Source organism: Arachis hypogaea, chromosome 4, assembly GCF_003086295.3.
Source record: "Arachis hypogaea cultivar Tifrunner chromosome 4, arahy.Tifrunner.gnm2.J5K5, whole genome shotgun sequence".
In the NCBI taxonomy this organism is placed as follows: Eukaryota; Viridiplantae; Streptophyta; class Magnoliopsida; order Fabales; family Fabaceae; genus Arachis; species Arachis hypogaea.
Genome location: NC_092039.1, coordinates 123,290,486 through 123,434,664, shown reverse-complemented (window position 1 = coordinate 123,434,664; position 144,179 = coordinate 123,290,486). Strand labels below are relative to the sequence as shown.

The 144,179-nt window shown below is 30.5% G+C and overlaps 15 protein-coding genes across 25 annotated transcripts; 6 read left to right on the top strand and 9 right to left on the bottom strand.

Moving 5' to 3' along the window:
* The first annotated feature begins 1,732 nt into the window (after positions 1-1,732).
* On the top strand, positions 1,733-4,694 carry LOC112797804 (1,4-dihydroxy-2-naphthoyl-CoA thioesterase 1). Of its 2 annotated transcripts, XR_011881507.1 has the most exons (4): positions 1,814-2,312; positions 2,406-2,597; positions 2,815-2,950; positions 4,264-4,694. XR_011881507.1 is itself a non-coding variant. In XM_025840898.3 (3 exons), the coding sequence occupies exons 1-3, from the start codon at positions 2,160-2,162 to the stop codon at positions 4,414-4,416; spliced, it is 498 nt and encodes a 165-aa protein (XP_025696683.1). In that variant the 5' UTR covers positions 1,733-2,159; the 3' UTR covers positions 4,417-4,694. The 2 variants fall into 2 exon arrangements, 1 of the variants encoding a protein (XP_025696683.1); XM_025840898.3 differs by lacking the exon at positions 2,815-2,950 and having other exon boundaries at positions 1,733-2,312.
* On the bottom strand, positions 4,648-7,722 carry LOC112797802 (uncharacterized). 4 transcript variants are annotated; one of them, XM_025840894.3, is made up of 5 exons: positions 7,499-7,722; positions 6,949-7,123; positions 6,516-6,754; positions 5,922-6,070; positions 4,648-5,207 (listed from the first exon to the last, which is right to left on the bottom strand). In XM_025840894.3, exons 2-5 carry the CDS (start codon positions 7,098-7,100, stop codon positions 4,995-4,997), a joined length of 753 nt encoding a protein of 250 aa, XP_025696679.1. In that variant the 5' UTR covers positions 7,101-7,123; positions 7,499-7,722; the 3' UTR covers positions 4,648-4,994. The 4 variants fall into 4 exon arrangements, 3 of the variants coding, with proteins under 3 accessions (XP_025696679.1, XP_025696678.1, XP_025696680.1); XM_025840893.2 differs by having other exon boundaries at positions 7,338-7,703; XM_025840895.3 differs by lacking the exon at positions 7,499-7,722 and adding an exon at positions 7,229-7,327.
* Positions 7,723-7,796: 74 nt separating this feature from the next.
* Positions 7,797-8,749, bottom strand: LOC112797803 (probable calcium-binding protein CML46). Its single transcript, XM_025840897.3, has one exon. It carries the CDS (start codon positions 8,444-8,446, stop codon positions 7,856-7,858), a length of 591 nt encoding a protein of 196 aa, XP_025696682.1. The 5' UTR covers positions 8,447-8,749; the 3' UTR covers positions 7,797-7,855.
* An 18,743-nt stretch (positions 8,750-27,492) lies between these two features.
* LOC112794475 (uncharacterized) lies at positions 27,493-28,429 on the bottom strand. Its single transcript, XM_025836480.3, has 3 exons — positions 28,170-28,429; positions 27,955-28,016; positions 27,493-27,744 (listed from the first exon to the last, which is right to left on the bottom strand). The coding sequence occupies exons 1-3, from the start codon at positions 28,234-28,236 to the stop codon at positions 27,574-27,576; spliced, it is 300 nt and encodes a 99-aa protein (XP_025692265.1). The 5' UTR covers positions 28,237-28,429; the 3' UTR covers positions 27,493-27,573.
* Positions 28,430-36,713: 8,284 nt separating this feature from the next.
* LOC112797800 (cyclic dof factor 2) lies at positions 36,714-40,328 on the bottom strand. The gene is made up of 2 exons (XM_025840891.3): positions 39,801-40,328; positions 36,714-38,588 (listed from the first exon to the last, which is right to left on the bottom strand). Exons 1-2 carry the CDS (start codon positions 39,999-40,001, stop codon positions 37,293-37,295), a joined length of 1,497 nt encoding a protein of 498 aa, XP_025696676.1. The 5' UTR covers positions 40,002-40,328; the 3' UTR covers positions 36,714-37,292.
* A 7,743-nt stretch (positions 40,329-48,071) lies between these two features.
* Positions 48,072-52,181, top strand: LOC112797799 (defective in cullin neddylation protein AAR3). 2 transcript variants are annotated; one of them, XM_025840890.3, is made up of 9 exons: positions 48,072-48,362; positions 48,670-48,802; positions 49,565-49,616; positions 50,027-50,102; positions 50,208-50,290; positions 50,754-50,850; positions 51,108-51,153; positions 51,433-51,524; positions 51,602-52,181. In XM_025840890.3, the coding sequence occupies exons 1-9, from the start codon at positions 48,314-48,316 to the stop codon at positions 51,919-51,921; spliced, it is 948 nt and encodes a 315-aa protein (XP_025696675.1). In that variant the 5' UTR covers positions 48,072-48,313; the 3' UTR covers positions 51,922-52,181. The 2 variants fall into 2 exon arrangements, with proteins under 2 accessions (XP_025696675.1, XP_025696674.1); XM_025840889.3 differs by having other exon boundaries at positions 48,186-48,362; positions 51,418-51,524.
* A 125-nt stretch (positions 52,182-52,306) lies between these two features.
* On the bottom strand, positions 52,307-56,634 carry LOC112797798 (granule-bound starch synthase 2, chloroplastic/amyloplastic). The gene is made up of 8 exons (XM_025840888.3): positions 55,727-56,634; positions 55,073-55,493; positions 54,841-54,905; positions 54,619-54,696; positions 54,407-54,517; positions 54,286-54,330; positions 53,655-53,828; positions 52,307-53,578 (listed from the first exon to the last, which is right to left on the bottom strand). The coding sequence occupies exons 1-8, from the start codon at positions 56,039-56,041 to the stop codon at positions 52,622-52,624; spliced, it is 2,166 nt and encodes a 721-aa protein (XP_025696673.1). The 5' UTR covers positions 56,042-56,634; the 3' UTR covers positions 52,307-52,621.
* Positions 56,635-56,999: 365 nt separating this feature from the next.
* On the top strand, positions 57,000-58,397 carry LOC112794474 (protein DMP9-like). Its single transcript, XM_025836479.3, has one exon. The coding sequence runs from the start codon at positions 57,597-57,599 to the stop codon at positions 58,266-58,268; it is 672 nt and encodes a 223-aa protein (XP_025692264.1). The 5' UTR covers positions 57,000-57,596; the 3' UTR covers positions 58,269-58,397.
* Positions 58,398-71,130: 12,733 nt separating this feature from the next.
* LOC112795378 (uncharacterized) lies at positions 71,131-73,005 on the top strand. The gene is made up of 2 exons (XM_025837309.1): positions 71,131-72,752; positions 72,918-73,005. Exons 1-2 carry the CDS (start codon positions 71,131-71,133, stop codon positions 73,003-73,005), a joined length of 1,710 nt encoding a protein of 569 aa, XP_025693094.1.
* An 11,572-nt stretch (positions 73,006-84,577) lies between these two features.
* On the bottom strand, positions 84,578-86,345 carry LOC112797797 (UDP-glycosyltransferase 72B1). The gene has a single exon (XM_025840887.3). The coding sequence runs from the start codon at positions 86,115-86,117 to the stop codon at positions 84,687-84,689; it is 1,431 nt and encodes a 476-aa protein (XP_025696672.1). The 5' UTR covers positions 86,118-86,345; the 3' UTR covers positions 84,578-84,686.
* A 9,927-nt stretch (positions 86,346-96,272) lies between these two features.
* LOC112797796 (protein FAR1-RELATED SEQUENCE 5) lies at positions 96,273-100,113 on the top strand. 3 transcript variants are annotated; one of them, XM_025837308.3, is made up of 5 exons: positions 96,273-96,424; positions 96,492-96,821; positions 97,311-97,440; positions 97,569-99,774; positions 99,866-100,113. In XM_025837308.3, exons 4-5 carry the CDS (start codon positions 98,455-98,457, stop codon positions 99,914-99,916), a joined length of 1,371 nt encoding a protein of 456 aa, XP_025693093.1. In that variant the 5' UTR covers positions 96,273-96,424; positions 96,492-96,821; positions 97,311-97,440; positions 97,569-98,454; the 3' UTR covers positions 99,917-100,113. The 3 variants fall into 3 exon arrangements, with proteins under 3 accessions (XP_025693093.1, XP_072092298.1, XP_025696671.2); XM_025840886.3 differs by having other exon boundaries at positions 96,387-96,424; positions 96,506-96,821; XM_072236197.1 differs by lacking the exon at positions 97,311-97,440 and having other exon boundaries at positions 96,381-96,424.
* Positions 100,114-101,308: 1,195 nt separating this feature from the next.
* On the bottom strand, positions 101,309-107,342 carry LOC112797795 (uncharacterized). Of its 3 annotated transcripts, XM_025840884.3 has the most exons (6): positions 106,576-106,963; positions 102,742-102,915; positions 102,522-102,659; positions 102,233-102,357; positions 101,996-102,071; positions 101,309-101,891 (listed from the first exon to the last, which is right to left on the bottom strand). In XM_025840884.3, the coding sequence occupies exons 2-5, from the start codon at positions 102,895-102,897 to the stop codon at positions 102,053-102,055; spliced, it is 438 nt and encodes a 145-aa protein (XP_025696669.1). In that variant the 5' UTR covers positions 102,898-102,915; positions 106,576-106,963; the 3' UTR covers positions 101,309-101,891; positions 101,996-102,052. The 3 variants fall into 3 exon arrangements, 1 of the variants encoding a protein (XP_025696669.1); XR_003199871.3 differs by lacking the exons at positions 101,309-101,891; positions 101,996-102,071; positions 102,233-102,357; positions 102,522-102,659; positions 102,742-102,915 and adding an exon at positions 104,272-105,721 and having other exon boundaries at positions 106,576-107,342; XR_003199873.3 differs by lacking the exons at positions 101,309-101,891; positions 101,996-102,071; positions 102,233-102,357; positions 102,522-102,659; positions 102,742-102,915 and adding an exon at positions 104,272-105,721 and having other exon boundaries at positions 106,572-107,179.
* LOC140184506 (uncharacterized) lies at positions 104,189-105,796 on the top strand. The gene is made up of 2 exons (XM_072236198.1): positions 104,189-105,008; positions 105,099-105,796. Exons 1-2 carry the CDS (start codon positions 104,681-104,683, stop codon positions 105,557-105,559), a joined length of 789 nt encoding a protein of 262 aa, XP_072092299.1. The 5' UTR covers positions 104,189-104,680; the 3' UTR covers positions 105,560-105,796.
* Positions 107,343-110,136: 2,794 nt separating the features above from the next.
* Positions 110,137-112,089, bottom strand: LOC112797794 (UDP-glycosyltransferase 72B1-like). Its single transcript, XM_025840882.3, has one exon. The coding sequence runs from the start codon at positions 111,653-111,655 to the stop codon at positions 110,246-110,248; it is 1,410 nt and encodes a 469-aa protein (XP_025696667.1). The 5' UTR covers positions 111,656-112,089; the 3' UTR covers positions 110,137-110,245.
* Positions 112,090-128,901: 16,812 nt separating this feature from the next.
* LOC112797793 (protein NRT1/ PTR FAMILY 7.3) lies at positions 128,902-134,741 on the bottom strand. Of its 2 annotated transcripts, XM_025840881.2 has the most exons (5): positions 134,303-134,741; positions 133,464-133,605; positions 132,440-132,657; positions 130,396-130,952; positions 128,902-130,152 (listed from the first exon to the last, which is right to left on the bottom strand). In XM_025840881.2, the coding sequence occupies exons 2-5, from the start codon at positions 133,585-133,587 to the stop codon at positions 129,273-129,275; spliced, it is 1,779 nt and encodes a 592-aa protein (XP_025696666.1). In that variant the 5' UTR covers positions 133,588-133,605; positions 134,303-134,741; the 3' UTR covers positions 128,902-129,272. The 2 variants fall into 2 exon arrangements, with proteins under 2 accessions (XP_025696666.1, XP_072092297.1); XM_072236196.1 differs by lacking the exon at positions 133,464-133,605 and having other exon boundaries at positions 134,303-134,446.
* Between the last annotated feature and the right edge of the window lie 9,438 nt (positions 134,742-144,179).

Below are 144,179 nucleotides of genomic sequence, written 5' to 3'. Positions count from 1 at the left end.
ATTAAAGTGCTATCTTATCAATATTGGGCTTTTCTTTAACTATATAAGGCCAGGGTTTCAAGTTGGACCTATATAAAGAACATAAATTATTGTAATAATAAGCCCAAAAAATTGTTATCCGAATAAAATCCTCTTCCACAATTGATGAGAAAAATCTTCTTCCAAAATTTTTCATTTGTTACGCATTTTTTGCTACCAAAAAAAAAAAAAAAGAACACTAATGGGGAGTGATATGATTGTTTTTCTTCAACCTAAGCTGCATATGACATGGTTCGACCAAAAATAGAAAAACTGCATATGACATGCGGATTTTTTTCAAAAATAAAATAAAAAAATTCATTTTCTTTCAAACACCATTTTTAAATTTTAATTTTTTAAATACGAATTTTTTTATGTCTAGAGTAAATTAGCCATACCTATGAACTCTATCAAAATAAAATACGATTTATAATTAAAAAAAATCTTTTTAAATATGGTTTATTTCAGTATATCTGTATATTTCTGAAGACAATGATAATGATTGTCATGTTAAATATGATTTATTTTTTTAATTTACAATTAAAAAAAATCTTTGAAAAAACCATGTTTATTGTTTGTGTATTTTTGTGTACTCCTGTATACTGTTTTAGATTTATATACTATTTCGAGATAATGATAATAGATTAAAATGGATTAAAAACGTAGAATTCAAAAAATTTGAAGGGAGTAGGCAAACTCTATAATTTTTATAGAGTTTACGGGAGTGCGACGAACTTGCTCTAAACAAAAAAATGGACAATTTACATAAATAAAAGAATGAACGAAACCTTTACGCAAATACAACATTGGCAAATTTCCAGACGCAAATGCAACAAATGCAATTGTATGTAATCCACTACGGGTTATCGCGGATTACATACAATTGCGTTTGCTGCAGTTGCGTCTGAAATTTGCCAATGTTATATTTGCGTAAAAATTTCGTTTTATTTATTTTATTTATGTAAATTGTCCAAAAAAATCATATTAAAAAAAAGTAAAGTTTAAAAATGGTGTTCGGATGGACTTTTTTTATTTTATTTCTGAAAAATATCCTATGACATGCTGACCAAAATATCACATGAAATGAGCTAAATAGTAATTTACAAATTCTCAAGATTTTGTGCATTTTTTGAGACTTTTTATGGATTTAATTAATAAATAATTTTAGTATGTACAACAAATTATTAGGATAGTTAGTGATATATTATTATATCACCAAAAATATTTGACTCGACTACTCACTAATTTAGTCCAGAAGTTTTATAAATATAAGCATTTACTTAAACAATATAAAAAATTATTTTATCCATTTTAAGTTATCAATATATATCAATTATTTTAATTTAATTTATAAAAGTTAAAATTGCTTAGTCCAATAATTCCGTAGATATCTACCAAAATAGAAAAAAATTAAACATTAGTTTCGACGTTTATGTTACAGAGAAATATTTTAACAATCATGATATATATATATATATATAAAATTGTAAATAAATTTAATTATTTATCTATTATAAAATTAATCATTCTATTATTATATATTTAATTATTTTAAAAAGTAATTATTTAGTTAAAAATATATAAATTAATATATACAATTATTCTTCTTTTTCTCAAACACTATTCTAATTGTTATCCTCCTAATTTAAAGTAAAATAAAATGTGGAATGTATCTAGTATTTTAAATATAGAATATCTTCTTCATTTAAAAAATAAAAGATAATTATAAAGATAATTCAGGTATTACCATTAAAACATTATTGTTAAGCTTCAAATAAAATCTCAATATTCTATTAACGACATGGATTTGTTTTGACTTTTGACTCCTAGCTAAAAGGCTCACTTCAATAATACTCCTCAGCCATTGCACTCTCACTAGCAACCTCTCACCTACTCACCCCCCACCCACCTACCCACAAAAACTAAATTCCATAATACCTTACTAAAACTGCATTATTATTCATCTTATATCCTATTAAGTAATCTAAACCAAACCCTCTAAACTCAATCCTACCTCTTAATTTGTTCCTTCACCTTCCATATATGTTATGCTATTGGCTTGTATTGAAACTTAAAAAGGTGAATGATATTTAGTTAGCACAAGAGAAAACATACCCATTTTTCATCTTTGTTTTTTGTTCATGGAAAACCAATCACCACCACCACCACCACCATCATCATCATCAAAGACTGCTGAAGTGGATTTGCCCCTTCATGAAATTGGGTTTGAGCTTCAAGACTTAACACCACAAAGGGTCTCTGGCCATCTCAAAATTACCCCTAAGTGCTGCCAGGTAATTAAGCCTAACATACTTTTAATATATATATTTTTTGAAAGTGTAACTGATTTAAGAAACTGAAACTTCATTGAAAATTATTGTGTGAAGCCATTCAAGGTGTTACATGGAGGAGTGTCAGCATTGATAGCAGAGGCATTGGCAAGCATAGGAGCTCACATGGCTTCTGGTTATCAAAGAGTGGCAGGAATTCAGCTTAGTATCAACCATTTGAAACGTGCTGATCTTGGTGACTTGATCTTTGCTGAAGCCACCCCTGTTGTCATTGGTAAAACCATTCAGGTAAATCACTTGATAATATATATGTTGTTAATTTATTTTTAGTGTATATTTTATATTTTAACATATATTTTATATTGATGATTAAGTGATTGGTGGTTAATTTTTTGATATGGTAACATAGTTGTCTAAGTATTTATTAAATATATTTTAAGAGTATATATCTGATTCAGATTCACTTAAGTATATCTGAAAGTGGAACCTTATCTTATATCTGCAGCTTCATTTCCTTGCAATAACATGTGGCCACAATGGTGGCATCACCATCTACTTTTTGTACTTATAGTAGATAAGCAGATTCAATCAATCAAAAGAAGAAACGTACAAGTGTACAACTATACAAATACAAGGCTAAGGTTAAGTGAGCAAGTGGCCAACATTAAAGAACTAAAGATTTTTTATTTGGTTGATTTTTGACTTCTCAACTGCTGAAGCATTCATAATTAAGAAGCCTTAATCAGTAGCTTAATGTCTCCCCTTTAACTTACTTCATTCCCATGTGTCATTATTATTACTATAAGTATAGATGAAATATTATATAAGGAAAGTGTCTTAAAAAGTTAAAATGGATGCCTTTGATGAGTTTTACCCTATTAAGTTCTGAATTATGGTAATGCTAGTGGAATACATATGGAGTACTAACTTAGATAGGCATGGCCTATTATTGGCATTAAAATAATAAATTGACATGTATAAGGTATTATTGGCCATATAAGATGTATCTAACATAAAAGGTATTTTTAATATCAGATTTTGTTGTTTGTATCACTATTCACTACATCAAGAAAAACTATGAGTATGATTGGTTTAGGTTGTTATTTTTAGTATTTTTATTTTCAAGAGTGTGTGAAAAAAGTTACTCTTATTTTTATTTTCTATTTTATTTTTTTAATAAAATTTTAAAAATATAAAATATTAAAAAATAAAAATACAAATCAAATAAGCCAAATGAGTCTGTTAAAAAAAAAGAAGAAAGTTTTCTAAAAGAATTTTAAGAGAGCAAAGGCCAAAGAATATTCTACATACTCCACCTGTTAAAAAGACTCTTAGCTGAGGGGGTAAAACCTAAAAAGAAAAAGAAAAAACAGAGAGAGAAATATCTCTTATTTTTAAATAGCACTCCCAAACATAACAGAAGTTACAAAAAGTTATCTACCAGTTATTTAAGAAATGGCAGCATCTTACAAGGTTGATCAAAATTCAAAGATTCTCATGTTCATGTTAATATTTTAAGCTACAAAACTTACATCTATGCTGATACAAATGTATTAGTTCACCAACCCACTACTCTTGGGAGAAAATGATCAGCATGTAGGAATTTCTAGGTCCAGTCTAATAATTATTATTATTTGGAGAAAACTTAAGTGATCATGTTGCATATCACGTTCAATTGAATTTAGTTTATTATATAATAGTCAAAGATTATTTCTTATCAGCTATGTCAACTTATTATATAATAGTCAAAGTTTATTTCTTATCAGCTATGTCAACCATTTTCACCATTAAATTTAGCTGAATAATTAGATTTGGTTGATTCCATATGGAATAAAAGTTTTAGAGACATTCAAAGAATGTTTAGGAAAACTCTGTTAACATATAAAATTGTGTTGTGACTAAAAATGACCTTAGAAAACATGTTTTATGACATAAGTTGTTTTTCTATGGTCAGGTATGGGAGGTGAGAATCTGGAAGATTGATCAATCCAATTTAGAAAAGAGAACCATGATATCATCATCTAGGGTGACCCTACTATGCAACATGCCTGTCCCAGAAAATGTAAAAGATGCTGGCAAAAATCTCAAGAAGCATGCAAGGCTATGAAATGTTAACATATGTTGGATATTGGCATAAGCAAAAACTGAGGATGAAATTAGGGAAGGATTATTATTTCAGAAAAGATACAAAACCAAAAGGCAACAAAAGCATCACCTATATTGTTGAAAATATACACTACATTCATAAAATCCCTGCTGAAAAGGAAAAGTATATCATGTAAAAATTGTAAATTGTTGAAGACTTCAACCTTGTAAAATGCTGCAGCATACAAGAGAATTTGGAAAATTCATTATATTTAAATTATGTAGCAAGATATGAGATAAGCACCTCTCTTCTTTTCTTTTTCACTGGAATTCATCTTGTGTATATCAACCATGGTTTTTGTATGTCCATTATGAACATCAACACTACCAAATCAAAGTTGTAGAATAAAGGAAAGCAAGTAATGTATATCAATATTTCAATAGAATCTTGCAGAATAATAATAATAAAATCTAATAGAATAAAGGACAAAAGAAAAAATGAAAATAAATAGACAACAATATCAGAAAGTAACACTCAAATTTTATCATCACTCGACTTGGGAAAAGCAAGATCCATACTAGCAATTTGTAACTTCATTTTCAAGTTTGAATTGTGCAAGCATCAAGAAGTTCCTGCTCTGTAAGAAGCCTAGTGGTATGAACAAATTCAGAGGAAGAAGGAATTTCCGTGGACTCCAAGTTAATGGATTTCACAGAAAACTGGGCTCCTATTGCCTTGATAGTTCTCTCTACAAATTCTGATCTTGGCAAATACTCCTTCATACTACAAACAAAATCTGTGTGATCTCTAGTCTGCATCATAACAAGCAAGCATGGACACAGATTCATAAGTAATTGAAGCAAAATCCACTTAAAACATGTTTGATGACATTAGAGACAGTAACTCTCATCCATGTTATACATAGACACAAGGAAAGCAGAAAATAAGTTCTGCATTCATTGAACTGTGTTACTTAGGTCATTCTCCATTAGCAATAGAAATTAGTTATTTAATGTATAGTTGTAATTATTTTTTTGTTGAGAGAGGGAAAAAGTGAGCTTTTTTTTTCATTTTTGAAAATTTTTCAAACTGAAAACCTAAAAAAATATTTGTTAGGTAGTTACACTTTATGTACTCCTACTAAAAAAAAATAATTACAGTCATACATTAAAGAACTAATTTCTATTACTAATGGAAAATGATGTAGGTAACAAACTGGATTCATATCTTGAGTTATATATAATTCTAAAGGTGTAAACTAAAAGTATTTTAGAATTTTATTCTCCTAAAATTAGTCATTGCTGAAATTATTCTCATGATATATATGTAGCAAGTGCAAACCAAGAACAAAAATTATTCATCAACCTATTTTAAGGCAGGAATGTATGTGACAACAACCTTATAAAGTTATCATCCCATGAAAAGCATATCTACAACGCATCAACACAACAAGGATAGGGAGTGAAAAGCAAGTAAAAAACTCATTGAAGAGATTGGGGGGAAAAATGCATCAATTATAAGCTTACTAATCGATATTTTGGAGCCTTTGCTGGCAACTTGAGATAAGACATGTTCTTGACTTCATAATTCCATAAAAAAGATGTATGGTGTACCCACCGATGTTTGGTTATGGATTGAGCATTACCACCAAATTTGCGATCACCAAATACATAATCTGTGAGCAGAGAGGAAATAAGAATCCAACCATAACTTCATTTTTAAGTCTCATGATTCATATGTTGAAAATTAAACAGAGACTTCAAACTAAATGTCAATGAAATCGTCGGTTGAATTGCTTCCAAATGGGCTTCCAAATGTAATAATGCCTTCACAACTTTTGTTGAGAAAATGGGAAGAAGCTAAACAAAGGTAGACACTAACATGGAACTTCATTCTTTGCTTGCTTACAATAACAACTTTATTTTATTGCATACTTTCTCTAGTATCAAAGGTGCAGTAGAAATATGTGCAAGGAATGATCACCACTTAAATAAAATGACAGCTTCAGCTAATACTTATAACAGGCTCATTACTAAATAATCAAAAGAACCTACATGGAATAAAACAAATTTCTCATACAACTCTAAACTATCAATCTTTGTGTGCATTTTAATGCATACCATTCTCACGAAGATGAAAATCAGCGAACCCTTTGAAAACTTCATCGTAAAGTTGACCACTCCACGACATGATGGGGCGAGGAAAGGGTTGCACATCCGAAACATCGTCTTTGTTGCATATCAGAGTAACAAATATAGTTCCTTGATCAACAATTACAGTTCCTCCCCCAGTAAACCTTCTTATGACAGGTATATGATCTCGCAACACGGACTTAGCCTCAACAAGTTCTGGTACTTTCCTATGTAAGTATTTCACATTAAATCATTACCTTGCCTATTTCTAGACTCATTTTCAATGTATAGATGAGGTATCAACTTCAAACATGGATATCCAATGCAAATAAATTGTGTAAAAAAAAAAGTGGTATTGTCATATTAGTAAACCAGATTATCATTGTGAAGCAGAAAACCATGAAAATATATAAAGAAGTACCCAGACAAGCCCATTACAACGGTAGGGAAAGTGGTTCCATCATTAATAATGCACCAATTGGCTGAGCTGGTTCTCAGCATGCGTTCCTCTAAATGCAATTGCTGCAAAATTGGAAACCCTCTCAGCCTTACCAGATTCATCAGTGGAGCCATTATATCCAGTTATTTTGCTTCTTCTGCAATGAAATCAAACCATTAAAGACATTCACAAATAATAATAATAATAACAATAATAATAATAATAATGTTATATGCCGTTCGAGTAATGCTAGGTAACCAACTTTTTTCGATCAATGTTGACTAACTAAAAGTTGGCCTCTATATTTTCTCCAAAAGAAAATGAGAAGAAACTAAAGAAACATTCTATCGAACAGGTGGTGGGCAAACTACCTATCAAAATGCTCTAGCTCTCATAGGAGGTGGTTAGAAAGACAATTTACTCCCTCGCTTACGGCTACAACAACATTGAAATCCCCAAACACAACTACTACTACTACTAGGGTGCAATCTCTTTAGACATTTACCAAAATTCTAACTCATTAACACCATACCCAAATATGATGATGAGCACTTCCTTTGGTGGGAAAACAAAGAAATTTTTATAAGCTTAAATTCTTATAAAAATTATGTAGTCCTTATATTCCTTTGGTTTTGTATTTAAGATTTACAAACTTCGCTTATTTCCTTATCTCCTATAAAGTATTTCATCAATTCATCATAAATGAAATGTATTTATATGTCAATATGTTCAATTCTATTACACCTAATGTGATTTATTATGTACTCCTATACATACATATATATATATGATTATGTTAAAGAAGCAAGAACTATATCAAAGAATGAATATACCAAAGGGATTTTTATATTTATATTATATATAATAAACAATAGAAGAAACAAAGCAATTAGCAACAAAATCTGTGTTCCATGATTTTTACAAATTCATTGAAATCTATTCTACCATCTTTGTTCTCATCAAATTTCCTAATCATCTTCTCACAGTTCTCAACGTTTCTTGCTTCCTTCAATCCCAAGATGCATAAAACTCTCTGCAACTCCATGGCATCAATGAATCCATCTTTGTTCTCATCAAACACATCAAAAGCTTGCTTCACTTCATCAAGGCTTGGCTCTTGTTCCTCAAACATGTTAGAAAATTCCTTAGAACCAAACTGTTGTTCAAGTTCTTCCTCATCATCATCACTCTCTTCTGGAGTGGAAAAAAGTCCAAGTTTTGTCATCACCATTTTGGCCTCATCCTTGTTAATAACAAGATTCTTCTCATCATTACTATTATCTCTGATATCTGATGACTCAGCTATATGGTGTGTTCTAATCTCATCAGGTTCTGATGATGAAGATGAGCTGCTAAATTGAAGCTGGGAGAGAAGGAACCACCAGAAACCTGATAGAATCTCAAAGCCAAAGAACAATGGAGAATTTGAGCCGCCATCTGTCTTGTCCTCAAAAAGGTAGAGAATCTGCCCAAAAACCATGTTTTCAAGTTGAAAATTATACACACAAATGATGAAGAGTTGTTAGAATTCTGTGAAAATGTTAAAGCTAATATAAGTTGTATGTTATTATAGCCTAAGAAAGAAGATGAGGAAGCTAAAACTATTTTTGTTTTGAATGGTTTGAAAGGGTAGCTAGAGAATTGGTTATATATATATAGAATCATACGAAGTTTGAGAATTGAAAATTGGAAGCAGCCTTTGAAGGAAGAAGGAAGGTGCAGGGGAAGAGGGTGGAAAGAAATTGGTGGAATGAAACAAAAGGAAGAGTCATTTTCTGACATTATCAAAGGAAATTTCTTTCCATCATAATATATAGTCAACTGTCAAAAATCATAAAAATATTTTTAAATTCTATTATCAATAAAAATATTTTTAAATTATTTAAAAATATGATAAAAATATATCTTTATAAACTAAATTTTTTTACATTAATAAAAAACAGCTATGCGATAAATAGAATTTTTTGTAACAAAAAAAATTTACATTAACAGGTGAGTCATGTTATTTTTTTCTTCTATTAATAGAGTAGATCTTTATGATTAAATATTTTAATATGTTTTTAAATTATTTTTTTGACGTAATTTTTTGTAATTTATCATATATATATATATATGTGAATTTTATAATATTTATTATTTAATGTTTAATTTTTATTTAATTTATTTTTTATAATAAATTTTAAATATTTAATAATTATTTATTTTTATATTTTTAAAATTAAATATTAATTTTTAATTTTTTATCATAAGATAGGCAAACATTTTCACGGTATTTTTGGTCATTTGTACTGTATTTGTTTATGAAAACATGACAGGATAAAATTCTGAGAATAAGATATAAGAGATAGAAATACAAAATTTTATGTTTTTATATTTTATTCGGTAATAAATTATAAAAATTTAATTTATTCTCTTTTTTTTTTAAAGATTTGAGATAAAAAATATAATAATAAAAAAAAATAATTTTAAAAAATTAATAAAATTAATAAAAAAATAAAAAATAAATTATATCTTTTATTAATATTTTTATATTTTTTTATGAATATAAAATATACTAATTTAATATTTTTAGATACATTATTTTTATTCATATTTCTTCAGTCAAATATAATTTTATATTTTTGTATCTCTATTTTAATGTCTTATCTTTGTCAACAAATACCGCCTTAAAGTACAGGTTAGCTTGGCCTGCTTTTTTATTTTATTTATTTGTAGTTTTTTTTTTTGAAAGCAAATTGCTCAACACAATAGCAGTGGAGCACCATAAGACATCCAATTCTTAAAAAAGAACAAATCTAAAAAGAAAAAATAATAACCACACTAAATCCGTCCCCATGTCATCTCCGGCATAGCCATCAACAACTAAAGGGGTCACCACCGCTCCACTCGTTATTTATTTGTAGTTATTTACGGTTTGATTTGGTACGTAAATTTTCCGTTGATGACTTTGGCAGGCTATGTGATTAGTGAATGGAAATTGGAAAAGACCATTTGGAAATAGCAGACACAGATGTTTGTAGCTTCCACGAAGTGAGTATGTCTGCTGTCGTGTGGTTAAGTGTCATGTTTTCATTGGTTTAATTCTCCATTATCAAAAATGTCATGTGGAAGGAAAAATAATAGAAAATTTTCCTTCTCTCCTTGAGTCCACTTCTATATATTAATTATTAGGAAGTTTGGGAGAAGCTCAACGGAAATTGAGAGGACCCTACTAATCTATATCTGTATCTATATTATATATTACTTGAAAAAATATAGTGTATTGGTAAAAAGAAAAATAAAAAATAAACCGTAACTACTTTTGTAAAATATATAAAAATAATATTATAAAATATTAAATAATTTGATATATTTAATTAAATAATTTAACAATTTATAATATTATTTTTATATAAATAATATTATCCTCCTTTAAGAAAAGCCTTGCCTTGTAACTTGTAACTTGTAAGTAGTCCATTTCCACATCGTTTCCCCAACGTTTGTAATTGAACCGTTTTATGTGGGAAAGTGAAATTAGTGCATACTGAACTTTCAAGGAAATTGTAAATCGGTGAAGTTTTGGTAACTTCCATGATTTCATGCACACCACACACACTAATAAGTAATAACCAAGAAATTACTTGGTAGTGCAATTGCAAGAACAAGGCCCTTTTTTAAAAGGTATAATAGTTGCATACACTATCCATATCCATCAAATATTAGTGGCCTGGCTTAACTAATCTTAATGACATCAACAAAGTGAGGTTTAATTTGATTATCATATTTTAGCCAGTTCATCATATGCATTCATATGAGATTTTGCGTGTGAAACAACTAATATATTCATCTTATTTTGGGTAATATACCTAATTAAATAAATTCTGTGAATTGTTTATCTAAATACACAAAAAAAATTTCTTACGTACATGTATAATTTTAATTTTATGTAAACCGTGGGAGCTAATCACGGTTTCTAATTTGTACGTAAACCGTTGGAGGCTACAAGATTTTATGGTTGGAAAAGGTTGGGCATAATCCGTGGCTACCTACCACGGATTATGAAGGAAAAAGCTAAGGCATAAACCGTGGTTGCTTCTCACGGTTTATGAAAAGGAAGACTTGAACAAAAACTCCTTATAAGTTCCTATGATTTACATGCAAAGTATAAATTATATGATCAAATTTTTTAAAAATCAAAATTTTTTATTTTTTATTCTTAAATTATATGATCAAATTTTTTTATTTAAATTAAAAAATAAAATAAAGTCCACCAATATCTAGTAAACAACGGATCTGTAAATTTATTTTTTTTTATTTTTAAACTAAAAAAAAGTAATTTTTTTCTGATATTAAAAAATAAAAAATTCTAACAATATACAAAAAATAAAAAATTGAAAATTTTAAAATTTTTAAACTAATTTATTCTTAATTTGTGAACAAGTGCAGCTAAAAAAATCAATTGTCCGGGTGTAGCAGTATCCGGTGAATAAAAAAATTAAAAATTTTAAAAAACTAAATTTCTTATTTTTGAATTTTTAAATTATTTGATTAAATTTTTTTATTTAAATTAGAAAAATAAAATAAAGTCCACCAATATCTAGTAAACAACAGATCTATAAATTTATTATTTTTTTAATTTTCAAACTAAATTTTTTTTCTAATATTAAAAAAATAAAAAATTCTAACAATATCCAAAAAATAAAAAATTGAAAAATTTTAAATTTTTAAATTTTTTAAATCAATTTATTCTTAATTTTGAACAGGTGCAGCTAAAAAAAAGTCAACTGTCTGGGTATAGTATTATCTGGTGAATAATAAAATAAAAAATATTATTAAAAAATTAAAAATATTAAAAAACTAAATTTTTTATTTTTAAATTTTTAATTATATGTTTAAATTTTTTATTTAAATTATAAATATAAAATCTAGTCCATCAATATCTAGTAAATAATAGATCTACACCCAGACAATTGATTTTTTTAGTTGCACTTGTTCACAAATTAAGAATAAATTAATTTAAAAATTTTAAATTTTTCAATTTTTTATTTTTTGTATATTGTTAGAATTTTTTATTTTTTAAATATTAGAAAAAAAATTATTTTTTTAGTTTAAAAAGTAAAAAAATAATAAATTTACAGATTTATTCTCTACTATATATAGCTGGATTTTATTTTATTTTTTTAATTTAAATAAAAAAATTTTGATCATATAATTTAAGAATAAAAAATAAAAAATTTTGGTTTTTAAAAAATTTGATCATATAATTTATACTTTGCATGTAAACCGTGGGAATCTTTGGGAGTTTTCGTTCAAGTCCTCCTCTTCATAAACCGTGAGAAGCAACCACGGTTTATGCTTTAGCTTTTTCTTTCATAATCCATGGTAGGTGGCCACGGATTATGTCCAACCTTTTTCAACCATAAAATTTTGTAGCCTCTAACGATTTACATATAAACTAAAAACCGTAGTTAGCTCCTATGGTTTATATAAAATTAAAATTGCACATGTAGGTAAGAAGTTTCTCTTTTGTGTATTCAGGTAAACAATTCACAGAATTTATTTATTTTCTTATGTCCGATAATTAACAATGGACAAATATTTGAATTAAGAGAGTGCAAACCATATTCCTCCATCTTTATCATATACAATATAGTATATTAATTTAATTTTGATAAAATGTGAGTGTAAAATAATTTTACACATGTATCTAATTATATAATGACACATTGACAAAAATAATTATTCTTGATACCAATAACGTAAATGATTATCTAAAACAATAGATATAATTGAATCATTATATAAAATATTTTATATTATCAAATATTAAAATTAAACACATAAAAATATATATAAAAAGATTGATGCAATTTGATCTGCTATGATATAAAAGCATGGCTCATTTTTATATGTTTTAATATTAGTATATTACATTTTATTTTGAGCTTTTAACTTATGACTTTAATAGTTATTACTGTAAATTTAATTATCAAACGCAGTTATCGAGTATTTATAAAAATTGTCTTCTATATCTCAAGAAAAATAAAGTTCTAAGAGTTTTACTTTAAAATATACTAAACTTACTTTTTATTTTTATAAATTAAATAAATATTTTTCTTATCTCGTTTATACTGTAAACGAGATAATTATTTTGTTGATAGTATAAATGAGATACGTGTGTTTTTTTAATTTTTGTATATCTCGTTTATATTGTAAAAGACATATATTATTTCATTTACACTGAAAATAAGATATATGTATTTATAAATAATTAAATATAATTTTTAAAAATAATAAAAAATATATATAACATAATTTGTATCAAACTTTTAAAAATAGAATATTTCAGATAATAAAAAATATGTACAATTTTAAATAACAGAAAGGGATAAATACTTTTTTCGTCCCCAAGGCCTGGGGTCGAAATCAAAATCGTCACCGACCTTTTTTTTATTAAAATCATCCTCAACGTTACAAAATGTTATAAAATTATTCTTTTTTACTTTAATTTTATTTTTTTTACCAAATTACTCTTCATTATTAAAAAATTATAAAATAAAATAAATATAAAATAAATAAATAAATAAAAGAAGAAAAGGGGGTGGGGACTGGGGAATGGGGAGAGAAAGGAAGGGGGGAGGAGGGGGGAGAGAAGGGGACCGCCGCCCTACCCTGCTGCTTTGCCGTCCTGCGGCACCACACCGCACCGCCGTCCTGCTGTCCTGCCGCACCGCATCGCACCGCACCACCGCACGATCATCATCATCATCTTCTTCTTTTTCTTCTCCATATTGTCGCACCACCGCACTGCACCACCGCTTTTTCTTCTTCTTTTTCTTCTTTTTCTGTGAACTGGATTTTTTATGAAATTTGTTGTTGTTGAAATTTGAATTTCTGAATTTTTTATGAAAATTATTGTTGATGATGAAATCTTTTGATGACGATGATGATGACCATGAAGAGAGGGACATGAGGAAGGGGTGAGGGTTACAGTGAGGGAGTGGGGTGAGGGGGTGGGGAGTTATGGTGAGGGGCTTGATGCTAGTGGTGGTGTTGGTGTTGATGGTGGTTGTGGTGGTATAGTATTTTTGCTGTTGATGGTGGTTGTGGTGGTATGGTGTTGTTGCTGTTTGGTGGTGGTGGTGGTGGTGGGGTGAGGAAGGTGAAGAGGAGAATGATGATGATGAGGGTATTTTGGTCAAAAAATTCGGGAAAGGATTATTTTAAAGCATTTTTGAATGTTGATGATGATTTTAATAAAAAAAAAAGTCGGGAACAATTTTGATTTCGACCCCAGACCTTGGGGACGAAAAAAGTACTTATTCCTAACAGAAAAGATAAACCGTCTATTTTAAATAATAGAAAAAAATTGATGGTCCATTTAAACTAAACACGTTAATATGTTTATGTGAAAGCACGTAAGTGCACCGTCCCGGCATAGGATTCGATGGTCCCATAACGTTTGGACCATTAAATAGTCCCATAACAAAACATGTTTTTTTTTATGTTTTTTAATAAGTGCTAAATAGTTTTTTTTTAATTTTAATTACAAATTAACTTCATATATTTTATTTAATTATAAATTTTTTTTATTTTATAAATAATTATTTTTATCATAAATCTATCATGTTTATTAACAATCAAAAACAAAAATAATAACGAATTAGATCTTCCATTGATCCTAATAAATTTTTTTACTATTCCAATCGATTAAAATATTATATATGATTCGTGACGTTCGTGATGAACCATAAAATCGTGTTTTCTTGAAATCCAATCGATTGGATTATAATTTATCACAAAACAATCGATTGAAAATTATAAAGTATCATAATTTTCGCATAAATCAATCAATTGATCATATTAACCAATGGATTGAACGATGAAATTTTTGTGATAAGGAGCACTGGAATTTGAACCCGCAACAACCGAGTTTTGAGTTTTCAATATGAGTTTCGAATGCTGCGAGTCAAAAACAAAATTGCGACCTTGGAATGTAATATTCTTCGAAGAACCACAAACAATAAGATAGTTATCAATAAAAGTGTACGAACCAAATATGCCATTAACCAAAACCACTAAGAAAACAACAAGAAGAGCAAAACCACTTGGAATCCTTTTCACAATCACCATCTTCACTTGTTCCCCATTGTAGCTTCTTCAAAAGTTCAATAAATAATGAAATTTTTTATAATCAAAGAAAATGATACACAATTTTAATGGTGGGATTGAATAATTGGTGATGGATTATTCACCAATTTATAATGTTAATATTAAGGAAAAGATAATATTAGAGTATCTAAATCAAAATTAAAGATAGAATTTTAAAGATAAGATAGATGAATAACAAGATAATTTCTAAAAACGATAACAAGATTGAAATAGGCGTAGTACACATTTTAATCGATTGGGTTGCATAACCAATTGATTGAATTTGGCAAATCCATATTATTTTGGTGAATTCAATCGATTGAGTAACAAAAGCAATCGATTGAATTGTGAGACCTCAGGTTGTTTTGAAGCATTCAATCGATTGGAAATTCTAAACAATCGATTGAATTATAAAAATTCCATATTTAATTCATCGTTCAATCGATTGATTTATGCGAAAACCATGCTGCCTTACAATTTTCAATCGATTGGTTTGATACTCCAATCGATTGGATTTCAAGGAAACACGATTTTATGGTTTATCACGAACGTCACGGATCATATATAATCTTTTAATCGATTGGAATAGCCAAAAAAATTATTAGGATCAATGGAAGATCTAATTCGTTATTATTTTTGTTCTTGATTATTAATAAACATGATAGATTTATGATAAAATAATTATTTATAAAATAAAAAATAATTTTTATAATTAAATAAAATATATGGGATTAATTTGTAATTAAAATTAAAAAAGGACTATTTAGCAGTTATTAAAAAAATCTAAAAAACATATTTTGTTATGAGACCATTTAATAGTCCAAACGTTCTGGGACCATTGAATTCTATGCCCACCGTCCCACTATTAACACGGTTTTTTTTTTCTAACTGCCCATTATTAATGCTATTGTTTCTAACTAATAAAATTTTTTATGTACTCTCTTAAGTATTAGTTTTTAAATTCAAATTATATATATTTTAAATTTCGTTTGTTACATAAGAATAGATAAAAATTTGAAATATAATTTAAATATACTCCTATACAATACAACAAACAAAATTTAAATATATTTCAAATTTTTATATACTCCAATTCAACAAACAAAATTTAAAACATATATAATTTGAATTTAAAAATTAATACAAGAGAGTACACAAAAAATTTAAAAATTTTGTCGGTTAGAAACAATAGAATTAACAGTGGATAGTTAGAAAACGTGCTTACGTGCACTTACGGGCTTTCACATAAACGTGTTAACATGTGAAGGTTGTGGTAAGCTTATAGAAGGGGAGTTGAAGCTATACCTTCCTTTGAATTGCAGTTATGACCTTTTAAAACAAACTTTCAATTCTGATTCTGTTTGTACTCAGCAGGCGGAAATTTATGAGACAACTTATTTTTGTCTCATAAATATCAGAAAATATAATATAGCAGAGAAGCGAAAAGCTAACACCAGCATGTATCTTGGTACTTACGTCCAGTCTCCTTCACAACAATGGAAGAATTTTCATTATAATTAAAAGTATTACATACACCAATTCTACAGGATTGACCCAATCCTTTCACACTCAAGTTCTAACATAACTTGACATTGACTATACTAATACCTAACTATTCATTCTTAGTGCTAACCCAACTAAGAAAGGAATATCTCACAGGTACAAGATACAAGACATAGACATGCCTAAAGATATCTGAAAATAACTCTAGACTTTTCTCTCAAGTGTATCACTCAACCTTTTTTCACTCATAGCTTTTACTTGAGCTCTCTCAATATGCCTTTTCACACAAGAAATTACAGAAAGATAAAAATAGAAAATTACATCACAATCTGTAAAACATGAAGGAGATTGACTTCATCAACAGTCTCTTCGCTATGTGCAAAATCAGATTTGCAAACCTCAGATACAGTTCTTCAGTATTGGCCGAATGCTTCTTTGAAAGAAAGCATTATCCAAGTAGAGGATCTTCTTTGCAGAACACAACTCACCAAACTCTATTTTTCTCTCCTTACCTATGAATGAACAGAAAGCTTCTTGTATCTTCTTGCATGTTGCTTGGTTGTTCTTCCAATGTCAACTTCTTGAGGCTTGAGTTTCACTAACCCACTGTCTCACAGAAAAAAATTTCTTCAATGGTAAATCCAGATCTTGACCATTGAAACAGAACTTGGTCCCCAAGTATCACTTGTGACCGTAGATACACAGCAGTGAGGAATAGAAATCCTCTTTTCCATATAGCTCAAAACGGAGTGACAGAGAGTTGAAGATGAAGAGAAGAAATTGTGTTGCATGTATGAGAAAATGGGTTACCTTTAACCTAAACTTAATTTGGTTTGAACTTGTTGATTTAACATTTGCCTTTCAAGCTTAATTTCTCTCTTTCTTGCTTCTTTGGTGATTAGCTTAGGAAATACGCTCTCTCTCTCTCTTTCTCACTTTTCTGTGATTTGACTAAGACAGAGGAAAAAAGGGATGTTGCTTTGGAAGTGAGATCAAGTTAGAGGGATTTGAAATCAACTTGAGTTTGGATCGGATATCCATCAAACAACCCGTTTGGCCCATCTGTCTTCTTTCTTTGTTTTTCTTTTGGGTTTTCTTTTCTTTATAGCCCGCTAGCCTTGTATCTTGATTCCATTCAGCTTGGGCTGCTTGCTTTTATTTTGGTTTTGGCATGCATTAATAAATAAGTAGCAACATATATTAATCAACACTAATTATTTATTTTACCCAAAAATAATGTTTGTCATCACTAATTAATTTAGTTAATTTCTTAACTCAACAATATGTTTATTTTAAATAAATAATTTATCTTTCCTATTATTTAAATGTATATAAAAAAATTTAGATTAATTTACGACCCAATTGAATTGATTTAAATTTGAAAAATAAAAATAATCGTTTGCCAATTATTAAGAAAAGTTGATGGAGATAATGGGAAGAGAATTGAAACGGCTAGATAGTAGGAGATAACATGAGAGATAAAAAAACGTTATCTCTCACGTTATCTCCCTCAATTTTTTTAAATATATGTATTTCATTTACGGTGTAAACGAGATATACACATGTCGCGTCCATCTCTCTTATCTCGTTTACACTGTAAACGAGATGCATGTAAAATTATCTCATTTACAGTATAAACGAGATAAGAAAAAAATATTTATTTTGATAAATATTTTTAAATTTTTTATTTTTATAATTATTATAATTAATTTATTTATTAAAATAAAAAACCCGTTTTTATGGATGTTGAGTATATTGCAATGATGTATTTATAGTGAATAGCGGTATTTTTTTAGCTAATGAGTTATAACACAAATGGCATAATCTTTCTATAATCATCTAAGAGGTCGCAGGTTTAAATCTCCTTTCTTTTTAAGATGTCATAATACGATATGTACGTGATACTTAATTTAATATTATTGTTAATAAAATATTTAACATTAGGGAGACACTCAGATAAAGACGCTTAAAACGTTTTTTTAAGATGTTTTTCAATAATTAAAATTTAACATATATAATCGATTAAATCATGTTATTTTTATCAAAATTATGCTAGGCAAATTGATTTAAGCAAAAAAAATGGTGAATCAAATCTTGTACTGATCTAAATTAATATTTTTTTTTATAAAAAATGACTACAATATCCTTATCGTAGAGAATGATTAAAATACTCTTATTATATATATATATATATATATATATATATATATATTAAAAAATTCTAAATCCTAATCATACGATAAAAAAATATAGGACTAAAATTTAGGATTCTCAAAATTAATATATATAATAGAAGTATTTTAGTCATTTTTTATAATAGAGTATTGTAGTCATTTTTTATAAAAAAATAATATTAATTTAGACCAGTTCAAAATTTAATTCACCATTTTTCTGTCAAATTAATTTGTCTAGTCTAATTTTAACAAAAATAATCGTATTTAATTAATTATATGTGTTAAATTTTAATTGTTAAAAAATATCTTTATAAAAAGACATTTTTAACGTCTTTGTCTAAGTGACTCCCTTAACATTATTGGTAAGATTGTAATGGATATAATAAATTTCTTTTGCATTTATTTCATTTTGATAAATGTATTTTCACATAGTTATTCTTATTCATGAGCTTGAAAACGTTTTTAATTGATCGTTCCTTATGGTATGACATACTTGAAAATTAAATTTAGTTAAGATGTGTTCTTAAGATACATATTAAAACTATTATAATTAATAGTAATTTTTATTTTTAATAAATATATAAAATATATATTAGAAACATAAATTTTGTATGTTTTTAATTAAAAAATATTAATATAATAATTTTAACATATCTCTTAACCAGATCCTTAAAAGTTTTATGTTGTTTTTGCCTTTGCACAAGTTCCTTCTCTTGTGAATAGTTTTCTCCTATAGCTGTTCGATAATACATTCACACAACTTTGAATTATTTTGTCAACACCGTCATGATGAATCCGGCCATTGAATATGGAACTTTAATTTGTAAACCCTTATTTGAGAAGACAAAGTAATATAAGTGAATATATTAATTAGTACGATGTAAACAGAGGAAAATTTTGTTAGACTCTGTCTTGCTTACATAAGACAAAATTAAAGTCAACACAAAATGGCAGTAGAAAATTTATAGAAGGCAGATTTGTTTATAACAGGTATAAATTTTAGTGACTTAAATCATTGAGTAATTTTTTTAATGTGATATATATGTGGATTTCATAAATCTAATAATTGAAATAATAAAGTTTACCATATTCCAAAAATTTTAATTATCAATAAATATTTAATCTAGTAATTTTATTTATCTATTTTAAAATTATATATACATGAAAATAAAATATTATGATGACATATTAAAAATCAAATGAGTATTTTTTTTGGGGGGGGGGGGGGCTCGCTAGTCGCTATACAGTAAGTTTTCGTTTTTGTAACGATACGTAATATTTTTTGTTGGGCTTTATGGGCCGTAACTTTTTGTGGACAGATTTAATGGGCTTAATATCAACTTCACTGTTGAACCTTAACATAATTTGGGCCCAACATATATTTGGGTTTCTAAAAGCGGAAAAAGTGTGTCTAGCCTCAGATTGTATATAACTGTATATTGAAAATGATTTTAAGAAATTAATAATCTCCTGACCAAAAAAAAAAAAAATCTCATGAATATATTTACCAATTACCATGGAGTATATATACCATTACCTTATTTGGGGTTACCATTAATATATAGTCACTCATTGCAGTGTTCAAATGGCACAAGGTTGAAAGGGAAATAAACCTAATTAACCTGACATACATATTCATTTGCTTCCCAAACTCTAATATTTTCAACCAATCAAATGATGCCAATTGCCAAACTATTACCACTTAGTTATTTCATCATCCACCTTTCCAACCATATAATCAAATTATGTACCAAATGCAATAATTAAGCTGGTCCTTCCTTTATCTTTTATAGAAATAGAATGCATGTTGAGCCCAAAGAGCATGGGAACTATATATATATGGGACCAGAACAAAAATAGATATAATGTTCACTATCCCAGCTAGCTGTAAAATAGATAAAGATTTTCTTCATTCGAATAGAAATGGATAATTTGAAGAAAGCTTGTGGTGTCTATTTTTCCAAATTAAAGTACTTTTTAAATTTTATTATAGAAGGATTGTATTTGTATTATCATCAAACCATATAATTTATAAGTCCCAAAAAATATTCTAAGTGTATCTAAAAAGGATTATATTTGTGAACTCTATATGTGTATGTGAGAACTTTTTATGGCATTAATCCCTTTGTCCTAAGTGCTAACTACTTCTAAGGTCTAAGGCTTATAGGAGAGTTATAACTCTTCTTTTCTCCTTTTTTTTTTTTCCAAAACAGAAAATAAAGAGGAGAATGAGAGTCTCCAATAAAAAACAATAATAGATAAATAAAAGTATTTATAATTAAGTATTTGGGTCAGTTTTTTAAAATATATTTATTTTTTTATACTTTTTCAAAAGATTTTTCAAATAATTATCTCATATTCAAATAGGTTTTTTAAAAAGACTTTTTAAATATTAAAAAGTATTTTATTTTTATATTTTTTAAAAATAAGGTATTGTTGATTTAAAAAATAAATAAATATTTTGTTTTTTACTAAAAGGTATTTTTAAAAAAAACTTATCTAAATAGGTTTAAAATTGAATAAAAATACTGTTTTTTTTTTAAAATTCACTCAAAAAATCAATCAAAAGTTCCGATCCAAACGAATGCTTGACCTAATCTTAAAAGTGTTATTATGCTTGACCCAAAATGAAAAGTTTTTAAAACAAATACATATTTTTTAATAAAAAAGATAACAATTATAACAAAACAATATATGATTATATAAAAATAATATAGAACTTGAAAAAAAGGAGAAAGAAATGTGCTAAGAGTAGAGAAAGAAAAAAGAGAAAAGGGAAGTAAAAAGAAGAGGAGGAGATATAAAAAGAAGAAAAAAATGTAGAAGAAGAAAAAAATAGCAATAACAATAGAAGAAGAAGGAAAAAAAAAAGGAGAAAAGTGTAAAATATTAAAAAAAAAAGAGAATTTAGATTAAAATATAATTAAGTTTTGGGTTTAATTGTAACAGTAGTTACTACATTTACCTGAATAAAAACTCCTTGTAGTAAAGGCAAATGCATGCTAAAGTATTTCAAAAGAAAAAAAAAGAAATGTAATACTATTTTCCATATATGTTCATATGTTAAATCAAATATTTAAATTTAATATGTGATATTATTTAAATTCTTATTATTATAAATATTATATTATACAAAAGAATTAGTTAATTAGAAAATATTTTTTAAGTTTTTTTATGAGCAACGGGATTTAACATCTAAAAAAAATTATAAAGAGATAAACGGTAGAAACAGCTATATGACTATACCAGCCAAATCAACAATATATATATAACATACTAAATATATAGTTAAAATCTATCTATTTAATAAAAAATACAATACTCTTAATTTAATAGAGATTAATTAACAGCCCATAATAGATATAATTATTAGAAAATTTTTCACTTAAAATATCGTTAGTGTTGTAAAATAAATAAATATAAAATAGAAAAGTATAAATAAAAAATTTTAATATTAATATTCTCTAATATTATTATCTCAATATAATAGAGATAATTCATATATTTTTTGATAATTTATTCTTTTATATGTTAGAATATATATATATATATATATATATATATATATATATATATATATATATATATAAAAGAAAATAGTATAATATTCTTTGTGATGAGAACTAACTCATTAAGAACTTTGTCAAAAAAAATATAATAGAGACAAAAACTTGACAAAAAAAAAAGAGAACAATCCTCTTCTCGTCAACATTATTTAATATCTCGAAATCGGCACATTCCAATTTAATTTACCAATATTTTAAAAGCAGATCGTGGCTTTGTAAATAAACCTGTCAGATTATCACTTGAGCGGATTTGTTGGACATTAATGGTTCCTTGATTTGAAGGTCATGAGTAAAAAAAAATTTTGAAAAAAATATACTTTGTTCTATCAATTTTGATGTATCCACCTTTAAGATGAGCAATGCATGGTATATTAACTTCAAATAGAATAGTTGGAGTTATTTTCCTATCAGTCAGTCCACATGATGATAGAATATATTGGATTAAATTTTTGAACCAAAAACACTCGTGACTTACTTCATGTATCGCTTGTATTTCAACATGATTAGAGGATTTTGCTACTATTGTCTATGTTGTAGACCTCAATGATATAATTGTATTACTATATGTGAATATGTATCCTATTTGAGATCTTTTCTTGTGTGAATCAGACAAGTATCCTACATCTGCATAATCAACTAATTATGACTTGAATTCATATGGATAAAACAGTCCCATATTAACTGTTCCATGAAGATATCGAAAGATTTGTTTGATTCTATTCCGATATTTTTTCGTTGGAGGGGAACTATACCTTACTAGTAAATTCACAACGAATAACATGTCAGGCCGTGTATTATTAGCAAGATACATTAGTGCTTTAATGACACTGAGATATGGTATTTTAGGATAAATGATATATTCATTTTCTTCTTTAGAACGAAATTGATTCTTTCCCATATCCAAACACCTTATGATTATTGGGGTACTTAATGGATATGACTTATCCATATAAAATCTCTTCAAAATCTTTTATGTGTATTTTGTTTGATGAATAAAAATCTCATTGTTTTTATGCTCGATCTGCATGTCGAGACAAAATTTAGTCTTTTCAAAATCTTTCATTTTAAACTCTTTTTTTATATCTTTTATAATTGTTGGAATCTCTTTAGGGGTTCCAATGATATTTAAATCGTCAGCGTACACAATAATTATAATGAATCCAGATGCAGATTTCTTTATGAAAATATATGGGCAGATATCATCATTCTTGAATCCATTTTTGGCCAGATGATACTCAACAAGATGATTATACCATATTCGTTTAGATTGCTTTAAACCATATAAAGATGTTTGCAATTTGACTGAGTGTAACCCCTGTAAATATTCATCAGATGGTTTAAATATCTTTAGTCTTTCAAGAATTTTCATATAAATATCACGATTTAATAATCCGTATAAATAAGTTGTCACCAAATCCATTAGATGCATATGTAGTTTATAGTATGTGGATAAACTGATCAAATAACATAATGTTATTGTATCTATTACAGGAAAATATGTTTCTTCATAATCTATACCCATCTGTATCTAACAGGTTTTACATCTTCTGGTGTACGGACTATAGGTCCAAAGACTTCAGGTTTGTAAGTGAGTCTAACTCAGCCTTCATAACTTCTTCCCATTTTGACCAATTATTATTTTGTCGATATTTTTCAACTGTTCTTGGGTCAAGATCCTTATTTCATGCATGGTATGTAATGTCATCTTATATGCAAATATTTTATTGACAATTATTTTATATTGATTCTATTTTTTTTGTAAAGACATAATTTATTAAGATCTCATCCTTTTCAAAATTTTGAGGTATCTAAATGTCTTTTGACATCAAAACTATATCATAATTTTGGACAATTGATAGTGTCCTTTTCAAGTATTTATCTTTTTCAACAAGAGTACCATTTGTCTCGATAATATCAAATATCTCTTTTCTTTTACGAGGATTTTTATTTTTGGAACTAATTAGTCTACCACGCTTCTGGCGTGTATTTATTTTAGTAGCTATTTGTCCAACTGGAACATCAATTCGAATTGAAATATTTTTATCAGGTAAAATTTAGTTATTCTGTTTGTATCAAAAAATGCATAAGGTAATTTATTTGCTATTTTTTACAAATGTATAATCTTTTGAACTTTTAGTTTCATTGTCATGATTGTAGGTCTAGATGCATTAACGATGATGCATTCCAATTAAATTCTTTTTTCAAGTGGCTTATTCTCTCCCCCAATGCTAAAAATATTGATTCATCAATCTGCAAATTGGGTTTTAAACAGATCTCCTGTTTGTATCTTAAGATACCTCACTATAAAATGAGAATCATATCCCACATAAATTCTCAATTTTCTTTGGGGTTTCATTTTGGTGCGAGAAAGTGGGGGCAATTCTAACATATATCACACATCCAAATATTCTCAAATAGGAAACATTTGACTGCTGGCAAAGCTAATTGCATGAGAGAGAATTGATGGTAACTTGTTGGTCTCAAACAAATAAGTGTTGTGGCATATAAAATTATATGCCCCAACAGAAATAGGGAGATTTATTCTCATAAATAAGAGTCTAGCAATTAATTGGAGGCGCTTAATAAGTGATTCTGCTAACTCATTTTGTGTGTGAACATGAGCAACTGGATGTTTAACACTTATTCCATTAGCATACAATAAGCATCAAAGGCTTGGGAAGTGAATTCACCAATGTTATCAAGGAGAATTGCTTTGATTTTTGAAAAATGTGCTTTTAATCGAATAATTTGAGTAAGTAATCTCGCAAACACCAAATTGCGAGAAGACAATAAATACACATGTGACCATCTCGATGATGCATCTATTAGGACCATAAAGTATCTAAAGGATCCACATGATAGATGAATTGATCCACATATATCTCTTTGAATTCTTTTTAGAAATTCAGGGGACTCAAATCTAATTTTTACTGGTGACGGTCTTACAATTAACTTTTCCTGAGAACATGCAGCACATCAGAATTCAGTAGATTGAAGAATTCTCTGACTTTTTAGTGAATGCTTATGGGAGTTTTAATAATTCTCTACATCATGGTTATTCCAAAATGTCTTAATCAATTATGCCAAATTATGAATTCATTTGGGTTAGTAAATTTTTAATTTACAATGACATGTGATTCAATTGCACTGATTTTAGTACAATATAATCAGAAAAAACTGAGGATAACTTTTCTAGTATAACATTTTTATTTGAATCATGAGTTGTGATATATAAGTACTCGTAATTTTCCTTATTCATCGTTTCAATATGATCTCCATTTTGATGAATATCTTTAAAACTCAACAAGTTCTATAGACTTAGTAGACAATAGTACATTATTTATTATGAATTTTGTTCCTTCAAGAAACAAAATTATGTCTCTTCTAGAGTCTTCTATCACATTGCGTGAGCTACTGATGATGTATTAACCCATTTTTTATTTGATACAAGATAAATAAAATATATATTATTTTTAAAAATGGTATGCGAATCTGCACTATTCGTATAAAAATATCTTTATTATATGTTCTTGCTATTTTTTCAAAAAAAAAAATAATAATAACCAAATCATAACATAAAATAAGTAAAGGTACATATGCAGTCAAATTATATTTTTTATGTTGAAATGTACATATATAAGGAGAAGTAATTTTGTTAATCTTGTGTGTACTTTATCTCAAACCATACTTCTATCTCTATATGTACAAAATTTGTTTTTTCAAATTTCATTAAGGTTAATTCATTTTGATAATTTGAATCTTTTACTCTTAAAAAAATAAATTGCTCATATAAAAAAAAATCACATATTATTAAATAGACATTCATATCACATCAGTTTGTCAATATACTATGACAATATAAAATTTAGTTGACTAAATAATCGGCGCATTATTCTTATTAACGATCCCAGGCTTTTATAGCCTATAATTTAGGAATTCCAGGTCAATTGGTGTTGGGTATTATTAGGCAAAAGTGTGCCATTTGACCAACGAAGATAACATAGTAGATGTTATTGCTTGCTAATGCTACCCACAACACCATTAATAAATCACTATTAAGAACCTTCTTAAACACTTCTTGGAAGGTTAGTTAGCTAATTAAATTACAAACTATAATTTGTGGCAAACAGTGTCTTGGAGATATACATGCTTATGGTACCCCGTCAAGATTACACGTGAAGCATAATTAAAACAAATTTATTATTTATGAACTTAATTACTTAATTAGAACTTGGCCAATCGTGCATCGATAAGGACGAGTTTAATTTACTTGTAAGTCAAATATTAGATTAATATAATCCGTGCTTTAATTTTTTCCTTGAGATGATAATTATTCATGGAAGAAAGAGATGCATGTGTCCCTTTTAATTTTATTATAGGCACGCAAGGAAGAAGAACTCTCACACCACTAATTGATCCATGCAATGTAATGCAAGAATATGCATCCAACACATAATAATGTCTTCCATTTACTCGCGAATCAAATTATATATGTCGGTTCTTATATTACAATAATAGTAATGTTAGGAACCTAATTAAGATTATAGCTGTAGATTTCAATTAATATTATAATAAGTTGTTAAATAAATTTAGTTTAAAATCTATTAAAGATATGTTTTTGTTGATTTTATATTTTAAATATTTTATCTAATTAAAATTTGAATATATTCTTTTTTAATTTTAAATATTTTTTATGTTAAATATTAGTTTGATAATATAGTTTTCAATACTTTCTTAAATATTTTATTCCACAGTTATGATTTGTACTCTCATATGAAATTAAAGAATATGATAATAGAAAAATGAATTTTTTAAAGAAAATATTTTAATTTCAATCAAATAATTGAAATTGAATGAAACAAAATATTTGAAATAAAAATAAAATATTTTAAATATAAAAAAATTTTAGTCTAACCATTAAAAATGTTCCATAGGCGGCAGTTGCATAACAACTAGTGTAATTGTAACATTTTTTTAAGAGAAAGAAAATAGTATATTAATTATTATTGCGATATAAACAAATTCCACAACAAAAAATTTAACAAATTTAAAACTATAACTAATATAGAGTAATCTTAAGAGAGCAAACTAAGGAAAAATAAACCAAAAGAAAACAACCTAGTTACGTTTGGCTAGATTCTTGATCATACATGTCAAGCTAAATGTGAAGATACACACTTCACTTTATAATTATAAGAACCGATCATAAAGCAATAAACCAATTTATTAAGATTCTAATCTTGTTCTTGGTCTTGATCATCTTCTTTGGTCGTTGGAGTAGGAGCTGGACTACCCGTTGAAGGAGGAGGAGGACTGTAAAGATAACCATTTTTGGGATTTATATTTGGTTGTGGGTCAGCATAATCCTCAACCTCAAAAGATGCCCTCATTGTTGTACCATATTCCTGAAGAAAAATAAATAAATAAATAAAAATATAATCCATCATACATAAATTTTAAGGGTTGAGCGAAAAAAAAAAACCACTAATTTATGTTCTAAAAAATTATATTTAGTGATTTACTCGACGAAAACTCGCAATTAGTTGTATTTATGTGAAGTTAATAATAGTTTATTTTTTAAGGACTTCATATGAAAACAAGTAAACTAAATCAACCTGTGTTGAATGAGTAGAATGTGTATGCTCATGAGTCTCCATCAGTGCCACCCTACCAAATCCTTAAAGTTGACAAAGAAAAAACGAAAACAACAATGGAATCAAACAAAATTACAAGAGAGATACAAAAACTAAAACAACAATAACAAGAGAAACATGAAGAATAGTAGTTTGCTGTTGAGTGAGGTAGCTAGCTAGCTTAGTTAATTAATTACCATGGCCAACAAAAGAGAGAAAGAGGAGAGATGAAAGGAGAAGCAGGAGAAAGCAAGAGTGACCCATTATTCTTTGGATGATTTTGAGAAATGGGTGTGGAATCAATTGGCGAATCTATGCTTAGAATTTAGAAAGTGTGGAAATGATATGCAACAAATATAAACAGAGAATATAAGAGAAGAGAGTTGTTAGAGTTTGAAGGGGTTTTGAATTGAACAAGTGTGATGTGTGATGTTGGGTAGAGTGATTTTCGGAAACTGACTTTGGCTATTAATACTTTGATGAGAATAGATCCAATGCGGAAATTACGAAAGTCCTTCTTATTTATCGCTACTCATTCATCAATGCAAGTTGCTTCCTCTCGCTTTCATGCTTCTATGATGATGTGTCTATCAGTGCCATCCTTTTTTTTTTCTTTTAAGTTTTAATGTAGTTTTTGGAAATTTTAGAATTATTATCAAGGGATTCGATTTGGTAAAAGAGTTTATTTGGATGTATAGTGAAAACTCAAATATTTGAATAATTAAGAATATTTAGATAGTTTGATATGTTTTGAATAAATTGTTTATTTTGAGGTATTAACTTGGACTCATGAAAGTAATTGGAATTGAAATGGAATTGATTTGGAACTCTGAGTAATGCGCAAATTGACGGTTGAAATATTACAACAGATTCTGATACTAAAATTAATAAGTGTATGAATAAAGGGTATGTAACTTGGTTTTCAACTTAACTTGAAAGGATAGTATGTAAGAAATTATATTATTATATGATGTTTTATGTGTGATGTTTTATGTGCAAAGAATAGTATTACTACCTACTTGCTAATGAATATTTACTATTTTGAATAAATAACTATTTGTACTTATGAGAGATGAAAATGCTGACATTTGTATCTATGATAGCCTGAAACTAAAGTTATACTTATGATAGATGCTCTCTATGTGACAAAAGTGCCCTGACTTAAATATTCAACCTCTCTCTCTCTCACTCACACACTCTCTCTCTCAACCCCTCTCCTCCTCCGACAAAGCCATCCTCTTCTCCCTCCCCACCACCTCTGACCCTATCAAGGACACCCTCCTCACTCTCATGCATTCCAACCACTCTTCCTTCATCCTCACCTTCTCCACCTCATCTTCTTCTTCCACACTGCAACGGCTCTTTCCTCCACAAATCTGCAACAAAACCCACCCACAAACCAGTGAGGAGTAAGATTCGAGCTTTACCTCTCACAAAATTAGAGTATTCAGAGTTTTGTTGGAGCCATTGTTGGCGTTGTTGATCCCAATCGGAGAAATTGGAGCCTAAGGAGAAGGCGGCGGTGGTGTTGGGACTGAAAGGGGTGTCGTTGTCGTCGAGGTCGGAGTCGGAGCGGATCTCAGCGAGAATGCGGTTGGTCTCCTCGAGAGGTTGACGCCGATGGTGCTGGAATGAATGAGAGAACTCATACTTTATCTGTGAACTAATACTATATATTGATACCCTTTATTGTAAAGATTTTGTTTTTGGTTTTTGGATTTGGATTCTCTCATTTTTTAGTTCTCTGATGAGAATGGTTGTGTGAAATACTGAATATGGTTCTTATTTTTGTTTCAATCACAGATTGCAGGTTCGTTATCTAAAGCTGGTGTCTTCTGAGATTCAAAGAGTTCCTTCAATTTCAAAGCCTCGGGGTTCACCTCTGTTTTCAATTTTCATCACTTTTTCCACTGTTGCTTTGTTCTTTGCATCAGCAGAATGCTTTTCCTCTTCTGAATCGGAACCCTCGCTTTCTAATTCAGATTTTTTGCTTCTTTCTCTTCTGCTTACATTCGACAGCAAAGAATGCTTCTTCTTTCTCCAGCTGCTACCATCGGAAGAATAATTGCTTTCACTCTCTTCACTCTCATCAGATTCGTTATCGCTATTCGACTTTCGTCTACTGCGCTTGGAACCAGAACTCTTTCTTCACTTTTGTCTATTCCGATTCAGACTCCGAATAACTCTCCGAATTGGATTCAGATTTTTATTTTTCATAATATTTGATCTCTTTGTCGCTTGAATCGTTATTTTCAATACCATATTTTTCATTAATCTCTTCTGCTTTTTCTTCCTCTGATTCTTGTTCGTTCTCGCGCCTAGAAGGGCTCGGCGTGATGTTCTAGATACAGTGCCTCAGCGACTTCCGCATCTTCTACCTCTTTAGCCTCCGATACCCTTCGAACGGCAATCCCTTCAGTTCCTCGTCGGACTCCGAATCGAAGCGCCGTCGCCAGTCACCATTGCGACGATCGCGGTTGTGAAACAAGCCACCGTTCTGGCGGCCGAAATTCTTTGGAAGTGCATTGCCGTTAGGATGTGCTTCGTTGGGGGTGACGCGCTTAGAACTTCTACATTCGGATGACTCGGGTCGGTGGCGATCACGGCTCCGGTCTCTACTGCGGTCGTATGAGTCATAGCTGGGGCTTCGGCGGCGGTGCCGGTGACGATAATCGTCGGAGAGGTCAGAATCCGGGGTGGTGCGACGTTCCTGGTCGAAAGGGCGTCGTTCGTTAGGGCGTCATTCAGATCCACGTAGACAGGGCTTTGGGAGGTTCGGAGAGCTATGTAGGGCCTTACAACCCCGAAGCAAGTGCCAATTCAAGTCAGGCTACTTTTGTCATACGGAGTCCATCTCTCATGGTTACAAAGTCAGTTTCTATCTACGATTAGTACAAATGTCAACGTTCTAAACTCTCATGGGTACAAATGGTTAATTATTCTTACTATTTTATTCTTAATGAATAAAATATTATTTTTTGGTAAATAAAAATAGTTTTTTGTTAAATAATAAAGACTATTCAAAATTATTATTCATACTAAATTCTTGTGATTTGAAATGATTTTCATAAGATTTTTTCTAATTTTTCAATGAGTTAAGTTTATTTTAATCTTTAAAATTGATAAATTGCACTAATTTTATTTCTAATTTTTTAATTGTTACAATTTAATTCTCCAAATTTAAAAATATAATAATTTTGTATATTTTTCGACATTAGAATTCAATGTCGTTAGTAATGTAGTTCAACCCTTGTCACACTAAATATATTAATGTCTAGCTGAAAAAAGTCCAATACCAATAATTTGATTATTTTTTTATTTTCTTTTATAACCTGAAATAAACATCGTTCTATCTAATTTTATTTTTGTTCTTTTTTTTATAATTCTTCTTTTTTATCAGATTTTTTTTTTGCTCTATCCATTTTCATCTTTATGAAATTTTTTCCCATAATAAAATATTATATTCATTAATACCTCCATCTGCATAATTGATAGTTTATAAGTACCATTAGCATATAATTCGTAAAATATTCACAATAATAAAGTACTATGGATCATTATGCCACCCATAAAATTTCCAAAAAATATACCCTTGATCAAGAATAAAAAATAGAGAGCATAAATAAAAACTCTTGCACCTAAAAAGAAAAGAACCAAATCGACCCCTAACAAAGAATCAGGTTAAAATAAAAACAGAATCACATCGAACAAAACAGACAATGATCATCCAACAATATGTATACATTGCCAACAAAAATCACGAAAACAAAATTTTTTCATCACTAACTTCCGTAGGCAAACACAAAAAGATGATCCCAAACACTTTTTTCTCTAGTAGCTTTCAATTCTTTTTATTTATAGAAGAGAATTTTTTTTATTTGAAGTTCAGTGAAGAAAGAAAAAACGAAGTGATTAAGAGAGATAAATGTAACATTTTAGTATTATTGAAATTCTAAAATGACGTTGTTTATGTCTTTTTTAGTGCCAAAGCATGTATAACATCGTTTTAATATGTTCAACATGGTAAGATTTGAGCCATGTACTAAGAGTGTTGAGTTTTGATGACGAAAAATACACACAAAATTATATTGATGTACTTTTTTAAATCTAGGAGATCAAATTATGACAATTAAAAAGTTAAAGACTAAATCAATATAATTTATTAATCTCAAAGATTAGAGTAGAGATTAACTCTTTTTGGGTTATACTAGATAACCAATAACTTTCTTGAACAACATGAATAATCACCAATCAAATTAAAATATACTACATCTCTAAATTATCCACCTAAATCTTAATATTACAATAACTATCTGTATACCTAATAAAATGAACATCCAATATATCTATTGTTCACATTGTTTAATATTTTCATTATCTACCTGTATTTTTTTTACTTTGTTTTTAGTATGATTTATGTAGTATTCACACACATTATTAAAATTTTGGTTGAAACGATTACTATTTAATTGTTTTAAATCGTTGTAAATTACAACAATTTAAGTAATAAGATATATATGTAACCAAATTGGGTTCAAGATAAACATATAAAATTGAATACAATAATTCTTTTATGTATTTTAGCCAATACTTAATATCCAAATAAAATATATAGGAAGATTTATTTTATATATTAAATACGTAGAGTAAATTAGTCACCAAAAAAATAGAGTAAATTATCCTCTAATTTTCAAAAAGTATCAAAATAACTGTTATATAATTATGTACAATCATTACAAAATTATATTATAAATAGTAAAATTAAATTTTTTAATTTATATGAAAACAATTGTATACATATGGTATAAAATTAAAATTTATATACGTTCATAAAATTATCATCTAATAATTTTTAACTATTAATTTTATGTAAAAATAATTATATGTGAGTTTTCATTCTAAATACAAATCACTAAAAATAATAGATTAGACCTATTTCGTGGAATTTGAGAGTGAAGTGGTCGTTTTACATGCATTCTAAGTGCACTACACGTGAAATGGCATTATATACATTTTGCGGATACTTAAGAGTGAAACAACAAGTGCACATTTATTGAGTAATTTTTAAAGACGTGTATTTTAGAAATTAATATATGTTATATTTTTGTTTGAATAAAAAAACTTCATATTACCATTTACTTGTTCTTAGAGAATTTAGAAGCGAAAATTTCCAAACTGAAAATACAGTATGTACTATGTAACTAACTATGGCCCATCGAAATAACGAGATGCACTTTTTGTGAACGAGATTGCATTCGGTGTCAAATTCAATTTAAATAGGAAAAATATACAAAAGGAAGTTGCTCTAGCTAGCAACTAGGGGTGTATATGGCTCGGTTCGGTCCGGAGATTCGGATCGATTTTGAACATTTTATGAATTAATTTAATGTGATTTTATCAGATTTAAAGTTGGATAAAGGTCTCAAAAATAGATCTGGTCATTATTTCGGATCGAATTCGGACCATAGTTTGAGTCATTCGAACTCGGCCCGGTGACCCGGTCTAATGATGGATGATGACTATTCTTATGTGAAATTTAAATATTGTAAATTTTAATATTTTATGTTATTAGTCATTATAAGATTATAAGTTAATGTTTTATATTTAAAATACATAAAACTTTAGACTAATGCATAATATTGTGTTATTTGTATTGATTTAAATATTTGGTGTTATTAGACAATATTAATATTGATTATGATTATGCTTTAATTTTAGAGAAGAGTTAGTTCTTGTTATATTTTTTAAGTGAATTTTACTATGTGAATTGTGAAATAATGGTTGGAGATTAGGTAATTTTTACATACTAAAGACCCGATTTTTATCTGATTTTTATTCGGCCCAAAAGTGTGTAAGTTTTATCGTGTCTAAGATTAGGTTAGGGTCTAAAAATTAGACTCGATCTATATTTCGAACAAGATTTGAGTTAAGCCAAACCCAGTATGGCAGGTCCATATATGGTGCGGGATTTATAACCCACAAACTAACCGGCAAGTGCACCGATCGTACCAAGTAATATCTCAGGTAAGTGAGGGTCGATCCCACGAGAATTGATGGATCAAGCAACAATGGTTGGTTAAACCACTTAGTTAGGCAAACAGAAAAGAGTGTTGGATGTTCAAAGAGCATTAAACAGTAAATTAAGAGTTTGAAGACAGCAGATGAATAAGTTGGGAATAAAGTATAGGAGAAAATAGTTAAAACTTCAAAGTTGTCTATTTTCCGGATTGACTTTTTTTATTAACTATATTTTAATCATACAAGATTTAATTCATGGCAAACTATATGTGACTAGACCCTAATTTCTTAGACCTTTCTAGTCTCCTCTAAAATTCATTAACTGCCAATTCCTTGGTCAATTAATTCCCATTAGAGGGTGATGATCAAATTCCAGTTTGTATGTCACAAAAATTCTAATTATCCAAAAATAAGAGGATTATATGTGACGTATCCCGTTAAATCCAAATAATTAAAATTTAGGAGAAATTATTTTCAAACTGTTGTTCAAGTAAAGAGTTTTTCCAAGTTATACAAGAACTCAATTAGAACATGGGGTCATACTTCCGTTCCACCCAAATTCATAAAATAAAGAACGAAAATAATTATTGAAATATAAATCAAAACATGAATTAAAATAGAAAGTAATAGTATCAATCCATACAATAGACAGAGCCCCTAACCTTAACAGTGGAGGATTAGTTGCTCATGACTCAGAGAAAAAAACTAGGATTCAGGTAAACTCTGAAGTACGGAATGTTGAATGTAAATTGGAATAGAATTCCATTATCTTTTGTATCTAATCTTAATAAATTTAAAATCTAATTTTTAAAATTAGAATAATATATTTTTCTCTTTTTAAAATTTAAATTTGAATCAGAATCAATTAAATAATCTGCGCCTTATAACGTGGGGACCACTTGGCTTTACTGGATTTGTGCCTAACGTGGCAGGGAGCTGTGCCTTACTTGAGTGCCAAAATGGGACCCAGAAATCGCCCCAGCGTTTTCTGCTTTTTTTGCACGTGGCGCATGTCACGCGCGTCAGTCACGCGTACGCGTTGATAGTCTTCTTCGCGTGTCATGCGTACGCGTCAGGTACGCGCACGCGTCGCTGCACAAATATTCAAATCACGCGCACGCGTCGCCATGGAGAGCTCAGAGCTCCAAATCACGCGCACGCGTCAGGTACGCGTGTGCGTCGCTTTTCGCTGTCCTCTCCTTTAATTCTTGTGCTGTAGAAACTCCATCAAATCCAGCCGAATACTACCTAAAATAAACAGGATTGTACAAAACTCAAAGTAGTATCCATAATGACTAAAAAACAATTAATCCTTGATTAAATTTAATAAATTAAATGCAAATTTACTAAAAAAAGAAAAAAAAATGCCCACGCATCAATATACACCCCTACTAGCAACAATTATGACTTGTATCTACTGAAACGTGACATTACCTCAATGGCAAATTGAAATTCTCCTAGTTATATATTAATGTCCCTTTGACCAATGTGATTAATTTCCCATATCTAAGTGGTAAATTTTGGTCTATGCTATGATAATTATAGTGAATATATAAGTATTGTTAATTTTTTTAATAGTAATATCTTTTACAATATTTTTTAAAAAGTGTTGTTTAATAATAAATAATATTATTTTAATTTTAATAATACTTTTTAAAATATTATAAATATCGTAATTACAATAAACATAATCATACTGAAATAATTCTGTCTTAGTATGTTTACAATAAAACTAATCAAAATTTAAAATAAAAAAGAATATGTTGAATCAATTTAATAGAATCCAAACTTGTTCAAAATGCTTCTAAATATAAAATGTTAAGATTATACTATTGTAAAATAAATTAATACAAATAACATAAATAGGATTGGTAGTTAAATTAATTTTCAAAAAATAAGTTATTTTTTAAATTTATCTTTAAAAATATTTATCAATTAAATTAATCTTTTAAAAATTAAAAATTAATCATATCTATCTTTTTATCATTTTATTAAAAATTTTTATCATCAATTAATGATATAGAATATTAACTAACGACATATATAATATTAGTATATCTAACTAAACATTAATCAAATATGTTTACAAAAATTTAGCATATAGAGATTAAAGTTTATGTAATTTAAAGATTCCGTCAAATAACATAAGTACTTGAGAGAGAGAGGACGATGATGATGATGATGATGATGAAGTGTCTACCTTTTTGTTTTCAAAATGTCCCCATCCTTTTAGGTACAGATAAAGAGGAGAAGTTGAACAACTCATTTTGGGCCTCAATAATCAGGGCACTATTTCTTGTTTGTGTGGTTAGGATTGGAGCCCTTTGGTCAAGGGCATATGCCCTTTTCAGATTACTGTCTTTTACTCATTGGACTTCACTTCTGTCATGTACTCACAGTTACTTCTCTTCCTTCTTTCAACCGTAGTAATCATTTTTTCTCCATCAACACAAATCTATGCAGATATTTTCCCTTTAAAAATATTAAATATGTACAAAAACTTAACTACTACATCAGTCACTAAATTAATTACTAAATATTTGTGTATATATACGTATTGTATTTAACAAATTAACATATATTCTATATAAATAACTAATTTAAAATTAATTTTTGTATAGAACATGAATTAACCAACAGAGTATTTCTATTTCTTAATGAGTATTACTACCTACTTGCTTTGTTTCCAAATAAATATCACTTTAACTAACTTGGATCACTAATTTATGAATGTACAAATTTATTCAACATAACATAAATATTATGAGTCAATGTAATTTAAATGTCCATGTTGAAGGAGACTATTACATGACTTGAGATGATAAATCAAAGTAGGAAGCACGAATGAAAGTAGTTTCTACATGAACAAACCTACAAAAAACCAAAGCACACTGGCTGAGTCAATGTAAAGCATAGTTACAATCTGAAAGAAACCAGAACAAGAAGTTCAACTTGAACTCTCCTGTTCTTATTTATATACAAACATCTTTGGGAAGGGTCTAGCAAAATGAACTCACTATGTCTCACTAAGCCATATCTATGAACTTATATTTACAAAGAACTAAGAAAAAACCATCTGAATGAAAAGGTGAGAGGGTAAGAACTGCCTACACATAACCTAAGAAAATTCCATGGAAAGAAATGAAGGAAGAATCTTCCTCTGCTCTTCTTCAGTTGGCTAACAACAAGAACTAGTAACTCTTAACAAACAAGGCTGGCGAAGTTTGGAATGGTTCGATCAACGCTGCCGAATTGGGTTTTGCTGCACTCACAAACACAACATAAAATTATAAGCTACATGATTATGAAGTCTCGTGAAAGTTTAGCGACCTAGACAATGCTGCCGGATTGGCCTGCAAGACAGGCGAGGCTTGCATCGGATGATTCTTTTCGTGGTACTTTGAAGGGAATGGTTTGAAGAGTCCTTCCCCAAGAACTGAGTCATCCTTATCATGTTTGATTCCGAGTGTAGTCCATATAGAACTTTTTGCTGCTTCTTCTGGATCATCAATTCTTAGTGTTTTTGGAACCCAAAGGCACTTTTCTTTGTGATTCTCTTTGCTTTGTTTGTCCTCATTCTCACCACCCGGCTCATTTGATTTAAACATGTTTTCTTCTCTTGAATGTTTACCCAAGGTTGGGGAGTTAGGCCCAGAGTTTGTGGCTGCAGCATTTGGCGATGATGGTTGTGCTAGCCACGGCATGTTCCATGCACCCGAGACACCCCAATAAGGATAGAAAGGCATGGCAAATCTCGGTGGGCAAAAAGCAGGTGGTGGTACTGAAGAGTTCCACTGCGCCGGATTCCAAGGGAAAGTCCAAGGGGGACCGGGAAAGTAGGGAATTTGTGGTGTGAAGCTATGACCATTCTGAATGGATTGTTCTTGGGAATTACTATTGGTTGTACCTCCCATCAGTTTTGCAGAGCTAACCGAAGATTTATTGGATTGATCCTTCCCTTTTTCTTCACTCGCACAGGGAACCCGAATTCTTAGCTCTTCAGGCTTAGCAAATCCATTCCTCATGTAATTGTGTGCAGTTTTTTCAGAAAGGTTCAAAACAGATGCCATTGATTCGCACAAGGGTGCATCAGAACCAAATGTAAGGACCGTGCCGTTGCACATCAAAGGAGGATGATGGACCCCATTTGGCAAGTCTTTCCTGTTATTTTGCATTGCTCCTTCGGGGCCAGTTATCTGACGATAATGAACAGCAGTGTTCTTGTTCTTCCTGCGACCGGCACCTACAGGTACGTTCCTCATGGTTCCGCCAGCAGTCCAATATCTCTGACAGTTCTTGCAGAAGTGGCGGGGTTGGTTGACGTTGTAGTTGTTGTAGTAACAGAACTTGGTGTCCATGCTATTACAGCGGGGGCACGGCAGAATTTTGTCTGGCTTTTTGAGGGTCTTATCTTGTGAATTACTTGTCTCAGACTGTTCTTCTTCAGTCTTGGAAGTTTTCAAGGCCATGGCTTCTTTCTCAGTGGACTGACTAACAGATTCTTCACCTGCAGCAGATGCTGTATCCGGATTGACAATTTCTGATGATTGCAGGGGCACCACTTCCCTTTTTTCATCCGGTTTATTTCCCAAAGTATCCTGGATTCATGAAAACAGATACTAAGAATGCTGTTATGATATAAACAATATTAAAATTATGAAAAATAAATGCTCCAATGTTTTATATTTGTACTGTTTGCAACTACTGATATCTCTCCAAGACAAACTAAACACTAGAACAGTAATCATTCTATATATTCTTTCTCAAGCTACTTCATTAGAACTTAGCATTCAAAACTCAAAACACAAGAAATAAATTCTATATAATATATATGACACAGTAAACAACTAAAGTTTCATTTCTATTGTATTCATCTGTAAACATGTTTTAAATTTTACTAAGGTCTATGCTCAAACAAGAGAAAGGAATACAACTCTCATTATTTTCCTCTTAAAAATAGAACATCAATTACAATTCTGAAAATATCTAAGCATAGATATAAACATAAGTGCAACAAGCAAGGAAAATCAAAAGACGAAAGAAAAAAAAACATAATAGTTAGAAAGGCTCAATATAGTACTATGGCAGCTTTTAATTCTTCTTTCCAGATTTGGAAAAAAGCCATACAGAACTCAGCAACTCAGAAGTAAAAAGGAAAAAACCTTTTTTCCCCTTCCCCAACAAGAAAGCTATCATATACAAGAAAAATGAACGGGTGAACCCTGTTCAGTGAATGATTTACTATCACAGTGATTAGATAGTAAATAAAAAAGAAAAAAGAGCATGATTTTTACTTTTTGAAGGGAACAAGAAGAAGATTAAATTAGAGATATGTTCATGGTTTTCCAACAATAATCCTTGAAGCTGAACTTGAAGTATATGATAGACTTTATTTCTTTAATTCCTTAGATAATTCTAAATCCATTCTGCAGCCTCAAAACCTGACAGACTAAGAAAATCAACTGAAGAATTAATTCAAATGCTGTGTCGAATAGAATAATGCAACTTTTTCACGAAATACAAATAAGAACATGTAACAAGTCAAAGATGATCAAAAGAAGATAAAAATAAAACACCATCTATTAGTTCCTCTAGATTGAAACTTATCACAAATCCCCAATTAGGATCGGAAACTAATGCATAAACAACACAAATGCACAATACAATTCACGCCACGAAATCAAGTCAAAACAGAATCTTCAATGCTTAATCCAAAAATTAACACCAACCCATTTAATATTTTTACATTCCAAACAATGGGAAGAACTCAAAATCAAACCTTTGACACCCAAAAAAGAGAAAAATCTGACCTTGTTATCAATTTCTTCTAGCTCATGTGCATCGCTGCTGCTGGTAGAGTTCGTGGAAGAGGTGTTATTCTGATCAACACTGTCATCAACGGACGAGAGTGCCGGAGCTCCGGTGAGGTCGCCGGATCCGGTAGGAATCTCCGGCACCGGGATCGTCTTCCCGAAGAGCTTGATCGCAGGGTCCTTTGCAACTTCCGACATGTCTCTGTTTTTTTTTCTTTTTCCTTTTATTTATTTATTGGTTTTTGTGTAGAAAGAGAGAGAAAGAGAGAAGGAAGAGAAGGAGAAAAGGGCGAGAAAACTGAAAAAGCGTATAGAGAGAGAAAGAGAGAAGGGTGACACGTTGAGGTTGAAGGAGATCCGGTGAAGGAGGGAGGGTGTTGGGTTTTTGCCACATCAGAAGCTAACATGAATTCTCAGCCACAACACTCTCTTGTGGCCTTAAAAAGATCTTTCTCTTTCTTCCTTTTTGCTTTCTCTTTTTCTCTCCTCTTGCTTTTGTCTGCTTTCTTTAGTCCAAATCTTTCTTCTTTTATATTACTTCTTTTCTTTGTAGGTTTAGCCGATCATGATGCTAATTGCTAATGAGATTAACCAATGTGCTAAGTGGGTAAGTGGTAGTAAGTAGTAACTATTTTGATGTTTTAACTTTCAATTAGAGGCCTTGAGTTCAATTATTCAACATATCATTGATTTATCATAGTTTATAAATTTAATTTTGATATATTATCGGTATAAAATAATTTTATATATATAATATTATAATTAAAAAATAATTATTTTTTATATTAATCGTATAAATAATTATTAAAAAATAAATATAATTAAATAATTATAAAAAAATTTATAATGTCAATACATTAAATTAAATTAAATTAAATTTTTTTATTTTTGAAGTTAGATAAATAATTTAATTTAGTTATTAATATTTTAAAATAATCAATTATTTATTTTAGGTAAGAAAATATGACTCTTATTAATCCTTAAGCAAACTTTAATATCCAAATCTATAAATACTCAAATTTCACATGTTAAAAGATGAGGAAATTTGGTAGTTCATTTCCTAACAAAATTGGTCCTTAGTCCTTACCAAACCTAGTACTGTGTGGTTGGAATCGGCTACAGATAAGAAATGTAATTTAGCCTTATTTTGGGGTACCAATGTTAATTATAATACATTATTACTTTTAAATTTAGTTTCACAATTCTTAGTTTAGTGGCAGTTAAATCTTAAATGTCATTATGACTCATTACTTGACGTGAAAAACACTTAACTGAGATAAATATGAATTTTTTTTTCTCCGGTGTCTAGATAAATATGGTATTTGAAATTGACTTAGATGACTTAGTTGGTCTTTATTAATTTTGATTTAATTAAGTTATATAAATCATAAATCAATTTGCACTAAATTGAACATAATAATCCAAAACTAATAATCCAAATTCAAACTCTATACCTAAATATTTTTGAGAAATTGAGACACATTTATTTACCACATTAAAATTAAAGTAGTCCCGGTAAAAAATTTTATGCACGCAGTTTGCAAAAAACTATTATTCACTTTATAGTTTTGTTCACGAATGTTGGATATATACTTTTTCTCTTGCCGATTTTGTGGATGACATTTAAATGTGGCCCGCAAGTGGTACCTTAATCTCAAGCTTTTTTTTATTTTATTTCATTTTTAAATATCCTTTGGGCATATGCTGTTGACCTGTTGTTTCTAGTTTTGTAGTGGTTTCAATTTGCCATCGCATACTCAATTACGTAATAATTTATTTTAAAATATCAAATTCATGATATAAAATGAACTTCTGAGTTTGATTATAGAAAAGTATAAGGTGTCGTTTTGCTGCATACATAAAGAGTGTAGTACAGAACCTGAGATTTGATAGATGCAAGTAACTTAGAACTTTTAGAAGTGTATTCTTGAGTTGTGAAGGAAAGAAAATGCTAATAAGCTTTAAAAGGGGAGGAAGAAGAGGTGAATGAAAAGCTTAAAATATTTAAAATTAATGAGTTTAAAATAAACAAAGAGAAGACTAACAAGATCAAAACCTATAAAACTTCTTTTTTTATTTTCTTTAAAATATCTGTAAATCAAAAGCATGAAAATATTGTTAAAAAATTATTATTTTTTAATCTATTTATAGACGATATATATTAATTAATTATAATGATAAATTAAGTTATTTTACAGATTATATAATAGTAATTTTATTTATTGTCATAAATATTAAATTAAATAATTTATTATTATTTTTAATTTAAAATTAAATGAAAATAAAAACTAAAAATACTATTTTATTTGAGTTTTAAAATTTAATGGTGCCACATTCAAATATAAATAGTGATTTTAGAATTTTGGTTTCCAATATATCAAAGTCGTTTTTGTAGTTTTTTTTTCTATAAGCTAAGAAGAGGACAATTTACATAAATAAAATGATTGAAGAAAATCTTTACGCAAATCCAACATTGGCAAACTCTAGATGCAAATGCAACAAACGCAATTGTAGGTAATCTGCGACACCTTCTAGCGGAACCCAAATGCACGTAATCCGCTACACCATGTCGCGGATTACGTTGAGAATCTAGCATCACATAAACCGCTACATCCTGTAGCGGTTTATGACTAAATGTGCAGAAAGCATAATCTGCTATACCTTATAGCGGATTATAAGGAGAGTGGCGAGTGGCGCTGAAAGTTATACACGTGCGAGTGGCGCTGGCTCAACGACATGATGCAAGAGAAGCAGATTGGTGGTGATGACGGAGGCCATGCAAATCATCGCCTTCGTCAATCTAGTTCTAGACGACGGGCTGCTCGTGTTGGACGAGCACCTTCTGTCCACCATGATGACGATGCTGGATCATCCCGTGGTCACCCTACTGACACTCAAGTTGGTGGCACTGCAGAGGCTAGCATGGGTGGTACACCTTTCACTCGCGTATCTAGCTCTCAAGTACTGCATGAATGTAGCACGCAGATGTTAGCTGATCTTGCTACCACTACTTTCACCATGGATTTGGACGATCAGCTGGTTGGACCACAGTTTTATGCGGATTTCGCTGAGATCATACGGGGTGACGATTCATCAGTACTAGAGTCCGATTCCAGGCGGTCCATCCGAGCCTCCGGAGTACAGGCTACAGCCAGCAGATGTGCCGTCCCAGGTCCCTGAGTCCCAGCTCCCGGTCAACCTGAATGAGCCCACAGGCAGCCCATACGACACTTGGTTCGGCATGGGGGGGAGGGGGGACGCCACCATCTGTATTTGGACTTGGGCTATAGGAGGCTCCACCCGGAGATCGGCGAGTGACCAGGGTTAGACGTCCGACTTGATGTGGCACAGGCTCGCACTTACTTGGTCTATTCGGGGGCGACCATGATGTTGATGGTGACCAGCAGTAGCGCCCATTGTGTTAGTTTCGACCGTTATCGTTGTATGAATTATGACTTATTTATTTTCTGTTAGTTTTAACGACTTGTGACAATTATATTTGTATGACTTATGTAGTTAACTTATTTTGGGTTAGTGTTAATGCCTGGTGACTATTATTTTTGTATGATTTATTGCTTATGACGATTACATTTTGTATCAATTCATGCATTTTGCATCATGTGTTGTTACTATTACACAGGTATTCCTGATTTTTTATATAATGAGCCACTCTCCTCATAATCCGCTACTTATGCTTTATGCACATTCGGTCATGAACCGCTACATGATGTAACGGTTTATGTGATGCCAGGTTCTCAACGTAATCTGCGACAGGTTGTAGCGGATTACGTGCATTTAGGTTCTGTTAGAGGGTGTCGTGGATTACATACAATTACGTTTGTTGCATTTATATCTGAAGTTTGCCAATGTTGTATTTACATAAAGATTTTCTTCAATCATTTTATTTATATAAATTGCCCCTAAAAAGAGTTACGATTCAATCCTATCAAAATACAAAGCTTTGGTTAAAAAAATAAAAAAAATCCAATTTTTTCTCGATTATACTCATAAATTTAGATATATTTCCACCTTTTAAATATCTATTTCTTAATAATTTAATATGAATAATGTTTAAACTAAAGATACCAAGAATTTTCAATACATACTTGTAGTTGATATTCTATTAAACACCGTTATTCGTATACTTACAGAATACTTTAAAATTTTATAATTTAAAAAACTGTGATAATTTTAAAAATAAATATATGACATTTGAAAAAAAAGAAATATAATAATTTTAAGAGTAAAGTATTGTTTTTGCCCCCCAACGTTTAGGGTAAGTTTCAAAGTTATCCCTAACGTTTGAATCGTCCTATTTAAGTCTCTAACATTTTAAAATTGACTCAATGTTGTCTTGCCGTTAGAAATCCGTTAACAGAATTGACGGCGGGACAAAATTGAGACGATTTTGAAATGTTAGGAACTTAAATAGGACGAACACGTTGGGGACAAAAACGACACATAGAAATAAATTTAAATTTTATCCTTCAATAATATCAATTTTGTACGGTACATAGTTTTTCAATTATTTTTTAATCACATCTAAGTAACTTACACTTAATCACATTAATTTTATTCTAAATAAATTTATTTTTTTATAATTTTATTCTTAAAAATTTTTACTCATCATAAAATATTTGTAGAATGACTAGTACATAAACTTGTGGGAAAAAAATGATAAATATACAATAAAGTAATGCGATTCTAGTTATTTTACAAATATTTCATGATGAGAAAATCTTTAAGAGTAAAATTATAAAAAAAATTATTTAGAATCAAAATAATGTGATTAAGTGTAATTTACTTAGATGTGATTAAAAATAATTAAATAACTATGCATCATAAAAGATTGATATTAGTGAAGGATAAAATTAAAATTTATTTTTATGTATCATTTTCGTCCCCAACGTTTTCATCCTATTTAAGTCCCTAACGTTTCAAAATCGTCTCAATTTTGTCCTACCATCAATTCCATTAACAGATTCCTAACGACAGGACAACATTGAGTCAATTTTAAAACGTTAGGGATTTAAATAAGACGATTCAAACATTAGAGACAACTTTAAGACTTATCCCAAATATTAGAGACAAAAACGATACTTTACTCTAATTTTAAAGAGTATAAACTTTTGAACAACATTATTAATTATATATAAAAAAATTTTAATAATAAAAGATATATCACAAATGACATAAATATAATTTAATAATATTATTTATACACAAATTTATGTGATTTGTATAAAAATATTAATATTATTGTTAATTTATATATTTAAATTATTTTTTAATTAACAAAATAAAATTAATATATGTTAATTTTTAAAAATTATCAATGTTAAAATAGTGTCTACTAAAGAGAACACGCATAATGAAATTTAATATAATTTGTTCTATGAAAAATCAATACGATTTTTGACTATTTTTACTAAAGACAAAGTTGTTGAAAATAAATAATATGATCATAATTCAATAAATCATATGTCAAATAATTTATTATTGTTATTATATTAAAATGTTAATATAATAAGGTTTTTGATTAAATTTAGAGATTTATTATTGTAATAGTGATCATAATATTGAAAGATAAATCTTTTATAATTTAATCTAAATTGTTCTTGGTCATAGGATTATTAAAAAGGACATTAATAATCCAGAAAGATCTATATATATATGGTGCATATAGAGATATGACTATTGAACTGACTCACTTTGAGAATTCATAATGGTTATAATTACCACATATTTATCAATATGATATTCTCAAGATGAACATAGTAATAGAGTTTTCTTTGACCTACAACTGTCATAGTAATTAACAATGTGTTTATTATACTTTGATTCCGGACATCTAATACACTAGGGTGCTAGTTGAATGGATATTAGGTATGATTTAAATACTTGTAGAATTAATGATTAGTCAATAAGGAATCCGTCAACTCTCGATAAAGAATTTGACCTCTATGATTATAATGACTGAGATGAATAAAACCTTGACCAAGGGAATTGAATGAATTAAGAAATGAGTTTTTTAGGTCATTCACAATTCATTATAATAACGGTAACAAGTTAGAATTTGACAATTAAACCATACTCTAAGGATTAACCAAGAGCTGGAAAGATGGAAGGAATTATACTTTGTTCTTCTCAGGTTCTTAGTAAAAATATATTACTTCATTCTATCGGGTCATTGAGGAGTGTTGCTAGACGCCAATCTTGATTAGTAAATTTACTATGACTAATTTACTACCCGCTTAGTATTGAACCTATGAGGTTACACACTAACGAGTGTTCTAATCTTTGCTGTAGAATTATTTAATTATTATTTTGATTTGATCAAATAAATAATTATATTAATTCAGATGGAATATTATTATATTTTTTTTCTAACGCCAAGAATATAATAATAGTATGATAATTGAGAATATTAAATGAGATTTAAGAATAATTAGTTATTCTATTTCTAAATTTGGATGAGATCCTAACTGATTATATTTCAAATTGAGTTATGATATGATTCATAAATTTGAAGGATTTAAATTTAAAATCAATAACAAATCTCATACTATATATATGTAGTCAAGAGTACAAAAAATAGAAGAGAAAAAAACACAACGGTTTTATTCCTTTATCTCTACGCACATAAATATATGTGAGACTAATTCTTTGAGAATAATTTTATGGTGTGCAAAGAGTTGCAAGAGATTTTTCAATTTAGATCAGATGTCCATTGGTCAATGAGTTGACAGTAAGATTGGTCTCGGTGTGGATACGCATAGAGTTTTCGTACAATCGAAGAATAAAGTTTTTACTAAAACGTCTAAAGGTATTTAGATCTGATTTATATATATTGTTTATTATTGGAATAAAGTTTAAGTACAAAATAAATCTTTAAGATTACTTTCTTTTCTTCTACTGCCTGTTATGAATATACGGTAATCCTTCAAAAATGATTTTTCAAAAAAAAAAAATTCAGACACTTATGATCCTATTTTCATAAAATAAAAATTCGCCTTATTTGTTATTTTCAGCGTTAGCTTGTAATAAAAGATGTATAGTTATCAAAATTAAGGTGCTGAATTAGCCATTATTAAAATCGGAATTAATTTATCTCTTTTCACTTTTATTTTAACTTTTTTTTTCTCTTAGTTCTCTTTCTCTCTATTAGATTTTCTTGAGAAAAAGAACTTGTGATTGACTTTTGAATTTTCATGAGGATTTATTCCAAGTGATTATTTATTTTGTGTGTATGTGTTTTTTTTCCTCAAAGAACGTTTTTTTATTTTGGGTGATCATGGTTAGCGACAATATTTTTCATTGTAGAAATAATTTATTGCCACTTGAAGAGTATATAGTAAATTCACTTTGCAACTGGTATGTTTCTTCAACCTTTTTTTTTTTAAGAGAAATTTATATTTTGTAACTTGATTTTTCAGCAACTTACGATTCTGGTGAACTGACATCTTAATATTTTGATAATTTAGCATAATTTTGTTTGAAAATTTGAATTCTACACTTGATGTGAAGGTCTATGTTTTTTCTCCTTCTAAAATGATTGGGTTGCATATTACCAATTAAAGATAACAAAAAAGAGAATTGAATTGAATGCAATATTAGTTGAGCTGCTGAGACAATTATTTATGAGAGGAGTGTTAGGGGGTTAGCAAGTTGTGTGATTTGTAGCCATCAATTAGTTATTATTGGTGATTTTAATGGTGTGAAATTTCATTCAAAGATGAGAGATCACTCATTTTACTTTTACTGGTTAACTGTTGGCCAAATTTCAATAAAAATGCTGGCTCTAGATTTTTCCTTGTTTATAATGCTGGATGTGTTATAAAAAAGAGATTCAAGAAAAAGAAAGATAAGTGACTAAAGATGATGGTAAAAAAGATAAATTAGTCTTTGACTAATTTTAACAAAATATAAGTATTAGTTTGATTAATTTTTTTAGTGAAAAAAATATTTAAAAAAATAAAATATTTTTATTTAATTTAAAATCTATTTAAATATTTTTTAAAAAAAATATATTTTTATTAAAAAAATATTTTTTTTAAATTAACAATACTTTACTTAAAAAAAAGAAGAAATAAAAAATATTTGTAATATTTGAAAACTATTTTTTAAAAATTTATTTATATATAAAATAATTTTTGTCTATTAAAAAATATTTTTTACAAAAATAAAAAAATAAATACTTTTTTCAAAAACCAATTTAAATTGACCGAACTTATTACCACCCTAATTTATAAACCGTGTTGTCTTATGAACCGGATTGGATTTTCACTCTGTTTCTCTCTTTTTCCCCTCTTTCCCCAGTAAAATGGACCGGGTTGGTCCATGGGTTTTTTTGTAGCCAACCCAACATAATTAGACCAAAAAGCGAAAATAAAAAAAAAGCTGCGTTTTTTAATTTTGTTTCCTTCGTTGCTGAGTTTTTTTCTTCTCTCATCTGCGCTGCGCACCCATTCTGCTGCTTGCTCGAAGAGCTTCCGAGTGCAAGATTATCGATGGATGCATCTCGGATCGATATATTTGAGATTTATAGAAGATTCTCCGGTAATTTTCTTTGTTCCTCTTCTTCGTATCACTTTATTTTGATTCACTTTTTTTATCCCCGTATATTGATGTGGTGCTTCTTAGCTACGATACGCAACTGTTTTTTTTTTTTTTTTTTGCTGAGCTTCTTCTTGTTGCTATTGTTGTTATTATTTTCATTTTGGCTATCTTGGAAAATGGGAAGGAAAAAACTGAAATTTGAGAATTAAGCTATGTTTTTCTGTAGGCAAACAAGATTTAATCTTTTTAATCTTTTATTTATCTGATTGATTATTGTTTTTATTTTTATGTTGGTTATGGTGTACAGATATAAAATTAGGACATGGATTTGTTGTTGGAGATGAAGGGTACAGGCAGGACAGTGACATTCAGAAAGCTAAGCTTTCAAGGGAGGCATTGACACAGCTCTCCAAGTTGGTTGAGTCCAGAGTTAGTACAGGGTGAGTATCTTTTTTTTTTGTGTGCAGCTTATGAGAATTGCTTTCATGTTAATTGGTGTTGGAACCTGGAAGTGCTCATTCAGTTGTGTAGGTGATGATGATATTTGGATTGATACATCAGATAAATGTGTGAAGCTCTAAACAATTGAGTGAATTTATACGCTTTTATGTTTCCTTTTTTGATGATTGCTTTTGTAATTAACAAGTTCCATATCGATATCGTCTAGGAATATGGCCAAATAGCCTTCTCCTGTGAACTTGCTTTTAGAATTGAGTCAGGTCCATAATTCTAAATTGGTAACAAAACTTATTGTTTGCTTTATGTTGGATTACTTGCAAATGTCTGCTTCTGCAAACTTTACGCTCCAAATGCCAAACTCTCCGTGCGAAGAGGGCGTGTTAAGTTCTACATCAGTTAGGCATGTGATAAGCTCGGACAATTCTAGCTATTTGAAGCAAAGCTAGGCTCACAATTCTAGAATTTGCGGTTTATATTATAATGAAATTAATGAAGGCTTTAGTTTAATCATGGCTGTTGTCTATGGATCTTGTGCGGTTTTGAATCCGCATTTTAGTTTTACTTCCAAGTGAGCATGGTTGCTTTTCCATTCCAGCTTATCAAATGTCATGTGAATATTGATGTCACTCCTTTACCATGTATAGGTTAGTGAAATCCAAGTATAGCTAAAATCACAAGAGTTGCAACAAGTGGACATCTCTCTTTTTCTATCTTTAACTTTCTTAATGTGCCAAAATTTTCAGGGCAACAATTTTTGATGAACTTTCAATCCTCATGTCACGGTTGGAGTTGGTGGTGAGTTTTGATTTCTTTGACATTATTCAGTTATGCAATTTGGTATTCTTTTATCCAATGATATTTTTGTGTCTACAACTGCACAAATAGGTTTTAGCAATTTCTTTTCTCAATTAAAGTGGAAAAAAAAAAGAATTTTATGTTCTAAGAAACATAGTAGCAGGATGCACATACGTAAGACACCAAAGAATATATTATTACGATTACTGGACTGGATCCAGTGCTGATACTTCTCAAATGATAGAAATTCAAGTAATTTTGTTATAGGGAGAGACAGAAGGGGGAAAAAACAGATATATAGCCTGATGCAAAGCATTCTAGCGCTCAGATTCTGTTTGTTTTCTTGCATTTTTAATCTTTAATCTGATACTTGCAATTGGAACATGTGCTTCATTTGTTCCTCTCGCCAGGCAGACTTTTCAGAATTCACTCGGTTCTATGATTTTGTTTTCTTCATGTGTCGCGAGAATGGTCAAAAGAATATTTGTAAGTAGCCCGGTCATTTCGTTTGACATAATCTTGTATTAATTGCCTATGGTGGTGAATCAGTATGCAAAATCCTTACATTCTTCTCTTTTTGATAATCTGCAGCTGTAAGCAGGGCAGTAACTGCTTGGAAATTAGTTCTTGCTGGGCGCTTTCCACTGCTTCATCAATGGTGTGACTTTGTTAAGGTACCCTAATTATTAGACGACTGTGAAGCTTATGTGGTGCTTTCTTTAGTGACAGAGGGAAGTGTTAGGATTCAGTTTAGAAGGTGTGTTGAATGATCTGTAGTGTAAACTGTAAATACTTATTGGCTAATGGTTGCATTAAGCAAGGCTCTTGTATTTAAGGTTGGCCAAAGTGCATGATGTGGCTGCAACTTTACTGCATCTGTTCTTGAAATAGGAAAATCTTTCGTAAAACTCAATCAGTTAGCTATGAGGATGTGTTGTTAAAAATGATCAATTTTATGATCTATAATTGGTTGTAGATTTGGGAAAATGGACTTGGGCTCAGGGTTTGTCATACTTTTGGCCTATTTAAATGAAAGCCTGGGCATTTTTACTGAGTTAAATTGATTGGACCTGATTAAGAAGTAGTTTTGTGTTATTTTTTCTTTTTTTGGATGATAATATATTACATTTTATTTAGAAAAATCAACGGTACAACATCTCCGAGGATACTTGGCAGCAGGTTCTAGCTTTTAGTTGGTGTACACGTGATAATCTGGACGGGTATGATCCTGAAGGTACTATCTCATTGTGTGCTAGTTACAATATCTAGAGATGCCAATATAAATATGCATATACATGTCCCCATGTCATGTAATTTTAAGTCCTAGTTACAACAGTATCTAATTATCTACTTAAACATTTTGTTTCTGCTTCTCTCATGCTGCATGGGAGTTTATCTGGATAGTTGCATCTAGAGGAATTTTATTGTGGGGGATTAGCAATCATGCTTGGATTCTGATGCAATGTTCATTTTCCTTTTCTCCTCTTGCAGGTGCTTGGCCTGTTTTAATAGATGATTTTGTTGAGCATATGTACAGGTTAGATTTCTTTACATCCAAACAAAGCATCTTAAATCTTTTGAGAATTTTGATGATTCTCTAAGATATCCCCTCGAATGAACTGATACCCTTTACATTTTTATTTTTCTGATATATGATACCATTTACTTCTCTAATACCCTCCTTTTATTTTTGATACTTACTACCGATTAAAGTTTCCAGTTGTAATTCTGATTTCTAAAAGTAGAGAGAGGCATTGTATATTGTTATATATATTGGCATCTCCTAACCAGCATTGTTTAGTATATTACCCTGCAGCATATCAGGATCATGCTATGATAATTCCAGCTTTCATTGTAACTGTGGTGATCCAGAATCCAAGCCATGTGTTTTCAAGGACACACTTCCTGGTGAGCTTATTTATAGTTGCAGTCATTCTCTTATGTATGTAATAGGAGTCTCATTCACCGATGTATAAATCTGTCAGAACCAAGAAGTATTTCCAGCCTGAAGCGGAAATTACCTGAGGACACAGGGAAAAGTAATATGGAATATTCAAATATGTCTGAGGACTTGGTTTCTTCAAACTGTAAAAGAAGTAGAGCTCATGATACAGTGGATTGGGAGGACAATCCGCCAGGGAATACAACAGAGGACTGTATGGAAACGAGTAGACAAAACAGTCCCTTGTGCTCATCTAAGTCCCCGTGTGCTGTTGAAGGTTGTCTATCGAAGGGATTTGCAGGACTATTTTCGGCTAGTTCCTATGTGCAGTTTGGTAGGGAAAGGAGGGCTTCTTTTAGATGAAGCACCATTATAAAGGTATATAGATTTATCTTTTGCTAATTGCTATCTGTTGTTTGCACGGGATAGAAATATTTAACTTAAGGTTGTTCCTGTAGTTGTGTGGCTTAGCAAGTTGTGCTGGCGAGTGTTAATTGATGATCCATTGCCTTTGGTAAAATCAATAAAATGTCTTGTGTTTCATTTCTCTATATTGTTTCATGTATTGAAATTGATGATAAATATAAATCAGTAAACTGATTATGATGATTTTGATTTTACCAGACTTAATTTTCCAATGATATTGCAGTTGTTAACATTTTGTAATGTGCTTTAGGCTAGACAGAGTGCTAGGATTATTGCAGTTAGATATTAATACTGATATTTGTGATATAATAGAGATAAGTGCTTTCGGGAACTTGTATAGAACTTAACATAGTACCTTGAAAATCAACTTTGCTTGCTATCACACAAGTTAAATTGAGCTTGTAAACACTAGTATGATACTTAAACAGTGCATGAAATTGTTGTGTTACTGTTATAAAATCCTTAGAACACCAAAAACTTTTACCCTAATCCATTCCATCATGACTTTGACTGTATCCTATACACAATTCCTCATTTTCCTTCCCAAAACCAACAATTTAAGACACGATAGCCATTCAACTTGGATAATCTTCGTATTTTGATCAGAACTTTCTGGTAGAGTAGAGATGCCAGAAAGTTACCACTGGTACTTGGCAGCAAGAAGCACCTCCTCATACTGCTGCGCTGCGTTATCCCAACTAAGATCTTGTGTCATCCCTCGCCATTGAAGCCCTTCCCAGCTTTCCTTGTACTCTCTATAGGTCAATAAGCAGTTCCCTAATGCATGTATCAACTTGCCTGATTCTGCACTTTCAAATGTCCATCCAAGTCCTGTTTCATTGAAGGGATCAAAAGGCTTCACTGTGTCCCTCAATCCTCCAACAGCATGCACAACAGGAACTGTTCCATAAGCCATGGCATAGAGTTGGTTCAATCCACATGGCTCAAATCTTGATGGCATGAGCAATATGTCTGCTCCTGCAGTTATTCTATGAGCAGTCTTCACGGAAAAACCAACCCAACTGCGGATCTTGTCATTGTGTTGATTCTCGAAATTCCGGAGCATTTGTTCCAAATCCGGTCTTCCAGATCCCAACATGATTAGTTGCACATCCTGACCCATCATCCAAGGAACCGCTTCGGCTATGAGATCAACGCCTTTCTGCGGATCCAACCTTCCGATAAAACCGATTACCGGAATGTCCTCACGAACAGGCAAACCGAGCTCCTTTTGCAATGCGGCTTTACATTGAGGCTTTCCAGTATGCAGTGTCTCGAGGGAGTAGTTGGTGTAGCCATCCGATTTCAAGTGAACATCAAACTTAGGGTTCCAATCTTTGTTATCAATTCCATTCACGATTCCCCGCAGTTTCCATCCATTGTCATTGATGATCCCATGCAAACCCCAACCACCTTCAGAAGTTTTAAGCTCCCATGAATACCCATGGCTAACCGTGACAACACGGTCTGCGCTCTTTAAACCGGCTGCAAAAATGTTGAAGTGGTCACCTCCAATGGGGTCATATAGTTTAAAAAGGTCTGTGTAGTGTTCAGCTAAATCAACATAGAAGAAATCATCAACAGGACCCCGACCCTACAAGGAAAGAAAGAGTTAGTGTTAATGTGTCAAATATCTTCTTAACATAGACATATATAGATAGAGATTGAACCTGGTGAGCTATGTTATGAATAACGAGAACTGATCTTGTGTACTTCATCAAACCCTGGTCACGATAGTATGCCTTAAGATACACTGGCAGCAATGAAGTATGCCAATCGTTTGCTATGAAAGCCAAGTTTCCATCTCCATAGCAAACACCACCACATGGAATGTGCCACGGAACCTGTGAATTTTTCAGTTTGATTTATTATTCATATTCAAAGAAACGCATCAGAGCTATAGTGAAGACTTCAAGAACAAAATCAGTACTAGTCATTTTCTATTTTATCTTCTTTTCACACACATGATTTCAAGCTGTGACAGATTGTAGACCACAATCTAGTATTCTTTTCTTCATTTTAAAGAAGAAACAAAATCTCCTTCAAATCACTAGCATCCTGAATCTCATTATCAGAAATTCAACTAATATTCTCTAGTCTGACCGAGATCACATGAAGGGTTAGGGATCTGCCTTAGAAATAATTTTTCTTTCCCCTTCTCTTAATTAAATCCTAATCTCTAGTTAAAAGACCAAACCATTATCATAATACAGTATTCTAATGTGCTAAAAGACTTCAATTTGTTAGAATTATCCCATAAATAAACATTGACCAAGTGACAAAGTCATTTAGTTTATGTACCTCAACAGCTGCCTTGCAAAACAGTATCATGCGCTTTAGAATATCCTGTGAGATGAAAGGCAAGGTGAGTTAAATGTGTAAAATACTTGACAGTGACTCTCAAGGAAAAATATATTATTACCAATCTGCTTCCTGCATATATGTTATGCTCCAGATTGTGAAACATTGGACTTTCAATGAAAACAAAGTCTACACCATCAATGTAGGCCTGGAAATATCTTACTTCCATATCCTGTAGAGTGAAAAATTGGAAGGTTACAACACCCTCAAAGTAGAACCAATGTAACACATTGAAAAATAACAATCAATAGGAACAAAGCAGATGCTGCATACATGACCATCCACTCTGTATGTTTTTCGTACTCCTGTATCTTGGGGTTCGATATAGTTACCATACCGAGGCACAACTACCTGAGAGGAAAACAGAGAAGAAGAAGAAGAAGAACATGGTATATTATGCAATGGGCAAGGTACAAATTCAAAGATTAAGTTTTCTTCTAATAATTTGTTATATTCAATTATTCAGTAAAGTTCAATAAGGGAATAACATGTTACCATGACCCTATGTCCACGCTTAGCTAAAGCCTTTGGTAATGAACCAACAACATCTCCAAGTCCACCTGTTAACTCACATAAAAGTCTATAAGTTTATGTCCTTCGTATCTTTGTATTTTCGGTCTTGAGGCAGTTATCAATATAACATATATAACATCTTATATTTAAAAAATATAGACATATTTTTATTAAAAGTCACCAAAATTGGTATAGGGTGGGTAGGTTTAGTTACCTGTTTTTGACCAGGGAGCACATTCTGCTGCAACTACTATAACATTCATCACATTGGTCCCAGCCAAAGGATGCGGTATTTCGCCTTCACTCCCAATCTCATTAGATTCATCAGTGATATTCTCCAAACTTGATTCAATAACACCATCCTGATTCTTAACCTTCAGACTTGAGTTCTCAGTTCCATTTGTAAAGAAGGCTGGTAGTGAATCCAGCCTCAACGAAGCCGGTTCAGGAGGCGGGACTCTAACATCCTGGTTAGATTCATTAAAGCCTCCATAAATGCCTAGAATGTTACCATTTTGGTTCTCAAAAGAATGGCTTCTGCCATTGGTGCCATGTTCATAAGAAATACCGTCCCCTTCTGGTTTACTAATATTGTCACTGTCTATGGAAGAAATTAGTTTCTTTCTTTCTGAAATCTGCAATTGATGAGTTGAGATTGGCCATGTAAACATTTGCTATGAAGCACAACATAAGCATAGTTACACTAGCCTTCTAGATGAACAAACAAGCATATATAGTACTCTTGGTACATCCATACTAAATATATCTAGATACATTGAATTGCGAGTGTACTGAGTTTTCAAAGTGACGGACATTTTGAAACGGATAGAGTAAATACAACACTACTTTAGGATAAAGCAGAATATACCTGTTGAAGTAGGTCCCTTTGCAAAGCAAGAACCTTCTTCGTCTTTTCAATAGTGGCATGCACCACATCCTTTGATCCATCTTCATACTCATCTTTCCCAAAACTCTTGCAAGCTATTGCTCTTACTTTCTTACTCCTCCATAACACCCTCTTGCACCAACACAACCCCGACCTTTCAGAATGCCCAAAACATGAACCCTTTATGCCACAAACTGGAAACCGGGGAGAATGGTAGCTGCTTCTTGTCTCAAGCAGCACCAGAGACTCAACATTAGTTTCCAATACAAATGGCAAAGATCCCAATGATGCCATCATCAGAAAGAAAAGTAATCAATCAACACAAGTTTTTGAGAGAAAATGGTGCATGCACAATGCTATAACTGAGTGATGGGAAAAACCCAGATAGGGATTTTGCAAAAGATGAGGACTTTTGTAATTTTGTCATGGAAGTGAAGGAGCAGAGGAGGAACCAACCAATATATATAAAAAGAAGAATAAGCATGAAAATCTAGTGGTTAATTGGATTGTGGAATATGGAAAGTGGACCCAAGAGAATGGGAACATTCATGGAGTTTGAGGTTGGAAATCGCTGACAATTTTAGAACAGAAGAGTTGAAGCAAATATTTTTGGAGTTGTGATTGAGAATCTTAGCTAGAAATTGAAGAGAGAGAATTTTAAACGTGAAATTCATTGATATGAGAAAGGGGGACCAGCATGAAAGATTCAGTGATTCACCATTCATTGGTAGAACTGAATGAACAAAAGTTCTTCTATCTTCCACGGTTGTCTGAATTGTAAAAAGTTACTTCATAGAATCATCTTGAATGATTTTATACATTTTAAATTTTTTATATTTTATTTTACCAACCATCTATAATACTATTTCAACCCAAAGAAACTACTTTTAAGGTTAGTTTGACATTGGCCATCTTATTAGGGTTACGTATGATTAAAGTAGTTCATTCTGATATTGATAACATAAATCAAATTTCTATTCTTTAGGTAATAATATATAAATTTAATTTTGATACACGGTCAACACAGTTTTATACGTGTATCTAATTATGTAATACTATATTAACAAAAATAACTACTTTTATATTGATCACGTAAATGATCATTCAAAAAGCCGAATGTAATAGAACGAATGTATAAAACATTTTACACATAGGATATCAAAATTAAATTCTTTTTAGTTATTGATTTTAAACAGTAGAAATAACAAAATTTGAATATACATTCTTCACAAGTAGATTACTTTAAGTGGTTTAGATGTCGATGCCCAAGTAGATGCAAGATTTCCGCGTAGTAGATTGGAAAATCCAAAGAAATCATTTCGTCTTTTTCATTAATGACAAAATCACGTTTCTGGCATGTTGTAAAATTTTATAGTATTGCCTAGAACCTAACTTAATACCACATGTTCCTACTCAAACCTATAATCTTTGTGGTTTTGTTTTTTTTTTTCTTTCTTTCTTTCTTAGTGGCATGAGCAATTTTTTCTTATTACTATAGAGCAAGCGCTTATCACGTGGTTTTATATCCCTGATCATCATCACCTCGTTCTATTTAGTTTCCTGCATTGTCCTTATGTTTGAATGGTTAATGTGCCTAATCAACAATTAGCAAAGCACTCTACTCTCATAAATCATTATTTCCTTCTTAGAAGTGATGAGAAGAAATCAATAACTATAAACAAGTAATAAAGATGATATACTTAAGTAACCGCCAATAACCGCTCAAGTGTTTCAAACTCAATTTGTAAATTCCACTGTATTTAAACTCTTCTTAATTTAGAATTCCTTTCTCTATTCTTCTCAATTCTCATCATTGGATTCAATTAAATTCATCCACTTACACACACAAAAAATGGAACCAACCCAACAGGAAGTTGGAATCAAAGTTTACAATGCAACTCCAGCACCGTCCCATGATGATACACGCAATTCTTCCGGCCTAGTCACTCTTCCGGTGATGCCTCCAGAGGCTGTCCGGAAGAATCGCCGTGCCATCATGGCAAAGGGTGTCCAGAAGACACTCAACAAGACTTCATTACTCGGAAACTTCCTCCCAACGGGAACACTCCTCACATTCGAGATGGTCCTTCCATCAATCTACAAGAACGGACAATGCAGTCACGTGCACAGCATGATGACCCACGTGCTCCTAACCATATGTTCACTCTCATGCTTCTTCTTTCACTTCACGGACAGTTTTCCCGGGCCTGACGGAACCATTTATTATGGTTTCGTGACCCCGAAAGGACTGTCCGTGTTCAAACCGGGGATTCCGGTTCAAGTGCCAAAGGATGAGAAATACAAGGTTTCCTTCACGGATTTTGTGCACGCTTTCATGTCCGTGTTAGTGTTCGTGGCAATTGCTTTCTCGGATCATAGGGTTACTAATTGCTTGTTCCCCGGACATGAAAAGGACATGGATCAAGTCATGGAGAGTTTTCCGCTAATGGTGGGAGTAATTTGTAGCGGTTTGTTTCTTGTGTTTCCCAATTTCAGACGTGGAATTGGATGCATGTCTGCGTAATATGAAACTTGTTATTGTGTTAGTAATAATTTGTTTGTGATTTGGTAGTTATTTCTTTAATTTTATCTACATCATATTCATGTTTATATTTTGTTATAAATTAAGGGCTAAAGAACAAGAATAATATTGCTCTTTTTTTTAATGGTTGGTTTTTGAATTTATTTGGCGGATTAATATTTGATCCCTAATAAATATTTAATTTAGAACGAGAATGTCCTTTGCTTAATCATAATTCAGAAACATTATGCAACTTTCAACCCTTATAGATTCATTGTGTCTGTGTTATGTTATATATCAATGTATATATGATATATCATTATATCAAGATGTGTAATCATTAAATACTAGTATACTACTTAGAATGAATTTGTTAATTTAGTGCAGCCAGCAATTGGTTTTATTTAAGCTTTAAACTATTCACCAAGTTAGTTAATATGTGTATAATTATACATATTAGTTTACAATTTTTTTAACTAAATAATTAATAACAACTGTAATCAAACTTGTAATAAATGAATAATTAAATATATTTAATAATTTTGTTTTATAAATTGCTAAATACTTGTTTTTATATGCAGTGTTGGTTTTTGATATATATGTAATATAATTGGTAAAACAAAAATAATATATGCAAACTAAAAATTTGTCATAATGTGTTTGTATATAAAAATATATATTGTTTAATTTATTTTTAATATATATTTATATTTTAACATATATTTTAAATTGATTGATAATTGATTTAGCGAATAATTTTTAATATACATATAGCATAGTTATTGATAAAAAATGTAGGCTTTATTAATCAGCTCTTATTAAGTCTTTTTTTCTAGAAAAAAAAAGGTGTGAGATTAAATTTGATCTATAATAATTTTTTTAACTATCTAATAATTAGTTAATTTAATTTTTATTACATATCTCTCAAAACATAAAGAAGATCCCTCACAAAATAAAAGAGTTTATTTATGCAAAATAGTGAAAATTTAGGTACAGTCAATCTCACCATACAAAATTGAAACATTGGCATATTAGAAACTTACGTAATTAGTTCTAATAAGAATAGTGGTAATAATGGAAGCTCTGAAGGATACAAAGCTCTAAAGAATTATGGGAAGAAACGCTAAAGAATAAAAGTACTACTAAACAATATGTGTGTATAATGTTGTATATAATATATGCTTAATATATATTTAAACACGAAAAAGTAAATTTTAATTCTTACTATTGATGATCCCCTTAATAATCTTAACTTGGGTCCTTCTCTAAACCAAGTTCAATAGCTCTGCCCCAAAATGAGCCAAACTCAACCCAAAAATTAGTTTAAAGAAATTCATTATCTAAAATTCATAAAAAATAATTGAAGCTTTTTAGTGAAATAAATAAAATGAAAGCTTCGTATAGAGTACTTGAAAACTACAAAGAACTGGAATATATCAAGTATCAACATTCGGTCAATTGCATGATTATCAAGTAATGATGTTGATTTATATATCTTTCTATTTTTCTTTATTATTTTCATGCAGTATGAATTTTTGAAATAAGTACAATTGTGTCACTAATAAACTAGTTGAGTGCAAGGTGCCACGGCATAGCCTTACCCTTACATATTGACTAGTTCAAAAGAAAATTTCTAAGTCCATATTGGAGAGAGGATTTATTTTTTAATTATTATTATTTTTTCCTTCATTCTATTACTCTTCTTTGCTCTCTTTACAGAGTACATCTTAAAATTAAACTGAAATTTAACATGTTTTTTCATTCAATCTGGCATTGGAGTCTGACTAGCTAATTTCGTGTTTTGAATAAGCATCTTCATTAAATTTTGGAATTAATAAGTCAAATATTTTGATTATTCTAACGGTTATTCATCAGCTCAAACAAACTGCCATGCATATGGATTTGTTTCAATTCAAAAGATTTTTCTTCCTCTGAAATATCGAAGAAAGACTCTGGTCATCAGTCTTAATGGCATTAAATACTATCCAACTTCAAATTTGTATGGTTGCATGTGGACCACAACGTTTAATTTTGTAGTGGCATGGAGTTATATATGAATTTTGGTGTTATATATTATTGACTGCTGAATAATTATATGTAGAGATATTCAACATTTCATTAGAAGTGTTCACAAATAGTTTAAGATAGGAGGAACAAGCTAAGTATAATTGGTAGACACTGTATTCATATAATACCAGGTTAATTTTAGTTCAAACAAATTGATACTTTGAATTAAAGACATATATAAATTATTAATTAATAAGCTTATATTACAATTCAATTGATATTCCATATACATACAAAATTTCTCACTCAATAAATACTCAACTGCCTCGATGGATATAATGATGGAACATTTCACAGCAATATACATATGCTCAATAATGATGGAATATTTCAAGCAGCCATTCAAGTTGAGAAGAGATTTTCGCAGCCTTAATTTAGATTATAGATATGATGGCATTAATGATAACAATTGAAATTTAACTAATAAGTTATATTTAACCAAATTGAGTTGGTATAGTGGTTAATTCAGTAGTTTACTTAAATAAATATCAGAGAGTTTGAATCTCGCATTGTGTAACAACCATTGGCGAGCGACAAACCTTTAAATGGAGTTCATCAGTACGTCAACGGATTAATTCTTAACTTGTTGGATTGTGAGATACCATAAAAAAAAAGAGTTATATTACGTGTATACCAAAATCAGCTATCAAAGTCAGCTACTAGTATAAAATATATATTGAAATACAAATACACATTGAAAATAAATTAAATCACACGTATATTTATATATAAATATATTGGTGGTTAATTTTAGCAGCTGATTTTAGTATACAAATAACATTTTTGAAAAAAAAAACCTAATAAGTTACATTTTTAGTGATATATCATGATAGAACTGTGTTATATATATTTATATAAGATATATCGATGAATATTAAATAACATTAAGGTATAATAAATTTATTTATTTTCTTAGTTAAACTGATCAGTAGCATATATAACTATATCAGGTACAAATAGATAATATATATAAATAAAATATATATATATATATATCCAAATAAATTAATAAATTTATTAATTTTCATACAGAATAAAAATTTTTTATACAGATAATTAATTATATATTATTATTACAAAAAAAACTAATTTTTAAAATTTATTATTTAATTAAATATCTGTATAAATTTTTTTTATATTTTCGGTACATTAAAATTAAAATTTAAACTAATTTATATATATATATATATTAAACTCATTATTATAACTAATACAGTTAAAACTAACCAATCATTATTTAAAAATTATATTCTTCCTCAATATATCTAATATATCTGCTTCTTAATTATGGCTAGCTAGCTATTTTGACTACAAAAATTATATTCAAACTATAATACTTCTATAAAAGCCCTTCACTTCCCATTTCTTTGTTATATACATTGCCCAATCTCTAAGTTTTCTTCTCACCCTTCCTTAGCTCCATCATTGTTCAATAATTTCAAGAACTAACCCTTATTACTTAGTTGTTAATCTCTCATCATCACATACTTTCTTAGAATAACAAATCCATATCCATAAAAACATAAATGGATAGTGATAACCAGCTGCAACCAGATCTAGAAAGTGGTTCAAATTCACCAACATCAAAACCCTCTGATCCTGAACCCACTTCAAAGCCACAAGAAAACAACAATAATAGTCCCAAAAAACCCATTGCTAATGGTAACTCCAATCCCAATAATCCCACTAGTAACCCTAATAACCCTAATTCCAATGGTGATGATGAAGACCCCACATTAGAGGACACAAACGACACTACCCTTGGAAAGGGAATCCAAACAACCTTCAAAACCGCCTCAAATCTTGGGAACTTCTTACCAACAGGGACTAACCTAGTTTTTGGGGCACTCATACCAACCATCTACAAATCCGGGCAATGTTCATCACTTAGTGTAACCATGATGATCTTCGCTTTAGTCTTTTGTTCCTTCTTCTGCTTCTTCTCCTGCTTCACCGACAGCGTCGAGCAACCTGCGAAAGATAGCAAGGGAAACAACAAGACAAAGGTCTACTACGGATTCGTGACCACCAAGGGTTTGTGGGTGCAGAACCACCGCGGCTATATCGGCGGTAGGAGGTACAAGCTAGGGTTCGCCGACGTCTTGCACGCCGTGTTGTCAATGGTGGTGTTCTTGGCAATGGCTTTCTCCGATCAGAGAGTCATCGATTGCTTGTTTCCCAAACACGTGGATGATATGGAGCAAGTGATGAGAACCTTGGTTCTTGTTGTTGGATTTCTTTGCTCAAGTTTGTTTCTTTTGTTTCCAGTCCATAGACGCGGATTTCTCCCATCCTTGCCAAAGAATGCTAATGCTACTTCTACTGTCACCACCACCGCCACTGCCGCCGCCAACACCAATACTAATACCACCGCAACGGCGGAAAAAAACGTGTAGTTATCGTTGAAGAAATATTTTTTAAGATTTATTATTTTTTGGTAAAAATTCACCGTATAATTGCTTTCGTTTAAAGTTAATAGTAAAAAACGGTTAGATGATTTAACAAATTTAATCTTGTTTATCATTGAAGAAAATTTATTAAGGATTAGTTTCTTTAGCTCTCATGCTTTATTCAATAATGAATAAAGGTGAGTAATTAGCTAAGTAAATATAGGAAAACTGAATTACTATTAGGTCAATAATCATATTGCGCAGTTAGGTACTATTCTTATTTTTGTTGTATAAAAATAAAAATGTTATTTGTATACTAAAATTAATCACAAAAATTAATTATCATATATTTATATATAATACATATATTTATGTATAAATATTATTTAGTTTAATTTATTTTAAATATATATTTTATATTTTAATATATATTTTATATTAATAATTGATTTTAGTATAAATTTAACATAATTAATATAAAAAATTATATAACTTTCTTTAATTCATAGGGCTATGTATCATTACTTGACGCCTCTGATGCAAAACTTAATTAACATTGTATAAATAATATACATATATATTTTTAGATATTGTTTAATTTTACTATGTATATGTCAAAAATAACAAGATGTTAAATTTATAATATGTGTTAGATACGTAACTAAAAGTGGGACAAACACCTAATGGCTAATGAATCCAATTCAAAAATTTAAAACAAGATTTTAGTTAATTGCTGAATTAGAGGTCACCGTAGCAAAACTTAAGTAGGTGTCCACCCACCAGGCATTTAGTACTACGTACGTACATTACTATTTACCACTTATATTACTAGGAATTCTAGGAAAAAAAATAATAAATTTATATCTGTCCCACGCATGATGTAACTTGTTTGAAGTAGAGACAAAGGATTAAGTGTGTGGAGATTGGAGAACTAATAGTAGATAGGATAGGATAATGGCGAAATGCTATATATGCGACTCTTGTGGAGAGATATAAGAGATGACAATCTTCACCAGTAGGGTTTAATTTTTGGTAATAAGGACCTTGACCTTAATTAATCAAGATGAGTTTGATTTATAACATTTTCTGTTTACAATAATAATAAAAAATATAATTGCTATGATACTCTTTTAAAATTAGATATTATAAGTATCATATCTTTTAAATAAAATTATTTTTAGATAATTTATACTGACATTTTTTACTTTATAAACTAATTTTTCGAGTTCAATAAAGTTCATCATTTTCAGTTCTAATATAGTATTACGACTAAAAACTAATTTATTGTAGTCTGAATTTTATTTAAAAATTTATTGTTAATTAATAAATTACTACATACACAAATTAAGATTGGAACATCTAATACTTGCAAGAATTTAATACATCTTTGAAGATTGAATAAAAGAAATTTGTAAAACACGGTTTAAATATAGTATATGATAATTATACAAGTACTTCTAACTTTTGAAGACTACTTAAAAAAAAAAAGGAAAATTCCAAGTTACATAAACGTTTTCTGCACGTAGTAGAGAAGTGCGGAGTAGACATACAACTCTTATTGGAGACTCAATCCAATTACTTTATTCTGCAAATAAAACATTTATTTAATTAAGCCACTAATTAATTAACCAAACTCCGAAACAATGAAAAAAAGGGCTAGATGAGAAATGATTGTAGTCATAATACTGACTTCAATTGTCATATGATCATTTGAAAATTCAACCGCCAATGTCATTTGTTACCGTGTTTGACTCAGTGATGCTATAACTATACATATACGTATAGGGAAAAACAATTAATAAGAAATTAATTTCTAAATCCAGATAGTTAGGTATACATTTATGACACGTTTAGCCACCAATTTGGGATTAGACATTAGACCATTATTTTTCGTATGATTTTTCAATCTGACTATATATATGTCTTTTCAAAAGAGATAGACATAAAGACTTATAGGTTATATAGCAAAGAGAAGTACAAAAGACTAGACTAGTAACGTCTTACAAACTTGAAAAGGGTCTCAAGTCTCAACTATTATTTTATCATTATAAAATATTTTTGTTTGTTTTAATTTTTATATAATATATTCTCTTATATATTAATTAAAACGTACAAGAAGCTAATTAAAGAAACTATATATTCTCATGCAGATCGAATCATTCACAACAGGCATTTTAATTAACATGAGGCAATAATGACCATTTATTCACATACATAATTTTTTCTTGCATCATAAAAGAATTTCATTGTGCTCTTTCATAACTTAACATATATAGATTGTTTATTTTATTTATTTTATTTACTACATATATGCTGATTCACACCTAGAAGGACTAGCTATTAGAAGCGGCATATATACCTATTAGGCTATTGATAGACATATTTTTTTTGTAATGATAAAGTATAATTTTATTTTTAATATTTGTAAATTTTTAAAAATATTTTTAATATTTAATTTTGCTTCTAATATTTTTTATTATATCAAAATCAATATTATATGATCAGTAAATATTATTATTTTTTAACAGCACTTAGTCAGCAATAATTTGCATTCATATTTATAAGAATTTTGCGCGATAGATACATATAATTTGTATGTATATTTATTAGAATTTTATACACATAAATTAATACAGTTACACCTACATTTTTTAGAGATTGCACACATAAATTAATAAAATTTATTTGTTAAAGATAATTTAGTATTTATACTAATCAAATAATTACTAAAAATACTAAAATTTATCAAGAATTTTTCTTATATCAAAGTTATTGCTGAATATTTTTAATTTTATTTTTAATATTTTGGATAAAATTAACACTTAAAGATAATTTTAACATAAATAAAAAATAATAAAAATAAAATTAAACGTTAATTAAGTATATGGTTGCATTTAGATATTAATATATATTGTTTGCAAACAATATTTTTCAATGTTATGCTGGGTCATACCGGGTTTGTCCTAATCTAGACTCGACTTGAAATATATACTGAGTCTATTTTTTAGACTCTAATCCGATCATAGACCCGATAAAATCTATACATCTTTGAATTGAGTGAAAACCGGATAAAACCGGGCTTTTAACATGTGAAAATCTCCAACCATTATTTCACAATTCACATGGTAAAATTTACTTAAAAAAATATCATAAGAGCCAACCATTCTTCAAAATTAAAGCATAACCACAATCAATACTAACATTGTCTAATAACACCAAATATTTAAGTCATATACAAATAATACAAAATATTATGCATTAGTCTAAAATCTTGTACTTCCTAAACATAAAACTTTAACTTATAGTCTTTATAACACAAATCATTAACCAAAGAAGAATAGTCATTATCTATCAATTGCTATTAATATTGTCAACTTGTTCCTTGTGATATAGATGCATTAGTAAGACCTAGCTACAAAACATATAAAATTACTCATTTTCATATAAGAGATTATTACTTCAAATAATTAAGTCACAAATAATAAAAATATTATAAATGCACCTTCAATAATCTTCTTACTACTATCAAATTGATCAAACTCTTGATTTTCAACTCCTTGTTTAGAAAGGCACAACCAACTTTAAGTGCATATCAAAGTTTCAGCCATTAATGGTGACAAAGAGCTGCGAAAGACATCAAGCATACGTCCACCAATGCTAAAGCTAAGTGTGATTCAGAAGCAACAGTTGAAACCGAAATATTAGAACAAAATCAGAACAAAACACTGAAACAGGAAGAACAAAGTTGCACCTAATCAAAAGTTTCAATAATCAAGAGCCAAACAATAATCAAAATTCTGATTAGAATAATAAACACTTAATCAGAACAATAATCAAATACTGAAAAAAGAAGAATAATAAACACTTAATCAGAATAATAATCAAAATTTCTAATAAAAAATTCCAATAATCAGAACCCTAATTATAAATTTCAATAATCAAAATTTCTAATAAGAAATTCCAATAATCAAAACCCTGATAATAAATTCCAATAATCAAAATCACCAATCATAAATTCTAATAGTCAAATTCTAATAAAAAATTTCAATAATCAAATCCCTAATCAGAAATTCAAAATAAAAATTATTTACCTGAACTTGAACAGGGACTAGAGAAGAGAAAAAGAAGACGACCAACGGTAGAAGCAGTCATCGTCGTCGTCATTCAGCCCTTGAGGGTCAGAGAAGCTCTGTCACCGTTTGCAATTGTCATCGTCGTCGTCGAGGGATGTTGTCACTGGAAGCCGAGAAACATTGCACCACCATCATGACTTCGAGGCTGGGAAGCGGTGATGGATGCTGTCATGGTGGCTGCTGAGAGACGGAGAGAGGGCTGAAATAGAAAGATTGCGACGGCTGGTGAGAGGCACAGAGAGGACTGCGACGGGAAGGCTAGTGGCAGCGCCGTCAGTGCCTGAAGGGATGGGTTAAGAGGGGACTGAGCTCTGAGGGTGCATGGCATTGTGGCAGGGTGTGTGGAAGAGGGCTTGTGAGGCAATGAGGCTTGCATATTGCGTAAAGTGAATGCGTGCCCTAGTTCATTGTTTACACTTTAGAAATTATGATCCTCACCGGGCCGGGGACGGGTGACCCGAGCTACGGCCCGGCCCCGGTTTTATTCCTCCCTCTGATTTCATTTTTTTTTCAGGGACAGTCCCGGGCCACTTCAGATCCAGGCCATCATGTCCCAAAATCCTTCGGGTCCAGGTCGGATTTTCAAACCGGACTGGATCATATACACCCTAATTCAAGATTGCGAGAACTGAACCGATCAATAAACTGGTAAAATCACTGGTTTAATAGTTTACTAGTTCGACCGAAGTTCAACCGAAATTCAACCGATTTAATTAAATATTAAATAAAATTGTTAAAAAAACTTATATATAGTTTTAAATATACAAATTCAATAATTTTTAACTTAATAAAATTTAAAATTTCATAATTTCATGTCATAAATTATTCATAATTTAATATTAGAAGTTCACAAACAACTTCAAACATCTAAGTTCGTAACTAAAAACAAAATCCAACTAACAAAAATCATAAACAAAATTAACTCAATAAACAAAATTCAGTTACTCAGTAACTCAATTTTAAATAACAGTAAAATACTAAAACCATTTAAATATATATTAAAATTAGTATATATAAATATATTATTTAATTTATTTTTAAAATATATTTTATATTTTATTATATATTTTATATTAATAATTAATTTTAATATACAAATAAAATTTTTAATTTTTATATTAAATACAATAAGTTTTTTAATTTTACTTTTATTTTATTTTTATTTTTGATTGGATATAAAGCTATGTAAGTAGGACGAATGGTTTCAATGATGCCAACAAAACAGGTATGTTTTAATTTCTTGTATTTTCTTTATGAACAGTAGATCTACAACTATTAGTTTACTATTATATTCTTTCACTTTCAAAATATTTATGTAGGGTTCATAATACAGAAACTAGGATATACAGTTAATTAACAAACAATTTTAGTCGTGCAAAGAGAAGGCCATTAGTCTCGAAAAATATAACTATTACAGATATAATTATTTATGTATTATTTTTATTAATTTAAGTTAAAAAAATTTATTGAAATATAATATTAGAATTTTTATAACTAAAAAAATCTAAAATTTAATCTTTTATTATAAAAAAATCGTTGAGTATTATCAAATTTTCTGTTGAATTTAGCATCATGCCACATGTTATCGTCGTATTTACAATAAGAAATTAAAATTATTTCGTCGTGTTAAATATTTATTTGTCAGATTTGTTATTCCAACAGTAAAATTATTAGTAATAATTGGAGGGAGAATGGAAAATTTGGTGCGAATTCATTACCATCGAATCAATTTAGTGAGACGCAGCATTTTGGTCATATGCAAAACATTATTATTGGATTTATCCGCCCGTAAATCCGACAGTAACGAGCCCTAAAATTAAATTCAAACCGCGAACCCTCTCCTCCTTCATTTCGAATTCCTTTCTGTATTCTCTCTTCTCCCACTCTCGCTAACCCTCTCTCCACCGCTCTGTCAGTCCTGTCGCCGGTGGCAACCCTTCTACAACCCACTCTCTCTCTCTCTCTCTCTCTCTCTCTAACCCTCTCCCTCGACATCCTCTCTGGCGGCCCCTCTTCCTCTCATCGCGCCATCCACTTCTGCCAAACTGCCACCAACAACGCTGACCCTCCAACGTAACATTCTTCCATCACCACTGTCGTAGCTAGTATAACTGTCGTTCCTGCTACCGTTATTACTGCCGCCACCGCTGTCCCTTTTTCTGTTTTCTTCTCTTTATTTTAATATTAATTTCATTCTTTGTTTTAATTATCCTTAGTATTATTGTAGGTTTTTGGTGTTAATTAATATTATGCTCGAGTTAGATTTAATTGTTAATTTTAAAGGATTTATGTTGTTAAGATATGTTAGATTTAAAGTATTAAGTTTTAAGTTGTTGAAAATGTTTGGAACTATGAATGAATTGATCGATTAAAATTGTTTGTTTGGATGTTCTACTAGAAATATTATGAATTATTGCAACTAGTATATTGTTAATGTTGACTTCTTGTCAATTAGAATTGAAAGAATGCTTGATCGTGCTATTTGATATATTTGATGTTTTTGAATGTCAAATATTCGATAATATGTCTCTTGTAATAATTGAGTTTTTAGTGTCTAGCTAATTTTTAAGTTTTACTTGGTTTAACTCTATTTTGGTAAGTTTTAGGTGATCTCTTTATTTATCCCTCACTTCCCATTGGGGGTCTTGTGAGTAGTGTGTTATGTATTAAAAAAAAGAAAGAGTAATACATCAAATAAGTCCCGAGAGATTTGGCAGTTTGACAGATTTGTCCCTTAGAAAAATTAACTAGGTCCTGGGTCCTCAAGATTATTAAATATATGTCATATAAGTTCCCAAGCCAGGTTGAACTGGTTAATACGACACTCTCTTTCCTACGTGGAGGTTGTAGGTGTGACGTGTCAAGTAAAGCAACACGCGTAGCGCTCAAGACACATTAGTCCTTGGACACGTAGCTAAAACGACGTCGTTTTGGGACAACGCCAAACGATGTCGTTTTGATAGGACAAATACGTCCCACCTTTATTCTCTGATTTTCAAAACTTTGACGTTTTAAAGTCAAATAAATTCCCTACTAATTGTAAAAAGAAAGTTGCTTACGGTCAGATTTAGTACTAGAAATCAGGGACAGATATATGGAGGGACAAGTAGAGACCTGGGTCCCCAACTTTTAAAAAAAAAATAGTAGTATAAACTAAAAGACCCAACCTAAATAAAATATAATGGTTTTTAAATTTTTTTTAAACTCCTAAATAACAAACACTCACGTTACGCGTGACATTCTCTTTCTTTTATGCTGTTCCTTTTGAAAACGTTCAGTCTTCTCTTCTCTTGGAGCACGCTGCACGCCCTCGTAGCCTAGCTTCGGTCTTCAAATCTTCAATCATAGCAATTAGCAAAGGTATTACTATTATACTCATTCTACTTTTTATTTTTTTATATAATTGTATAAAATTATTAATTAATAAATTATATTTTTTAACTATAAAATAATATAATTTTATCTTTTTGTGATCACATAAATTATAGATAAATAATTTATTTATTTTTAAGATTTATTCTTTTTTTATTTTTTATTTTTAGTGAAATTGATAATGACTTAGTAAAAAAAATATTGTTATTAACGTTTAATTAATAAAAAATATTCAGTTTGTTTATTCATGTGAGTATATAATTATTTAATTTTTTTTCAGGTAACAAAAAATTAGAACATTTTATGATGAGAAAGCAAAGTAAAATTGATGCAATTTTTAAGAGAAAAGTTACTGATGATGTTGGAGTTCAAACAAGTCAACCCTTTAATCTTGTTTCACAAGAAGTTCAAGTAAGTGAACTCTCTAATCTTACTCAAAATACACATCAACAAAAAGCCAAAGTTCCAAGATTAGAAAGAGATGTTGATATCTCTTTACTAGAAAGGGATCCAGGAAAGCGACGTCCAATTTGGCAGTATAATGTCAATGAACGTGATAAAATTCGTAGAGCATACATAATAGCTGGGCCATACCAACCAACAAATATTAGCTATCCAGCTTCTGGTAATAACAATCACTGTCAATATTTTCAATCTTCTTGGTTTAAGAAATTTTCAAGTTGGTTAGAATATTCACCAGAAAAAGATGCTGCTTATTGTTTGCCTTGCTACTTGTTTGGTAAACATTATGGTGCTCGCAATGATAGAAAAAATGTATTTTCAGAGTTAGGATTTAGTAATTGGAAGAAAGTAAACAATGGAGTGAATTGTGCATTTGTATGTCACGAGGGTTCTATTCTTAATTCTCCCCATAATTTATGTGTGAAATCTTGTGATGATTTAATGGCTCAACCTAAGCATATAGACAAAGTTCTTGATAGGCACAGTGATAAAACTATTGTAAATAACCGCTTAAAGTTGAAGACATCTATTGATGCTATTCGATGGCTTGCATTTCAAGCATGTGCATTTAGAGGCGATGATGAAAGTCCTGGATCTTTGAATAAGGGAAATTTTATTGAGTTAATTAAGCTTTTGGCTTCCTGTAATCAGAATGTTAATAATGTTGTTCTTGAAAATACTCCTGGAAATGCTCAATATATATCTCCTGGTGTTCAAAAAGATATATTACATAACTTTGCTAGAAAAGTGCCTGCAACAATTCGAGAAGAAATTGGTGATTCTAAATTTTGTATAATTATTGATGAAGCAAGAGATGAGTCAAAGCGAGAACAAATGTCTGTGGTTTTGAGATTTATAGACAAGCACGGTTGTGTTCAAGAAAGATTTTTTGATCTTATACATGTTTCTGATACGTGTTCTTTGACATTGAAAACAGAAATTTCATCAGTTCTTTCTCGTCATAATCTTGATGTTCAAAATCTTAGGGGACAAGGGTATGATGGAGCTAGTAATATGCGTGGTGAATGGAATGGATTGCGAGCTCTATTTTTGAAAGATTGTCCTTTTGCTTATTACATTCACTGTCTTGCTCATCGATTACAATTAGCACTTGTTTCTGCAGCCAAAGAAGTTTGCTATGTTCATCAATTCTTTTCAAAACTTGCACTAATTGTGAATGTTGTGACTGTTTCTCCTAAACGTCATAATCAGTTAAGGGTTGCTCAAGAAAATAATGTTGCAAACTTAATTGCCGATGATCAACTTGTGACAGGTAGTGGACTTAATCAAATTGGTACTTTACAAAGAGCTAGAGATACTAGATGGGGGTCTCATTTGAATTTTGTACGTAGCTTGCTATGCATGTTTGATGCTACTTGTGAAGTTCTTGAAAAAAGCACTAAAGAAGGTAATTTCTCCACTCGTGGTGATGCTAGTGCTGCTTATGATACTATCACATCCTTTGAATTTGTCTTTGTTTTGCATTTGATGAGAAATATTTTGGAAGTTAGTCATGATCTTTGTCAAGCTTTGCAACGAAAAAATCAAGACATATTGAATGCTTTAACTCTGGTTTCTACTACCAAGACTTTAATCCAACGAATGAGAGAATCAAGTTGGGAGGCTTTCATAAAAGAAGTTATATTGTTTTGTGAGAAACATGAAGTTGAAGTTCCTGATATGAATGCATTGCATATTCCTAGAAGAGGCCGAACTCGCAAAATTGTTGACCAAATTTCAGTGGAGCATCATTACCGTGTTAATTTATTTCTGGCTGTAACTGATACACAGTTGCAAGAGCTTAATGGAAGATTCAATCATAATATGGTGGAATTGCTTACTTTAAGTTCAACTTTAGATCCCAAAGATAATTATAAGTTCTTCAGTGTCAACAAAGTATGTGAATTAGTAGAACGATTTTATCCAAGTGACTTCAGTGACCAAGAGAAATTTCACATTAGAATGCAAGCTCAACATTATGAACTTGATGTTTCTAAACATGTTGATTTAAGTAACTTGTGCACAATTTCGGAGTTATGTCAAGGATTAACGAAGACAGGAAAGTTTTTAACATATCCTTTGATTGATCGTTTGATTCGCTTGATATTAACTCTCCCTGTTTCAACTGCTACAACTGAGAGATCTTTTTCAGCTATGAATATTGTGAAGAATAGACTCAGAAATAACATGGAAGATGAATTTCTTGCTAATTGTCTTTTGATTTACAGTGAGAAGAAGATTGCTGAAAGATTTGACACCGATTCTATTATCGATGAATTTTATGATATGAAGAATCGACGTGTACCACTTTGTTAGTAAAAGTATGCTTATTTTGTTTGTACTTTAAATATATATTTTCTATCGGTATATTTTTGTAATGCATCTTACATTATAATTTATTTGCATATTTCTTTAATATTATATATGTTATTGGCTCCCCACGATAGGATTTCCGGATCCGTCCCTCCTAGAAATATCTAATGGTAAATGGGAGCCACAAAACATAATATGGTGCCAAAATTATTGTCAAAAACCAGTAACTAACCGTTTATTTTTGTCGTATTGATTACAAATTCTGACGTAAAATACGTCGGTAACTAGAGTCAGACAAAATAATTCGTTGATAAATATCTTTCGACGTTATTTATATTTTCAGATATATTCTATTGATAAATTCAATGATATTCAAGGTTTTTTTTATAATGTTTGTTTATCTAAAATAAATAATTTAGCATTAAGAAAACAAAAAAATTAAATCTATGAAAAAATAATCAAAATAACGACAATAATCTTATTAATTTAAATTTTTGAAAGATAGTTTCATGAGGTTAATAACCTTAGCCTACTTATATCTTTGATCTTTCTAGATCGTGGTGATAAATTAAAATAATTAAAAATATTAGTAATAATTTGCTAAAAGTAGAATTTGTGAAATGCATATTTATGTCATTATTATTTATTTTTATCATTAATTCCTTTTCCATTATTAGTTATATAGAGTTTTATTTTCTTTAGTTTTTTTTATAATATTTTTAAGTTTAATCAATCAAAAATTAATTCGTCGTAAATCGAAATCGTATTTAAAGATTTGTTATCTATTAATGAGTTCCATTTAATCGTCATCCCCCATCACCAATCACTAGTCTACTTCCAATTATGCAAAGAGCGAAGACAGATTCAAAGTGGATTAAGCTAATAATAATGATAATGTCTCTAGTGCTACCGGCACTCACTTCACAGTAGTTCATATACATCCAATAATAAGAGAACAACATAACACTTCAATAACAATCACCATTATAGTACAAGGATATTTTTATTTTCTCATCTTATTGGGTCCATGCTCTCCCAAGGGATTGAAATATTAAACCTTTGAAAATTAGTATCCATCAATGTTATATTTCACTAACAAAGTTGGTGTCTTTTCAAATTGATCTTTTATAAAAGAAATTGTTGAATATTATTGGATTTTTTTACCGAATTTAACATCACGTCATTGTCAGATTTATAATAAAAAAATTAGAATTATTTTATTGTGTCAAATATTTACCATCAGATTCGCTATTTCGATAGTAAAATTACTGGTAATAATTGGAGGGAGAATGGAAAACTTGACGTGGTTTCGTTACCATCGAATTAATTTAGTGAGACGCAGCATTTTGGTCATCTACAAAACATTATTATTGGACTTATCCGCCAATAGATTCAACAGTAACAAGTTCTAAAATTAAATTCAAACAACAAACTCTTTTCCCCTTCATTTTGAATTTTTCTCTTTATCCTCTATTCTCCCACTCTCTCTCTAACCCTCTCTCCGTCGCTCCATTAGTCCTGCTACCAGCAGCAACCCTTCTGCAGTCCACTCTCTCTCTAACCCTCTCCCTCGACATCCTCTTCGGCGGCCCCTCTTTATCTTATCGCGCCATCCACTTCAGCCAGCCGCCACCAACATACAGCGCTGACCCTCAAACATTCTCCCATCACCGCGCTGTCGTTGCTACTATAATTGTCGTTCTTGCTGCCGCCATTATTGCCGCCACCGCTGCCCCCTTTTCTGTTCTCTTCTCTATTCCTGTATTTCAGGTTCTTCTTCATTTTAATATTAATTTCATTCTTTGTTTTAGTTATCCTTAGTATTATTATAGGTTTTAGTTGTTGATTAATATTATACTCGATTTAGATTTAATCGTTAGTTTTAGAGGATTTATGTTGTTAAGATAGGTTAGATTTAAAGTATTAAGTTTTAAGTTGTTGAAAATGTTTGGAATTGTAAATGAATTAATCGATTAAAATTGTTTGTTTGGATGTTCTACTGGAAATATTGTAAATTACTGATGAGTTTGGAAAACTCTTATTTAATTTTGATGATGAACAAACATTATTGAAATATTTAAATACAAAATTATTAATTTGATCATAATTCATATATGCTTAATTAATAATTTTGTTGTGCAGATTTTACTTTGGACCGAAAAACAAAGATGTTGCTAGCCCAAAAATAAAAATCAGCATTGCTACAAGAGGCTGAATTATTAAATGGGCCAGAATAAACATTATTGTTGCAAGCCCAAAACAAATGCTTTCTTGTGAGCTCTATGTTTGATCCGAAATCAATTGTATCAGGAAAGCAAATGTTAATCAATTGGGTCAGATTAAGCTTTATTGCAACAAGGCCCAAATTCAATTTTGATGAATGTTTCCATGCATGATCCGAATCCAAAGTCCATCAGGAAAGCAAAGTTAACATTTGTTGCTTGCCTCCAACGGATTCCATTTCTCACTTTGGATGGAATTCAAATTTAATTTAATGCATTGGAAACATAAGCAAGTGAGAGAAGATTGATTTGACTAAAGGCATCATTGCTACACGCCAACTAAGGGAAGTAAAATCAAGCTATTTTCAATTAATTAGTTCAATCACTTTGAAATAGCTTTACTTCAGATTCTTTCTTCTCTCTCTCATCTCTTTCTCTCTTCGGTTATTGCACAAAAAATATTGGCAGCCATGGAAGCAAAAGTGAGCTACCGAAAAGGAGAGAAAGCAAGCCTCAAGACCATCAAGCTAATGATGGCAAGAAAATATACTAAAATAAAAGTGAGCTGTGGCTAAGATATTCACCAAATGTGGTTAGATTTGGTGAGATTATCTTGAGCCTTTCATGCTCAAAAATGGAAGAAGAAGATTCGGCCAGCTAGAGAAGATTCTTGAAGCATGGCTTGTCTTTGATTCTGCTCAACCACCACAGGGAGTAGCTAGAGTGGCGAAGTGATGGTTGAAGGCAGAGATTGAAGCAGATGAAGTCATCATCATCATGAGGCATCAAGGGCCAGAAATCCATCTTGGAGAGGAAGCCAAGGATGGAGAGCCCGGATTGATGAAGGGTGATGATCAAGAAAGGACTAGAGGTAATTGCATGTTGGTTAATGCATGGTTATCTCTTCTCTCTCTGAGTGGCCGAACCGGTCCTATGTTTGTTGAAGGAGGAAGAAGTTGGTTCGGTTTTGGCTTCAAGTGTGGAGGCTTTCCTCTTCTTTAAAAAGCGGGAACAACCACTGTTTGAAGCAAGGAGTAAGATTTGAGAGTGCAAGGCACAGAGTTCTCAGAGCTACCTAAGCTAGCAGTTCTTCTTCTCCTTCAATGTATTCTGTTTTGTAGTTTTTCTGTTTAATTTTGTCATGTCTTGAGTCTCATGGAAAAAGGCAAACAGTGAGGTTTGTATGAAAAAGCCATAGAGCGGAAAAAGGCAGAGAGTGCAAAATTAAAAGAAAAAGCCATAGATGTCTTAGAGTTCCTTTGTTCATCTATGTTGTGTATCATGATTCTGTGGGAATCCCCTTGTAAGTTGGGTTAGCACTTTACAAGTTGTAATCAAATTGATTATAGTGAAATTCCATCATGTTTGTGATGGAGACTGGATGTAGGCTGCACTGCACTTAGCAGCCGAACCAGGATATATCTGAGTGCAATCTTCTTCTCTTTCTACTCCATTTCTGTTTTCCACTACACAGGAGCAAAAACCAGAATTATCTCGTGCCAAGTGACGAGACAAAACAAAAAAGTCTCGTGGCAAGGGACGAGACAAAACAAAGTTGCTCGTGTCCAGTGACGAGCAAAAACAGAAAAGTCTTCTCTGAAGGTCAGCAAGTGTTAGCATCAAAAAAGGGGGCTAAGATTCAACCCCCCTTCTCTTAGCCACTGAAACCATCAATTGGTATCAGAGCTTGGTCTCAAAGAGATCAAGCTTTGCAGCTTGGAGTAAAGATCCTCATGGCAGAAAACAATGGCGCAAATGTGTTGTCATACAATCTTGCTGAAGGTCAATCAAGCAACAGACCTCCCCTCTTCAATGGGAAAAATTATACCTATTGGAAGGAGAGAATGAAGATATTTGTACAAGCCGTGGATTACAGACTTTGGAAGATCATCTTGGAAGGTCCTAAATTTTCAACTACCACAAATACTCAAGGAGTAATCTTTCTTAAACCAGAAGCAAGCTGGACCGAGGAAGATAGGAAGACGGTGGAGTTAAATGCCAAGGCAACCAATCTGCTCAACTGTGCTATCAGCTTTGAGGAATACCGACGAGTATCATGATGCACAACGGAAAAGGAAATCTGGGATAAGTTGCAAATCACTCATGAAGGAACTACCATTGTAAAGAAGACTCGGACAGACATGTTAAACAGGGAATATGAAATGTTTGCAATGAAGGAAGGAGAGTCCATTGATGAACTGTTCGAACGGTTCAATATCATCACTGTTGGCTTAGATGCTCTTGGAATCACACATTCAGAATCTGTGCTAGTGAGAAGAGTGTTGAGATATCTCACAAAAGAGTGGGAAACAAAAGCTTTAATTATTTCTGAGAGTAGTAACTTAGATTCCATGACACTTGATGATTTGAGAGGAAATCTACTTGCTTTTGAAAACTCCTATTTGAAAAAAGATTCAAAAAAGAAAGGAATTGCTTTCTCTTCTATGACTAACCCTCTGGATGATGAATCCAGTGATAACTCTTCTGAAAATGAGTTTGTGTTGTTTGCAAAAAAATTCAGGAAAATGGTGAAGCTCAAAGGCAAAGGCAGCGGCTCAAGGAAGATGAAGAAAGACCTTAGCAAAGTAACTTGTTACAATTGCAAGGAAATTGGTCATTTCAAATCTGATTGTCCCAAGTTGAAAAAGGAAGAGAAGCCGAAAAGAGTGAAGAAGAAGGGACTGATGGCCACATGGGAAGATTTGGAAAATGACTCAGATGATGATGAAGAGTCTGAGACTAAATCACAGCCCTGTCTCATGGCAAATGAGATAGATCAGGTATCATTTCAAAACTCTGACACTGAAGACCTTCATCTTATGATAGACCATCTTTCTGAAAAAATAAGATGTTTTCTAACTGAGAATCAAGATCTTGAACAACAAAATTTCATTCTTAAAGCTGAAAATGACTTTCTCAAAGAAAAACTAAGAGAGGCCGAAACTGCTTGTGATCTTGTGGAAGAGAATAAGCAGTTAAAAGCCCAAGTTAGAAGCTGTGAAAGTGACCATTCTGTCCTTGCATATGTGAATTTTTTTAAGCAAAATGAAGAGTTGCTTAAAGAGGTTAAAAGAATTAAGGAAGACTTAGCCAAGTTCACCCAAAGTTCTGAAAATTTGAATCAAATCTTGGCTAGTCAAAAACCTCTTTATGATAAAGCTGGGTTGGGTTTTTATAAATCTGAAAAATCACATTTTGAAAACATTGCTTCATCTTCGAATGATGTTAAGTATCAAGACCCAACTTCCTTTAACAAAACAGCAACTCCAAGATTTTGTAGACTATGTAACCGAAGTGGTCATTTTCCAGTTCAATGCTTCTTTGGAGAAAGAATGATAGGTGATAAAGTTTACAAAGTTGTTTTTGATTATAATGATCTGGGACATAAGAGATGGTTTAACGTGAAAGGATCCAAGAAAATTTGGATGCCTAAGGTCACTTGAGTTTATTTTGTAGGTCTGCCTAGCATCCAAGAAAAAAGAAAATATGTGGTACATGGATAGTGGATGCTCTAGGCATATGACCGGAAAGACAACCTTCTTCATAACACTTGATGAATATGATGGAGGACTTGTTACCTTTGGTGATGATGCAAAAGGAAAAATAATGGCTGTTGGGAAAGTTGGTAAAAACTTTTCTTCTTGTATAAATGATGTGCTTCTTGTAAATGGTTTGAAACATAACTTACTTAGTGTTAGTCAATTGTGTGATTTAGGTTTTGATGTTATCTTTAAGAAGTTTGTTTGTTTGGTTATTTGTGAGAAAACTGGGGATATTTTATTTGAAGCCAAGAGATGCAACAATGTGTATGGATTAACTCTTGAGGATTTAAAGGAACAAAATGTAACATGCTTTACATCTTTTGAAACTGAAAAATGGCTTTGGCATAGAAAGTTGGGACATGCTAGCATGTACCAAATTTCTAAGCGAGTCAAAAAGAATTTGGTTAGAGAAATTCCAAACATCAAGTTTGATAAGGATCTTACTTGTGATGCTTGCCAATTGGGCAAACAAGTAAAATCCTCTTTTAAATTAAAAGATGGAATCTCAACCAAAAGGCCATTGGAAATGTTACATATTGATCTCTTTGGTCCTACTAGAACTCAAAGTTTGGGAGGTAAATATTATGGTCTTGTTGTGGTTGATGATTACTCTAGATTCGGTTGGGTACTTTTCCTTGCTCATAAGAATGATGCGTTTTATGCTTTTTCCACCCTTTGCAAGAAAATTCAAAATGAAAAGGATTTGAAAATTGCCCATTTGAGAAGTGATCATGGAAGAGAATTTGAAAATCAAGACTTTGAAAAATTCTGTGATGACTTAGGGATTTCTCATAATTTTTCATGCCCTAGAACGTCCCAACAAAATGGGGTGGTTGAAAGAAGGAATCGAAGCCTTCAAGAAATGACTAGGGCTATGCTATGTGAAAATGAGATTCCTAAATTTTTATGGGTTGAAGCTGTGAACACAGCATGTTATATTTTGAATAGAACAATCATTAGAAAAGGGTTAAAGAAAACTCCTTATGAGCTATGGAAAGGAACCCCTCCAAATCTTAAGTACTTTCATGTTTTTGGATGCAAATGCTTTGTGCTTAATAATAAAGAAAATCTTGGAAAGTTTGATCCAAAATCCTATGAAGGAATGTTTGTTGGATATTCCACCACAAGCAAGGCTTATAGAATTTATCTCAAGGAGCATAGGACAATAGAGGAATCCATACATGTTACTTTTTGTGATTCTAACTTAATTCCCATTATTGTGATAGATAATGATTCAGATGGAGAAGGAGCCGGAACAAGCAAAGAAAATCCCAAATCTGTCCAGAATGAAGAATCTGCCAGTCCAGTTTTGTCTCGTCAGATTGAAGGAGAAACTTCCATTTTGTCTCCTGAGCAGGCACGAGCAACTGAAACAGTGAGACCACCAGAAGTTCATCAAAGCTCTACACCTGTCCGAAAGCCTAGAGAATGGAAGTCTATGAAGGGTTATCCTCATGACTTCATCATTGGTGATCCCTCTCAAGGAGTAACAACAAGATCATCCACCAAAAGGCCAACCGAACCTAGCAATCTTGCTCTCTTGTCACAAATAGAGCCCAACAATGTCAAACAAGCTCTTGAGGATCCATCATGGGTCAAAGCAATGCAAGAGGAGCTTGCTCAATTTGACAAGAATAAGGTTTGGACACTAGTACCTCATCCGGATGGTAAGAAGGTAACGGGTACTAAGTGGGTTTTTAAAAATAAACTTGGTGAGGATGGACAAGTTGTTCGTAATAAGGCTAGATTAGTGGCCCAAGGTTACGATCAAGAAGAAGGTATTGATTTTGATGAGTCTTTTGCTCCGGTAGCTAGAATGGAAGCAATTAGGTTGCTTCTTGCCTATGCTGCCCATAAGGGTTTCAAAATGTTTCAAATGGATGTTAAGTGTGCCTTCCTTAATGGTTTTATTGATAGAGAAGTGTATGTGGCTCAACCCCCCGGTTTTGAACATAAAGAATTTCCAAATCATGTTTTTAAATTAACTAAGGCTCTTTATGGTCTTAGACAAGCTCCAAGAGCTTGGTATGAAAGGCTTAGTGCCTTCTTGTTGGAAAATCATTTTCAAAGGGGAACCACCGACACTACCTTATTCATTAAAGCATCTAATGATGATATTCTTCTTGTTCAAGTTTATGTTGATGACATTGTATTTGGTTCGGCCAATGTTTCCTTGTGTGAAGAGTTTGGAAAACTCATGACTAGTGAGTTTGAGATGAGCTTAATGGGAGAGCTTACCTTCTTTTTTGGCCTCCAAATTAAGCAAACTCCTAGTGGTACTTTTATTCACCAAGGAAAGTATGCAAAAGAACTTATCAAAAAGTTTGGCCTAGAAAATTCCAAATCAATGGGCACTCCTATGCATCCCAATACTAAACTTGAAAAAGATGATGATGGCCAAGATGTGGACGAAACAAGGTATAGAGGAATGATAGGTTCACTCATGTACCTTACCTCCTCTAGACCGGATATAGTCCAAAGTGTGGGTGTATGTTCAAGGTTTCAATCACATCCAAAAGAATCCCACCTTACGGCTGTTAAACGCATCATTAGATACATTAAGGGAACTTGTAATTATGGATTATGGTATCCTAAATCTGATGAATTTTGTGCAGTAGGTTTTTGTGATGCAGATTATGCGGGAGATCGAGTGGATAGGAGGAGCACCTCCGGCATGTGTTGCTTCCTTGGAAGCTCACTCAACATGTGGTCAAGCAAGAAACAAGCCACAGTGGCTCTATCCACAGCTGAAGCAGAATATATATCCGCATCTGCTTGTTGTTCACAATTAATTTGGTTAAAAACTCAATTGGAAGATTACAAATTAAAGATCAATAGTATGCCCTTATTTTGTGATAACATGAGTGCAATAAATATTTCAAAAAATCCTGTTTTGCACTCAAAAACAAAGCACATTGAAATTAAATATCATTTCATTAGAGAACATGTGCAAAAGGGAACTATTGATATTCAATTTGAGAGGAAGCCAAGGATGGAGAGCCCGGATTGATGAAGGGTGATGATCAAGAAAGGACTAGAGGTAATTGCATGTTGGTTAATGCATGGTTATCTCTTCTCTCTCTGAGTGGCCGAACCGGTCCTGTGTTTGTTGAAGGAGGAAGAAGTTGGTTCGGTTTTGGCTTCAAGTGTGGAGGCTTTCCTCTTCTTTAAAAAGCGGGAACAACCACTGTTTGAAGCAAGGAGTAAGATTTGAGAGTGCAAGGCACAGAGTTCTCAGAGCTACCTAAGCTAGCAGTTCTTCTTCTCCTTCAATGTATTATGTTTTGTAGTTTTTCTGTTTAATTTTGTCATGTCTTGAGTCTCATGGAAAAAGGCAAACAGTGAGGTTTGTATGAAAAAGCCATAGAGCGGAAAAAGGCAGAGAGTGCAAAATTAAAAGAAAAAGCCATAGATGTCTTAGAGTTCCTTTGTTCATCTATGTTGTGTATCATGATTCTGTGGGAATCCCCTTGTAAGTTGGGTTAGCACTTTACAAGTTATAATCAGATTGATTATAGTGAAATTCCATCATGTTTGTGATGGAGACTGGATGTAGGCTGCACTGCACTTAGCAGCCGAACCAGGATATATCTGAGTGCAATCTTCTTCTCTTTCTACTTCATTTCTGTTTTCCACTACACAAGAGCAAAAACCAGAATTATCTCGTGCCAAGTGACGAGACAAAACAAAAAAGTCTCGTGGCAAGGGACGAGACAAAACAAAGTTGCTCGTGTCCAGTGATGAGCAAAAACAGAAAAGTCTTCTCTGAAGGTTAGCAAGTGTTAGCATCAAAAAAGGGGGCTAAGATTCAACTCCCCATTCTCTTAGCCACTGAAACCATCAATTACTACAACTAGTATATTGTTAATGTTGACTTCTTGTCAATTAGAATTGAAAGAATGCTTGATTGTGCTATTTGATATGTTTGATATTTTTGAATGTCAAATATTCGATAATTTGTCTCTTGTAATAATTGAGCTTTTAGTTTCTAGCTAATTTCTAAGTTTCACTTGGTTTAACTCTGTTTTGTAAGTTTTAGGTGATCTCTTGATTTATCTCTCACTTCCCATTAGGAGTCTTGTGAGTAGTATGTTGTATTAAAAAAGAAAGAGTAGTAATACCTCAAATAAGTCTCTAAAGATTTGGCAGTTCGACAGATTTGTCTCTTAAAAAGATTAACTAGGTCCCGGGTCTCCAAGATTATTAAATATATGTCATATAGGTCCCAAAGTCAGGTTGAATCGGTTAGCATGACACTTTCCCTCGTACGTGGAGGTTGTAGGTGTGACGTGTCAAGTAAAGCAACACGCATCGCGCTCAGGACACATTAGTCCTTGGACACGTGGCTAAAACGACGTCGTTTTGGAACAACGGCAAACAACGCCATTTTGAGGGGACAGATACGTCCCCTCCTTTGTTCCCTGATTCTCAAAACTTCGACATTTTAAAGTCAAATAGGTTCCTTACTAATTGTGAAAAAAATTGCTTACAATCGGATTTACTAGCGAAAATATCCGACGGTAAATGAACGCCACAAAACATAAAATGGCGCCAAAATTACTGTCGAAAAAATCGGCCGATAACTAACCACTTATTTTTGTTGTATTGATTGCAAATTTCGACGTAAAATACGCCGGTAATTAAGGTCAGACAAAATAATCTGCCGATAAACATCTTTCAGCGCCATTTATACTGTCAGATACATTCTATCGATAAAACTGATAATTCTCAACTTTTTTTTTATAGTATTTGTTTAACTAAAATAAATAATTTAGCATAAAAAAAACATAAGAGTCTATGAAAAAATAATCAAAATAACGACGATAATCTTATTAATTTAAATTTTTGAAAAGATAGTTTCATGAGGTTAATAACCTTAGCCTACTTTTATCTTTGATCTTTCTAAATCGTGGTGATAAATTAGAATAATTAAAAATATTAGTAATAATTTTTAATTAAGAGTAGAATTTGTGAAATGCATATTTATGTCATTATTATTTATTTTTATTACTAATTTCTTTTCCATTATTAGTTATATCGAGTTTTATTTTCTTTAGTTTTTTTTATAATATTTTTAAGTTAATCGATAAAAATTAATTCGTTGTGAATCGAATCTGTATTTAAAGATTTGCTATCGATTAATGAGTTCCATTTAATCATCATCCCCAATCACCAATCAGTAGTCTACTTCCAATTATGCGAAGAGCCAAGACAGATTCAAAGTGGATTAAGCTAATAATAATGACAATGTCTCTGGTGCTACAGCCACTCACTTCACAGTTCATATACATCCAATAATAAGAGAACAACATAACACATGCAATAACAATCACCATTATATTATAAGGATATTTTTATTTTCTCATCTTATTGGGTCCATGCTCTCACAACGGATTGAAATATTAAACCTTTGAAAATTAGTATACATCAATGTTATATTTCACTAACAAAGTTGGTGTCTTTTCAAACACTAATCAAATTTTATATATTATTTAGATTAAATTGTGAAGTTTACCCATTTATTGCTCATTTATTTTCTCTATTCGTAAAATCTTAATTTTATGTGAAAGAAATATTTTCATTAGCTACACTATTTCCATACTTTAGCCACAGTTTTAACTGTAGCTATATATAACCCTTGTTTTTTTGTAGTGATACTATATGAAAAATTAATTAATATCGTAAACTTTACTTTTAAAAAAAAATATATTATTAGATTTATATGTATATATAATAAAATAACTTGTATAAATTAATGTTTCCCGTGTGGATCGGAGTCGTGCACCTCTGATATTTAAATCCAAGAAAACATGGTACCAAAGTTGGCAATATATTATAACAGTTGAAATAATTAATTGTACAAAGAGAGAAGAAAAATGGGAAAATTATTAAATCAACATCAATAAATATAATTTGATATCTATTGAGTAGTTTTCCACATAAGAGCCAACTCAGAAAGTTGCTTTGTTGAGGATCCATTTTCTCCTAGGGCTTTGGAAGCTGCATCCTTGAGTTCATTCACTCGATAACTAAGTTTCTTCCCTTCCTCACCTTCCATCAACTTCTCCACAACCCTAGTTATTTCTTCATTTTCCACCAACCCATTCTCACCAATTCTTGGTCTTGTTGCAACCTTAATATCTTCGGTAATCAAAACCGCATTCATCTTTTGCTCCGCATAGAGTGGCCATGCAATCATCTGAACTCTATTAACTATACTCTCGAGTATAGAGTTCCAACCACAATGGGTCAAGAATCCTCCAATAGATTCATGGGCCAATATTTGGGCCTGTGGAGCCCAAAATGGAACCACAAGGCCCACTCCTCTAGTTCTCTCTACAAACCCTTCAGGCAAGAAATCAAGAGGGTCGTCTTGCACATTAATAGTCTTGAACAAGTCACCATTTGCTACTTTGTCAGGACATTTGACAACCCACAAAAATCTTTGCTTACTATTCTCTAATCCAATAGCAAGCTCATGAGTTTGAGCACTAGATATGGTTCCACCACTACCAAAACATACAAATAAAACACTGCCACGTGGCTGCTCATCCAACCATGTTAAACATTTGTCGGCAGTCCCATTAGTTTGCTCTACGTTCACCAACGGTCCAACCGAGTAAACTGGAATCATGCCCGGTTCACCCTTTTGCAATTCCTTAAAGGTTTCCGGTTCGAGTTCTAAGAAGCTATTATTTATGATCCCTTGGGTCATCTTGAACCGGTTCGAGAGGCGAAGCATGCATTTGTAGGATTCACTGTTTCTCTCTTGAACCGGCTCTAACAAGTCTTTTCCATGAACCGGTACACATCCCGGAATATGGACCGGTTCAGAGAGATCTTTAAAATTTCCCTTGACCGTTTGGTCCAAGTAGGGAAGGTGTAAAGCCAAAGACAAGGCCATGGCAGAGGAAGGGAAGTAAAGGTAAGAAGGGATGTGAAGCTCTGAGGCGATATCAATCGCATCTAAGCCAAAGGGGTCGATGATGAACGTGGCAAGACGGTGGTGGGTGGAGGAGAGGGAGAGGAGGGTGCGGCGGAGGGAAGGAAGGGAGCGGAGGATGGTGAGAGCGGTGCTAAGCTCTGGGTTGGTGGTTGAAGGGATGTCAGAGAGGGAGACTGAGGGGAGGAAGGTTTGTGAGATGGCGATGGGGAGGGAGCTGAGGAGGGTTGTTTGTGCGGCGGAGGGAGGGTTGCTGGAGGGGATGATAATGGTGACAGTTAGATTGATGTGGCGGCTGAGTCTCTTGGCTAATTCTAGCATTGGGATGAGGTGTCCCATGCCAGGACTTGGCATCATAGCCACTACACAAGATGCTTCTTGTTCTTGCATCTTCTGCTCTTTCTTCATCCATGAATTTGCAATGGTGGGGTTTTTAAATTGAAACGAAACATATTATAAGAATTTAAATTTATACATTATTCTAAAATGCTATACCTATACAGCACATAAAGTCTCTAGATAAAGAAGATAAGAAGTAAGAATTAGGGTGTACATGTCTCAGCTGAAATTGGATTTGTCCTAATTTAGATTTAGTCTTAAATATATATTGGGTCTATTTTTTAGATGGTGAAAACTCATGTGAAGATGATTTTATGTGAAGTTGATATCTGAGAGTCCGTTAGATAAAAATTTAGTCAAATCAGTCAAATCATTTAACGACTCTCATGTATCAATTTCACGTGAAGTTGACTGCATCTAAGTTTCCACCTTTTTTATATTCTAATTCGGTCCTAGACCCGATGAAATTTAAATATTTTTAGGCCATAATTATATTGGGTCTAAATCGGATGAAAATCGAATTTTTAAAACTTTAACAATAATTTATAAAGAAATTTATAGAGAAGTTTATATCTATATTTAAACTTAAATTTGTCTATAAATTCTAATTTGATGCTTCTTTGATCTATTTTCTAATTCGATTAAATATAAAATAATAAACTTATAATTAATATAACATAATATTAAAATTAATTTAAAATATATATATATATATACATTTTTTAGTTTTCTTAGGATGCACATAAATCGGGTGAAATTAGGTTTGTTTTAATCCAAATTCAATCTTAAATAATGACCGAATCTATTTTTGAGACTCGTACCTAACCTTAAATCCAATAAAATCACGTCAAATTAGTTCCTAAAATATACGAATTGGAACCAAATTTTTGAATAGGACGAGATCATATACATCCTTAATAAGAATATTCTATGATATTCTTTTTCTGCAATAACTAAGTTAGGTGGAGATTATCAATGGATTCTTTCTTTATTTATGGCCAATATGATGTCTTTAATTTAGCCTTTAAAATTTTTGTTTAATTTATCTTTTATAGTATATTTTAAATATTTAAATTTTTTTTCATTTTTATCATTTTAAATATAAAATAAATTATTTATTTTTTTATAATAAAATAATAAATTTTAAGAACCGTAATAAATACCACCTTATTTGCTTAAATAGTTTCCGAGAAGATCCAATGATGTCGCTTCTACTTAAGTTAAGGGTCATTGGATCAATGATTATTGTCTCTAGTCTAGATATGATAATAAATTAATTAAAATATTATTTATCAACTAAAATTTATAAATTAATTATTATATCTTTTATATAAATATATATGTAATTTAATTTATTTAAATATATATTTATAATTTATTTTATATTATATATTTTATATTAATAAATAATTTTTTTAATTAATTTTTGCATACATTTAATATAATTGTAAGTTAAAAACAAGTTGAGTCTATTAGACTAGACAAACAAGTTGAGTCTATTAGACCAGACTAACTAAGTTAAAAATAAAATAAAATGTAATATAATATTTAATAATATAATAATGTTTAAATAATCAATTTAACTTGGTCTAATAATGATCTCTTTAGTTTGCTTAAACAGTTTCAATCCACCTTGTGTTTGCGAGATATTATTAAAAAAATGTTTGAATTAATTTAATATTATTTTAAACTTCTTAATATAGTATTATTTTAGGTTTCCTTTTTTGAATTAAGATTTTGTCCATAGAAAACGTCAAACTATACTTATAGATATAAAAAATATATTAGATTTAGATAATTTTATGTTCAACCATACATATAAGCTTTAATTAACATATCATTATATCGGAATTGAATGTTTAAATAAGATTTCAACCTATTAAATAATAAATAATTATTTTCAATCATAAAAAAATTAGATACTGATTAAATTGACTGCAAAAAATCAAAATTAATGTTATATTTATAAATAATAAATTATAATTGACAAAATATTTAACCAATAATTTTTTATTAATTTCATTAAAAGAATCATATTAAATTTTGGAAAAACTCTGCATACAAGCCCTAATGACTTGTATGGTTTACAACTTCATTAACAAATAAAACTCCAAAACGCGCTCTAAGGGTTACGTTGTATACACGCGCTATATAGAGATCCCGTATATATCTAACTACCAAATTTAAAAGATTTGTTTCCTTCTTCGTTTTTGTTATTTGCAGATTTGCTCGTTCTTCTTCTCGCGAAGCTTCCCCTGGTTTCTTCGATCGTTCTTTTCCTCTCCTTTCTCACTCGTTTCTTCTTCGTCATTTACGTTAGTTCCTCTCTCTATAACTCCAGCTTCATTTTCTATTTGATTTTTCGTTTTCTGAAATCAAAGTTTGAACTCGTTTTGAAGATAATGGATGATTCAACCTCAGATTGTCAGCTGAATCCCGGCGAAGTGGACTATGAATTTGAATCTAACGAAGTTCCTGAGGTTTGATTTACATAAGATTATTATGAATTTTGTTGCAGTAATTTGTATAGCATTGTATAGGTGAATAATTCGTGAACATTGACTGTCAAAATAATGCATGAAGATAAATCTGCGGATTAAATGTAATGTATTAGTTTTGATTAATTTTCTGGAATTTATAGCAGACGATCAGGTGTAGATCAGAACTTTTTTGGGTGTATTTTTGAGGGAAGTGTGTGTATTTACAGTTTATTGGTTTTTCTGTTATTTTAACTGAGTTGTTATGGTTCAGGTGTACTATATCAGACACGATTGGGTGTGTTTCTAGTTTTTGACATGGTATATTCTGCAGCTTATGTATTTACAGTTTATGACTTTTATTTTCATTTTAGTTGAGTTATTGCGGTTCGGGTGTATTATATTAGACATGATTGGGTGTATTTTTAGTTTTTGACATGGTGTATTCTGTAGCCTCTCTCTGTTGTTGATGACCAGTTTGTTCCCAAGGTTGGAATGACCTTTACCACCCTTGAAGATGCTGGAAAAGTTTACAGGAACTACGCCAAGACTGCAGGGTTTTCTACAAGAGTTCGGAGCACAAATAGGAAGGGAAACGAGATTAAGAACCAATTGATTACATGTAGCAGAGAGGGAAAATAGAAATCTAAAATATCTCAAACAGCATAGGAAACTAAGCATGTCTATTCGTCGTACAATAGAGAATAACGAGGAGGCTGATATTAGACTAAGCAAAACTTACCAATCATTTGTTGCGGCTGCAGGGGGTCATCGCGAGTTAAATTTTATTGAAAAGGATGTGAGGAATTACATTACGAGAGAAGTGCGAGAAGCGTGGGTGTGCTTAAAGACTCATTTGATAGGAATTGAAATGATTTTCTACTGAATTTTGGTCTTGTGGACAACAAGTGGCTTTCAGGTAATGTTTGTTTAAAATCTGCAGCAGAGGTGTAAATTTAAATTTTTTCGGGTGTATTTATAGTCTGCGTTTGGGTGTATTCTGCAGATCTCTATGAAGACCGTCATATATGGGTTCCAATCTATCTGGATCACCACTTCTGGACAGGGATGAGAAGCACACAAAGGAGCGAGAGCATGCATTCTTTTGGGTGTAAAAGCAGTGTTCTTTTGGGTGTATTTCTGAATTTTCTTGTATTTCACATTTTACATATATATACATATATATACTTCAGAATCTTATTTTTATGTTATAAAATACTTTTTTTTTTACAACGGTTTAAGGGTTTTAGGTATTAGGGTTTAGGGTTTTAGGGTTTACGGTTTAGGTTTTAGGGTTTACGGGTTAGGGGTTAGGGTTTAGGTTTTAAGTGTTTAGGGTTCAGGATTTTAGGGATAAAGCATCAGGGGGATAGATTTTTGGGTGTATATTCAACTTTCTTTGGGTGTAAAAAATGACAGGTTATGGGTGTATATTTGGTTTGATGTTTTCCTTCATATTATAGTACTTGTAATTCATACATTTTGAATACAGCAGAGAGAGTTTAATTATTGAAAGAAATTTTATAATAAACTGGATTATAATTGGAAAATTTTTACAGCATGTGTTCAATTTGTTACAGGACTATATAACATTTACATTAATTATTGTCTATATCCTTAGAATCTATCTGACAATTTGGTGATGCACCCTTAGCGGCGGGATGTGCATCAAGCCACCGAATTCCAAATCCCTCACAATTATTTTCTTCTCCTCACTCATGTTTCTGAATTTATCACTTAAGAGATGTGTTGCACACTTAAGGTCTTTGGTTTGCTGTAAACAAAAATAAAATTATAGTCAGATATATTTCTATTATATAAAACTGATTTCATGTAAGACATATATTTGTTCTTACATTTCTTCCAGGTTGGTTTCTCGCTGCCATTTTCTCTGAAATGAAAAATACACCCAAAGATATCAGTAAGATACACCCATATATATGAGTCAGATACACCCATTGATAACAGTAAGATACACCCATAGATATGATTTAGATACACCCATATATATCAGTCAGATATACCCATAGATATGATTTAGATACACCTATATATATCAGTCAGGTATCACTCAAACATGCATCAATATCAAGCAACATTACAAGGTCAAGCAATATACACCCATGGACAAGCAAATATAAGCAAGTGCTGACTATTACAGTATATCAGTTCAGAAATATACACCCAACATTTTATGCCATATACACCCAACAAATTACTCCATATACACCCACCAAACTACGGAATATACCCCCAAAAATCAGTTACCAGGAGAACTAGAACAACAAGAACAGTAACACCTACAAGAACGAAAAAGAACAGTGTAACATAGAAGCAAGAATAACAGTAAAACCTAAAACATTATAAACTGTAAAATGAGACGTAGAGCAAGAAGAACAGTAAAACGTACAACAACGTAGAAGAACAGTAAAACCTAGTTCGAAATCTGGAAAATATACAGGAATGGTAATGTAACGTACCTTGAGTATTATAGCTTTGTTTTCTATGGAGATTCTTGATCGAGAGTATTATGGTGTGTTGATGGAGTTTTCGAATGTTAGCGACGAGTTGTATATCTTGAGTTTCGAATGTTGCTCGAAAATGGAAGGGTTGCGTTTTCTCTGAATGGCTTTGAGAAGTGGAAGAAGTGGAAGAGTCTGCCATTAAGGGGCGGTTTACGCGAAGAGAAGCGTAACAGTTTGAGTGAGAGCGCGTGAATGTTACGGTCCATTCAATATAATTAGTGCGCGTGTGAAATATTTGTGGGCTGGGGACTTGTAACACTTGTAAGGCCTTATTGCTTGTATGTGTAGCAGGTCCGATTAAATTTTTAGAATTACTCTAATCATCGTCTTTTTCAACATCTTAAACTTCTATCTTTTTTCTAATAAGATTAAAAAAAATCGCTAATCTACCAACAAAACCTCACATAATTACTTCTACCAACTTTGCCACTACATCCACCTTTGCAGAAGAATATAGCACTTATAAACGAAAGTGTGAATTGTTCATTGGTATAGTGATCTTCGCTATGATTTGTCTCTTCTTCATCAAATTCAAATTCAAAACCAGTATTTCAATTTATAGAAAAATAAAAAGAAAATTAAACATAAGTTATGTGAGGTATACAAAGACCGCAAGATTTTTCTTTTGTAGTGTTAGTGAGGATTTGGTTATAAGACTTCACCACTACTGTCTCTGTGTACAACGTTAAAGCTGTAATGATGGTGAAGATGGAACAAAATTAAAGAAAACTTTTAGAAGATAATTGTCAAGCTTTTTGATGCCATCGCTCCTAATAATATGATAGAAAGATGTACTTGAAGGAGCTCTTGAGCACCAACATTGATCCAAGTAATTAACTAATTAATTAATTAATAGTTAGTTATTAACATTTTATCAGTTCTTCTATTTTGTTTCTATTTCTCTTGTAATCACGATTAATATTTGTTTGTTACCTGGAGACCTCAAGTCCTCTGCGGCTCGGGTGATGGTGAGAGGGAGGATAGGCGAGACCTTGGGTTGACTTGGAGTTGATGTAGAGATATAAACCGTGAGCTGGAGACGCCGGAGGTGGTATGACGAAGGGGTAGCCACCTGTAAGGATACTCCGACGATTAAGTCAGTGTTCGTATGAGGTGATAGTCAAATTAGGTAAGATGTTACGTATCGTGGGGAAAGAGTAGACCTCTCCCTTTATATACTGTGTTAGGCAGGCCCATAAATGACCTAGTCCACTGGTCAACAAGCTTCTGTGAACTGTCCTAGTCCACATGGAAGGAGCAAGTCGTTCCGGACTTCGGGTCGAGACTTCGGGTGCTACTCCGAAGATATCAACCCGACCGATTTGCTGGGTGTGGTGACTTGAACCGCGCAGTAGTAAGTCACGCGTACTTCGGGTCGGACGTAGAAGACCGATCCGTTGGATTTTTCTATCATGGAGGATGGTTCGGACTTAGATCGGAGGCGGTGCTCTCGACCCGCCGGATAATCAGGCTGGATCGTGTGAGTACGTAACTATTCATACTTGCCAAATCGAAATATTTGAAAAAACAATTGATTAATTAATTTTTGTGTTGTGATGTATTGTGTTTTGACAATTTAAGAATAAGGTTAGGTTTCGATAAATAAGAATAGTATAAGAGATAGTAATTCTTAGTTAATGGAAATGAGTTCTGATTTTTTAGATTTTGTCAAAGAAAAAAAAATAATATTTTAAAAAGTTAAAGATGATGATAAAAAAATAATTTAAAAATGTAATGTATTTTTTTTAAATAAAAAATCAATAAAAATTTAATTATTAAATTTTTTTTGTTAAACATAATTTATTTTTTATGGTATAATATTAGTTTAAATTTTATATGATTAATTTTATCAATGTCTAAATTTTTAATAGTTAAAAATAATAAATTGCTCACCTGTAAAATTTATTTCCTCTACAAAACAAAGAAATGAATGATAACTGATGTTAATTAATTCAGTGAATATAAGCAGCAAAATTGAATACCATATATGCTAAAAAATTGGAATTAGCTAAAAAAAAAATATTAGATGAAGAAATAAGGGTTGTTAGATTTGTCACGCCAAAGTAAAATTGTGTCACATCAATGACAATCATTTTTATCAGTAGAATTAGGTATTTTTTAAATATTATTATTTATTTGGTTTTTAGAAATAAAAAAATATTTTTTATTTTTTAAATAATTAATATATAAAAATCAATATTTAAATTATTAATTAAATAATAATAAATTTTTAAAAAAATTTAACTAAAAATTAACTTTTAAAAGACAAATAGTATTTTTTCATCATTATATTATATATAAGGGTGTCTTTATCTTTTTATTTTATTGGTCCACTCTCTCACATTAAATTAAATTATTAAACCTTTAAAAATTAGTAAACTTTAATGATATGTTTTTGCTCCGACTCGACCAATAAGAGTCATGAGTTCATTTACAGATCTCCGAATTACCGGCATTTGACCCGCGTCTAGAAGTGACCCGCATATCACCTCATAATTTATTGAGAATTTGGACAGTTAGCAAAAATTTTTAGGCGAATGAATTTAAGAAAAAAGATCTATTCGAATATAGAGTATAAATAAAGAGGAATCTACCATTCTTCAAAGATACGTCATCTTTTATCCTAATTAGTCACCGTATTATATGAACACTGATTTTAATATCAGAATATCTTTACAAATAACTTCATCCGCTAATTCATTGACAACTCAAACAACTTTTTTTCTCGTAGAATTTGTGTTCAAGTCCAAATCTTTTCTCATACTTTAAACTGACTCCACTCAAACCACTATCTATTCGAGCTACCGAACAGTTTCACTAAGAAAGTTGGTTTCTTTTCAAACACTAATTAAATTTTATATACTATTAGATAAATTATAAACTTACCCATTTATTGCTCACTCATTTTCTCTTTTCTTAAAGTCTTAATTTTAAGTGAAAGAAATATTTTTATTAGCTACAATATTTGCGTACTTTAGCCACGATTAACAATGGCTAAAATCGATATTTCTTGCAATGATATTATATGAAAAATTAATTAGTATCATAAACTTTTTTTAAAGAAAAATTTTATTAAATTTATATACAATAAAAGAACTTGTATAAATTAAAATTTTTCCTTTTAATTTTACAAAAGTGTGGAATCGTGCACAAGGATACTAAGTAGACATCTCCGTCTTGAAACGATTCTATATTTTTATCCCGCTCCACTTAACAGCAAATTAGCAGGTTTACGGGCTATACTCGTCAATTTTTTTTAATTTAAAAAATTATTAAATAATTAAATATTAAAATATATAATTTTACAAATATTTTTTGTGTGTTTTTATGTGTATTTATAGTTATATTATACTAACTAAATTTATACACATAACATTCATAAGTTCATATATATAACATTTATAATTATATATAACTAACATCTAAAAATTAAATTCATATTTATTAGATATTATATTCATACACATTATTTTTTAGTTATTGCATAAGTAACTATCAAATTAACACAAATATTTTTAATTTTTATCATAATTGAATTAAAAAATATCAAATTCTTAAATTAATTTATTCAATTGATAAATTTAATCATAACATCCATAAATTCATACACATAACATCCATAATTTTATAAATAATATTCATAATGTTATACATATGATATCTATAATTAATAAATTTTTATAATTAATATTACTAAATTTTAAACTATGCATCTTATTGTATTCTTCAAATTATCTCATATGTGCACTAATAGGTCACGATTTTAATTATTTTAATATTTTTCATATTTTTTATTTAATATTCATATGTATACTTATTTATTGATTTTAATATGGCGAATTAATAATTATTTTTAAAATAAAAAATTTTAAATTTTTGTTTATATTTTATTTTTAATTGAACTTCCGTATTTTCTGTGAAAAATCGTATTTTAATGGATAATAATGTGATTGAGAGATGTTAGGGTGTCGCAAATCTGAATTTCATTTAAGAGTCTGTCGTTGACTAATGGATTGCTGCATACACAAAAACGGGATGAGTGAGTTGACCACTCGATCAACCCAAATTGGTTATATTTTTTAATCAAGTTAATCCACTGTATATATAGTTCTATCATGAAATGAAATACAACATTTAAATTGATTGAGTCTCACAATTTATTTAATAATAAAAGAATGATTTAATTTTGAACATAAAAGAAAAAGCTAAGTGAGTTGAAAACATAAATAATATTTTCTAACTATTTAGAAAAATATTTTAGCATGTTCGGTAATATTTGAAAAAAAATATCTTTTTACTTTTTATATTTATTAAAAAATAATTTAATTTTAGTACAGCATTTTTAATATAAAAAACTTTACAATATATCTAATTATTATGTTAAACAATTTTTTTTACATTCAAACTTTAATAATTATTTAAAAATGTAATTGAATAAATATATAAATTATTTTAAACTATCATAATATTAAAATCAAAATTCTCAAAAATTATGCATATAAAAAGGAATATATCCTATAAAAAATTTTAAGTATTTTAAAAATATCAGTATTTAAGCAATTTTAATATTTAACTTCAGTTATAAAAAATATATAATATATATTAATTAATTAATAATTAAAATTACTACCGATATTTTAAAAATATTTGAAAATTTTCCAATTATATATATTGATCGTTGCAGCTGCAAGTCTTGTCATGCGGTGCAATTAGTGGTAGTGCACTAATGCCCCACTTTGAGAAGTTGAGACTTTTGAGTCACATTGTATAATGTATACACACAAAATATCACGATCGAAATCATTCATCCCTTGAAAGCTGTACCCATAAAGGAACTCTTGGGTGCCCAATTTAGTTAGAAAAATAAATAAATGGAATCGAAGATTATAAATTTATAATTTATAAAGTAAGTTTTAGCATGAGAAGCTATATCGACCATTTAAGGCCCCCCAAAATCAAGGTCAGCATTTTTGAAGAATAAGGCGGAAAGAATACAGTGGTGTTTGCACCTAAAACTTTTCTTTTAAAATTAAATATTAAATTTTAATTTTTTTGATAAGTTTAGACAAATATTTTTAGGCGCTATAGCAATTATTTATGTATAATAGTCATGTTTTAAGATTTTTAAGACGAAATTACTGGATTGTACATTTGTTAAATAAATCCTAAGAGAGATCGTTGCAGCTAAAATAAATGTCTTTCATGATAATGTGAATACAGGTGTACAACTATTAATTATATGCAATATAATTTTTAATAATTTAAATGCAAATATAATTATGACCAAATTCTCTAAAATAAGTAAATTAGTAAAGGAAAGTTATCAGGTGTGTCATTGTCCTTTTTGAAATAGCGATGTTCCTAGCGTTAACAGGTAAAAGGGTTTTTTTTGTCGTTATAAAAAAACTGAAATTACGATAACGTCTTCGTTTTTTATTTAGGAAATTACGTGCAGGGTCAACTAGATTGGAATGAGGAGAGAGCAATAGCCAAGTTGGTAACAGACTCAGCTGGATTGGAATGAAGAGAGAGTAATAAGCAAGTTGGTGTTGGGATCGAATGCCCTAGTTAACAAAATTGGGGCTTTCGGTGGTGTCAGAAATAGAAGACGGTGAAGGCTTGAGGGTCGGTAGCAATGCCAACGGAGGGTGCGGCGGGCAGCTTTAGGGTCTCTATTGGATACGGTGGACCATCATTTGAAGAAGGGAATTTCACTTGGATGCATAGAGACCACAGTGGACAAAGTTAGACGGGCAAATACTATAACTAAGGTTAGTAATAAAGACACATTACATATAGATGATGTTTATGATTAAGCATATACATGTTTAATAGTTTGCTTGCAATTGGGAATGGTGTATTATGAGGCGGTGATGGTGGTTTATTGAGTATTGGATTGTAGGAGAGGTGGATAATGGTGCTAATGCAGTCGAAAGTATGAATGAGCGAACTACAGTAATGTTGGGAGTGTGCTCGCAACGTGGTCATTAGGAATTGAAATTTGGAAAGGGTTTGAGTGGGAGATTACAAGTGAGACAGCAATATTGTTATTTGTTGCATGTTAAGACTATGTTGAGTTAATGTGAACGAGCGTGAAATTGAAATTACTGGTTTAATGATAGTGTTTGAGGTGTATGGTTGTGAATTGTTCTTGTTTCAGTCAGGTTGCATGAAATAATTACTTGTTGAAATTGAAATTGATGAGATATGTCTGAAAATAAAAATTTCAAGACCTGCTTGGTTTGATCCATTGAGATTAGGTGGTGTGCATGTCAGAGAAAGTGATTCGTAATGAAAGAGGTGCTTGGGTCCTGGATCGAAGGCGCATTTGCAGATGAGGCGGTATTGGAGAGAGTGAGTGAAAGGCTGAGGGACGTTGCCTTCGAAGAGGTATGTGGTAGCGAGGTTTGGTTAAAAGATGTATTTTACAATACTGCAACCCAATGTGAATAGGCAAATAGGTTTATTCATTAAGTTTGGCAATGTGGACTCAACACATGAGTTAATTGTATTTTCAGGAAATAGTACAAGACATGGGAATGGAAGATGATGAGGTTGAAGTAGGGGGAGGACAGCAAAGTATTGAGAATGGAATGGAGGCGGCTGAAGTTGTGACAATAACAGCTGATGATTTTTTGCGAATGGAGTTTAACAATCCTAAGGAAGCTGCTCGTATATATGAAGAGTACAGCCGGGTGAAGGGTTTTGCTGTTCGACAAGGTAAGAAGATAAAAAACAAGAGAGGAGAATTTGTGCAGATAACGTATTTGTGCAATAGAGAAGGTTTTCGGGACAAGAAATGGTTAGAAAAGCAGGATCGCAAAAGAGAGCACAAGGTTGTCACCCGTTGTGGGTGTCCTGCCGAGATGCGGATAAAGCCAAGGATTGACACGGGAAAGTGGTTTGTGGCACGTTTTGTAGATGAGCATAACCATGATCTTTTGCCTCAAAAGTTTGTGGAGTACTTGCCTGCGCACAGGAAGATTTCGGATGTTGACATAGCGCACATGGATAGCCTGCGACAAGTGGGAATTTCAATCCCGAAAATATACAAGTCAATAGCAGCACAAGCTGGGGGTTTCAACCGCGTATCATTCACCAAGCGAGACATGTACAACGAGGTTAGGCGACAACGATCCTTGCAGAATGGTGATGTGAATGCAGCACTAAGGTTCTTGGAGGTGGCTTCTAGGAGAGATGAGAAGATGTATTAGAGGTATGAGGTAGGGGTTGGTCAACACGTGTGACTTATTCTGGAGTGACGGTCGTAGTCAGGAGGATTTCAGATTATTCGGTGATGTTCTTGCCTTTGATGCTACCTATGGACGAAACGAATACAATCTTTCAGTTGTTGTTTTCTCTGGGGTTAACAATCACAACCAGACTTGTGTTTTTGCAACCGCAATGGTATCAAGTGAAACACAATCTTCGTATGTATGGGTTCTAAGAAAGTTTCTCGAATGTATGGATGGCAGAGCTCCGAAGGCCATAATAACTGACGGGGATAGATCAATGCGAGTAGCTATCCAGGAGGTCTTTCCCGATGCTCATCACAGGCTTTGCGCATGGCACCTACTGAAAAATGCTACTTCCAATGTATGTATGCCGAGGTTCACATCCTTGTTTAGGCACTGCATGCTAGCAGACATAGAGGTGGAGGAGTTTGAGTTGCAGTGGGAAGCGATGGTGAGTGAGTGTGGCGTGAAGGATCATGAGTGGGTGAAGGATTTATACTCGAAGAAATTGCTTTGGGCAACAACTTACATACGTGGAAGGTTCTTTGCTGGCATTAGGACGACTTCCCGATGCGAATCATTGCATGCGAAGCTTGGGCGGTTTGTGGAGAGCAGGTACGGGATTCTTGAATTCATAACCAATTTCCAACGGTGTGTGGAATTCCTCAGAGACAACGAAGATGAGCTCGAGTTTCGATCATCATATGGGACTCCTGTAATCCAAACAGAGTTTCCCGAGTTGGAAAAGTCAGGTGCAATGAATTTCACACGTGAGATTTTTGCAAGATACCGGGAGTCATTGAAGAGGTGTGTGCGTGTTACAGTGTTAGGGTGCATAGAATCGGAAGGCACATGCACATACGTGACTCAGAAATATAGGAGGCCAGAGAAGAGGTGGAACGTGACTCACCATGGAATGTCTGACACTTTTGTATGCACTTGCTTAAGGATGGAATCTTTCGGAATTCCTTGCGTCCAAATACTTGCAATGCTTGTCCGATTAGACATTGGGTCCCTCCCGAAGAGCCTGGTGCTGCAACGATGGTCGAAGGCAGCCAAGGTTGAGATGTCTGGGGTTAATCAAGTCAACGACATGGAAGCGCTTTATCGTAACCGTGTTGGTGCTTTCTTGCAACATTGCAAAAGGTTCGCTCGGGTTGCTTGTCAGAGTGAAGAGAACTTCAAGGTGTACACAGAGAAAGTGGTGGAGGACACACTGAGGCTAGAAATGATGAATGGAGATGCTGGTGATGGTGCAGGGAGTGGTCATGCGGCGCAGGGGGTTAGAGATCCAATTGGTGTTCGCACAAAGGGGACCGGGCGAGCTAATGAACCGTTTGGATCAAGGGCTGTCAAGCGGAGGAAGTGTAGCACATGCCGTTGTTTGGGACATAGACGTACTCATTGTCCCAATGGGCCACGAGTAACAACTTCATATACAGAGCAGAACACCGTGCCAAGTCAGCATATGCCTAATAGAGACCCAACGGTGAGATGGCATAAGCAAAATATTTTTTTAAGCATGTCAATTTGTTTAGAGGGGACGGTCGATGTTAAGCCATGATTTTTAAATGTTGCAGGTGTCATATGCTGGCAATGGAAGCAACAACCGTCGAAGGAGAGTTGGCTAAATTTGGACGTAAAAGAATGATTTATGGTAAGAGTAAGATGCTGTCAAGGAATTGGTACATGTGTGTTGGCAACAGGTAAAGTAATGTCAAAACTGAACTGAATATGTTTAATGTTTCTAAAGAGATGATACCTACAGTGTCAATTAATTTTATTTGAAGATTTTTCTTCTTAATATGAATGAGGTTATTAAATTCGATATGAGGTATCCATGGTGATTACCATTAGCTTGACCCATAGAACAGGGTGTTTCATTTGCAAGTATGTGCAATTTCATAATATAGAATCAACTTGTGTTACGTTACAATCAAAAGTTTTGATTCTCAAAGCAATCCACCTGGATATGAGAGCAACCCCAAAGGTGATTTTAGAGTCAAGTCATCGCATGAGTACAACAAGCACATGAGAGTACCCATTATTAAATTTCAGAAACATTTTTCCATGTACAAACAAGAGACTGGTATAGAATAATTGGGTCACTGTACTTCTCAATTACTATAACCTGAAATTTACCTTGTCCAAATTTATCACAATTGACATTTAGCAGGAGTACATACAAGATGCCACATGCAGCTTAGGTTGAGTTACACAAGTGTTGCAAACCATTAATAAGCATCAGCTTTAAAATCTTCTTTATAAAAAGTGTATAAAGTTTACACTTCAAAATTTCTAACCTGAATTTTAGAATTTTAAATCTTAAATTCGCAACTTAGATTAAAGATTTAAAATAGTACTTAATTTCATTTCAGTTTTGCCACTTTGGATGACTAACAAAATACAATTTAAAAACAATTTTTAGAAACCAGTTTGGATGTTATAAACGAAAAGAAAGACGTTTTTTATACAAATACATCTTAGTCATTTTAACACGTTCAAATATGTACTTCATAAAGAAAACCTACTAATTATAAAAAGTTAGAAATAGCTAGATTTAGAAGGACGATAAAAGACTTAAAGTTCATAGATTACTACCATTTATCTTTTCATTATACAATTATGTGTTGCGTGGATTTGTATCATTGGCCATCCAAGTACCTCAACCTTCGCTATTAACTCAATTCTCATTCTCCTAAAACTCCTTTATGTTGGATATCACTTGTTCAGTTATTTACATTATTCATCTTTCCAACCGTTCTAATTAGAATTGGAATAAATGAATATTGTTTAAATGTAAAATAAGTTAGACATGTACGTAAACCGCTACATTCCGTTTTCGATAAAAGCGGCAAGGCACAAATATAATCGGCAGGAAAGTTGAGAGGTTCACTTCTCCTTCGTAGCTGAAATCGAGTGTAAGAATTTCACCTAAAACCGTGAAGTTAGAAAATTAATTTATGAGGTCACCACGCGATTTTGAAAGGATGATATCGCCAACTCAGTTGGAAATCTTCATATTGTCAGTAACTATTTAAATTACCTGTGCGAATAAGAAGACAATATAAGGAAGCAACACTTCATAAGTTTTTCGCATAACTACACCCTACACATGGATTCACGGTCACACAACTAAAATAAGGCCAATCACCCAAGGCATGACTGGACTTGTTTTAGTTGCTACACGAGCAGTTGATCCCCTACGTAAAACTTAACAAAGATTATAAGACAGACATCAGTTGATTTCCACTACACTATTGACATAAACACAGGATATAGGTTCTAGCATGTGCTAAACCTTACCCAACACACATAACAAGGTGGTGCAAAAGGCCCTTGAATCCACTGCCAAAAGGAGCAACAAGTTAGTGTCATCATCTTCTGCTCAAACGACCCACATAGACTTAGTGCCACAAATACTTAACATGACTTCTTCCGAGAAAAGCATAATTGACAAAAAACATATATCTGCTCTGATTAGTTGAAGGAAATGACGTCCATCTAGTTCATTTGCGAGTGAACATCTATAGATCCTCCTTCTTCGTTCCCAATGGACTGAATTATCTTGATCGCTGCCTTCATCCTAACAGTATCGGTATCGACCTGCATGGAGTCGAAACATAAACTTTGTTACGTTCCTAACAACAATAACTCCTTCCTGGTACAAAAACAGAAAGGAAACATTCTGCAAAGTATGACCATCATACCAATGGATTGAATATCCTCGGACTGAATCCACCTTCGTGCAGGATCCAATAAAGACACTAAACTGCAGTGCCCACCCTGCAACCAGGAAACCAATCGGAGACAACGGAATAATCCATTCGCAACAACTCGGGTTAAAATCAAATTTAGCAACAAAACAAAAATGTGGAAGCAAAGTTTACGCATCCGACATCAGTACTATCCGGGTGAGTTGGTGTGTAATGGGATAAGCTACATACCCGTCAACATCAGTCGGAAGACTTGCTGGGTAGTGGAACTTGCCCCAAGTTGCAGGATTTGGGTTCCCATGCCTAAAGTTAACCAGGTTCCGATTCAACATGAACAACTTCCCCAACATGCGACACTACATTCGCGATTTTTTTGAAATTGGGTCATCACGCATGTTGTCCATGTCAATGTTTGCACCGTTCAACAAGAACGCAAATAAATGTGAATCACAATATATTAAAGCCAGATCCAATCTACGTCTATATATATAACATAGTTTTCAGTTACAACTATACTCACAATGCGAGTCATGTTGGCCTCTCTTCTAATAATGCTTTCAGGGGTTTTGTTGACGTCAAATGCATACAACCTTGATTCCTTGACATCAAGCATCATCAGATACCACACATCTGCTGGCTCCCAGATAGGAACAAATACCTACAATGCAGACGATATTAAGAGTCTACAGATTTCAACACTAGACCTCAGTACTTAATTATTACAAAGAGACATATCTCACATAGTGGAGATTATTCGTTTCTGGCATCCAGGGCAGTGTATACCCAACCTGTAGCCGATCCACAGTAGCACCGCTGAGGACCTCGTCAGCGAAGTTAGACGGAAAGTACCATGTATGGGGTGCCATCAGCTTTGAAGAAACCATAGACCCAATCATGGAGGCAGTGTTGATAAGCTGAACGTGGAAACATGTAATCGATTAGCCGTGCGTACAATCTAGTTTATGAAAATATTTGTAACATGTTAACCCATTGGATCAATTATTTTATGCTTGAAGTGTAACTATCATACGGTGTCGAAGAGAGAACAATGGAATTGTATGTTTAACTCAATAATGTTGTTTAAACGCTGCTTTAGGATTCCTGTCACGTATATTCGTACGGTAACAAAATTTATATAAAGTCAAAAGATTTTTTATCTGTATGATATGGTTGGTGAATAATTATTTTGTAGTGTCAATGTTTATTATGTATGAAATGGTAGGTGAGAATAAACAATAAATATGAAATATGTGTCATGCATGTTTCGTTAGGGTATAAATTAGATGGATTAATAAGAAATTTGGCAAACTACATAAACACAAAAGCACATGTCAAAACATAGAAATGAGCTTACATACTCCAAACAACCCAAAACACAAATTTAATAATAAATTAGAGTTTTAAAAAATATTAAAAAATATCCCTTACATAAACGCTTATATTCTAATAAAAATTGTTGTAATCCTTGTAAATGATTTTATTGCTCCTTAGAAAGAAATTAATATTTTTTTCTATATTAACAAGGAAGAAAACGTAATAATCAACTAAATAAAAAAGGTTAAATGTTTAATTTGGTTATTATTTTTGTAAATCGTAAAAATAAAAAACTTTATTCACCCATTATGGTGAAAAATGACACTCAACCACCTTACATTTGTCCTCTAAAGCTATATGTGGGAAATTTAGCTATGTATAATTCACAACTTCCTCTCACTAATTCCATTTGCCTCTATTTTTGTAAAATCCGTTGTAAAAATGTTTATTAACATAATTTCAGTAATTAAGTAATTTTAATTGCATTTCAATTCATTTGGATACATTGCCCTTTATCTTAGCCTTTTTAAATATCTTAATTTTTAGCCAACTTGGATTGCTAATTTATTGTTTAAGCTTTGATTTTATTGCCAAAACTAATCATTATTTTCGGTTTCTTATTTATATTGAAATGTAGAACTGTATGAAACATAAAAACATATTATTTGGTCAAAATTTATGCATAATTTTCAAGTCATGTTTAATTAGTGTAACATCATAAAATATAATTAACTAATTTCGTAATTATAATTTGTTCTAGACATTTATTAAATAATAAATATATTAAAAACACGCTACATATATTACTCTTAATGTATTAGTTCGTGCGTAATAGATAAGTAAACATGCAAGCTATGTATTGCTTTAGCTCCCCGATTATGTACAGTAAAACATTCGAATCCTAATTAAATATTTATCTACATTTGTATTTGGCATGGCTAAAAGATACCGAAAAATAAAAAGGTTAAAAATTCCAATCTACTTCATTATTTCATTCCATAATTCAAAGTTGACGTGTTTCTATTTGCTTCCACACACCCGTCACCCATTCAACTGCAAGTTTACATAATTTCATTAGCTCCCAACCACCCATCCCATCCCCCTAGCTGGTCCTTCAAGCAAACTCACATCACTCATAATGGTTGGGTCCACCGCCTTCTACAGAATCCGATTCCCTTTTATAATTCCGTCACAGCTCACTTGATGACAACTGCGACCTTTACCTCTCATACTAAGATTCCTCCCTTACATTCCCACTCCCTTACAATCCCACAACTGAAAAAACCTTAAAGCCTATATATAATCTCATTCCTTCCATTCTATCCACCTTGAACTATATCTAATAACACTTGAAAACATAATATCATGCAGGCAACTCCAGTTCACACTCATTATTGTGTTTTCGTGGGATGGGTTCCTGGGGTCTACACTTCCATGGACAACGTTGGCCTTCAAATACAAGACTTTGATGATACTCGCTGGCTGCCCTACAGCACACGGGAGGAGGCCGAGGAGGCATATCATGCTTCCGTTGGTGGTGGTGACCCACACAACGGAAGAAGACTGGTACTGAGTAGAAAAGTTCGGGCACCAATGCAGCCACCGTCAGTACGGGCTAAGGAGCGACTAGCTATCCATGCATTACGCACTCGATTCCTGCAGCTACTGCACCGGAATAACGATAACCAACCCCGTAAGTATGCTATCACTCATCCATCAAATTTCGTCTACAGCAACATAACTCATCACTATTTTCTGTCCGCTCATTTCTGCTTACGTGCAGCCCACCATCTTGTTCCACCTAAGCCACAGCGCTGGGAAGTTATCTCCGTCAGCATGACAAAGATTCTGAAGAAGGCCTGCACCAGAGTAAACATAATGGAACCCATCTATCGCTCCATGACGGATACCACACAACATGGTCGCCTACTTCACCGTCATCTAGTCGCGGTCGTCCCTCTTGGGAGCTCCGAGGCAATTGTTTCTGAAGGCCGATTCGCATACGATGCCGCAGTTAGCAAGGAAGACTGTGCTCGCCTCTGCATCCGCCACCTATGCCGGGCTGTGGATGGTTACGTATACGATTACAACTTTGATCTTGCACTTCGGTGGAAAGAAAGATACCTTGATCTGGCTCGTCAGTTGGAAGCTACCCAGACCAGATTAGAGGAAGTCGAACGTTACAAGGATGCGTTACGCAATGCCCTTTATAATTCCGGCAGAAGAGCTAAATCCTCACAATAAGCAACACATCCCCTGCACAAAGATCCTATTGCGTAGGTAGCATTACTGGTGGGGTTCGGGTTCTTCTACAAGTCATGATTCCCTGTCATAACTGGTTCATTGCCAATCCATTCTATTTCCATTTTTCTCTTCGTACTGATTGTTGTAAGAGACTCGTAAACACTGTACCAATTGTCAATGATGTTAGCAACTGAACCTGGTGTCCTAACGCCTTATTCATTAAATCTTTTCATCAAATTTTGGCTGCATTCTCACCAGTGTCTTAATAATTATTGAAGGGGACGCACAAGGTATGGATGTGGAAGAAAAGTCATATGTTTAGAAAAATACTCACCCATAAAATCTACCATTTCCAAAATCGTTAATTATGGAAATTTACATCTAATTCCATAATTCTAGCTACAATAGCACTCAACGAAATTTACAAAACTTTAAATTTCAATCCACAATGTAAGTTTTTTTGCTATCACAGTCAACATCCGAATAAGAACTAGTCACCTTTGATTACGACAAATTGTTACAGTAACATGGTTTTAAACAATTTTTTTTCAAACATGAATTCTCACTTCACTACTCAGCAAAAATGCAACAAAGCTAGCTGCAGAGAATTCAATAGTCACAAATCTCCGATTTTGGAATTCATATTCAGAATATAAAATTGCAGAATTAGTGTCTACAACAGCAAAAACTTCAAAATTAACAAGGTATTCAGAAATCACAGCAAAAGTTCACATCAAAGGAGAAGAAGGAGACTCATCAAATTTCATTTACAAATTCCTACCTTAACAATAACAATAGGATTCAACAGAAAGTGTAGCTCAAGCAGAAATTCAAATCTCAAACCCGAAAATTCAGATTTATCCGTCAGCTCCACTTTTTACGGCAAATACAGAACAAGCCAAAATTCCAATCAATCCAGTATTTCAATCAACAATACAGGGTTTTGCAATTCGGAACAAGACAACACAAGCTATTCACCAAGTAGAAGATTCAGAGGCATATTTGGAATTACCTACCGCGATTTGGATTGACAGTGTCGAGGTGGATGTAAGAGCAGTGGAGGACACCAATTTTGGGCAACGGTAATGGGACTCGAAGCGGCGTGGTCGCGATGTAGAGGGTGAAGTTCGCGGATTCAGCACCGACAGAGGAAAGGGTACCGCAACCACCACCAAAACCACCACATCTGATCTCTCACGCGGTGCCAACGACGCTACAACCTAGACAGAGGAGGCGGCACGGAGGGGGAAGAATGAACACATTAACGTTGCTTGAAGCGAAGCCTTCCGAGACGAACGCCGTGGCGGTTTCAAGTCGGTCATGGTCTGTTTCTACAATTGTGGACAACCCACCACCACTAATGGCGGCAGTGTTTCCTTGGGAGCGCGACAATGGGATCACACCAGAGAAAAAGTAGGATTTGAACAATTCCCAAACATTTGTACTCACAAATATTTTTATCTAATTTTTACTGGCAACATTTTTTTCCATGCCACTATGTTTTTTTATCCCAACAAAAACTACTCCATTGTAACATTCCCATAAAAAAAAAAAAACAAAAAACTCCCTATGCTAAGTCCATCTTATTGAGCCCATAGCTCAAGTGAATGTCAGCTCGGCTCAGTTTTCTAATTCCAACTAAAGCAATCACTTCAATTTGGCTGACTTGTCATAGCTTTGACCACAAAGCTGGCGTTCAGCCTTTTGAACTATGCACAACAATACTACCAGTTTCCAAGAGTATCGTGAACCTCTTTTGCTGCTTTTTCACAATGCATTTTTTACACTGCATCAACGCCATCACCTTTATCTATATTAAATTTAGACGGATCAATTTATTGGAATTGAAAAGTTCCAGATTCGTACGGTAGTACACCTGATAACCTTCCATTAGTAAATTAGTAAATTGAGAAAAAAAAATTCATTATTATTAAATTTATAATTTTATTGTACGTGAATTTTATTATTTTAATTAAGGATTTAATTTTAATGTACTGTGAGAGTAAAATAATTTTATATATACTGCATTTAATTACATAATATCACACTAGTAAAAATAATTCTTCTATATTAACTACGTCAATAGTTATCCAAAAGAATGATATAGTTACACAATTGTATATATATTGTAAATGCATAAAAATTAAACTCTTTAATCAAAACTAAATTGTCATTTAATTTCATTTTTTACCAATTTCTTTCGAAGAGTAAAGAGGACACCGGATTCGATGGTTCAGAATGTTTGGATCATTAAATAGTCTCATAACAAAACATGTTTTTTAAGTTTTTTAATAACCGTTAAATAGTTTTTATTTAATTTTAATTACAAATTAATCTTTTATATATTATTTAATTATAAAATCTATTTTTTATTTTATAAATTATTATTTTTTCATTCATCTATTATGTTTATTGATAATCAAAAATAAAAATAATAACGAATTAAATCTTCCATTATTAATCGTAATAAATATTTTGACAATATTAATCAATTAGAATTTAATCCTTAATCCGTTACATCCGTCTAGGTTTGTGAAATCACATGTTTGTTAAATAATCAATCGATTGGATGCACAAAACAATCGATCAAATTTATAGTTTTTCCAAAATTCAATCGATTGAAATCAATACACAATCATTAAATTTTGAAAGGCATCTAATTTTTTTTTTATTCACTGAATTGTTCATATTATTCAATTTATTGAAGTCTTTAAAATAATATGAAGTCTCAATCTGATACAACCCCTTACTAAACCTTGTGATCAATAATGTTAAAAAGAACCCAGATTTTTTTACTATGTATGAAGTACCATCCCATTTTCATCTTGCGAATTATTGACGATGATAAAATTAGAATATTCAAGCCTAAAAAAAAAGAACTGTCTTTCTTTTAATAAGTCAAACCTCAAACGAGGCCTTTGCCATTGCCCATTATGCATGCATAGCCTCAGTATGAATCAAGGCATTCTACTGGGTAGTGAACGCATGTGAAAATATTTTGGAGCTAACTGATTTAAAGTAGGTTTTGTCAAGTGAATCATCTGCATGCTCAAAAATTAAACATCATCATTAAACAAGTTTTCTAAAACAAAAGAATAAAATTAATATTATTCAAAGCAAAACATTATCCAAAATATATTAAACATTATTCAAATCTTTAATCAATTAAACATACTTAATATTATAACTTAAAGTAAAACTAATAAATATTTTAAATATAAGCACAAAAATAACGTTTTAAATTCAATTATTTATTTAAAGCTAAAAGTTTATCGGATAAACCTGTTCTCGCCCCGCCAAAACTCGTAAATTATTAGGAAGGGCTGGTTATGCGAGTTTTTTTAGAGTAAACTACCATTTCTACCCATAAAAGTTGAAAACGCTGACATATCTACCCATAGAAGATAAAAATTACCATTTGTACCCATAAAAATTAATTTTCGCAGGCAAAATTACCCAAACTCTAAATAATTACATAAAATCCCCAAACTACCCCCTTCTCTTCTCTCAAGTACGCACCGACCCTCACTCACTATCTGCAGCACCTAAACCACCACTGTCGTAGCATTATCTCCCTTCCTACTCTCTCTCTCTCACTCACTCACTTTTCTTCTCTCACTTCTTGAACATCAACATAACCCAACTACTATCCTCTTCAAAATCACAAAATAGAACAAACTCAGATCAAATTGAAGAATAGAACATGCATAGATTCAAAATAAAACCCTAATTTCTTAGAACCTTCACAAAAATTTGTCAATTTCTCATATTCAAGATCACTATTTTCGTTACAAATAACACAGAACATTAATTCGATTTTGGTGACGCTGGGAGGAGATGACGAAAATGCATCGCTAGGAGAAGAGAGCAGCGACACCGAGAGAAGGAGAAGACGAAGATATGACATTTGAAAAATGAAGGAACTCAACATTGAAGAAGTTGTGGTTGCAGAAAATAGAGACTCAAAATTGCTACTTCTTGAAGCCAAAAACCTCCCGAAGAAGAAGAAGAAGAAGAAGAAGAGGAGGAGGAGGAGGAGGGGAGGAGAAGATGGAGCTCGCAACGGCAAAAGGAGGAATCACCATTAATGCACAGAGGAGAGAGAAGAACGACAGAGAAGAAAGAGACATCAATAGGGAAAGAAGAGAAAGGAGAAAAGTACGAAGAGGGAGGAGAGAAAGAGAGAAGAACGATTGAAGAAAGATAGAGGAGAAGGAAGAGAGAGAGTGTGGAAAGGAGAAGGTGCTGCAGATAGTGAGTGAGGGTGGGTGCGTGCGTGAGAGAAGAGAAGGGGGTAGTTTGTAGATTTTATGTAATTATTTAGGGTTTTGATAATTTTGCTTGCGAAAATCAATTTTTATGAGTACAAATGGTAATTTTTATCTTTTATGGATAGATATGTCAACATATTCAACTTTTATGGGTAAAAATGATAATTTACTTTTTTTTATTATAATAGTCTCAAATTTTTAACTTTTCTCATTTTTTTTAATGAGTTACGCAAACTAATCCAACAGATTTTGTCCCGTTTGCCAACCTTTAATCATGGAGCGGGGGTGCTTAAATCCAAAAAAAGATAGTACCAAAGTTGGCGATATATAGACTTGAAATAAATTAATTGTACAAAGAGAAAAAAAAAAGGGAGAAATTATTAAATCAACATCAAGAAATATAATAATGTGATATCTATGGAGTTTTCCACATAAAAACCAGCTCAGAAAGTTGCTTTGTTGAGGATCCATTTTCTCCTAGGGCTTTGGAAGCTGCATCCTTGAGTTCTTTCACTCGGTAACTAAGCTTCTTCCCTTCCTCACCTTCCATCAACTTCTCCACAACCCTAGTTATTTCTTCATTTTCCACCAACCCATTCTCACCGATTTTTGGTCTTGTTGCCACCTTGAAATCTTCAGTAATCAAAACCGCATTCATCTTTTGCTCCGCACAAAGTGGCAATGCGATCATCGGTACTCCATTAACTATACTCTCGAGTATAGAATTCCAACCACAGTGAGTCAAGAATCCCCCAATAGATTTATGGGCCAATATTTGGGCCTGTGGAGCCCAAAATGGCACTACAAGGCCCATTCCTCTAGTCCTCTCTACAAATCCTTCGGGCAAGAAATCAAGATGGTTGTCTTGCGCATTAATATCATTGAAAAAGGTACTATTTGCTAAGTTGTCAGGACGTTTGACAACCCACAAAAATCTTTGCTTACTATTCTCTAGTCCAATAGCAAGCTCATGAGTTTGAGCACTAGATATGGTTTCCCAGCTACCAAGACATACAAATAAAACACTGCCACGTGGCTGATCATCCAACCATGTTAAATATTTGTCGGCAGTCCCATTAGTTTGGTCTACGTTCACCATCGGTCCAACTGAGTAAACCGGAATCATGTCCGGTTCACCCTTTTGCAGTTCCTTAAAGGTTTTCGGTTCAAGTTCTGGAAAGCTGTTACTGATGATTCCTTGGGTCATCTTGAACCGGTTCGATAGGTGAAGAATGTAATTGTAGGCTTCATTATTTCTCTCCTGAATCGGCACTAACAAATCTTTTCCATGAACTGGTACGCATCCGGGAATCTGAACTGGTTCAGTGAGATCCTTTAAGTTGCCCTGGACCGTTTGGTCCAAGTAGGGAAGGTGTAAAAGTAAGGACAAAGCCATCGCGGATGAGGTGAAGAAAATGTAAGAAGGGATGTGAAGCTCGGAGGCGATATCAATGGCATCTAAGCCAAAGGAGTCGATGATGAAGGCGGCAAGACGGTGGTGGGTGGAGGAGAGGGAGAGGAGGGTGCGGCGGAAGGAAGGGAGGGAGCGGAGGACGGTGAGAGCGACACCAAGCTCTGGGTTGGTGATTGAAGGGAGGTCAGAGAGGGAGACTGAGGGGAGGAAGGTGTGTGAGATGGCAGTGGGGAGGGAGCGGAGGACGGTGGTTTGTGCGGTGGAGGGAGGGTCGCTGGAGGGGATGATGATGGTGACAGTTAGATTATTATGGCGGATGAGTCTCTTGGCGAATTCTAGCATTGGGATGAGGTGTCCCATGCCAGGACTTGGCATCATAGCCACTACACAAGATGCTTCTTGTTCTTGCATCTTCTATAATTCTAAGTTGGGTGGAGGTTATTATTTCTTTCTTTATTTATTTGCTTAAATAGTTTCTAAGAAGAACCAATGATGTCCCCAGTTCAACGTAAGTTAGCGTCATTGGATCAATAATTGTTGTCTTGATACAATAATAACATGTGGGATCCATTGGATTATAAGGTGAAATGATCCTAGGTCGCTTTTTATTTTTGTTATGGAGTTAGAAATGGTGTAGAACGTCAATATAGAGTACATGAGTGCAATATATGAGTGTGGTGTCAACAGAATTTAAATCGGACGGTCTAAATTCAAGGTAGGTAATTGAACGGTCCGATTAGAGAAACACAAATCCAACCATCCAATTTATGTATTGCAAGCCAAATGTCGCGCATGCAGCTTCCTAGCAGCGGTGTCCCTCCATGCCTATCTCCCCTTCAATCCCCACTCTCCTTTAGAAGTCACTTTCCTTTCCTGCAACTCAATTTTCACCATTTTCTCTCTTTTTCTTCGTCTTTCTTATCATAAATTTTTGCTTCTTCTACTGGAAAAAAATATATTACATTACAAAAAAAAGAAAATATAAAGATGTTGATCGTCATATGAATTACATATTATCAATTATTTCTATCATTTTAATTATGTAAGTTAATTTTTTAATTTTTTATTTTAAAATTTATGTTATTATTATTGCAGATTTATTATTATTAGAAGTTCAGGAATGTATATTTAAAGATTAGTTAAAAATATAAATATTTAGATTTAGTTAGTTGTAATGAATAATAATGTTTAATTAGATTAATATGATTAGTTAGTAAAAAATATATGTTTAGATCTTGTAATAATTTTGGAGATTATATGTTTAGTTACGTTTAGTCTAATTATTTGTAATAATTTTGGGAATTATGGTTAAGAATTAGATTTTGTGTAATATATGATATATATTATTGATATATTTTATTACGGTAATAATTAGTTATTTATTGTTAGATATTTAAATTGATATAAATATATTATTGTAGTTGATGATTTAATAAGTGAAATATCATTAGTTAAATAAGAATTGGATTTATTTAATTATTAGTTGTTATTAATAGTTAGTTAGTAATTATAATTATTGGTGATCTAGAAATTATTATTATCCGTTCAACTATAAATATATAAATAAATAATTATGTAACAAAAATTTTATTCAAATATTTATGCAACAGTATGTTGGAGTTAGATTAAATAATTAGTATTATTAATATTTATTAATATTCTTGATGTAAATATTTGAATTAGCATTATTATAATAAATTAATTAGCTACTATTATTAGGGATTAGTTCGATCAAAATGTTTTTAATAATGATAGTTAAATAATTAGTAAGTTAGCTGTTTCTATATATGGGCATGTATGTTAGTTACTAAATTAGCATTAGTCGAATAAATTAGTTATTATTATTAGAGAATTATAAACTTTTAGTATTGAATTAGGGTTTACTATTAATTTAGTAATTTACTAATAATTTGTGATGTTTTTGTAGAGTTTACGAAATTTAACATGTAATCATCTATTGTCTCCGGATAGATACAATCATGTTGTGGAGGAGCATTTACGTTTTACTAATTTTTATTATGTTTCTCAAATTGGAATAGTTCAGCGCCATAAATCACTAATAAATGCTCTTGTAGAGAGGTGGTATCTCGATACACACATTTTTCACCTTTCAGTTGGTGAGTATGTTGTGACATTAGAAGATGTGACTTTGATTCTCGGTCTTCCGACAAACGGTATGCCGGTGACAAGAGTGACTATGAGTAGTCAAGAAGTCTTAGAGGCTGAGTGGTTGCACCATTTTAGAGTCCCACTGACTTTTTCTTAGCCAACCATGCTTTTCGATAGCTGGTGGTGTAATTGAACTTTGACTGTACTTTCGCAATAACTGATTTTACCTTTATCGAGGGGTCAGCCTCAACCTACGGCTTTATCGATTCTGCAATAGTGTTCGAATCCAGCTTCGAATGATCCTGAGAAATGGTTGCTTTGGTACAAGTGTGACTACCATTATACCTCCTTATAACCCAACAGTACTTTCTGCTGATCATGCTAACCCTGATAAGCCAATCACAACCTGATCCATACTGCGTACACTTGACATAAAAAGTCAGTGGCTCCGACTCATACACTCTGTAGTCTACACCGTTTCGAATAGTATAATCTTTCATCGCCATAATAACAGCTTCCCTGTAACTGAATTCCATTCCCACGGCAAATTCACCATCTGCGACAATAGAAATTTCTGCCACAAAAATAGTCGTACCTTAAAAATTTTATAAACAAATATTTAATAACTAAAATTAAAAGTCAAATCTATCTATAACTTGTAAATCAATCATACCAAATATTTCATACTAACATAAATAAATTTTCATATGTCAAATCGATATCTACCATATTAATTTATAGTTTAATATTAATATAAAAAATCATTACTCACTACAATTATATTAATAGAAATAAATTTTACATCAAGTAATTATCTTAATTTTACATCACGTACCTGCATTCATATATTCAGAAAATTTCGGAGTATGCATGGCATCCAAATCCAACGCTCGCATGAAAGATGGTTCCTCAAATGGATGGTCGTTTGCCAATGCATTTGCTACGTCTGTCATATTTGCCTCCACAGTGCCGTCACCTTGAACTTCGTTTCCCTCTAGACCAACAACTTCGTAATTGCTTTCAAACTCTTCTTCACTGTCACTATTGTAATCTTCCCGTTCGATATTTCGGTCGGCCTCAGATTGCTCAAACTCAATATACAACTCAATGAACAACATCAAAGCGCGACTTTTCATATACACTGAAAATATCTCTTGCATGCTCGCTTCATCAGTTATATATTTGGTTTGAAATTGAACGAATCCACCAAATACCGGTATAGAATACCTGTATAAAATGCATGATATTTTTCTTGACACCTCAAAATCTATCTTCTCACAAATCACACATTTTAGTTCCTCAAATGAGATTATGAATGGAATAACAATATTTAATAAATTTTCACAGACAAATTTCACTCCTTCAGATGTTTGTAACAAAATCTGACCAAAGTAATATATTCTTAACATGATTCTATCATCCATATTTCTCACTCAAATTACTATAAACTCCACTATAAGTTTTTTAACACTCAACTGAAATAATAGAGACACACCTCAAGGAAGAAGAAGAACAGCTTAAAAGAGAAGAAGAGATTTAGAAACTCAAATGGCGCGCGCGCGCGCACACACATACACACATATATATATACACTTATAAACATAAAGAATCATACCACCCGATTTCTATTTGTCCGTTGAAATATTTTATATTATACTAAAATCAGACGGATCGATTTGCATTTCGCGAAATAAAAAATATTTAATTCTACTGAAATCGAGCGGTCTGATTACAATGTCTAAAATTCAAAATTTTTTTCCACACAAATTGAACCGATTTGTGACCCCAAAATTTCATAACAAAAAAATTGGACAGTCCGATTTCTCTTTTTTAAACTTGAAATAAAACTGCCCCACATACATGTATTGCACTCTCATATCCATAACGAAGCATAACACACATTAGTTTTCAATATAAAAAAATGAGCCAATCTACATACAGTTATTTTTTATGTGACATAATTACATGTAAATTTAAAAATAAAATAAAAATAATATTATCGAGACAAAGTTATAATGTTGGAGTTAATTTATGCTACATTTAAATCAAATCCCACAAGCAGGTTTCTCGTGTATAAAACTTCCTAATACAGTATATATTATTTTAAGTTTCTTTTTTTGAAATAAATTTTGTTTATAAATATAAAAATTGGTAAAAAGTCAATGTGTTGTAAATATATTTATGTGAATTTGTTTAATTAAAAATTATTAGATAATTTAATATATTTAATTAAATTATTAATTGATGACTTTCAACTTTTAATTTTACTAGACCGTTAAAATGGGCTAAATTCATCGGGTTAATCTGTTTATCCATTTAAATGGATGGATTTTTTTTTTAAATTAAGTCCGTTTAAATTTTGGATTAAATGGGCTGAGCCCGATTAACCCATAAAAAATAACGGGTTAAACGGGCTAGTCCGCGGGCTAAACGGATGGTCGGTTTATTTTTTTTAAAAAGTAGTACTTTTAGTTAATATTTTTTCCGATCCAACCCATCAACTAAATATATATATATATAAATATATATATATATATAAATATATATATATATATATATTTAATGGTTTTTGAACTAAAAGTAGTATTTTTTGTCAAAATATTTTTAAAAAATAAAATAAAATGATAAACGAACTGGCCCGTTTAGCTCATCTGGTTGACCATAAACGATCTAGACTAAAAAATTCTAACCCACAAATAAAACATATTTAAACAGATTAACTCATTTAACCTACAGACTTAACAAAACTGTCCTAAATTTTACATTGAAAAGAACAACACATGATGTTCAACCTAAAACTTACATTAGATTTAAGGTGGAAATTTAAGTGCAGTTAATTTTACGCAAAATTGATACTTAAAAGTTGTTAAATAATTTGATTAATTTAACTAAATTTTTATGCTCTCAAATATTAATTTTATGTAAAATCGACTTCACTTAAATTTTCATTTAAATTTAATTAGGAGGGACACTGAGTGTCGGTCGTTTTTATGTGGGAGCATAAGATCGCACGTCTTTCTTATTTTCATATTGAGGTTATTATATTGCCAAAGTATTTGTTTGACGTAGTATTGCAACATGTAAAGTATGGTAGGGTTTAGATTCTATTTTAACTTTTTTTACAAGTTGATAATTTTTTAAAATTTAATTTTATTTTATTTATAAATTAAAAAATATTTTAATTTTAATTTTATTTATATTTTAAAATTTTTAATTTTACTCTATCCGATTAATTTTTTATATATATTAATAAAATAAAAAATAAAAATTTAAATTTAAATTAAAATAAAAAAATAAATTTTTAATAAAATTAAAATAATACAAATAAAAATAAATATTTATTATTTTTTATTTAACTCTAAATTTTTATAATATTATTTTTTAAATAAAAAATATACTAAATTAATAATTTAAATAATAATTAACTTAATGATTATTCTAAATTTTTACATAATATATTCAAAGTGTGATAAGATAGAATAGAATATACTAAAAACTCAACCTTCAATCCTACCGACAAACAAATTTACACCACACTTTATCTTATCTAGAACAGATTGAATAGACAATCTTATTTGATCAGATTAAATCAGACTTAATATTCACAAATAAAACACATGTTACCAGCCCTAGTTTGATGGAAAATTGGAAGCGCCATTTGACATGACACAGTGAGTAAGGACTAAGGAGTGTTATTATCTACATGCGTCACATGTGTCCAGTACAGGCCCGCTCCTTTACCTCCAACAACGAGCAACAGGAGCAAGCAATAATCAACTATCTCAATTTTAAAAAAGGTTTAATTATTTTATTGATTTCTATCGCGAAATTTTCAATTAGATCTCTATATATATATATTTTTTAATTGAGTTCATGCACCAAAATCTTTTTTAATTGGGTCCTTACACTTTTTTTTCTTTTTATTTAGATTCCTATACCAATTTTTTTTTTAGTTGAGTCCTTATAAAATTAAACTAATTACTACTAAGAAGGACTTAATTGAAAAAAAATTAGTGCAGGGATCCAATTAAAAAGAAAAAAAAGTATAAGAACCTAATTAAAAATTTCACAAAACTATAGGGGCCAACAAAGTAATTAAACCTTAAAAAAATTAACAAGTTATTTAGACTCAATTTGAATAAATAATTTAATTAAATTCTTTAAAAAAAATAAAATAACAAAATTTATATTAAAAATAATTTATAAATAAATTAGTTTGTATCTATATTTTTTGGATAAACTATCTAAAATATATTCAAATAATTTTATCATCGACAAAAATGTACTCAAATTTTGTTATAGACAAAATATTTTCAAATAATTTTAAAATGCGATAAAAATATTTAATATTAAATATGTATTTCTCAAAAAATATTCTAGAGCTTGAATTTTAATAGGATTTTTTGTAAGCATGATTAAAAATTGAGATATTTATATTCTTAAAATTTAGTGATTTTTTGCTAACTATATATTTTTTGTGATTTTTTAAAAGTATTATTGATTGTTGACAAAAGAAATCACAAAAAATATATACTTAACAAAAAATCACCAAATTTTAAGAATAAAAATATCTCATTTTTCTAATCATGCTTGCGAAAAATGGATCAAAATTCAATATCTAAAATATTTTTTGAGAATACATATTTAATGTTAGATATTTTTGTCATGTTTTTAAATTATTTGAGGGTATTTTTGTCGATAACAAAACTCGAACACATTTTTGTTATGACAAAATTATTCTGGTGCATTTTTTGTGGTTTATCCTTTTTTTATAAAAATATTTATTAATAAATAAAAGTGATAAAATAAAATTTGAAAAAGTGAGAAGTAATATTTTTTATTTTTTCAAAAACTCTTAAATAAATTTAAAAAAATTAAAAGTATCTTTTCAAAATTTATACCAAATAATATTAAAGTGACTTTTCATAATTTAAAATCCAAAAAAATAATTTTTGCCACTTTTCAAACGAATTCTTAGTAAATGATAGTGAGAACTAGTTGTGTATATTTTTTTTAATCTGAATTAAAAAATATATATCTTTAGTTATTAGTTAAATTAGTTAGTATTAAATATTAATTAATAGTTATGAAAAATAATAATATATAATTAGAGAGTAAAATTATTTGTATTATATGTTTAAATATATGATTTTGGTATATATTAGTTTTTTTTTGTTTGCTGAACTAAAAAAAAGTTTATAGAATTTGTGAGTGAAATTAGTTGGAATTAATTGTAGTTATAAAAAACTAATAGTTTACGATTAGTAAGTGAAATAACGTGGGTCATATTTTTAGATTTGGGTAGGTATGAAATTATGAATATATTTAAATATATATTAAATAATATTTAATTATTATTTATGGAAAATATGATTATGTAATATATACAATTAGTGATGCTTTGTAGCCCTATACGTATGAATTTAGTATATTAAATAATATAATATTTAAATATATATATATATTTAAAGAGTTAATATTTAAATTAATTTTTTAAATTTATCTTAAACCTTAAATTATCTTTTAAAATTTTAATTACTTCAATTTATATTTTAAATTTTCATTCGTAATTCACATTAGTTTTTTAAATAATTTTTTGTTAATACCGCACTGATGTGATGTGGTTATGTAAAATGAAAAAATAATACTTCTGTTAATGATACATAATATACTGATATAGATTGTAATACCATATATTATAACATGATTTATTTATTTATATTTCGTATTATAATATTATTTATTTACATGTTATTAATATATTATTATTTTAATTGATTCAAATTGGTCTTTGAATTTTTATTCAAAATTTATTTTAATATTTAAAATTAAAAAAAATGTGAGTTAAAATAGTATCTAAAATATTTTTTATTTTATATTTTATAAATTTAAAATTATTAATATCTTTTAAATTTTCTAATGTCCTTTCTATTCTTCACATATAAATTAGACGAAATTCTTATTACATAATAAAAAAGCTATTTCAAAAATTTTAAAATATGAAATTAAGAGCTGACTGATGAAAGATGCTTTAACATTTTTTTATTTTGTTTGTTTGCTTTCTTATATTATATTAGTCCATTAATCATTTTTCATTTTTAATGATATATAGGCCCAGTTTGAGTAAATAACTTAAATAAGTTCTTTTGGAAAAAGAACTTAAATCATAAGAACTTTTATTAATAGTAGCTTATAAATAAATTATTTTGTATTTGGATTTTTAGTTATAAAAGTATTTATTTTAAAGTTGTAGCGTTTGGATAAATAACTCAAAAAATGATTTTTTTTAAGAAAAGAGAATGAATATTAAAATAACGATAATAACAAATACTTTCTAATATTGAATGTTGATTTTACATAACCTAATCACTAATATTGTGTATGATATGGTAGGTGAAAATAAAAAATAAATATAAAATGTGTGTCAATATATATTTTGTTGCTATTTTTTATTTTTTTTACTCCTATTAGAACTCCCTTCTCCTTTATTAAGGTCAAAAAACTTGTTATAATTAACTATGAAAATAATAGCAAGCTATAAAATCACATGTGAAAAAAATAAAATTAAAACTGAAATTTCATACCACAGTTAAATATAAATTTAATAATAAAAAATAGAGTGATAAAATGATAAAAAAATACTTAGAAGGAATATATATAGTAGGTTGTTCAGATACAAAATTGTCTGAAAATAGTGGTGGAGGATCAATACTTCCATCAGATGAAACATTACGTAAAAATGGTGAGGTTTGGAACATTGCGTGAGAATGATGGTAGAATGATGGTGGAAGGTCAGTGCTTCTAGCAGACCTTGCATGAAAATGGTCGTGAATGGTCAGTATTTTTTATAGAGTCAAAGAAGGAAAGTAGAATTTTTTGTTTTGAAATTAATTTTTTTAAGTAAGTGGTATAATGACTTATCGAGAAAGAGAAAAGTCATCTATTTTTACTTCTTCAAAAAGTTAAAAATTAACTTTTCGAGAAGTTAAAAGCTTTTTTAAAATTGTGTCAAATATACAGATTGTGACTTTTCATAATCCAAAAGTCAGAAAAAGTAGCTTCTGCTACTTTTCAGACGGGCTCATAGTTCATGAACAAAGGTGCGTGAAGGTTTTATTTTGATAATGAATTTGAAAAAGAGGAAAAAAAACAAAAGGTTATTAATGTTTATATAAAAGATAAATTTAATCATTCTCTTTATATATATTTTTAAGCAAATCATTTTGTAATAATTTTCATATAGGTGATCTTTTTTTTTAATTAATTAGTGTTGATGGTAATAGACATAATTTAGATCAAAATACAAAAAATTCATATTGTAGTCAATCATATATTTATCTTATTGAATAATATAAATATATGTTATAAATTTATTAACATTGAATTATTATAAAAAAATATACGATCAAAATAAAAAATTTAAAAATGTTTATATGAAATTTTGTATTTATGTAATATATAAAAAATATAAAAAAAATTAATAGATTCAAACAATATTAATAATTGTAAACTCATGAAAAAAAAGGGATTTTTTTTAAGTGTAATTGAGATATGTTTAAAGTAAAAATTATTTACAGTGTAAACGAGATAAGTAATAAAATGGATTTCGATAAAAATGGTATAAATTACCTATTTTAGTGAATAAAATATTTATTTTATTTATTTTAAAAAAATCAAAAATATAAATGAAACTATTCAAAGACTAATTTGATCACATTCTTTAATTTCAAGGTTTACAATGAATCATGAGTGAAAATTTAAAAGCAATTTGAATAATTTAAAATGATAATATATTAATGACATATGGACAAATCGTATTATAACACGTAGCACATAACTAATACGTAAAAAAATGTGTTATGACACATGACACTATCGTCCATGTTAGCATACCACATCTCACTAAGGTTATGTTTAGAAGGAAGATTGGAACTAAAAAATAGAAATTAAGAGATTGAGATTAAATTAAATTTTTGTATTATATTTGGTGTAAAATATACAAGATTGAGTTATGTCTCAGTATCATGTTTAGTTTAAAATAAATATAGAGATTGTGGGATAATTTTAGACTTTAAAAATTTATATGAGAATATTTTTAAAAAAATTATTATTAAAATTTTAATTTTTGTCCCTAAAATTTCCAGTCACATGTGTTCTCAATTTCTGCGAATAATAAAGCAAAGGAACTGAAATTTTCAATCCCGTCTCTTGTTACCAAATACAATTCTCAGTCCTAGTCTTTCAGTCTCAATCATAGTTCCATAAAACAAAGACAACCTAATTAACAGATGCATTATCCCTTCATTCCACATGGTCAAGTGTTGGTATGACATATGGTACTGACTATTTACGTCAGCATGTTACATTAGCAAAAATTATTTGAACAGCTAATTTGAGTTATAGAATAAAAGTTCAAAGTCCAAATTGAAGTAATTAAAAGCGTTAAATACTTTTTCATCTCTAACGTCTTGGCTCAAAATCAAAATCGTCCCCAATCTTTTTTGTTATTAAAATTATCCTCAACGTTACAAAATGTTATAAAATCATCTTTTTGTCCATGAACAATATTTTTTGGATAATTTTACCCTTAAACAAAAATAAAAAAAAAAACATGTAAGCAAACGCAGACAGCAGATCCCTCTTCTCTTCCTTTCTCATTCACAACAACAACCCTTCATCTTCTTCTTCTCATAACAACCCGTTTCTCATATCTTCTTTCTTCTTCATCTTCTTCTCTTTCTCATTCACAACAACAACCCTTCATCATCTTCTTCATCTTCATCTTCTCATTCACAGAGTAAATTTATTTTAATACACATGATTTAACAGAGTAATAGAACAATCAGAAAATACAAGACAAATCAATCAACAACAAGCAATTACAATTTACAAAATATTCAGAACTAAACTTCAAACTAAGACCGAAGAAGAAGGATTGAAGAAAAATAGAACAAAAATTGAAAAAGAAGAAGACCGAAGAACAACAATTTTTAGAACTTCAAACCAAGAAGAAGACCGAACATTAAGTGAAGATGAAGACGAGAAGCCACTAACCTGGGTTTCGTGCCGAGAAGCCAGCGAAGATAAAGACGACGTGCCGAGTTACTGGTTCCGAACACGGGAAAGAGGAAGAAGCCGTGGCGCTGAGGACCTCGGAACGGCGGCGGTGATGAAGGGCTAGGGTTCCCTTTGCTTCAGAGTTCTCCAGTCTAGGGAGTGACGAATGAATGAATTATTGGGGGGAGTTAGTTCATGAAGACACGAATGGATATGCTTCTCTTTTGTTGTTTTTTTTTTACAAATAAAAAAATGCGTCGTTTTATCTGAACCGGTCGGTTACCAATTCGGTTCGACTGACCAGTTTTCGACCGATTTGGTAGTTTTTTTTATTTTTGTTTAAGGATAAAAGTGTCCAAAAAATATTGTTCATGGACAAAAAGATAATTTTATAACGTTTTGTAACGTTGAAGATGATTTTAATAATAAAAAAAGGTCGGAGACGATTTTGATTTTGAGCCAAGACTTTAGGAATGAAAAAAGTACTTAACCCTAATTAAAATTTCAAAGGCTAATTTAAAGTTTCAGACAAATTTTAAGAGACAATTTGAATATTAACTCCACATTTAAATATATTTTAAATCAACCCCAACCAATTTTTTGAACTCAAGATATAATTCGATAATAGACATTTGTGTCGTATTTACTAGTAGATCGAAAATATCTCTTTTATGCTTACTTTGTTAGCCACATACATTATTTAAAGTTGAACGAACCATCAAATATTAACTCATGCTATCTATAGAAAGGAAAAAGTTTGGTAACAAAAAATTTTCAACCATAATTAGCCAAAACTTTCTATAATTTACTTCATTTATATAACTTAACATACAACCGTTTTATTTTTTATCTCACTATCCTATCAATCCATTTATCATATTCTTATCAGCCCCACTTATTAATGACATTAATTATAATATCATATTCTTTACTATTAGGCATTCTTGTAATCAATACTTAATATTTTCTTTTATAATTTGATTTTTATATTTAAGAATATAATAAAGACTAATAATAATTATAAAAAACAGTGATGATAATTTATATTAAATGAGTTTATTGTAATTGATTTTTTGTTTTTGTTAAGTCATTTATCATCATTAAATGGAGATACAAAACCTGAAAGCTACCCTAATATGGTTTTGTTTTCGTTAATTCAATTATTTTCGTTCAAAATTCACAACTCTAATACCATTGCAAGCACAATTAGAATAGGTCAAAATTTTTTACAAGAAGTCGTCTTTATCATTGCAAATAGTATGACATTTGAATTCGACCTTAATACGACACTTATGATAAAAAGTGCTGAAGAATTTGAAAAACAGATGGACTCACCCGATGAGGTTGTTGCCAGCCAACTAATTCTCAAAAATATGAAAAACCACACTAGCTTTGATGAGGTATGATAATAAACTGATTTATTTTTTTGTATTTTTGTGTGCATTTATAATTATATTGTACTAACTAAGTTCATACACATAATATTCGTAAGTTCATATACATAACATCCATCGTTATATACAACTAACATTTAAAAATTAAACGAAAGTTTTATGGTGTTTACCAACATAATCATCATGTCATGCGGACTGTATGTGTTGTTGTTGGGATATGACACGTGTTTGTGGAGACCGGTCAAAGACACTGTGTTGATGTGATAACGGTAAGGGAGCTCATCGTGATTCCGTTTTTTGTTTGGCCTAAATCTATTAATTAATATAACTGAAGTGTTTATATTAAGTAGTAACATGGATGGGTCTAGTGTCTGTATTACTGAGCCATAGAGATTTTGGGTTTAGGTAATTAGATTTTTTGACATTTTGAATTATAATACTAGTTTAATCTAATAGTGTTATTATAAAAATAATGAAAGTAATTTTCTAGTTTCTGAAGAGAGTATAGTAAAACATGAAATAAATTTAATTAAAAAGATTATAATTTTATTTTATTTGAATCAACTTAATTTTTAAATGAGTTAAGTTATTATTATTGAGTTAACAAATTTTTATTATAAATTTATTACATATTCATGTATAATATATTTGTACTCTTTTTTATTATTATTATTATTATTATTATTATTATTAATTAATTAATTAATTAATTAAAAAATACTCTCTATTGACATTATAGTACACGTTATGCATGTGGAGTTGTTTATATGTAATTTTTATCTCTAATATGTTAATATATAATTAATTAATAATATAATATTATATCTAATGATAACAGTATTAATTTTTTTGAAAAAAATTATGGAATCATGAATATCTTAGGTCTTTCTCTAAATTTGGTGTTGATTATGATATGTATTACAGTAGAATTAGTCCTAATATAGTATCATTTATTTGGAGGAGTAATTCTGATAGATTTGGTTAAAATTAGTTATAAATATTAGATTAATTTGTTGCTACTTGTTAGAGTTTATAATTAATAGGCTAGGATTTAATGTGTAGTTATTTAATGAATACACTTTGATGTATAGAGGTTTGGATATTAGGAATTCGTTGTAACTTCATTGTTAGAGTTTTTTAAATGCGAAAGTTCTATGAAAGTTGAATAGACGATGTTTAAGGTATAAACTGAGCGGTTGAGTGTGAAATTCTAACTTTTAATACCTCACCGTTTAATTTTAATCGTGTCCCAGAGATAATTTACACACTTTTAAATTTTGGCGAGGGCACACTCAACGTCCCTAATCTTTTGAAGAAACAAATTTCATATTAATAGGACCTCATTTGGTCAATTAAATGTTAATTTTGGTCAATTAAATGTTAATTAAAAATTCTGTCCTATTTTTAGTAATTGTTTATGAATTTTCTACGAACAGCCTCACTTTCAAGAGACATAACTAAATCTACAAAATAGCTATGAAAATGAAATTTGTACTCATTTAAATTAGATTCACATATTTTTCAAAATTCCTTTAGAAAAAATTCAAAATGCTTAATAAATAAAGAGTTATAGTGAGTGAAAGTTGATACTACAGAAGTAGAAAATCAAAAAATCTGCAACAACCACTAAATTTTAAAAATTTATATCTTTCAAACTACTTGGCTAAATTTTTTGAAGTAAAACTAATAACTTATGTTCAAAATATCATTTTTTACACTTGCTTAGTAAGTGATATGTTATTATTTTTAGAAAAAATTTAGCATATGAAGTATTAATTTTTTTCTATTCAAATTATTAATGAATAAGAAAATTTGAATGATTAATGAATAATCTCAGTAGTGTTGAGAAGTTGTTTATATTGTAAATAAATTATAATTTTGGAGCCAAACTTTTCAGAATTAAAACTAAGAAAATTAACAAGTAATATGTTATTAATAAATTATTCAATACAAAAATTTATAATTTATCGAACCTATTTAATTTATAGACTAACTGAATTTAAATTACTTTTATTATTTTTATAGCAACACTACTAGAATAAACTAGTATTACAATTCAAAATACCAAAAAATCCAACTACCTAAGCCCAAAATCTCCATGGCAGCACTGGACCTGCCTATATTACTACTTAATATAAACACTTCAGTTACGTTAATTAATACATTTAGCCTCAATTCCGCTATGTTACTAATATTTTTGTCAACTTCTACCAACTCTTGTTTATAACTGTGTTTAATAAAAGTATTTTTGTGGGTGTGTCTAATAAAAATATTTTTTATAGCTGTGTCTAATGGAAGTGTCTCTATATATGTATTTTATGGATGTGTCTCTTTATACATATGTTTAAAATATAATAATTAATTATTATTGACAAAAAGTTGGCAGATAATATATTGGTACCCTATACTTTTTCATACATTTAGACCAAACGGAAAATGGAACCACGATGAGCTCCCAAAATTAAATTCATGTTTATTAGATATTACATTCATACACATATCATTTTTTAGTTATTGCATAAGTAACTATACAGTTAATACAGATGTTTTTAAATTTTATCATAATTAAATTTAAAAAAATATTAAATTCTTAAATTAATTTATTCAATTGATAAATTTACTCATAATATCCATAAATTCATACACATAATATTTATAATTTCATATTAATAACATCCATAATTTTGTACTCATAATATTCCTAATTTTATACATATGATGTCTATAATTAATAAATTTTTATAATTAATATTATCAAATTTTAAACTATATATCTTATTGTATTCTTCAAATTATCTCATATATGCACTAATAAGTTATGATTTTAATTATTTTAATATTTTTATTTAATATTCATATGTATGCTTGTTTATTGATCTTAATACGATGATTTAATAATTATTTTTTAAAATTTATTTTTATTTTTTAATAGTCTATATGTAAAATATAAGTTGTATAGAAGAAGTTGTTAAAAAATTTTAATTTAATATCTATAATTTTTGCAGAAATTTTTTGTATTTTAATGGGTAATAATGTGATTGAGGGATGCTAGGAATTTGATTTTTGAGATATTAAAATTGATTTTGAAAAGAATATTAATGACTCTAAACACGCAACAAAATGGTGGGTGATAAGGAAAATAAGTGATAAAGAGGTGTATGTCACTTGCTTATCAAAAGAATAAAAATTTTATGTAACATTTTTATATTGTAATTATTCTTTGACTATCTAACATTATTTCTATAAAAATATTTGTAACTCTATCTCTTTAATATTTATTTATTTACATATTAACAAATTACAGTCTTAAATTATTCATACGTTATTATAAAAAGAACAATAACATCACATGAATTTTCACATATAAAATTTACACTTTTAAATATTTGAGAAAAAACATGATTATTATATATATTTGGATAATGCTAGATAACCAATAATTTTTCTAAACAACATAAACAACTACCAATCAAATAAAAATATACTATACTTTCAAATTACTCACATAAATCTTAATATTAGAATAACCATCCATACACCTAGTGAAATGAACATCCGATACATTCATTATTCACATTGTATAATATTTTCATTGTCTACCTATACTTTTTCTATATATTTTTAAACTAACACCTCTCTAACTCTATTTTTATACTCTTATTGAATTCATTCAAACAATTTTTTTTCTCACCCACAATTAAAAAAAAAAGGGCTCTTAAGGAAGAACACTCACTCACATATTCACGGTTCATTATTCTTTTTATAATACTTCATTTATATGTTTTTATTAAAGAGGTACAATATATTCCCTTCGAATTTATAATACGGCTTTTGTGGATTCATAATACACCTTTTAATAATAAAAAATAATAAAACTCTATATCTAAGCAAAATTTTATGTTTATTCCAGTTATTGTAACAACTTTTTAAATGACGCGCTGTTTTCCTTCTCTTTTTCTGTTTCTTTCACCTTCTAGCTCCTTTTCCTTTTCATTCTCCTTGTATTTCTTCTTCTTCTTCTTTTAAATTTTAAATTTGTGCATACTCTTTTTCTTCCCTTCTCCTCCTCCTCCTCCTCTTTCTAAATTTGCACACGCAAGTTTTTCTTCTTTCCTTCTTCTTCTCCTCCTCTTAGAGATTATCAATTCAGAATACCTACGTCCATTCAATTCAAAACAATTAAATTCAATTTATAATGAACTGAACATGTTATTAAGGTGAAACAATTGTATAGTATTAAGTGAACAGAACATTATCCATTATATAAAATTAAATTCAAACTATTTTCTGCAGAATGAACCGAACATATTATTATGGTGAAACAGTTGTATAGTACTAAATGAACGGAACATTATCCATTATATAAAATCAAATTCAAAATAGCTTTTTGCAGAATAAATTGAACATGTTATTAAGGTGAAACAATTGTATAGTACTAAATGAACGGAACATTATCCATTATATAAAATCAAATTCAAAACACATGTGTCTACAATTTAGAGATTATTAATTCAATTCAATTCAGAACACATTCGTCCATTCAATTCAATCTAGTAATTGCATTCCGTTCAATTCAATTAAAAAAATAATCTATTAGCAAAATATTGGCATTGTTTTGGATGACGATAGTGAAAGAAGAGAAGGAGGAGGAGTGAATTTGAAAGAAGAAAAGGACGTATGCGTGTATTTAAAAAAAGAAGAAAAAACGCAGAAAAGAAGAAGAAGAAAAAGCACAGAAAAAGAGAAGAAGAAAAAACGCGTGTAACGACGCTCTTTTAACGAAAATGATTTTTGTTGTGTTAGACCTAATATAATACGCTAATATAACACGCCTCTCGTGGATTGTTTTAGAAAAAAAAAAATATGTTCCAGCAATTTAATCCCATAAATTGTTTGTGTTACAAAACGCTTTTAGAATTCTATTAAATATTAAATCACCCAATAATTAAGTGTTACACCAAAGCTAAGACAATATTAAAAAAATTAGCCTAATATTTCAACCCTCTAAGACAAAAATTAAATGATAAATGTTGTTAATTAATTCAATGAATATAAGTAGCAAATTTAGGTACCATATATGCTAATGCTATATATGAATTAAGCAAGATAAATCAAAGACTCTTCATTACAACAAAAAGTACAAGGGAAACCAAATACATTTTCTGAAATATAATAAAATTACACCATAACACACCACCAGATACAATAGGTAGCTACTAATATAATAGAACCATTTGCTCTGCCTAGAGAAAATGCAAAACCAATTTCTCCAGCTTCACAGCAACTAGTAAAGTTTAGGGTGGTATATACAGAGATCTATATGTCATTATTCTTTGTCATATATGTTTTCATTTTTTTTTTAATTTGAAACTCTGAAAATTTGGGATATCAATTTAAGCATGTCCAAATTTTTACAGTAACAAATAAGATGAAAAGAAACAATATGTGTATATATATATACACACACACTACACTTTGAGATCAAAATCTTTGACTTTGTTGATGTCTTCTTCTTCTTCATCATCATCATTGTTCCCTTGAAACTTGATATATTTATACCACCTTGCCCAAGCAATATAAATGAGAAAATCTGCAGAAGTTAATACAGCTAAGAGGAAATAAAACCTGTCCAAATGTCCCTTGTTAAGGTTTCCAGGGATCCAACCAGGCATATCTTGATCCTTAGCAGAAATCTTCATGACAATTGCAACAAGCAAACTACTGACATAGTTTCCAAGTGAAATTGAAGTCATGCAAAGTGCACTACCAAAGCTTTTCAATGCATCAGGTGCTTGTCCATTGAAGAATTCCAATTGACCAACATACATGAACACTTCAGATGCACCTATTAGTACATATTGTGGAACTTGCCAAAATATGCTAAGTGAACTTGACCCTGATACTTTTGATGCATACTTCAATCTAAAATGTTCAACCAACCCTGCTGAAATCATTGCCATGATCGCCACGATTAGGCCGATTCCCATCCTCTGGAGCTCAGTTAGTCCTCTGGAGTTTGTTTTTCGCGCCACGAAGGGGTCGAGGACTCGCCTGTAGAAGAAGATAAATGCTGCAACACTGAGGATATCAAAGCTAGACATGCTTGCTGGAGGAATGCGGAAAGATGAGATTCTAGTGTCCATTGCATCACCTTGCTCAACAAAGAGTGATGCCATTTGAGTAAATACAACTGAGTAGAGTATTGTGCATAGCCAAATTGGGAGTAACCTTAGTATGCATTTCACTTCCTCAACTTGTGTCACAGTTGATACATGCCATGGATTGCATTTGTTTTCTTCCATTTTTTTTACATCCTTGGTTGTCATGTATGCTGCTTTATCCAAGAAACTGCCAAATTTAATCAGGGTATGTATCAATGTTTCTATAGTTTTCAAATTGTGTTGCATTGTATAAAATATAGTTTGCTATATTGTATGTGATGTAAGTTAATCTCAGAAACTTTTTATATTTTTAGAAACAAAAGGATATCCTAAACATTGGAATCAGCCAAAAAAATTTATATGTAACAAGTCCGAAAATATTAAGTAAATATTAATACGTGTGTATATGAATGTTAATTGTTATGCATACCTAAATCCTTGTGTGTGTAGTAATTTCCTGCCATAATTGGTTGAAAATTCTTCACCCTCAAAAAGTTCCTCCTCAGGTTCTAGCACCTTGACCTTCCACTTCCTCATAGCAGCTACAAAAACTTGGCAAAATCTAGGTAGAGGGTTCCCACTGGGCTTGAAGTACCTATACCTTGGTGTGCCACAAATGAACAAAACCAATGCCATAGCAGCAGAACCAGCAGAGGCCCAAAACCCAATAGTCCAAAGCCCATTATCCTCAAAATAGTCCAAGATGGTGTTTGAGAATAGTGAGCCAAGGTTCAATGCCAAATAGAAATAGCTGAAAAATGCTATCTTTGAGTGCCCTTCATTAGGATCACCTTCATCAAATTGGTCAGCTCCAAATGTAGCTATGTTGGGTTGGTACCCTCCATTTCCTAAGGCTATTAGGTAAATTGAAACATAGAATATTGCATTGTGATATGAAGAATGTGATCCACAATGAAACTTTGCATCACCACATCCCTTAGGCTTCAATAGGAATATGTATGAGGACAATGATAATGCCACCAAACCCTATATATAAATAAGAAAACCAATACAATTAATTAATCATCAGCATCAATGTCCCAATAACAATAACAATAATAATAAGGAAAAATTTCACTCCTCTTCTCTCTATTTATAAAATATATATTTTTCTCTCTTATAATTTTTTTAAAAAATTTAATTTATTTTAAATTTTTTATGTTAACTAATATTAATTTTATCTATTTTTTAAAAAATTTATTTTTTATAAAAATACCCTTTAACAAAAATTTTATTTTTTTTGTCATTAAAAATTCTTACCAAAATACCCTTTAATAAAATTTTTTTATTAATTAAATTATATTTTTACCAAAATATTTTTTAAAAAAATTATTTAAATTATTTTTTTCTAAGATACCCTTCAATAATTTTTTAATTATTAAATTATAATTTTACTAAAATTTTTGTTAACAATTATTTTTATATTTTATTATTCATTTTTTAATATCAATATATATTATTTTAACATTAAATAAAAAAATCTTACCACTATTAATATGTATAAGAATTAATATATATTGATATCAAAAAATAATCTTACCAAGATTTTTTTATTTAATGTTAAAATAATATATATTGATATCAGAAAATTAATAGTAAAATATAACTATAATTGTTAATAAAAATTTTGGTAAAATTATAATTTTATAATTAAAAATTATTAAAGGGTATTTTAGAAAAAAATTGATTTAATTATTAAAGTTTTTTAAAAAATATTTTAGTAAAAATAAAATTTAATCAATAAAAAATAATTTATTAAAAAGTATTTTGGTAAGCAAAATTCAATGACAAAAAAATAAAATTTTTACTAAAAGGTATTTTTGTAAAAAATAATTTATTTTTTCTTGAAAAATAGATAAAATTAATATTAGTTAACACACAAAATTTAAAATAGATTAAAGATGGCGTCTTTTAAAAGCTATAAGGAAAGAAAATATACATTTTTAAAATAGAAGGTAGAAAAATGTCATTTTAGTATCTCTCAAAAGAGGAGAGTGAAATTTTCTCTAATAATAATCATAATCATATTAGCTATACACAAAAAATCAGCCAACAAATGAGCCATCTATATTATAAAATTATTCATTCCAAAAACGTAAGTTAATAGGAATAAATAATACTGTTTGAATTTATTTGATTTTTGTATAAGTTTTTTTTCTTCTTTTATTTGTCTTATATTATGTCAAAAATCAAACTCTTAACAAGTTAACTTTTTGTACATAGAGCTTTAATATTATGTCAAAAAATTATTTATTCTAAAAATTTAAGTTAATAAGAGAAGTCAATATAAATAATTATATTTCTAACGTATAATATACATACTAAAAACACAGAATACATATTAAAAATACATTAAACAACACATTTATATAAAAATATATAATAATTTATTTAGTGGCTGATTTTTAGTTTGTCGATAGCAATGTAGTAATAATTAATGACACTTATTTCTAATTTGGTACATGCAAACTTACAATAAGAAAGATAAGTTGGAAGAGAGCACAAGTAGCATACCTTCCTAAGTAAGAGTCACTTAGGAAGGCACCAAGAAGAGAGAAGAGGTAAACAGTCCCAGTCCATTTGCTAACATTGTTGGCAGCATCAGCATTATCTTGGCCCATAACTCTTGTTAGAAACAGTACCAGATTCACACCCACTCCAAAGAATGCCAATGTTGCAAGCCCTTGGTTCACTACAAAGAAAAAAAAAATCATTATATGCTTTGTGCATGAATTATAGACATGAAAAAACCGCAAGACTTGGTTGAGTGGCAATTAGGTTTGCCTTGCTCTAAGGTGCATCGGGTTCAAATTTCAGTTGAGGCTGATTGTTGTTTAAGAACCCATAGTACTTATGATAATGTGTGTAAGTGTGTTGTGTAAATATGTGAAACATTAGTGTAATGCTTAGGATTGGGGCTATCCAATCCGCTTGACCCGAAAAAAAAAAGACATGAAAAAAATTTTTATTTAAATTTTATTTTTTACAAGTTTTAAAATTTCATCATTTGATTACCAACATTAATCATATGAATAAAATTGATTTTCAGTAAAAAAAATTATTTTTGTCTTCTTATTAGTATTTCAAATTTTAAATATTAAACAATTTATATGTATTTTATGTGTCTGTATCACTGTATGTATATGTATGTATTTATTATTTAAAATAGTAAACAAACACAGAAATAACTCACATATGGTACAGTGACGTGTCCAATTTGTATAATGAATCTAACTTTATCTTTATTTATTTATTTATTCCAATTAAGAATTGTCTTTTAGGAAAGACGAAATAACGGATTACCACGTATTTTGGTATGTCATCAGTGTCCAACAAGCAATGCATGATGCATGCTTCAATTTTGTGTAATGTAGACGGATCATACAAATAGAAATAGAGTTAAATCTTCAAATTTTACGGGGAAAATAAAGTAATAAATTAAAATAAAAATATTCTCTAGAGTATGTTAATTGGTTTAATTAGTACTCATTATTATACCTAAAATCAAAATTCCTGCAACCCAATTTCCAGTTCTATCTCTAACTGCTGGATGACCATGCATGTCTACAGCTCCATCCATGGTGCATACCTCACTCACTTCCTTCTTCATCTTCTTCTCCATTTTATATTTCCTGCGTTTCTTTAGGGGCAATAATAATAATAAGTACTAAAGTTTTGTACACAAATTAAACCTAGCTTGCATTATTTGGCCTTGATATATATAAATTTCAGAATACTTAAATGATATAATATAATTGAACAATATATAAAGGGAACATAGTTAACAACCTAATGAGATTTTGAACAACTCAAAGATCACATCATATATAGGTGATATTTTTGAAAATGAAGTTTATTAAATGCAATAGATGATATACATGATGTTACTTGTGATTATTGGAGATATATCTTGAAAGAAGAGTTGTTTTCTATATACACCATATACATACTAAACCAAATTTATGTGACAAAAAAAATTTTTTACATTCTCACCACCATCATTAAACAATATGCGAGTTAATCCCATACATAATACAAAATGAGTATACGTATAAATGATAATGAATATCTTAAAGAAAATACCATATATCTACTAGGTTTATTATATGTATATTCAGGCATGCAGCCATGCATGCATATAATAAATAGAAAGACAGAGATACAAACTTAAATAAGTATTAAAAATTTAAATTCTGTCTTATATACGTAACAATTTATTAAATACAGTGGATAATCAAAACAAAAAAATAGAGAAACAAACTTTTAAATTAAACTTGTAATAATAATCATAATAGAATTCTATGAAGAAGAATTAATGGGAATTCCAAGGAACTAACCTCTTTATCCAAATGCAAACAAAGCTATTATTGTTGTGCCCAATTAATAATAATCTTTGAAGTGGTGGTGATGAAAAATATTTGAATTGAATGAGAAGAAAATATTTAACCAAGAGAGAACTATAGCATATATGTATAGTAATAAGTAATAAGTAGTAACTATAGCTAGATATATATGAGCAAGTTGAAGAGTAGGGCATGGTATATATAGAAGTTAAGACTTAGGAGTTAGGAGGAGATATCACGAGGATTAGGTTACTATGTTGTATCAAATGTACACGTAGAAAGAGACAAGCAATTGAAGAGGTTTCTCTCTTACTTTAATTTCTAATCCACAGGAAAAAATGGGTAAGTAAGAAGCGTGATACAGTTGGATACAGGCCATGAAAAAATATAGTAATGCATGCCTAATATATGCTATATGTATCACAATCATCGTAAAGTGATCATCAACATTATAATATATATCAATGTCTTGATGATATTATTAGTTATTACATCATGAAGGTGTGGTCCAATTAAGCAAGCTGTCATTGATAACTACATTTTATGAAATAAGAGAGACACCGTGCACTATTTTTAAATTTAATTTAGATCTATTACTTCTTATAATAACTTTACCTAAAGTTCATCAGCCAAATAATTAATAACGAAATATATATTACTAATTAATAACAATTTGAACGGAAAAAATACATAAATTTTTTAAAGAAAAATAATGCTATATATCTATATTTAAGATAATGTTTAACTAACTATAGGTTGCATGTATAACGTTTAGCTATAGAAAATGATGCATAAAGTTTTGTCCTTTAGATATCACACATCTTATTATTATCTTAATGAAATTAAGATTTTCCTTCACAGAACAAATAGTTAGAGATTTTCCTTCATATTAATTAAAGATTTAAAGTGTTGCAAAAGCTATGAAAAAGATTTCTACATTAAAAGATAGGAGACTAACTATAGGATATATTGTGAATTAAAAAGGGTTATTAATTTATTATTATGTATAAGAGGAACCTTGATATATAAACTTATTTTATACTATAATAACTAAATATATATGATATTTAATTTGAATACAAATGATTATTATTGATTTGGCTATCTTCTATATTTTAATAAAACCGTCTTAGAATGAAGGAAGCTCAAAGTATACGTCAATTACTTATGAATAGGCCATCATAAAACATGTGGTTATAATACAGAAATTCAGGGGAAGCAATCTATCATCACTGAAATTCAGAAGAAGTACTTATATTATTGTTTGTTGATGCTTTTACTTAACAAACTCCTTTTTATGCAAAAATTGTGGTGACTTATTAAGCTATCATATCTTTTAAAAGTGATCTTTTATTCAATCTTTTATTACAATAATTAAAAAAATTAAAATAAATATATCTAAATAAATTTAATATTTTTTTTAAATTAAATATATATCCAAAATATAAACTAAATAAATTTAAAATTTAAAATTTAAAATTTAAAATTTAAAATTTTTAATTTCTATTTCAATTTTAGTATTTTTAATTATTAACTGATTATCATTTAAATATACATTCAAAATTTAAATTCAGTAAAATTGAAGATTTTAATTTTAAAATTCAAAAAATAAATCTTAAGAGTTTTAATTATTAACCCAAATATCTAAAATCCCTAAAAGATATTATATTTTGAATTAATATATTAGATATACTTTTATTGAATAAGATCTAAAAAACTTAGCTTAATTATTTATTTTAATAATTTTAAAACATTAATAAAAAAAATAAGAAATATTAGATACATTTTTATCGAATAAGATATTAAAAAAGTTAGTTTTATTTTTAACATTTAAGTTTAAATTTTAGATTTATAATTTAGATGTGTTTCAAATATATTTTATATATAAGTCAATAATTTTAGATGTGTAAATAATTAAAAAATTAACCAATTTTTACAAACATACATTTTAATAATTTTAAAAGCGTTAATGTTCAAGTAAGTAACGATAAAATCTAAAAAATAATAAAAAAATAAGAAATATTAGATAAATTTTTATCAAATAAGATATAAAAAAATTAATTTTATATTTAACGTTTAAATTTAAATTTTTGATTTATAATTTTGGATGTGTTTCAGAAATATTTTATGTATCACTTAATATTTTTAGATGTGTTACACTTGAAAACAAATATGAATTTTTACGAATATACATTTTAATAATTTTAAAAGCGTTAATATTTAAATAAGTAACGAAAAAATCTAACTATTAAAAAAAATATTAAATAAGCTCTTATCGAATAAGGTATAAAAAATTAATTTTATCTTTAATGTTTAAATTTAAATTATAGATTTATGATTTTAGATATTTTTCAAAAATATTTTATGTATAACTTAATAATTTTAGACGTGTTACGATTGAAAAAAAATAATTTTTACGAACATCTTTTTAATAATTTTAAAAGCGTTAATATTTAAATAAGTAATGAAAAAATCTAATTAATAATAAAAAAATTTTGTTAAAAACTATAAACCTTTATTAAATTTTTGTTTGTTATCCTTTTTTTTCTCTCAAATACCTTCAATTGCTGCTTTATTTATCTTTAATTCGGTCTAAGTATTTTATATTGGTAGTATTCTCTAATTATTCTAGAGATAAAAATTAAAAAAATGAAAGAAATGAAGAAAAAGAAATGTGAAAAAGAAGAAAAGAATATTGATGCATAAACTGATAATTTATTTATTGTTTAATTCAAATGTTGATATAATCTTATTAAAATTTTATTCAACAATGATCATGAATAAGTTTTGAGTTAGCATGCATAATCATTCCAGTAAAATAGGAACAAAATAGCACGACTCATCTAATAATAATAATAATAATAATAATAATAATAATAATAATAATAATAATAATAATAATATATTAAGCTATGAAATATGAAGTAGTAAATTTATCTGTAGAGAAATAATACTCTTTTATGAAAATTTTTATGAAGAACGTGCATGAAAGAAGAAAAAAAAACGTACCAGAGAGAGGTGAATGTACAAAAAAAATAAGAAAATGATAAAATAACTACTTTATAAAGTGAGTAGGAAGTTAGAGAAATTGTAGTATTTAAAATTTAAATTAACTTTAATTACCAACATGTTTAACTACAAACTAAAAATGTATTTTAATTAAAATTTAATTAAATAATAAGGATAAGTATTGTTTTGGTCTCCAATGTTGAGGGTCCGAATTAAAACCGTCCCCATCGTAATTTTCGATTTAGAATCATCCTTAACGTTTTTTTCGTATTAAAATCGTTCTTTTAATTTTTTCTGGACAAAAATACCCTCACCACTACCAACACAATTACCTCCTCCACCACCACCACCACCAACACCAACACCACCACCACAACCAACACCAACACCACAACCATCACCAGCACCATCACTAATACCACCACCATCACCACCACAACCTCAACCACAACCACAACCACCACCACCAAACAGAAACAAAAACAGAAACAACACCAAATAGAAGCAAGAAAGCAGAGGCGAGACAGAGGCGGCGAGGCGACGAAGCAGAGGCGGCGAGGCGGCGAGCAAAGACAGCGAGGCAGAGGCGGAGGCGGCGAGGTGGCGGCAGTAGCTCGCGTCTCCTCTTTCCCTTGCGATCTCCAACGACGACGGGACCACCACGGCGACGGCGGCTCCAAGCTTCGTCGCCGCCGTCCCCATCCCCCTCTCCCCTTCCCCCTCCTCCTCCCCCTCTCCCCTTCCCCCAACCCCCACCTCGGTCCTTTCCCCCTTCCCCCTTCACCGCCGTCGTCCCCCTCCCCCTCTGATCTCCCCTTCCCCCCACCCTCACCCCGCGTCTTTTTCCTTTTTCCCCACCCGAACCCGCGTCCCCTTCATTTTCTTCCTCTTCTTCTCCAGCTTCTTCCACTTCCCCTCCTCTCTCTCTTCGACACCGGCGCCGTTCCCCTCCCCCTTCCCCTTCTCCTTCTCCCTTTCCCTCTCCTCCCCCTTCGAATACCCTTTTCTCTTCCTTCCCCCTACGCGTTTTTTTTTTGTTTTTTTTTTATTTTATAATTTTTTATAGGGGTAGTTTAGAAATAAATTAAAAAAATTTATTAGAAAGGACGATTTTAAATTTAAATATGACTTTAAGGATGATTTTAAATCAAAATATATACTAGAAACGGTTTCGATTCTGACTCTTAACGTGAGGACCAAAATAATACTTATCCTTAAATAATATTATTTAATTTAAAAAGCTGATTGAAGGCTAATTTTTAAAGGAGACGTAGCATTTTTCTTCAGCTATATATATGGTTATTAGCATTGGGATACAGCTTGCACATTAGTAGTGATGCATGTTGATTCAAGCAAATTCTTTTGAACTGGAATTCAGTCAAATAAGTTGATTATGACAATGTTTCCTTGTAGCATTGTTTGTTTGTTACGATGAGTACATGGCGTATTCATTATAGAGATGTTTAGTTTTATCAAATGGATAAATTTTTATGTATTAGATTGTGATTCGTGACATAAATTAAAAGAATTATTTTTATTATAAAATATTGTTATATTTTTAAATTATTAATTTGATTTTGATACCAATTTAACAAAAATCTTATTAAACAATGATTCTATTTTTTATAAATTTTATAATATTATTTATTTTTATTTTTATTTCATTATCGTTTTGATAATCTTTTATGAGTTAAATTTTTATTTATAATTTTTATAATTATTATAATTTTTTAATGTTTTTTATCTTTAAAGATCTATATTTTAATTTACTAGTTCTTATTGCTAACTATTCTATTTTTAGTCTAATCATTTTTATTTATTTTGAATTTTTTTGAATAAAACTGATTGTGAAATTGAGATTATAGAAAAAAATTATTTTATATTAATTTAAAAAATTTAGTATTGTTTGAATTAATATTATTTAGAATTATTAATATAATTATTTATTTTCTTAGATCTTTTATTTTATTCATAATTTATACTACTTTTATTATTAATCTACGTTTTTTAGAGTACGTTTTTAACTGTGGCAAAATAAACAACTAAAAAAAATTATTTTTGTCATCTTTATATGAGTGGTGTCCTTTATTATCGTAATGATGACTGAATCTATTTATATTAATTTTTTTTTAAATACTAATAGAAAATATGTATTTAAACAAAAAGTATAAGAACTCATTTTTAATTAGTGAATATTAACTAATTTTTTATTGTAAAAAATTATTTTTAACTTTTTTTTAGAAGATTTAGAATTTAAAATTTGTTAAAGATATAATTATTGATGTGTTTCTTTTTATCAACTTAAACTTTTAGAAGAAATGGTATTATGATAATAAGGTATTAGAATTTTATGACCAAATATTAAAGAGGTTCTTGCTTAAAAGAATATATTACAGATATAACCATTCATATATCTTCTCTTATTAGTTTAAACTTTTGAAAGAGATAACATTATAACAGAGTTAAGATTTATATGGTTAAGAATTTAATATTTAAAAAATAATTTTAAAAAATTAACTGATATTCTTAAAAAAACAGCTCTCTGACTAAACTCATTATTCGAGTTAGATAAAAATAGCTTTTATGTTAATTTAAATTCAAAAATTTATTTCACAAAAGCAAGAAAAAAATTCCTCTTGTTTTGGTTTTTATAGCTGCAATTTTTTTCTTTATCTTAGTGAACTTATAAATCTCTCAACATATGGCTTTAGGAGACATATACGAGGAGAAGGATGAAATCATCAATGTCTTTAATCTGTTTAAGGTCAAATTAAAGCTAAGACTAAGGTTCATTTGGGTCATGCACAACATGCATTTATTAATTAGTCCTTTTCACTAGGAAACTTCCAAATATATGTTAGGTTAAAATACATACTTTAAGTCCAAGTTGGCTAATTCACACTATATGCATGAAAAGCAAAGCCACCTATTCAGTTCAATCACGTCTTATATATATATTGGTGTGCACTTGTCTTGCTTATCAAATAGATTTCGTATATCTTCTTATCTGCTTATCATTTTTGCCGGCTAGATTTGACTCTAAATCATTTTAAAAGATTTTCAATAAGTTTGATTGGTTTTGATTTGTTTAATTTCCATACGTGGGATGACAAGCTAGGCCAGTCCGCCAGTAAGTAGAATTAGAATGATAAAATAAAATCTTATAAATAAGATGGATTATTGTTAATGCATGCTAGCTAGCAGGGAATAAGGTCAAACAAATCGGTTTTTACTAAAAAAAAAAAATTAATAATCAATATTTCGAAAAATTTAAAAATTGATCATTTAGAATTTGTTAGAGATAAATTATTCACATATGTCTCTTTTTATTAATTTAAATTTTTAGAAAAAATATTATCATGATATAATATATCAGAATAGTTTCTATAATTAAAAAATCTAGAGTTCAATTCTGGTTGAACTCTAAAAGAAACAATTTAAATATAAGACAAATTAAATAAAAAAAATCTATATATGTAAACGAATTTAAACAAATAAAAAAATATAACATTTGATTGAGAATTAATTAAAAATAATATATTTATGTGTTTTTTTTATTAATTTAAAATAAAAAAAAATTATGACAAAATTCATACCTATTAACTAATTATTAACTGATTTCATATTAAATACACATCTAATATAGAATAATATGTTATATGAGTAATCCTAAGAAGATAACAATTTAAAATTATATATTTATTGTATCTAATATTATGTATTTATTTTAAAAATAATTAATAAATATAAAATAAGATCACTCTAGATTAATTTAAAATGATTTTATTTTCTCTAAAACATTCTCGATCTTGTATATTTCAGATAAGGAAAGAGTCGTATAAGTGTGAAACTCGATTGTAGTCATAAAGTTAGGCAATAATAACTTTGATACAGTAACCTGATTTGATTTGTTATTGTTTATATTAATGCGATCCTTATTACGTTGCTTTCCATGCACGGTGTTGTCCACTAGGGTAACTTAATGTTTGTTTATAGTAATGAGTGACTCAAGTTCGCTACATTCATTGAGATTTCATTAATCTGCTGCCAGCTTCATTATATTCTTTCATTTTGTTATTTGCTTTGAAGCTTTATTTCTTCTAATTAATCTTTGCATGTAAGTTTAGGGTTGGAGCTTGAATGCATCAAGCAAGATTTTTTTATATATTATTAAAAAGCTAAGTAGTATTTTCAATAGAAAAATAAATAGTAGTAGACATTAAAAATTCCTCTTAATGCTTTAACAATTTATAAGTATCAAAATGTTATAATATTAGGTAGCGTTTGGTTTTAAAAACACATACACAGAGATATAGACACACTAGAACATGTCTTATATTTGTTTGTTGAGACACAAATTTTTTATGGACATATTAGTATACAAGTATACACAAAATACATGTATTCAAGTGTACTTTCAAAATATTGAGACACAGAGACACAATCAATTAAACACAATTTTTTACTCATTTACCCCTTATTAATTTCTTAATCCTAATTAATTCTTTTTTATCTTTCTCCTTCTCCATCCACCGTGACCGTTCTCCTTCCTACCTCCTCCCTCCTTCCGCCGCCACATCCCGTCGTCCAGATTCGCCGTCAGCGTTGCATCTCTTCGTCTGCTGCATCCGTCGCGTCTCCCCCTTTGCCCAGATTCGCATGCCGCCGCCGCGTCTTCTACTTCATTTAGATCCGAGCGCTGCCGCTGTGTCGCCTCCTCCGTCCAGATCTGCGCGCCGCCACTCGTCTCCTCCTTCGTTCAGATCTGTCGTTGCCACTACGTCTCATTCTTCGTCTAGATTTGCGACTGTCGCCTCTCCTCCCTCTTCACGATGTCCACGACCGCCTCTCCCTTTTTCTTTTCGAGTTTTTCATTGCCGCCTCTTCCTCTACCTTGATTCTTCTCTTTTCACAGTTTGCTCTTCATTACCTTCTCCTCCCTTTTTATTTTTCTGTTGAAAAATAAAAATTCTTGTTGATTCTTGTAAAATTTTTGTTGATTATTTTGTGGTGAATTGTGTGTGATGATGAATCTATAGTGGTGGAGATATTAGTAGCAATGGTGGCTGATTTTTTTGTTTTGTTTTTTTGTTTTATAAAGATAATATAAACTTTTTTAATTTTACTGTGTCTTGTTCAATATTTACCAAACAAAGTACACAGACACTAATAATTTGTATTCATGTCTTTAATATCTATGTCTTTATGTCTCTATCTTAAAAAATACATAAACCAAATGTTGTCTTATTTTTTCATTCTAAAAGTTTAAATTAATAAATATAAATGGTTATATTTTTAAAAATCAAATTTTAAATTTTTCAAACATAAAAATTTAATAATATATTATAATACTATTTTTTTATATTTAAATTAATAAAAAATAGTATAAATGATTATATCTCTAATATAAAATTTTGTTTTGTGACTTTTAGTTTAAATTGGTATATAATTATATACATCACATACAACAAGCTAATATGTGACGTGAAAAGCAGTAGTCCCCCATTGACTTTTACATTTATTGTCAAAAAGATTTGCCAAAGATTTACATTCCATGACCATGAACGAAGAAGCTTCAAGCCGATTTTGTGGAATAATGATTAATTTCACTATCAGCATGGATAAGCACACCTGATTATAAGATTTGATTTGGTAAAATTTTGTAAGGAGGTGTTTGTATAATTATACTTTTTAAAATTTAAATTTTTTATTTTGTATTTGATAAATAAAAAAATTATGTATTTGTGTTTGTAGCTTTTAAAAGATTAAAGTATTTTTAAAAACATTTAAGATAGAGCTTTTTAAAGTTGGCTTGTACTTTTCAAAATTTAAAAGTCTAATATAACCTTATATATTAACTCATTTTTAAATTTTTTTTTGGTGTCTAAACAAGAAAAGAAACAAAGCAAAAACTATCCTAAATCCGAGCAGATGATTTGTTGGAGATCAACACAAGGCTCAGATCAAATAACATGATTAGAAAATTACTCTTGGCACCATATTTAGCCATCCAATCTGCAGCTCTATTTGCTTCTCGGGACACCCATTCAACGTGAACAAGCCAAGGACGAGATAAAAGCTCCTGAATCTTGTGAACCAAATCTGTTACTTCAGATGAATACCCACTTGTAAGCTCATGCATGATGGGCAGATTGTCAAGGCAATCCGTTTCACATATAATATCCATCAAACCGCAATCCTAAGTTAAAACTAGCCCCTCCAAACAGCAAATAATTCACATCTGATAATAGACCAAGGAGAAATGTTTCCAGAGCAGCCCGAGATCCAATCTACCTTAGAATCTCTAATAATACATCCAAATCCTGCTAAATTTGAATCCATATACAAGCTTGCATCACAATTAACTTTAAAATTATTGCCTACCGGTGGTTTCCAAGATAGGCAATTTCGGAGAAACCTAAAGGCATTGTTTCGATTTCTGTAAACCTATAAGTCCTTGGCGGTAATTCTGGCCAAGGCAACAACCTTGTGGTCTGTCCAAGGGTTATCAGTATTGAATATATCATTGCACATATGTCTACATACCCACTAAAGCCCTGCACCAAAGGACGGATCATTGTTAGCCAAGGCCTTCCGAAACCACTCTTCAAGAGCAGTACCAGCCGTCGAGTCTAGGATACTAGGATCCAACATATACCAAATTGCCTTTGATGGTTCACAGTCTCTAGCTAAGGCAATGCTCCATAGTCTCTTGCGCCTTGTTACATCTCTTACACATATCCGAAGAAGCTAAATGCCGCTTGAATCGAAAGGTCTCAGTTGGTAGAGCATCATGTAAGCCAAGCCACATAGTAAATTTGAACTTCTCTGAAATGTTTGTATTCCACAACCAGTTCAAATT

Bases quoted from the DNA above. Each gene is read 5' to 3' on its own strand.
- LOC112794474 (XM_025836479.3), top strand. From the start codon at position 57,597: ATGGAACCAACCCAACAGGAAGTTGGAATCAAAGTTTACAATGCAACT.
- LOC112797794 (XM_025840882.3), bottom strand. From the start codon at position 111,655: ATGCAAGAACAAGAAGCATCTTGTGTAGTGGCTATGATGCCAAGTCCT.
- LOC112797798 (XM_025840888.3), bottom strand. From the start codon at position 56,041: ATGATGGCATCATTGGGATCTTTGCCATTTGTATTGGAAACTAATGTT. The intron at 55,494-55,726 runs GTATATTCTGCT...CATCAATTGCAG, and splicing joins AAAGGGACCTACTTCAACAG to ATTTCAGAAAGAAAGAAACT. The intron at 54,518-54,618 runs GTATGCAGCATC...TTCACTCTACAG, and splicing joins CATACAGAGTGGATGGTCAT to GATATGGAAGTAAGATATTT.
- LOC112797796 (XM_025837308.3), top strand. From the start codon at position 98,455: ATGGTATCAAGTGAAACACAATCTTCGTATGTATGGGTTCTAAGAAAG. The intron at 99,775-99,865 runs GTGAGATGGCAT...TAAATGTTGCAG, and splicing joins TGCCTAATAGAGACCCAACG to GTGTCATATGCTGGCAATGG.
- LOC112797804 (XM_025840898.3), top strand. From the start codon at position 2,160: ATGGAAAACCAATCACCACCACCACCACCACCATCATCATCATCAAAG. The intron at 2,313-2,405 runs GTAATTAAGCCT...TATTGTGTGAAG, and splicing joins TTACCCCTAAGTGCTGCCAG to CCATTCAAGGTGTTACATGG. The intron at 2,598-4,263 runs GTAAATCACTTG...TTCTATGGTCAG, and splicing joins TCATTGGTAAAACCATTCAG to GTATGGGAGGTGAGAATCTG.
- LOC112797793 (XM_025840881.2), bottom strand. From the start codon at position 133,587: ATGGAGAAGAAGATGAAGAAGGAAGTGAGTGAGGTATGCACCATGGAT. The intron at 132,658-133,463 runs GTATAATAATGA...TTTTCTTTGTAG, and splicing joins TGCAGGAATTTTGATTTTAG to TGAACCAAGGGCTTGCAACA. The intron at 130,153-130,395 runs GTATGCATAACA...TAAATTTGGCAG, and splicing joins CTACACACACAAGGATTTAG to TTTCTTGGATAAAGCAGCAT.
- LOC112797797 (XM_025840887.3), bottom strand. From the start codon at position 86,117: ATGAAGAAAGAGCAGAAGATGCAAGAACAAGAAGCATCTTGTGTAGTG.
- LOC112797803 (XM_025840897.3), bottom strand. From the start codon at position 8,446: ATGGTTTTTGGGCAGATTCTCTACCTTTTTGAGGACAAGACAGATGGC.
- LOC112794475 (XM_025836480.3), bottom strand. From the start codon at position 28,236: ATGGGTCACTCTTGCTTTCTCCTGCTTCTCCTTTCATCTCTCCTCTTT. The intron at 28,017-28,169 runs GTAATTAATTAA...GTCAACTTTAAG, and splicing joins TCTCTCTTTTGTTGGCCATG to GATTTGGTAGGGTGGCACTG. The intron at 27,745-27,954 runs GTTGATTTAGTT...ATTTTTCTTCAG, and splicing joins ATTCTACTCATTCAACACAG to GAATATGGTACAACAATGAG.
- LOC112797795 (XM_025840884.3), bottom strand. From the start codon at position 102,897: ATGATTGGGTCTATGGTTTCTTCAAAGCTGATGGCACCCCATACATGG. The intron at 102,660-102,741 runs GTGAGATATGTC...TCTGCATTGTAG, and splicing joins AAACGAATAATCTCCACTAT to GTATTTGTTCCTATCTGGGA. The intron at 102,358-102,521 runs GTGAGTATAGTT...TCGCGAATGTAG, and splicing joins AGGCCAACATGACTCGCATT to TGTCGCATGTTGGGGAAGTT.
- LOC112797800 (XM_025840891.3), bottom strand. From the start codon at position 40,001: ATGTCGGAAGTTGCAAAGGACCCTGCGATCAAGCTCTTCGGGAAGACG. The intron at 38,589-39,800 runs GTCAGATTTTTC...TCATGAATCCAG, and splicing joins TAGAAGAAATTGATAACAAG to GATACTTTGGGAAATAAACC.
- LOC112797799 (XM_025840889.3), top strand. From the start codon at position 48,314: ATGGATGCATCTCGGATCGATATATTTGAGATTTATAGAAGATTCTCC. The intron at 48,363-48,669 runs GTAATTTTCTTT...TATGGTGTACAG, and splicing joins GATTTATAGAAGATTCTCCG to ATATAAAATTAGGACATGGA. The intron at 49,617-50,026 runs GTGAGTTTTGAT...TCCTCTCGCCAG, and splicing joins TGTCACGGTTGGAGTTGGTG to GCAGACTTTTCAGAATTCAC.
- LOC112797802 (XM_025840894.3), bottom strand. From the start codon at position 7,100: ATGGCTCCACTGATGAATCTGGTAAGGCTGAGAGGGTTTCCAATTTTG. The intron at 6,755-6,948 runs GTACTTCTTTAT...ATACTTACATAG, and splicing joins GTTGTAATGGGCTTGTCTGG to GAAAGTACCAGAACTTGTTG. The intron at 5,208-5,921 runs GTAAGCTTATAA...GTTATGATGCAG, and splicing joins AGGCTCCAAAATATCGATTA to ACTAGAGATCACACAGATTT.
- LOC112795378 (XM_025837309.1), top strand. From the start codon at position 71,131: ATGGCTCAACCTAAGCATATAGACAAAGTTCTTGATAGGCACAGTGAT. The intron at 72,753-72,917 runs GTTTTTAACATA...TTTGATTTACAG, and splicing joins GGATTAACGAAGACAGGAAA to TGAGAAGAAGATTGCTGAAA.
- LOC140184506 (XM_072236198.1), top strand. From the start codon at position 104,681: ATGCAGGCAACTCCAGTTCACACTCATTATTGTGTTTTCGTGGGATGG. The intron at 105,009-105,098 runs GTAAGTATGCTA...GCTTACGTGCAG, and splicing joins GAATAACGATAACCAACCCC to CCCACCATCTTGTTCCACCT.